General features: G+C 38.4%; 4 protein-coding genes and 1 long non-coding RNA gene across 16 annotated transcripts; 2 read left to right on the forward strand and 3 right to left on the reverse strand.

Moving 5' to 3' along the window:
- Nucleotides 1-2148: 2148 nt before the first annotated feature.
- On the forward strand, nucleotides 2149-78024 carry tnrc6c1 (trinucleotide repeat containing adaptor 6C1). Of its 6 annotated transcripts, none has more exons than XM_058771387.1 (23): nucleotides 2149-2797; nucleotides 14486-14588; nucleotides 15136-15157; nucleotides 45252-45542; nucleotides 57548-59935; nucleotides 61754-61939; nucleotides 62283-62446; nucleotides 62522-62599; nucleotides 62796-62853; nucleotides 62937-63085; nucleotides 63204-63335; nucleotides 63520-63663; nucleotides 63796-63915; nucleotides 64045-64128; nucleotides 64279-64528; nucleotides 64951-65115; nucleotides 65205-65393; nucleotides 66088-66237; nucleotides 66542-66643; nucleotides 67158-67373; nucleotides 69429-69502; nucleotides 71008-71147; nucleotides 71238-78024. In XM_058771387.1, the coding sequence occupies exons 2-23, from the start codon at nucleotides 14526-14528 to the stop codon at nucleotides 71614-71616; spliced, it is 5544 nt and encodes a 1847-aa protein (XP_058627370.1). In that variant the 5' UTR covers nucleotides 2149-2797; nucleotides 14486-14525; the 3' UTR covers nucleotides 71617-78024. The 6 variants fall into 6 exon arrangements, with proteins under 6 accessions (XP_058627370.1, XP_058627371.1, XP_058627374.1 ...); XM_058771388.1 differs by having other exon boundaries at nucleotides 69432-69502; XM_058771391.1 differs by lacking the exon at nucleotides 45252-45542.
- Nucleotides 76835-89535, reverse strand: LOC131537761 (uncharacterized). Of its 3 annotated transcripts, none has more exons than XR_009270379.1 (4): nucleotides 83126-83395; nucleotides 82579-82926; nucleotides 80008-80111; nucleotides 76835-79916 (listed from the first exon to the last, which is right to left on the reverse strand). XR_009270379.1 is itself a non-coding variant. In XM_058771393.1 (4 exons), the coding sequence occupies exons 1-4, from the start codon at nucleotides 89463-89465 to the stop codon at nucleotides 79716-79718; spliced, it is 708 nt and encodes a 235-aa protein (XP_058627376.1). In that variant the 5' UTR covers nucleotides 89466-89535; the 3' UTR covers nucleotides 76835-79715. The 3 variants fall into 3 exon arrangements, 2 of the variants coding, with proteins under 2 accessions (XP_058627376.1, XP_058627377.1); XM_058771393.1 differs by lacking the exon at nucleotides 83126-83395 and adding an exon at nucleotides 89411-89535; XM_058771394.1 differs by lacking the exon at nucleotides 83126-83395 and adding an exon at nucleotides 89411-89474 and having other exon boundaries at nucleotides 82579-82889.
- Nucleotides 83469-87176, forward strand: LOC131537762 (uncharacterized). 2 transcript variants are annotated; one of them, XR_009270381.1, is made up of 6 exons: nucleotides 83469-84089; nucleotides 84414-84567; nucleotides 85057-85106; nucleotides 85531-85639; nucleotides 85952-86080; nucleotides 86539-87176. It is a non-coding gene; the product is annotated as an uncharacterized LOC131537762 (long non-coding RNA). The 2 variants fall into 2 exon arrangements; XR_009270380.1 differs by having other exon boundaries at nucleotides 83486-84567.
- Nucleotides 89536-89777: 242 nt separating the features above from the next.
- znf207a (zinc finger protein 207, a) lies at nucleotides 89778-100494 on the reverse strand. Of its 2 annotated transcripts, XM_058771143.1 has the most exons (11): nucleotides 100348-100494; nucleotides 99400-99526; nucleotides 98549-98687; nucleotides 98282-98458; nucleotides 98118-98193; nucleotides 97945-98015; nucleotides 97729-97871; nucleotides 95687-95762; nucleotides 94698-94933; nucleotides 94225-94381; nucleotides 89778-92930 (listed from the first exon to the last, which is right to left on the reverse strand). In XM_058771143.1, exons 1-11 carry the CDS (start codon nucleotides 100386-100388, stop codon nucleotides 92770-92772), a joined length of 1404 nt encoding a protein of 467 aa, XP_058627126.1. In that variant the 5' UTR covers nucleotides 100389-100494; the 3' UTR covers nucleotides 89778-92769. The 2 variants fall into 2 exon arrangements, with proteins under 2 accessions (XP_058627126.1, XP_058627125.1); XM_058771142.1 differs by lacking the exon at nucleotides 95687-95762 and having other exon boundaries at nucleotides 94698-94916; nucleotides 100348-100493.
- Nucleotides 100495-100969: 475 nt separating this feature from the next.
- slc25a23b (solute carrier family 25 member 23b) lies at nucleotides 100970-113254 on the reverse strand. 3 transcript variants are annotated; one of them, XM_058769873.1, is made up of 10 exons: nucleotides 112948-113254; nucleotides 109663-109786; nucleotides 108851-108938; nucleotides 108521-108632; nucleotides 108255-108413; nucleotides 107935-108081; nucleotides 107725-107838; nucleotides 106651-106818; nucleotides 102972-103122; nucleotides 100970-102807 (listed from the first exon to the last, which is right to left on the reverse strand). In XM_058769873.1, the coding sequence occupies exons 1-10, from the start codon at nucleotides 113146-113148 to the stop codon at nucleotides 102626-102628; spliced, it is 1446 nt and encodes a 481-aa protein (XP_058625856.1). In that variant the 5' UTR covers nucleotides 113149-113254; the 3' UTR covers nucleotides 100970-102625. The 3 variants fall into 3 exon arrangements, with proteins under 3 accessions (XP_058625856.1, XP_058625857.1, XP_058625858.1); XM_058769874.1 differs by having other exon boundaries at nucleotides 112833-112964; XM_058769875.1 differs by lacking the exons at nucleotides 108851-108938; nucleotides 109663-109786; nucleotides 112948-113254 and having other exon boundaries at nucleotides 108489-108619.
- Nucleotides 113255-127090: the final 13836 nt, after the last annotated feature.

Here is a 127090-nt window from a genome sequence, read left to right on the forward strand (position 1 = left end):
CGGTAAGCCCTTGTCTTTTAACTACCTAAAGCGACCCAGACATCCCCTCATATTCATCTGGCCAACAGAAGCACTCTGGCTGTCACTGGGTGGATGAATGCTAATGAGAGCGAGAGAGATGAGTCTTTAGTGAGGTCGGGTTTTGGCTCATTGCTCAGCGAAATGTTTGGCCAGCTCTCTGATCATATTTGTCTTCCTCAGTCCATGCTGTGATAAAGCTGTAAGCAGGAGCGGGACAGAGGGGGATCAGCATTGCAGTGTTAAAAATGCCCTCAGAAATTTGGGTGGAGACCATACTTGCATAGCAAAAATCTTTTAAACCCATATTGCAGCATGAAATAGACTGAATATTTACACTATGAAAGTCATGCTTGCTGATGATTTGGTTGTTTTCTCTTTATCGATCTTTGTTATTTAATTGGCTTTGCAAAAGCCGGCAATAAAACCACTTCATTTGAGAAGAAAATTCAACAATCAAGTGTTGTTGATGCAAATTTGAGCTGGGATAGGAGAAAAGGAGATTTCTCCACACTTGTTTTGCTATAATTTTTCATTGGCTACTCTTTTTTTTTAGAGCCACATCTTTACTTTTTTTCTCTCTCTCTTTTGTTACTTTCTTCGCAACCCCTAGACTGAGGAGCGAACGTAACAAATGGGGTGATGTGTCCCAAATTGTGTAATCATATTACAGCTCTATCAGCTTCTTTAAAGGGATAGTTCACCCAAAAATGAAAATTACCCCCTGATACTCTCAAGTCAACCAACGTGTATATGACTTTCTTCTTTCAGATGAATACAATTGGAGTTCTAATAAAAAATGTCCTGGCTCTTTCAAGATTTATAATGATAGTGAATGGGGGTAGAGATTTTGAAGGCCAGAAAAGTGCATCTATCCATCATGAAAAGTACTCCACACGGCTCCAGAGGGTTAATAAAGGCCTTCTGAAGTGAATTGATGCATTTGTGTAAGAAACATATCCATATTTAAAACTTTACAAAAGAAAAGAAAAATTAGTTGAGGAGACCAGTCAACACATTTGTGTAAAAACATAAGGATTTATGGGAGAAAAACTGTTACATATTGTGTGTACAAAATGGGTACGGTTACAACAGTTTTGGGGGGAAAAATATTTCTAAAAGCATTAATTTTCAGCAGACAATATATCAGTCTTTCCAAGATGTAACAACAACTGGGTTGCAGATAAAATGTTAAAATAGTCCATGTTCTCACCTATATTAGGCTATATATGGTAATATAATATATATATAAATAAAGTGGTGCATAAATACACATTCTCATTCAGAGAATCACATCTAAAATATAAAAGTAAAAAAAAAAAAATGTGGTATTTTTTATACATAGCCCTGCAAATATAGGTTTTTTAAATACTAATGAAATTTTGTCTCTTCTATGTGATATGATCCACCTACAATCGTATGCACAATATTTTGTGTATTATATGATCAAAATCTGCAAATAATGGTGCATAGCATTTTAAAGCAGTAATTATTTTGTTTTTGATGTTTGTTCTGTAAGAGAAAAATGTGCTTGCAATGCAAATAAACGCATGTTTGCTTCTAGCTGTGCATTTAGCATGGAGCTGGTGAGCCATGGAGATGATATCTCATGCCAAGATGTGTCTGGCAGCCCAATAAACCAGGAATGACAGAACAAAGCTGTGAGTCTATGCCACTTCCCATGTCATCGAGGGATAAATAAATTGGGTACGCACTAAATGATTGTCTATTCATTTGTTTTTAATTTTCAGTCAATAAGTTAAGCCATAATTAAGAGATGATTTTTAGCTGATGTCTAATGGGTTGTTGAAATTGCGCCCCCTGCCGGTGGAAATATATCTAAAACAAAAACATCTTTGAGGCGGGATGTTAAAACCTACTATCTAAAATGGATGCGCGCGCTCCCTAGAACAACTGCGTTTTATATGTTTTAAAGTATTGCTGAGAAAGCCCGATTAATGATTAATACAGTGGGAGCTACACAAGAGATGGCTGGCTGTCAGGACGTCAGTGTGCGTTGCTGGGGGAGGGAGGTGGTTCCTCGACCCTCGTTGTCATAGCAACAACAAAGGTGGAGCGATATTTTAACAGAGGGGTTGGATTGTTTGTTAGTTGAAGTCACGTGACGGGCCGCTGGGGAATGGGGGCACTTCCTGTTTTACTCTACTGAGACTTGAGACGCTGCTGTTGTCAGTTTCAACAAAATGGCTGCTGGAGCGCCACAAACGAAAACCCAGTGAACGCTTCATGTCAGTGCAGTATCACTTTAAATGGATGCATTGGAATTTCCCTACCTTCTGAGCGTCGGGACATTTACTCTTGTGGACTCGTTTACATACGTATTAGCGAACTAAAGGCATGCTGAAATATTCCCTTTACGCACTTTATATACATCCAAAAGCATACAAAAGCTCAAACTGCCAGTGCGCGCGCGTCTGTGTGGGTGTGCGCGTGTGTAGCGGCTCCTAAGGATCGCCGAAATGTTACAGCTGATCAACCTTAAGCTTTCGTGCAAAACTGTCGTTTAATGTCCTTTTCACTGTTTGCACTGGTGTTTTAGAGTTTGTCCCCCCCCCCCCACTGGATAAATTCCGCTGCAGATTGAGAGGTGAATTCCTCAACTGGAAAGTCGGGCTCGCCATTGCAGCTCAGTGTCTGACTGCGACTGAATAATATCTGATCTGTGTCAGTACGGGTATCGACAACATCCTCCTTCAAAATGCAGCTCATGCATCGCATTTGAACAGCAGACCGCAGTCGCTCCGTGTGCGAAATAAAGGTAAGATGATGCATTTTTAAAAACTTGTACTATTTCAGTGGGCGGGGTGTGATAATTTTGGAATAGAGTGACAATGCGTCATTTTAGCATTTTCTTTTGTGCTATTTTGTTTCTGACAGCCAGCGACATTGCGAAGGGGCGCAGGATTACTGAAATCACCTGGCATACGGCGTTTAAACGCTCGCAGGTTTATTTAATAGCATGTGCTCTCTGTTCTGTTTTGATGGTTAGGGATAGTTTGCGTGTGCAAATGTTTACTCCCCCCAAACATCAACATTGGCCCATTTTCTAAACAGACTAGAGATAAGCTTTCTTATCGGATTCCAGTCGTATTTAAGATTCAATGTTGTGATTTGCCCTTTGCCTTTAGTTAACGCCGGAGTTTGGCCCTCGAATGGTGTGTTGTGTAAATACATGTGTCCAGTATTTGATGGGAGTCCCGTCGCGTCGTTTTCATGCTCAAAAATGTTGTCTCGCATTGAGGCACCTCACTCGGTTTCGAAATGATATTGTTATGCCACAGCTTTGACTGTAACCCTGGGCGATGAACGATAAAGAAACAACCACTGTGGTGTTTATAATTAGAAATATCGCGCTTTTATTTCTAGTTAAAGCTCTTTCATTCACTGTGTGCTCGATGCTCTGTCATTTGCCCTTGAATAAAACATTCAGATCCCTCAAAACAGTTTTACTTTAGTTATAATAAAATACTGTTCAGGTTACACACACACACACACACACACACACACACACATATATATATATATATATATATATATATATATATATATATTTGTAGGCTTGTGTTTTTCCAAGTAAGGATACTAGAGGTTTTATTGGCGAAATAGTGTTTACAGCAATTGAGAGTAACTATATGTTGACTAAAATTGATAGTTTTCAGCAAGATGTCAGTTATTACGCTGGTATTACTGTGAAATTGTAGTAAATTCACAAGTATGATTCAAACAACATAAGCTGTCAGAATGTTTCTGTCAGTGTTTATTTTCTTATGGAGAGTGTTTGGCAATGCCAAATTACTACCGTTTTGTTGTAGTAACGGTAACTGATATTTAGACAGACACTATGGTTACCGTGGCAAATTTTCGTAAGGGCATTGAACAGCTCTTCTTGGTAGTGCAGGATAATGCTAACGTGCTTAGCGTTTGAGGACAGCACCAATGTCAAACGTCCCCTTGGCTGTTCATGTGGTGCAGTTGCTAATTTGGCAGGGAGAGTTTCGGCTCCCCTCACAGGGTCAGGGGCCCCCTGTCAGAGCCAGACCTTTGAAAAGGGCTGTGCCTGCTCCAGGAGTGAAAAAGGGTCAAACAAAAAGAGGCCACTTAATGCTCAGATTACCATAAAGCTTAGGTCACATTGCCCCTCTCAGCTTGTTCTTATGAAGCCTTACCAGCATTACTGTGGCTTGGGATTTGCACCATGTGGCTTTATGTTTGGTCGTTTGTAGCTGTTGGTTATTGAAGTGGAAACATTGTTGCTGAGTCTGGTGTGTGATTCCCTTATGAAACTCGGTTCCTGTATAGTAACTGTGGCATTTTGAGCAAGACCATAGTAACCACAGATAAAACCATGGATTGCTTCTCATTTCAATGGTTAGTTAACTGGTTCCAGTAAAAACCAAAAACTTTTATTTGTTACAAAAATAGAATCAACGTACTGTCATAATTGTAATAAACAACTTTCCTGTACAAATACCACATTGTAGTGTTTTGTTAAAGTAAATGCATGGCAATTTCTTCAAACAAATAATCTCAAGGCAGCATTAGCTTGCAAGTGTTTATCTCTTTGCCTAAATTCTGCGAGCAGCTGTCGTTTTCTTCTTCATTGTGTGTACTTTATTTTCCAGTGTGCACATTTTAGATGTCCAAGCTTGTTGCTATTTGCTATTGCTATTTTCTACACTTGGTGGTGATATGCCACATTGCTCTGTTGGCACATATATCAGTTTAGCTTTGTATTCAAATCTAAAATAGAGACGCCCATCTGAGAAGTCATTGGTATGAAACTAGTAATTCTTAAGGAATCACTCTGCAGTGTATAGCTGATTGATTATGTCCTATTAATTCCCACATTTCCTTCTGAGCCACCTTGAAACTAATTTTGAGTGTTATTGAACCAGAGGTCTTTTGTCTGTTATGCTAAGTACAAAATACTTTTTGGTTTTTACTGTCTTTGACTATGTAGTCAAGCTTTGACATTAATGCCTCATCAGTCCGGCTTGTCAATAGCATCAACTTTTTTTTTTTCTTTGGACAGAAGCCACTAACAGTTGTGAAGTCCCAATGTTAGATTTATGCTGACCTCTGAAGATTGTGACTGGATCTGTGTCCCACTGACAATCATTGGACTTGCTCATCATGATAGATAGCACTGATGTAGTCTCGCGTAGCCAGACCATCAGTCTGACGGCTGAAGGTCTGGAATCCATGGCAGCTTTCATTAGCCAAGGCCCGCCCATGAGGCCGTTTGACCTCACCACAATTTCGTTTAGCGTCACGTTTAGGTGCGTGGAAATGTCGCCACAATAACAGACCGGTGTGTAAAACTCTCGGACGTATTTTAAAGATTCTATGCCGCAAACTTTAAATATTTCACATACATTTGAAAATCCAGCGTTTAGTTGATCCTGATAAGCGCTAGTCATCACACGATGGCTTTCTTCTTTCGTGAGGGGCTCACGGCATCTTTGTTTCCAGGCGGAACGTTAAAGAACGCGTTACGCGACACGCACATCTCCCGGAAAGCCTGTGTAATTCAACCAATCTGATGATGACTTCGAAACTCCTGAAGTGTTTCCACTTTTGTGTGTCGTATGCATCAGACGTTTAGCCAACGTTCCATGGGCGTAATGTCTGAGGCTGAGACTAGGATTGATGTAGAGATCTGCCTTTGATACCTTTATAACGTAAGCCTGTAGAATTCCTATCAAGTCTCTTGAGACTTTATTTACACATGAAAAGCAATAAGATTTTTTAAATGTGTTTTGTGCACTTTTTTCTCTCTTCAGGCAGGTCTGATTTAAGGAGGTTGAGTTTTTAAACCTTCAGGATGTGTTTTTGGCATGAGTTTTACATTCTTCTTTGATTGGTTGAAAACTGCAGGCCGCTCAGATGAGTCTTTCAAGGGATAGTTTGCCTCTCTGAGACACACTGTAGCAGTTCTCTGAATTCATTAACCTTTTAGAAAGGCATGTTTTATCCGTAGATTGCCACTTTTCACCTGCTTGGTTGCATACAAAATGGCAGGCCTCAGTTACTGTAAAGGTGTATAGTCCTTCCTGTCCATCAAGCCTTTCTGGATGACTTAAAGAGATAGGAAAATTCAGTCATTTACTCGCCCTCATGTCATTTTAAGCCCAAAAAGTCGCTGGTTAATGTTTATGACAAATTCTGATATTTTAATAAAACCTGAGAGGTTTCAGTCCCTCCACTGAAAGTCCAGGTAACCATAACATAGAAGATCCAAAAAGGTCATAAGTGACATCTTTGACCTAGCCTATTTGGATCTTTTAGGTTTTGGTTACCTGGACTTTCAATAGACGGACAGAAAACACTGAGGCTTTATTAAAAAAAATCTTAATTTGTATTTCAAAGATTAACCAAAGTCTAATGAGTTTTGAATGACATGAGTGCAAGTAAATTATGACAAAATATTTATTTTTTGGGTGATCTTTCCCTTTAACATTAACAACATTTTAGTAATGCATAAGGCTGGAAGATGGAGTCTATGACTCAGTCAAAACTGTTCTGGAGCAATTTCACGGTGCTGAAAGTCTGGCAGTTATTTGATAGTTCATCTGTATTCAGTATTTCAGTATTTGTGGGTTATTCTGGCCAAGAAACGCCCACTTAGACAGGAAGAGACCCTCTGACCGACATGTAAAGCGAGCCACAGTTTGTGGTGTTTAGGGGCGGGTAATTCTGAAGTGGATGAATACCACAATAATAGCTCAGCTCAGATCAATTTTATTCAGAGCCAGCCATGATGACAGTCTCCCTGAACTGATGAAATGTGTTTAGACTTGGCGATGAGTAACCCCGCTTGCATAAACTTGCCAAGGCTGCAATTATTTGATCAAAAATACAGTAAAAACAGTAATATTGTGAAATATTTTTACAATTTTAAAATAACTGTTTTGTATGTTCATATATTTAAAATTGTACTTTATTCTTGATTAGGCCTAACTTTCATTAGCCATTATTCCCATTTCAGTGTCATTTCATTCTAAGCTGATTTGGTGCTCAAGAAATAGTTCTTATCAAGGTTGAAACAAGGTTGTGCTGCTTAATATATTTGAGCAAACTGTGATGCATTGTTTTCAGGATTGTTTGGTGAATATAAAGTAAAAAAAAACCAACATTTTGTAATAATAAATAATGCAAACGCCTTTACTGCCATAGTAAAAAATAAATAAATACATTTATAGTTTAAATCTGTTAACATTTACTGATGTATTGCTTGAGACTTGCTGATATAAAAGTTATAATTAAACTTTATTTGGAGTACTAGTGCACAGTGCACATTTCTTATTATTAAGCCTAAAATGTGTTTTAATGTCACTATTGAAGATTGTATGATCTTTGAATGATATCAGTCTTTAAATGCAAGATTTAAAGTGTACCTGAAGTATACTTGTAATAGTTCCACTTTAGCACAATCAAATTTACTGTATACAGTTTAGTATACAAAAGGTACAGTTACAGGGTGTTTTTATTAAGTACATAGATATGTACATGTATTTGTAGTATAGCATGAAATATATTTTAGTATATTTATTTTTCACTAGGAAATGCATTTTTGATGAATGAAACTATTAATTTCTTGGAAAAAATAAATAAATAATAGAATAAAAGAAGCTGTATAGCGGTCTCCAGTCTGACTGGAGCTTGTGATTAGCTTGAGCCAGTATGCATCAGATGGTCAGTGAATGTATTGTGGGCGGTCAGTGGACACGTCTGAGGCTGAGACTAGCTAAACATTGACTTTGGCCTGTTTGAAGGGATAGTTCACATTTTGTTTAGATATTCTGAAGAAAGTCAGGGTCCAAACAACATTGGACCCCATTGACTTTCATTGAATATAAAAAAAAAAAAAAACGATCTTCCAAATATCTTGTGTTCCACTGAAGAAAGAAAGTCATACAGTTATAGAACGACATGAGGGTGAGTATTTTTGGGTGAGTTGTAATGTTTCATAGGTCCAACGTAAAGCTCTCTGGAGACTGAAAGAATGAAGGATGAAAAGCCCTGGCCGATTACAGGGTTTGTTCTAATCTCACTAAATTTGACTTGACAACTTTTTTCCCCTTAAAATTCACTTGACAACTTTTTTTTTTCTCCTTTGATGCATCACTAATAACCTCAGAACTGATCACTCTCAATTTAGCCTCTGTTACATGAGTTTCCTCTTATGCTAAGTCCATTAGTGTGCTGAACTGTTGGATGTTTTGCATTTTATTGAGACAAATGTGCAATCGCTGAAAGACCTACGTGATTTGAGTATAATGACAGGGGTCTTTATGGCAGGCATTTGTGTGATCTATTAGGGCAATAAATTGTCAGCAGAGCTTGTGAAAGTGCTTTCATTAACGACTTTGCAGGAAGATGAAAGTCATCGGACTGTTATGACGGCGAGTCAGTCCAGTGAAAAGATATTTTTAGCGGCTGTTTGCTCGCCAGGAACTTAACATATGAAAAATCACCTTTCGCTGTTTTTCATTGGCATTGAAGCTGGTAGGGTGTTTTCTTCTCCTGAATTAAAAAAGGTGCCGGCACATGGTCTGGAATTCATAAAACAGGATTTCACGCTGCACTTTCACCGCTGTTTAGTCGCCTGCGGAAATGAAATCAGACTCTAAAGGTTCTTTCACACCATCTTTTGTCTGTTATTTGTTGAGTGTGGCTGGGTGACTAAAGGAGATTTTAGTGTTATCCAGGGGTTTACTGGCATGTCAGGTCTGGTCTTCTCATGGCTCGGAAGTTATGGGTTTCTAATGCGTGATTGTGTCGGATGGAGCTGTTTCTTTCTCTGTAGGCTGTTGTTGCTAGCCAGCAGGTTCCCGAGGGCTCTCGGCTCTCTTGTTTGTCTTGCAGCGTTGACATTTTTTGGCTCTGTGCCCAGAGAGCGTCTAGTCCCCCCCTACCTCCGCATCTCCACTGTCTCTTAAACTCGCTCATCCCCCTCCCTTCCTCCACCTACTGCTATTTCCTACAGTACGTCACACTGACTGTGACTTGGACCTGATCACTTATAAATACATACTAGGCCAACAATGAAGGCAGTTATGTTGTGGGATGTGTACTTAACACATTTATTCTTCCCCTGTTCATCAAAGGTTATTCACACACAGGTAAAGCAAAGGTCAGTATGTACTGAGACATAATTATGTACTGATAATGAGAATAATTTTATATACATGTTCAAAAAATGGCCAGTAATAAATTTTGTACTATTGTGTTTGAATAAACATTTTAAAAATTGTCACTTAAATTAATCGTTTTAAATGGTACAAGTGAATTTATGCATCACAAAATCAGTATGAAAAGTATGTACAGTGTAGGGTTTTGCCGACAGACGATAGTATTGTGTATCAACAATAGTCAGAGATATCGCCTGTGGCTGATGCCTTTTCCTGCGTTATAACCAATCACACACAATTCCGTTGAGTTTATGAATGCAATGGCCAATCAGAGGCATTCAGATGAGTCATCGCTGAAACACCCGAGTTTTGTTGAATGCGCGCTCGCTAACTGAATTCTGCTCTCTCGCGAATTCTCTCATCATTAACAAAAAAAAAAAAAACTGCAGATGTACGTGCGATGTAAGTATAAGAGATTTATTGATCATGCAGTGTAACTAGCTTCACTGATTATAGGGATGCATCGATCCGATACTCCGTATCGGTATCGGCTCCGGTCAGAGTATGTGAGTGGAGTGGAGCGTCAACAATTTCCCCTCCACGCTCCGAGTATTTAATAATCACTCCACTCGGGGTTCACCATTTCCCGCTACTGCTCCACTTCTCGCTCACTGATATCAGAAACACCACTCCGCCGCTACCTATTTCAGTAGGTTTGAAATATCACTTCTGTTCGTAGCGTATATTAAAAAATAAAATAGCAGGAGAGTTTCAAAGTGGCTTATTGGAACACTAGTGTGCAAACCTTTTTCCTACCACATGGCAAGCTAATAACATGGTTGTCAGCATTAAAAGGAATAATTGCTGCTTTTTGCAGTGCAAATTTTGTTTGTGATGAAGTTATTTTACCTACGGATCGATGCATTTCTTACAGATTTCTGCTCATTTGAAATCGGATACAGATGGAGTAGCACTTTAAGATTACATTTGTTTGAATGCATTATTGAGAGAGCGATTGCATGTGAATAAATGTTGTAGTAGCCTACTTGTGTAAATCATGCTTTCAGCTGAAAATATTCAGTATCTAGAAGGAATAAACAAATTCCTTGAACTATCATAGCCTTCACATTCTTTCTGATTTGAGTGATCCTTCTTTATCAAGCTAGCTAAATATGTTTAACATGTGAATTCTTGCTAAATATACAGTTATATTACGGGCTGTTTGCATGAATTGTACTCGCGATGGAGCGAGTGAAAACCACGACGCGCCGACTTTAAAAAAAAAAATCCGCTCCTTGCTCCAGTCAAAATCACACCGCTCCACTCACATACTCTGGCTCCGATACTGCCATTTTCTGCGGATCGGGTATTGGTTAGACGAGAACGATCCAAATCCGATATTGTGCCTTCCCTTTCATATAAATGCTATTTTTTAAAACTTTGTTCATCAAGGAATCCTAATCAATGCAAATCACCACACTCTCCCAGCGAATTAGGTGCCAAGACCTATATTTCTTCAAACATTACAAAGGTTGGTCTGCACTCATTAAGTCTTTTATTAATATTAAAGCAGGAAATAAAATTGACACATTTCGGCTATCTGCCTTCGTTAGTGTCATCAAGGAATACTGAAAAAGTGTCAACACGCAAATATTAAGCAGCACAACAGTTTTAAACATTGATGATAATAATAAGAAATGTTTCTTGAGCACTAAATCAACATATTAGAATGATTTCTTAAGGATCATGTGACACTGAAAACTGTAATGTTCCTAAAACTTATAAAAATAATATAACTATTTTTACTGAATTCTGATCAAATAAATGCAGCTTTTGTGAGTGTAAGGGATGGCTCTACCACAATTTTGGCTTCGGTACGATACCAGAATGTAATACCTCGGTATCGATACCATATGACAAATAACCAGCCTCAAAAGATAAGTGATTTGAAAACAATTTTATTAAGATAGTAATAATAACAGATTCAGATCTTAATACCTTAAATAATAACAAAAAACCTACTGGGAACATAGGTTACGTTTTGACTGAGTTTGAAGAAAAGAAAATACAACTGAAGTAACACAATTAATGCAACAAATGTTGCTTTATTGTAAAGTGTTATTCTAACAGTCAAAGTAATATTCAAAATCACGTTATTTCTCTCTTTCTCAGATTGTTTTCAGATTCGGATAGCCAAAGAAAAAGCATTAAATATAAATCTCGCTCTCTCTGCTCTTGGGCAGCGCGGCAGAAACATTCCCTTCATATTATTGATACTAAAATTAATATGGCAAAACTCTTGCTTAATTTAATTAATATTCGATTGTATGAAATGCAAGTGCATATATTACATGACCAACACTTCACTGGTTCTAGCGTGTCACACATGCACATTTGAGCTTACTGTATCAAATCTGTATATGCGTTAATCAGAACAAATAAGTTAAAATTAAATCTGAATTCATGAATGATGCACTCACCTGCCGATCTGTTAATTCTCTGAAAAGATCAGGATGAGCAAGTGACAAGTGCTTGAAAAGGTTTGATTATAGGTATAATAGCAATACAGGTGCAGTAAGGTCAGTTTGTTCACCTTTGTCATCTGTTTTGAATGCAAAGTAATGCATGTAATATTTCACTTCTGCTGTTCTCTTTATTTATTAATTTCGTGTGCGTTGATAGTTTTGTCTGTTTGATCCATCGCGTTGTTCTGTTGTCACATTTACTGGTTGCGCAGCAGTTTGGGAAGCACTGCCACCTACAGGTGCACTTTGCTACAACCAGCGTTTGAAATACTGAATTGAGCAAAATTATGATATCATACGTTTGAAATATAATATATACCGGTATTTTTCCAGTACCGGTATACCACGCATCTCTAGTGAGTGTAAGAGACTTCTTTCAAAAACATAAAAACATTTTTATGTCCCCGAATATTTTAGTGGTAGTTTATCAACCTGACCACTGGTGTTGCGCCAACGTATTGTGCATCACTAGTTTAAAATGTTTATTAATGATTATCTGGGAAGAAGAGGTGGTCTCTGCGTGCATAGGTTTTCATCAGTCTTGCCTTGGTGCATCTGCTTCATGTCACAATTGTTTATCTCTGATTCATCCACTCAGACAGAGTTTACTGAAAACAGGTGGCATACAATGAACAAAGTTCAAAGTCAATGTTTTCATTCCTAAAAGAAGTGTCCCTCATCCTTTTTTCCTGTGAATTTCTTGTTAACATTCTTTTCTGGCTATTGTTAACAAAGATTCAGACCAGCTTATACAATTACTCTGTTCACAAGTGGGTTTTTTTTTAACTAGAACTTTTAAATCAATGCTGTTTTCATTTATTTCGCAAGCCTAGTGTTTGGATTCTGCTGGGGTTTTTTTTGGTTTTTTTTGTCTTAAAGCAGGTTGGTTTGTATTATTAAATGAATAGGGAGAGAAAGTTTTCTATTTTGAGCTGTTTGGTGTTTTTCCTCAATACTAGAGAATAGCTTGTTTTTTGTTAAAATATTTGAGCTTTTTGTGGTTTAGTTTTATTGGTAGTAAACCAGACTGTTTTAGTCTGAAAAGCCATAGTAAGTTGATTACATTTCTAGGTTGCCTTTCTACATGAGCAAACAGAGAATATATTGTTTGTTAATACAGTAGCTGAAATAAAACAATAAAAATGGATTAAGCAAGCAAATATGTACTTGCACTACTGTTTAAAATTTTGGGTTCAGTTAGTTTTTATTTCTTCAGTATTTTTTTTTATTTTTTATTTTTTGTCATTTTATTTGTTAATACTTTTCGATTTGGCAAGAATGTATTAAACTGATCAAAAGTGGCATTTATAATGTTACAAAAGATTTCTATTTTAAATAAACTGCTATACCCATTATTTTAAAGCTCTATATTCATCAAAGGATGTTTAGGAACACATTTGTTTTTATTTACATTTATTTTATTTGTTTATATGTTATTAAAATTATCATGTGGCACTGAAGACGTTTCATTTGGGGGATCTGACATGTTGTCAGGTTTGATTGTTTGTTTTTTTTTGTTATAATTAATTATTTCTCTGTTTGTTTTGTTGTATTCATGAGAATCTGGTTCCCTGTTACCTTGTACTGTCCTTGGGTGGTAACTATGGGATGATACACCTACCTCCCGATTCGATACTTTCACGATACTTGGGTGCCGATATGATGTGTATTGCGACTTTTGTTTTTTGTTTTTAACTCTAGACCTGGGAAAAAGTTGAATTATACATTTAATATACAGGAAAAAAACACACATCTTACCATTGCGATATTACAATTTGTGATTTTTGTTTGCTTATTGAAGACTAGACAATGGAAAATAGTACCCTTAAAAGAGACTGTATATGATGAGTCATATTAACAAAAATAAATGCATCACATCTTTCTAAACTTTTATTTCAGGAGCATACACATACATAGTGTATATTTAAAGTACCTTGAACCATGAAACTTTAAAGTACCAAAACCCTGAACTTGCACATGAATATAATAGTCAAATGTTCAACAAAATGAGCAGAAAAAATACTTTCTGAAATAAAATAAAGTGCTATGTTACTTTGCATACCGTTTTAGTCATGTTTAGTCATGTTTTCCCAGCAGTTGGGATTCCTTAGCGTGAAGGTGCAGAAAGAATTCTGGAAGAGGTTTGATCCTCTGCCTCCGTCATGGTTTTGCTTTCTCACGCCGGCTTTAAATGTATATGACGTCATCTAATGCAGCGGCACTGCGCACGCAGAACGATCGGTGAATGACATCAAAGCACCGCGAGAGCTACAGAGAGCAGACGGCTCCCACTGATCTATATATATATAATGACGCTCCGCCTGCTTTCGAATCGCTCTCGTGGTACTTTGTCATACGCTGATCGTCTGCGCGGTGCTGCTTCAAGTCGAACACACCTATACATTTCGGCCTCTGTTGGAATTACAAAGCGCCAACTTCCCACCACCGCCTCTTAGGAAAAATAAAATAATGAAATAAAAATCCATTCTGAGGTAAACCAATCGATTTTTAAAAAAAATTTAATTTAATTTTTTTTATTGTATTAAAAAGAATCGAGATAGGTGAATCGATTTTTTTCTCCCACCCCTAGTGGTAACGTGATGTGAAAGATATGAATCAGCCATTAGAAAAAATAATTTTTGCTAAACATTTTTGTCCTGAAATCATTTACCAAGAGTAGAGCATTATATATGTGTTTATTATGTGTTTTAGAGTTACTTTGTCAGTTGTCTGTATTTATTTTAAAGACTGGGACTAAATAACTCACAGCTGATCTATTTTCCACAGTCTTGGCACAAAACACGTCACACAAGAGGAGAACCATTTGATGGAAGAAAAGAAAAAGAAAAAGCAAGAGGAAAAGAAAAAGAAGGAAGCTGCTCAGAAAAAGGTCAGTTTCTTTCGCGTGACCCACAGACTTTAACATAGAATCTTTTGCTTGCATCCGTCTTATAAAAGCCGCTTAACGGACACCTTACTGAGTCTGTCATAAGCTTCTGAGACATCTTTACCAATGTAAACCACAGGTACCAAACTGGACACCTAGAGCTCACGACAATCTGTTTAGCGTCTGCCTTTGAAGCTCTGTTTAAACACAGATAGTTATTATGGTGCTCACTTCTTAGACCTCGTCGTGGAGTTACAAATCTCATCTTGGTTTTACGAATGCAACATTCACCGTGGTTACACAGGCTACATCCTGCTGCTCTTTGGATTGATTAAGCACCAAATATTCAGCTAGATCTCTATTTAGCATAATACTTAAATAGAAAATCAATCAGTTATAATCAATCTAATGTTTTCCAAGATTTATATTCCACTCGTCACTTTTACTTGGTTTTGTTCTTCCAGAAAAGACACTTTCTTTGTTAAAAAGCTTTTGTACTTTGGACCTGTGAAAGTGTTCATCCCTGTCTACCTTTGTTCTTCCTTTACAGGCTGCTGAACAGAAAACCAAAGGTCAGTTATGATTCTCTTTGCAATGCGGCTCTAAAGCATGAAGCTTACATTTTTTTTAAAAATTTTAAGGATCTTCTCCATATACATATGTTTGTACCACATGCATCTCAAACACTACTGGAGTGGCAAAATAAAAAAGTTGCATGTGCCACAGAATTTTTAAATGCTAACTGGCTTTATCAATTGAGAGAAGAGAAGATGTGAAGAGTAGGTTCTGTGCAGTTATTTACTGTATGTGGGCGAACTGAATGACTGGCACAAGACAGCGCAACAGTTGGTAGAGACAAATCGGCCATGTTTGGTAACTGCTGAAGGAATTTGTGCATTTTAAAGAGGTCATATGACGTTGCTAAAAAGGACATTATTTTGTGTATTTGGTGTAATGCAATGTGTTTATGCTGTTTAAGGTTAAAAAAAACACATTATTTTCCACATACTGTACATTATTGTTGCTCCTCTATGCTCCACCTTTCTGTAATGTGCCGATTTTTACAACGCTCATCGTTCTGAGAAGCGAGGCGTGCTCTGATTGGCCAGCTATCCAGTGCGTTGTGATTGGCTGAATACCTCAAGCGTGAGATGGAAATGTTACGCCCCTTACTGTATTGTGATGCCATGTCCCGGCACGACGACACAAAAACAATAAAACCCATTATAAACTAGGCATTTTTTTGCATCCAGTGGGGACATAATTACTGTCCGCGCCGCGTAAACATTACCATGTCTGCATTTGTGATTGGAGAAATGACAAACAACAAGCACTACTCTACACAGCTCAAAACTCATGTTTGAATTGTCAGTGGCAAATTCTTTAAATAAGAAAACGTACTTACAGGCTGTGAGTCAGAAGCGTCAGTCTGTCCTTGCAAATATAAAAAAGCGTCAGACTGTCCTTTCATTGCGTATACATTTGAGTGGTGTTTTGCAAATCTTCCCACACCGTGACGTAGATTAGATTAGATTAGATTAGATTCAACTTTATTGTCATTACACAAGTACAGGTACAGGGCAACGAAATGCAGTTTAGGTCTAACCAGAAGTGCAATAGCAGCAAGTGCATGATATACAATGGTTGAATAAGTGCAGGACAAGGATATGTACTGAATATATGTATAAATATATATAGAAAGATGGTTATTACTATAAACAGAATTTACAGGTGAATATGTATAGTGAATAAATATACAGATGGCTATTACTATAAACAGAATTTACAGGTGATATGTACTATCAATATAATATATATACAGATGGTTATTACTATAAACAAGGTGTAAAGTGCAGTGGAAATGATTGCATATTACAATTAGACGACGGTGCAAAATGCTAATGTAAACATTGATAATGTAAACAACAGTCGGCAGTGCAAATGAGCATAGTCCAATTTAGGTATGGTAGTGCAAGATACAAAAGTAAACAGTTGTTACTGTAATAAAATTTACATTCAGTCAGTAGTGCAAATAAGGCCGATGTGAGGTAGGGGAGAAGAGTTAACAATATATGAGGAAGTGGATCAACGGGGTTAGAGTTCAGTAAAGAGACAGCTCTGGGAAGAAACTGTTCTTTAATCTGCTGGTCCTGGTCCGGAGGCACCTGAAACGCCTGCCGGAGGGCAGGAGAGAAAACAGTCTGTGGGCTGGGTGAGAGGAGTCCTTAAGGATGCTGCGAGCTCGATGCAGACAGCGTTTCTTCTGGATGTGTTCGATGGCAGGTAGTGGAGTCCCTGTGATGCGCTGGGCAGTTTTCACCACCGCTGCAGTGCCTTGCGCTCCGCAACAGAGCAGCTCCCATACCATACTGTGACACAGTTGGTCAGGATGCTTTCTATTGCGCAGCGATAGAAGTTCACCAGGATAGCAGAGGAGAGCTGATTCTTCCTCAGTGTCCTCAGAAAGAAGAGGCGCTGGTGAGCCTTCTTGACCAGGCTGGAGGTGTTGGTTTTCCACAACATGTCCGCCGAGATGTGGATCCCCAGGAACTTGAAACTGGAGACACGCTCAACAGCCATTCCATTGATGTGGATGGTGTCGTGTGCCTCTTGACTCCTTCCTGAAGTCCACGATGAGCTCCTTCGTTTTGGTGGTGTTGAGGAGCAGGTTATTTTCAGTGCACCATGTGGCCAGGTGCTGGATCTCCTCCCTGTAGGCAGTCTCATCGTTGTTACTGATGAGGCCAATCACCGTGGTGTCGTCTGCAAACTTGACGATGGAATTAGATCCATACACAGGCTTGCAGTCGGAGGTGAAGAGGGAGTAGAGAAACGGGCTTAGCACACAGCCCTGTGGTACACCAGTGTTAAGTGTGATGGATGTGGAGCAGGTGAATCCTGATCGAACATTCTGGGGTCTGTTGGTCAGGAAGTCCAAAATCCAGTTGCACATTGAGGTATTGATGCCCAGGTCTCCAAGTTTGGCTATTAACTTGGTTGGGATGACAGTGTTGAATGCTGAGCTGAAGTCAACAAACAGCATACGTGCATAAGTGTTCTTATTGTCCAGGTGAGTGAGCACAGAGTGCAGTGCCATGGAAACTGCATCCTCTGTGCTCCTATTGCTACGGTAGGCAAACTGGTGTGAGTCCAATGTGGATGGTAGAGAGTCTTTTAGGTGTTCCAGGACCAGCCGCTCAAAGCACTTCATGACGATGGGTGTGAGTGCTACAGGGCGGTAGTCATTAGGGCACCGGACTAGAGTGTTTTGGCACTGGCACAATGGAAGTGCATTTAAAGCATGTTGGTACGGCTGCTTGGGCAAGAGACAGGTTGAAAATGTCTGTAAAACCCCAGCAAGCTGCTCCGCACATGCCCTGAGAACACGACCAGGGATGTTGTCTGGTCCAGCAGCCTTGTGCACGCTGATCCGGCTCAGTGTCTTGCAGACATCTGTGGAGGAGAGTATGATTGGTGGGTGGTCAGCTGAGGGATTGAGCTTGGTGGCAGTTTCTCTGTTGTCTCTTTCAAAGCGAGCATAAAAGTAATTTAGCTCGTTCAGGAAGTTGACATCAGTGGCTGCGGGGTGGAGTGGGTGGGTTTGTAGTCACTGATGGCCTGAATGCCCTGCCACATGCGCCGAGGGTCAGAGTTGGAAAAGTGTCCCTCTATCTTTAGCTTGTAGCAGTGCTTGGCCTTTTGATGCCCCTCTTCAGGTTTGCTCTGGATGTGCTGTAGGCTTGTGCATCTCCTGATCTGAAGGCAGTGTTGCGTGACTTCAACAGGAGTCGCACTTCCTTGTTCATCCAAGGCTTCTGATTTGGATATGTGGTGATCTGTTTCTGGGTTGTAACACTGTCAATGGTGATATTGATATGATCCAATACAGAGGAGGTGTAAGAGTCAATGTCTGTGTGAGCACCACTGGTGGCTTGAGAAGCAAACATACTCCAGTCTGTGTGTAGAAACCTTTCCTGGAGTGTGGAATCTGCCCCGCAGGCCACACCTTGATGGTCTTCACTGATGGCTTCACACGGTTGATGAGGGGTGCATATTTGGGGTGAGGAACAAAGAAAGGTGATCTGACTGTCCCAGGTGGGGGAGGGTGTCGCAACGTAAGCTCCAGCCATGTTTGTGTAAACATGGTCTAAGGTTTTGTTTCCTCTGGTGTGACAGGAAACATGCTGGTGAAACTTGGGTAGCACTGACTTTAAGTTTGAGTGATTAAAGTCACCTGCAACAATGAAAGCCGCTTCCGGTGATCAGTCTGTTGTTTACTGATGGCTGCATGAAGTTCTTTCATAGCAAGCTTGGCATCAGCATCCGGGGAATATAGGCTGCAGTTATAATGGTGGAAGTGAACTCCGCGGTAGATAAACGGTCTACATTTAACCATGAGAAACTCAAGGTTAGCTGAACAATGACTCCCAACAATAGCAGAGTTTGTGCACCAAGCTTTGTTAATGTAAATGCACAATCCACCACCTCTGGTCTTACCGGAGCCATCTAATGTTCTATCCGCCCGGTGTGTGGCGTCCGCTAGCTCAATAGCGGTGTCCGTATTCCGCTGTTTAACCAGGTTTCCGTGAAGATTAGGACGTTACAGTTCAAAAGTTTCTTGCTGTGTGTGATGCTGAGTCGAATCTCCTCCATTTTGTTCACTAGCGACCGTACATTGGCAAGGAAAATGCTGGGTAAAGAGAGCCGGTGTGGTGTTAGCCTTAGCTTAGCTCTTAGTCCTCCGCGCTTCCCCCGCCTTTGTTTACGATCTCGACGCCGCCTGCGAGCACTTCCGCCCGGCCGGGTAGGGTGCATAGCCTCGGGTGTCCTAGCGATCTCAGGAAGGAGTCAAGATTGTCCATAAAAGTGTCGGAAATTGCAAACCGATATCCAAAAGCTCACAACGGGTGTACGATGTAAAGGCACAGCTGTTCTGCACGAACAGGCCCGAGATGAGTAAGAAAAATACCGCAAAATCGCAAAATCTGGAGAGACCCAGAGCCTCGCGATGTACTCGCGCCGCCATCTTGGATCTTCGTAGACATGTGGGGGCATGTGGGGGCGTGTTTGAATGAGCCTTTTTTGTAGGGGGGCGTGGTCGAGTCTTAATTTTTATAAAGAATATCTCTTTGATTTTGAGGCTTTAGTCTTTGCAACTTCAGGGATCTTATCTATTCGCAAACAGCTTGTAACACTCTAAAGAGAAAGGAAAACTAGAAATCGCATTATATGACCCCTTTAAACATTTAAAAGCCTTTGTATTGAGAAATTGTAACTGGTCATTCAGTAAATAAGGATTATATTCCTTAAAGGGTTAGTTCACCCAAAATTGAAAATTCTGTCATTAATTACTCGCCCTCAAGTCGTTCCAAATCCGTTAGACCTTCATTTCTCTTCTGAACACAAATTAAGATATTTTTGATGAAATCCGAGAGCTTTCTGATCCTCCATAGACAGCAACACAACTGGCACGATCAAGGCCCAGAAAGGCAATAAGGACATCGTTAAAATAGTCCATGTTGTGAATGCACATGGAAGACCGATACAGAAGAGAGGAAATTGTTGAATAAAGTCATTATTTTGGTTCCTTTGCGCACAAAAAGTATTCTCGTATCTTCGTAAAATTATGATTGGACCCCAGATGTCACATGGACTATTTTAAGGATGTCCTTACTGCCTTTCTGGGTCTTGATCGTGTCAGTTGTGTTGCTGTCTATGGAGGGTCAGAAAGCTCTCGGATTTCATCAAAAATATCTTAATTTGTGTTCAGAAGAGAAATGTAATTAATAACATAATTTTAGCTAACTACTTGGTATTGCAAAGACTGATTTCACAGCTCGTGTTTTATTCATCATGAATGCACACAAATAATATTTTTATACTTTTTTTTGTTTAAACTTTTTACTTATTATTATTATTATTATTATTATTATTATTTTTTTTTTTTTAATGGACATTACATTTCATAACATTACATTTTCACACGATTAATTTTCTAAAATTTGTTTTGCTCCTTCTGTAGATTATCATAGTTTTAAACGGGTAATAAAATTATGAATTTTTAGAATAAAATCTGTGTCTGGGACAAGTACAAAACTATAAAATCTATACATTTTGAAAGCATTTGTAATTAAATGATGGAGAAAAGTTTAGTGTTACAAAAAGAAAAAAGCTGGGGGAAAAAATCAACCACTAGGACATAAAAGTTCTTGTAGTTGAAGAAACACCCATTCATTCAAAGTTATCTGTCCTGTGTTAGTCTGATTGTTAGTAGATCTGCTGCTTAACAATGATTTAACCAAGACATTATCCAAATTAAAAGAGAAGGGAGAGTGACAGCCCTGGAAGAGAGACAGCAAGAGCAAGAGAGGAAAGTATGTGCTGACGTGTTTGGTTCAGGACGCCCCCTTCATTGAGAGGGGTGAGGTATGAGGCAGTAAATTTTAGACAGCAGAAAGGGCTTTTTGAGGGCTGTCATGGGGCAGATGGGGAGGGACTTATGTCATGTGAGGGATAGACAGTCATAAATCTCATTAGAGCATCTGCTAATGCTGGAACTCTCAAACATCAGACTTAATACAGGACGAAGTGCTGGTTTAATGCTCACAGGGACCTTCTATTGCAAACTACTCTGGAGAACTGAGTCGTCTTTGTCCTTCTTTCACACTTTCATCCTCCGAATCTCTGTATCACCGCATGAGTCAACTCTGAGAATATCTCATTTCTTTAATCGGGGTGCACTAGGGGCATTCGCAGAGCTCTGCTAATTAGATCTAATCTGGTTTTGCTTTGTTTCACATCTTTCTTTATACCCTCTTGGGCCACGGTTCCTAAGGACACACATTATCTTCAGCTGATAAGGATATGTCTCTTCCTTCCGCCTGTTAGATTTTGAATTTGGCTGACCGGTTGCTGGGTGGCTCAACATGCGTGTTAAATTTCTTGTGTGTAAAGAAAAGTAAGATAGACCGAAGTACTTGTTTGTTGAAAAGGATTTGTCGAAGTTGATAGTATAGCATAACCCTCCTGGATCGATGTTGACCTTTCTATGTCTAAGCCTTCTAAATCCTTTACCCAAGATACCGTCTGTGTGACAGATCGCTTATAATCTGACAAATATGATACAAACAAATAGATAAAGTGATGTTAGAACTGTGCCAAATGGTTTTCCTTGTTAATGTGGGTTTTGCTGATTAAAGTTTTAAGGTTAGTGGGTTGTTTGAACAGTTAGGCTAGTTGGCCTTAAAGGGATAATGCCCACAAAAATGAATATTCTGTCGTCATTTACTCACTTATGGAGTTATTTCAAAGCGGTTTGGCTTTTTTTATTATTTTTTTTCTGTACACACAAAAGATTGGTTGTTTTTTTTTTTTTCTATCCATACAATGGAAAAAATTGTTTGGTTTCCAACATTCTTCAAAATATTAATTTCATTCTTCAAAATATCAATTCAAAGTAATGACAGAATTTAAATTTTTGGGTTAACTATCCCTTTAAAGCTGCAGTCTGTAAGTTTTGCCTCTTTGTCGCCATCTCTGTTTGAAAATCTGGAATTGCAGCTGTGTGTGGAATTATCTCGCTTGCGTGGGTTGTACTCCGGCACGGCTGCAGCGCGGATGAATCTAATGTTTAGAGATGAATGTGTAGTTGTCAGTCTCCGCACCGGTGTGGATGTTTACTGTACTTTGCAATCACAGATTCTAGCCTATTTCTTGGAATATATGACCCAAATAAGAATTTTCACCGTATATTGCCATCTGAACAAGTAACAAGTCTGCCCAAATGAGGAAAAAATCATTACCATAAATCATGCTACCAATGGTTATTTAATCTAAAGATCGGTTAGCTCATATCACATCAAACCGTGCAAAGTATTATATTGTTATACTTTATTCTCAAATTATTAATGTTAACAACATCAGGACTGCGTGACTATGAGCAGGGCCGCTGCTGGCCAAATGGGTGCCCTAAGCAGAATTGTATTGTTGTGCCCCCTCCCTCAGATATTATGCAAGTAAAAAAAAAAAACACATACTATAGGGGTCAAAATAGAAATTTTTATAAAATACAGGACATATTAAATTTATAGTAAATAAATAAATTGTAATTAAATTGTATTATTTACAAATTACAATTGTAGCCCTAGACAGTTACCTATGGCTATGATTTTAATATAGTTGTCTGATTGATTTTATAGTCTCCAGCATTCAGAAATCATGCAAAAAAAATTAAGCAGTTTTACTACGATAAAACCATGGTTAATTTTTATAAGGGTTGTGATGTCCACATGTTTTTTGTTGAAGAAATTATAAAGGCTGTGTCATCTATAGCAAAAAGCTGGCCAAAAATTAAAGAATAAGTGGATATTTTAATTAAATGTTTGGTCAATATAGCCTATGAAACTAGGATTTGATCGTCCTGTAAGTATAACAGCAGCAATTGCCAGGCCTTTGGCTCCCTTTGCAGACATTTGCAATAACGTGTAATGTGCATAAATTGTTTATTTTGTATTACATTATGTATTTTAACAGTGTTATTCAATGAGAAACATAATTATTAATTTACCAATTGTTATTGCCTTTATATAATGCATTTTAAGTCATTTTAAAGGCTGTTGTTTACTTGGGTCTGTTTTTATAACCACAAAAAATATTATCTTAATACTACTTTTGTAAATTATTATTTGAAGGCTACAAGAACCATGATTCTTGGTTTTATTCGTGTTAAAACCATGGCTAATTTTCGCAAGGGAAACATGCAAAACATCTAAAAGAATATTAGATTTGTTGGTGGTGGTGAAATTATTACCGACATTAAAACACGTTATTAACGTCAACAGAAAGCATTATGAATGTAGCCTACCTGAAAGTGATGCACGGTTTTCGTTTTTTTTTTTTTTTTTTGCTTCATTTTTTTTTTTTCCGCCGTATTGCTGTTGTCTTTTCATGGGCATAGTTGTCTATCAATTATGATCATTTGCATTCAGCTGCAAACACGAGGTGAGAGCGGTCGCGGATGTGGGAATGACGCGCCACTTTTTTTTTTTTTTTTGAGCAACTGGGATGGTGCCCCCTCTGGAAGTTGGTGCCCTACGCAAACTGCGTACTCTGCGAATAGGGAGCAGCAGTACTGACTATGAGTATAGTGTGTATTAGTGTGTAAATTTCAATTTCTGTACAGTCTAATCTCTAATTGTCATACCAGTCGAATTTCATATTAAGCAATTCTTTTAACCCAAAAAGCAAACTATGCTCCCTTCAAACTGGTTTTCTTTAAAATACAAATCTTGTGTAATCCCAGGCTTTCTGTAATCAGAAGCACATTTAAAACTGGAATATAATTTCATTTAATTTCATTCACATGTGTTTCATAAATGCATAATCCTTTCTGGATTACAGTCCGCCATCAGAATGATACATTTAATTATTCTAGCTGCTGAAAGAGAAAAGGCTATAAATGGTCCGCCACCTGGAGGATCCTCACATGCGATAGCCTACTAGCCGGGACAACTTCTTTGTTTACAGACGTGACGTAATGACGCAGTGCCATGTACGAAGTGATGTTTTATTAAGAAATTTTGGGAGGAGCACACGCAGATAATTAACACGGCCAGTTCATCATCAGCAGTCACACGGTCTATCCTATCAGCCGAGAGAGAACTTCTATAAATAGCCCAAGCCATCTTACCTTCATCCTCTCTACAGTCTTTCAGCATCCCTCCTCCACCCCAACTCCTCACCATCAGCCCGCGCCTACCCCAGCATAGGGAGGAGCACTTGGGGGGGAGGAGCGCTCTTGGTCCGGGCTAAATGCCGAGCTCGGAGCCCTCTCCCTGGACTGCACGCCAAATACGCATAACCTTTACTCTGTTCATTATATGCAAGTGTGAACTCGTGAATTTCCCACGAAAACATACCCGTACCACTCAAATTAGAAAGCATTATTATAAGCTAACCATTGTGAATCGGGCTAAAGTAAGGCTATAGTTTTGAACACTGGCTGGTTATGTACTTGCTCAAATATTGATTTCAGATCATTTTTAACCAAAAAAAAGTTACGGACTGCAGCTTTAAGGAAGCTCTGTATATCTAGACTGGTTGAGGGCATGTCTATCAGATGCCAGATGTGTTTTTAAAGATGTATAGATGCTAATCTCAATTGTTCAGTGGGGTAACTGACAGGCATTCAACAAACAAAATGACTGAATTGTGCAACCTTTTAGCAAACAAAATCATCAGTCATTATAAATACAGAGACCTACGCGTTACAGCAAGTGATTGGAAGACTGACAATTATTGTCGTGAAATGTGTTAAAGTTTGAAGGCTTGACACAACTTCTTTTAGTCTTTCTGCATGTTCAAACACTATCTGTGAAGTTGTGTTCCCTTTAAAGCACTGCCACTAAAAATATTAAATATTTAATATTAATATATAAAAAAAAAATTAGTTGACCTCACTTGTCGCCTACTAGTTGACCATTCTGACCGTGCTTCCTTCTAGTAACAAGTATATATGTGATGTTCTCTGAGTGTTAGATGGACATTTTATATTCAGCATGATGTCACCTAAAGTGCGTTTGTGTCATTAGAGAAAGGTTAAGGTGAGCTCTGAGGCGTGAAGCTCTGGAGAGACTCCTGGAGGAAGCAGCACTGGGCTTTGGTACAGAGTGAGCAGTAGATGACTGCCAAACCATCTTTTTCTTTTCAAGAGAGGCCCAGGAGGCCCCACATAGGGGCACATCCACACACACAACCTGGAGAAATTCACAGGGAAGTGCTCTTGCCAAACCGACGGAGTATTTTTGTGGAATGAAGAGAGAAGAAAAAAAGAAAAAAAATAACACAAGAAAAAAAGGTTGATGGAAAGCCGCTGTAGGTGTCTGTGTCAGTGGAGGAAGAGAGCGATGGAACCGTGTGAAAGAGAGAGTGAGAACCTGCTTAAGTTTCCTGTCAGCTCAAGTCTCTTGGTTTTGGCCGCAGAGAAACTCAAAGGCCTCGGCAGATATTCAGGCAACTGAAAAAAAAATAACCATCCCCCTTTCACCTCTCCTTTTTCTCCCAAGCTATTTTTTTCTCTTTCACTTTCTAACTCATTGTCTTAACTCAGTCTCATACACACAAACCTCATGGACTAATCAGGTTTGCTGCTGATTTTTAATGATAGTTTCTGCTCTTTTTATTTTTTATTTTTTCTCGGTTCAGTTACCACTTCAGCCACAGGTACTTTCTGTCTTGCACGCTTATATACTTTTGGTTGTCTTTAACAAGCCCTGCTTTTCAGTAATAAAACAGGTGGTTGTCTAAATAAGCATAAACTCTCAGATGTTTTTTAGTGTGCTCTGACCTGCTTGACAGGTCAGTTTTGGTTTGAATTGATTTATGATAATTTGATGCATTGGAATTTATATTATTGAATATGTACTAGAGGTCAACCAATAGTGGATTTTACCGATAGCTAGGTTGGACCACACTGGCCGATACCGATTAATCAACCGATAGTTTTCAGAATGGATACTAAAAGAAAGCTAGTGCTTTACTATTTAAAAAAAAAAAAAGCAGTAACAGTACTGAACCATACTTTGTAAATGAATAAAAATATTAATATTATTTACTATATTGATCATTAAAGTTATTTTATAGTTTGCTAATGTTAAAAGAAGAAACTTTAACATTTAAAAATGTAGCCTATTAGTAGCTAATAGTGAATGTTGAAATGAACACACTCTAACAAGGAACAATACTTCTACAGTTTTTATTAATGCCACGAATGGACTCTTATTGTTAAGTGTTACCATTTAATTTCAACAGTCATGCTTAAAGGTACTGTATGTAGGATCTTGACTCTACTAAAGCATAAAAATACCATAATATTTTTGCAGATATTTAATATATTTAAGTTAACATACTTGTTTATCTGAAAAACAATGCTACAGTCAGTTATTTTCCTTTGAAAATGTGAATTCTGGCCCGGAATGTCTGTGTTTATGGTTTGTGAAACCCGCCCACTGCCAGTTTACACAATTGTATTTCGGCACCGCGGGTTGCCAGTCAGCGGAAAACACTCAGAGGTATCTCTCACACACACACGCACACCAGACGCTTTGCGTTCAAATCAAGTGGCAGTCTAAAACTATTTATTTAACCCTTGTGCTGTCTTCATTTTGGGTTGTGCACTTATGGTCTTTGGGGTCTCTGGAGACCCCAGGCAACAAAACGTAATTTTGTAGCAAGATAGTTGGGTTTTTTTTAAACCAATGTAATTTTACTCTGTTTATTAATGTTTTTACTCCACATTTGTGTAGTTTTTGGAGGATTTATGATATTTTTTTAAATTGATATAAATAAATTAAAAAATATTTTTTATATAGGTTTTTATACAAAAAACAGCTTTTTATGTAAATTTCACTTAATAAAAGACCCACATTTCTAACTTTCATTCATGGGGATAACATGAATCATTTGACATGGTTTAGTGTAAAATTTTTGTCCATATTTTGGAAATTGCAGTTTCAAAAGTAAAAATTATCATTTTTACCACTAGATGGCTGCAGAGCTCCACTATTTACTATTTGCTATTTGACCAACTGAAAGATATCTTTTCACAAGTTTTTTTCAGTTGGATTCATATCTACATATTGTGAGGGGGGCGGGGGGTGATTGCGTGTGCGTGCATTGTCGATGTGTCAGTATCACCAATTTATTTTTGTGGTGGCTCTGCATTTGGATTTTTATTTGACAAATTATAAAGAGCAGTTTTTTAGTCTCACAAATTTATTCCTCTGTGTTTGTGTGTGTGACTGTATGTGTGTTCACAGCATGATCATTTTGCAATATTGGAAGTGTGACACTTCATTTCTGTCCATGTGTGTTCTGTGTTGTTTCTGATTTTGAGGATGAATTTTGTCCATTTTCTATGCGGGGTCTCTTCAAATAAAATAATCCAAAATGCAAAACCACCACAAAAATAAATTGGTGACACTGACACATCGACAATGCATGCGCGCACACACACACACACACACACGAATAAATTTGTGAGACCATAAAAACTGCTTTCTTATAATTTGTCAAATAAAATAATCCAAACTGCAGAACCACCACAAAAATAAATTGGTGACACTGACACATCGACAATGCGCGCGCGCACACACACACACATACACACACACACACTTAAAATTATATGAAAAACAGATGATTGAAATAAATGATAAACTCTAAAGACTCCAACCTTTCTCTTTGTAACATCTTGTTGAGGTTTGATTCAAATCATAATGAAACATTATTGAAAATTTGATTTTTTTTTTTTTCAGTTCTAAAAATGCAAAACTGTGACAAAAATCATTTTTATTGTTATAATTGTGATTTTACAATATGTAGATATGAATCCAACTGAAAAAAACTTGTGAAAAGATATCTTTCAGTTGGTCAAATAGCAAATAGTAAATAGTGGAGCTCTGCAGCCATCTAGTGGTAAAAATGATAATTTTTTACTTTTGAAACTGTAATTTCCAAAATATGGGCAAAAATTTTACACTAAACCATGTGAAATGATCCATGTTATCCCCATGAATGAAAGTTAGAAATGTGGGTCTTTATGAAGTGAATTTTACATAAAAGCTGTTTTTGTATAAAACCTATATAAAATGTCTTTTAATTTATTTATATAAATTTAAAATATATCATAAGTCTTCCAAAACTACACAAATGTGGAGTAAAACATTAATAAACAGAGTAAAATTACATTTGTTTTAAAATATATATATTTTGTTAAAAATTACATTTTGTTGCCTGGGGTCTCTAGAGACCCCAAAGACCATAAGTGTAACTTTTTTCACACTAACATAAAATCAAGAAATCATTCCAATTTTATTTTTTATTTGTAGATCTGGAAAGTGTTGACGACCGTACAAAGTCTCATGCCATTTGGAAAAAGAGAACATTTTTTTAAAATTTAGCAAACTTCATTTGCGGGTCAAAAAGACCCCGAAGAACGCACAAGGGTTAATCACCAATTGGACATAGGTTTGCTTCAAGAATGAACAATGTGGCATGAATGAGTTTGAAGTTCGTTGTTTTAAAAAAAACAGAGCAAGCGGAAAGCGAACACGCGATCTATTACAGCTCTCTATATGAAGCATACAGACTTTATTAGAGCCACAGAAAGACAAACATTTTGCTGAAAAATGCACAATACATAATTTATAGCCTAGGGTGAAGTCATTATGTACATTCACAACGATTTGGGACAAATATAATGTAATTTAATAGAAAAGCTTTTCTGTCGGCTGTATTTAAATGCGAGTCTGGAGTTTCCCTCTCTGTGCAGCGCCCAGTGTCACGTGTCAAAATAAACAACACGTGTTGTCAGTGATTTCTGCCTCTAGAGGCCACTCTCGTACTGTATAATGCCAGCGGACCCTTCTCAGCTACTCCAGCAACGGTTGCAAACCGGAAAAATATCGGCATGGATTTTTGTCGATAACCGATAGTTGTGGCAATCAACTATCTGTGCCGATTAATCAGCAAAACCGATGAATCGGTCGACCTCTAATATGTATTATGTGATGGTTTGCACTCTTCATGTCATCAAATCTTGAAAGCTTCTAAAAAGATTTTTGTTGGAATCACACAGTAGCAAGAAAACAGCTCAGTCTCAATCACAAGTCTATATCAGTAGAGCTATATCCATAAACATTTTACTTATTTATTTTAGTGTCGACCGTAAAACGTGTATGTATCTAACTGTATCTCAACTAGTGGTGCATGGTGGTAGCAACTCTTGGATTATCTCAGGAATCTCATATACTGATAAACTATCTTGTAATTAGTTACTGAGAGTTGCGAAATATTTTAATTGTCAGTAATTGTTTACATTATTTTGCTGAGACTGCTGTGCCTCAATTTTAATGACATTTAATTGATTTATAGATTGACTTACTCCTAAACATCAGGAAAGCATGAACATAAACCTGTTTTTTTATTGTTCAGGCAGCTATGTTTGTATTGCAGCCCATTCACATCGGTAACTCTTATGATAACTGTAAAGTTTTCTTAATGATAATGACACAGAGGAACACTTCAGTTGGGATGACTTCAGAATAATTTTTTTCTCTAGCTAATGAATGATAAAAACATTGACGGGCCAATCAGAGTCCACCTGATTTTAAACGGCTCATGCATTTAAAGTGGTAGATGACAGGCCTGCAGCGTGGCTTTATAGTACACAGAACTTTGTTTTCCGTTGGTGTGGATGCTAATATCGCAGTAGCTATCATTCTGTGTGTAAACATCCTTTAGTCTGTTTGATATGGCAGTCGGGGGCTGTTCTAGTGGGGTGCGTTACCCAGCAGGCCTACGTCAGGCTGAACAGCTCACACAGGTTGTTTGTCAGTTAACACCTGCTCTGCTTTAAGGACCTGCTCATTACAGCACTTTCCTATGCCATATTTGCCGAGTTAGGGCATCGTTAATTACTGCTAATGACTCAGTCTGGCTGTTCGTCCTTGAGTTCCTCCTTTCGTAAGGAGGAGTTTGATCCCCTGAGACCTTGGCATCCACTGTACGAGCAGAGTACAGGCTGCTGCGCCTCGAGTCTATAGCCAGACAGCCCATCTGAGAGGGCAGCCACTACCCACTGTGTGCATGCAGGGCAGCAAGCAGAGGTATGACTCATGGCCTAGTGAAGCATGCTTTTTGGATGTATTTTTTTTTTTTTCAAGCTCTGAACTTGCTTTTTAGAAATTCGCTTTGTTGTTACTAAAATGTCTCTTGGCATGAACACAGGCACAAAATAAAGTGCCACTTTTCCCCCGGCAGGGGGCTGGTGCTATAGCTGGCATTTCAGTTTTGTGCTTTTGTTATTTAAAATGCATTGTGATTTTATTTTATTTGATATATATTTGCTTTAATTGTAACTGGTTGATTCAACTCGCGGAATCAAACGATTTAGGATTGTGGAATATGTTCTCAAAACTTATGAAAACAAAGACCTTGATGAAATGTTTATTTGTTGTGTGTGTATATATAACAATCTTGTTTATCAGCATCTAGTATAGGTGTATTTTATTTTTCAGCGTCCTCTTAGAGCAGTCCATTTACATAAGTTGTTAAAGAGAGGTTTTTTTTCATTGCTCTGTGTGAGTTATTTTAATAACAGATTATTTAGCCTGTTCTCATTTAATTAATTAAACCAACACTTTGCGTTGTGTGGTAAATTGGAGCATAATAATGGGGCTTTATTTGACTGAGACACCCTCATGGAGTCAGTGGGATGAAATGGGGTTTGTATCTTGTGAGTTGAAACTGTAAGGCAAAGATCCCCAAATATAATGAGACCTTTACCAAGAATTACTATTAACTATTAATTAGGCTACATTTATAATAACCTTTTTAAAGTGCAACATAAAAGAGGCTTTTTTTCTGATTTGGGTTTTTCAAAGTGCATCATAAAAAGGGAACATCAGGCTAGCCTGTCTGTACAAGTGTTCGGCTGTTGTACAACTACTGGGCCGCTTAAGTGAAATGTTTTTTTTAGTCCCGCTCCCGCAAGGTTATATTCCACATCCGCACCCACCCGCTAACTTAGCTCTGTGCAAAAAGACGTGAACATTTGTTGTTTAATAAACAGCTTTGTACACCTGGATTTTAGGCCAATGAGATTTGACTGTGGGCGGAGCTACCAGTACAGAAATGAAAACCCAAGTAATCGACAAAATGCCACACTGCTTGTTGTGCATAGGTTAACAGAAGAGAACATTTTATCACATGTTATTTTATCATATTGTGACTGGTGAGGACACAGTGTGAGACATGAATTTCTTGCATGGTCAAAAGAGGCTTTGGTGGTTTTCTGATTCGGAGTGTGTGTATGTGTTTGAACTGCTGGAGGTGGTGTGTGTGTGTGTGTGTGTGTGTGGAGAGACCGAGATGTTCTCTGACTGGGTCAGTATTTATAGCCTGCCTCAGGCAGTGCAGCCTACCGCCATCTTGTCTTTTTGCCTGCCGTGTGTGTGCGTTCACACGAGCTCGATCTCCCTTTAAAAAAGACTCTTCTTCGATTAGCGTACTGTCCTTGAGTGTGTGCTTTGAAATGTGGCTGATCACTTTGTGTAAAAGCCCCACTATAGCAGTAATAGTACAACAAAGGGATGGTGGGAAAAGCACAGAATGGCTTATAATAGAGCTGTCTGTCTTCATAACGTTCCTGTCTGAATATCAAACAGTTTGGTGGAATGTAGAGTGAAGGAACGCAGACACATACGTACCGGTAGCGCAGGTCCGGTGAGCCGAGCTCCGGTATCTGCTCCACAGGCTGTACCTGCTCGTCTTCACGTATCTTCCTTTGATCATGAAGCTCTGGCTCATAAGACCCGGCCTGGACTAATTCCGGCCTAGGGTGTCAGACGAGGCAGGTTACTGTGTGGTTCCTCAGTGTTTAGCAGTTTGTGGTGCTTCATCCCAGATTAGAGGCTTGTGCAAATTGCTTTGTTTTAAGAAGTGGCCTCAGTCCAGAGATAGCAGATTTCCTAGTGAAATTGGTGGCCTCATTGTTATGACGCAATGTTGGGAAAGTTACTTTGTGATGAGGCTAATCATAAGTATTTAAACTACAGTCTTCATGAGCTTCTTTATGAAGTAGCTAGCTACATTTACAAGCTACTAAATGCATTTTGTTTTTACCTAAATACATTTAAGCCATTTAAGAGGACAATATTATATAATATTTTTAGAACACTCAGAGAAAATCAGAGCAGTATTTATCTGCAATATAGATCTTAAATACAACTAATGAAATAAACGAAATGCCTAAGTGGGGCATTCATATTCATATTCAATACCATGACTGAGGTGAGATCCTTGAGCAAGGCACCGAACCCCCAACTGCTCCCCAGGCGCCGCAGCAAAAATGCTCCGGGTGTGCGTTCACGGCGTGTGTGTGTTCACTTAGGATGGGATAAATGCAGAGCAGTAATTCCGAGTATTGTCATACTTGGCCACATGTCACGGCACTTTCACTTTTGATGCTTTTTTATTTATTTGATTAAAAATAGTTTAAAAAAACACTAATATTGTGGACTAGTTTTCTAGTTTAATATGCCATTACCATTGATAATTTTCAGCAGTCATTACTCCAGTCTTCAGCGTCACATGATCCTTTAGAAATAATTTTAATATGCCGATTTGGTAGAAACCATGATGCATTTTTACAGGATTCTTTGCATTTATTTGAAATAAAAAATCTTTTGCAACATTATAAATGTCCTTACTGCCACTTTTGATCAATAAAATGCATGCTTAGCGAATAAAAATATGAATTTCTTTCAAAACTGACCAAATATTAAGATTCTGATCCCAGAAGTCGCTATGTAGTGTGTTGACTCAAATCTTTTTGTTAACCATGTAACCCAAAAAGCGAGGTCCAGTGGCCTGTGGGAAGGTGTTCTGCGAGTATGTCTTTTCTTGCGCTTCTGAAAAAAATCACTTGATTTATTATTGGTTTCTAATTTAATTCTGACTCCTTTCTCGTTTAAATCTGACTCCAATTTCAAGTTTTTATTAAATACAAATTGCGATGGTAATTTTAAAAACTGATCATAACGTCCGTTGTGTTACAATTAATACCTGATTATTCTGGACTCGCTATACTTTCAGTTATCCGTTCACTAGGGACCTAATATCTCTTTTGGCCGAAGGCTCACAATCACAAATTCACCAGTCTGATGTTAGTCAGAGGGTGTAGGTAGACTAATACCTAATTGTCGGCCGTCAGGTGCTTTCTTATGACAAAAAGTGTCGTTTTCTTAGTCTTTTCCCGTACAACTTGCTAGAATCAGCGATAGACAGAAATCTGAGGTCTCCGATGACGTGCCTACTGCTCCGTTCATTCATGAGCCTTCAGTTTGACCTATCCTGGCCATAGATTTGCGGTAACAAAAGCCTCCTCACAGTCTAATGGTCATAATGATTTCAGCAGAGTCTGAAATAAATCAAGAAATAACACTTATTTTGCCAGGCATAATAAAACATCAATTGAAAGAACAAATTCAATTAGTAAAACGAATACATCAATTGAAAAAATTTATCTAGAATTTAGGTACACAACTGATCAGCATAAAACACAAAATAAGAAAATTAATGTTGAAATCATTTCAAAGAGTCAGCATACCTGGCAAATAGAGAGACACATGGCAATCGTGTGGGAAGTTCTGTTTACAGATGCTTCCTTGAATGTTTCACCAATCCTCTTTAAATTCTCAAATCAAAACAAAAACAATCATACATTTAGCATAATAAAAGCTTCACAGGACCTTTTCCTGGGACATGAAATGACCTGAAAACCATATCTAACCTGGGGTAGAAAAAACAGCATCTGGCAAAGACCTTATCAGGGGCACAACCCATACCAGAAGAACAGAATTTCTCTCAGATTTGAGATCTTTATTTTTGTGAGTCCTGTAGCAGCCTAAGTGAGGTCTGTTTGTGTTGTGAGGAAGTGACAGATGCTCTGCTGTGATGAGATCTGGGAGAGGCGGAGAAAAAAAACAACTGCAAGGTGTGCATCTCCATAGCAACAAGCATAGTCTGGGACCTGGGGATGCACACGGCATCACAAGGTGTCTGTGTAATAAGTGCCACTCTAAGGAGAGTCACTCGTGTGTCTGGCTCCAGAGGACATGCACAGATACCCTCTGTACACTGAAGAAAATGCTCCCTCATTTACTGAACTTAAAAAACATGATTGCTGTCATTTTTACATAAAAAAATGTTTCCCTACTTAAGGCGAAGGAAGGAATTTAAATAGAGGTTAGTAGTTCTGAAACAGAATTGTGGAAAATCATGAAAATTGACTTGTATAAGAAATATATATGAATTGATACATGAGAGTAAGAATTAAGATTGATTGCAAGATTTCTATAGGGGATTAGTTTTTTTTTAGGGGGCCTCAAGAAAAAAAGCAAAACAAGGATTAAAGTAAGCTAAAATACTTAGAAAATTTGTGTAGGGTGAGGGATAAATTAAAAAAAGGAAATAACATCATTTCTAAGTGTTAATTTTAGACCTGCAAAATTATGTAAATTTAAATAAAATCTTTAACATAATCTTTTTTTTTTTTAATACATTTTTGTGTTTATGCCAAGCTCTGAAATATTTTATCAGGTTGAAACTGTACGTAAAAGTATTATTAAAAAAGTGGGGAGCCTAGGAGTCAAAATTTGAGAACTACTTTTAATAATACAAAAATAATACTATTATTATTAATTATTATTTTAAGGTACACTCAGTTTTGAAGCGTTTTCTCTGCTGGAAATAGCCGTTTATAATATCCTGCCACAGAATATTAGGGAGCCTAAAGTAGTATATTTAAAATACATTTATTTCATACCAAGTATAGTTCAAATCTATTAACACATTTACTGACATATTGCTCTAGACTTGCTGATATAAAAAATATAATTAAACTTTTGTGAATTACTACTTGTGCACAATGCACATTAGGGGTCGACCGATATGTGTTTTTCAGGGCCGATACCGATTATTACAGACCAAGTGGACCGATAACCGATATTTTTAACCTATATATTATGTCTGATGTAAAAATGAAAATTAATGTCAAAATTAAGAATAACAAGGGCTCTGACAAAAACTGCCTTCCCTGGTGTTGATTGCACGTCTTACTCTCTTCATCCTCCATGCATCCATCTACAATAAGGGTAATATATAAAGAGAGAGTTAAAAGTGGGGCCACTGCATGCTTCATGATTAAGCCTATGAATACTGTACTACAGCTAAACAGCTTGGGGAAATGTAAGTATTTGGCTTCAATAATTTACATGTTAGAAATGTATGTGTAATAGCATAACCTCTCATAATTATAATATAATAAGTGTAAATAATTTAATTGTCTTCATAGCTCCATTATAGAAGTTGTGAAGAAGACTGCAACTATTTTAATTAAACTATAACACTAATAGCCTGTTATAGGCACACTTGGTTCAATAGCCTATTGAAATGTCACAATTCATGTCGTCCTAATATTGGCCTATGTGACAGTATCTTAATCTTAGCCTATGTGACAGTAATTTCCATTAGTTTTCATTTACAGTGTAGTGCAAATGAAGCCATAAAACATTAATTTCAGTTGTCTTTTAATCAAATGAGATAAACAATTTTTTGGCAAACAAATGGATTTACCATTAAAATTAAAACATGGAAGAAATAGCGTATTGTGTGATTTATTCTTTTAAACAAAAGATGTTGTAGTAATAGTAGTAGATAAACCGAACATTTATTTTGACGGGTTGCCATGAGGACCTCTTAAGTTTCTGTATAGCCTATGTATGTGATATGACGATCGTTTTACTCAAATGAAATGGTCAAATGCTCATGAAGTAACTCTCAGAGCAGTTCTGGGGATGTTGTTCATGTATTTATGTCCTCATTTAGTGAGACGGCAGATGCTGAAAACACTGCGAGCGTCGCACACTTCAGTGTGTGTGTGTGTGTAATCAAAACCGCGCATCTGTGCCATTCACATATACAGAGACACGCAAAATTCATATTTAAATAAGTCTTTTTGCAGCTTAATATTTACAGATACTAGTCCATAGCGCGAGTCAATTTAAGTGTACTGACCTACTTTTGATTAATTCATCCAAACTTTGACGAACTCCGTGACTCCGCGTTATACTGTAAATTCCCTTTATATGACTTTATATTTATTCCGTCTGCGTTTTCCCCATCGCGGAAACCATAAATAGATAATATTTAGGTGTTTTGCAACTTCAGTGTAGTGGATTGTGATTTATTGCAACTTGAGCAACATCTGCTGCTGATTTGAGAGACAACTGATGCGTGATGATCACTGAAACTGTAGCAAGCGCTTACAGTGTGAGAGTGCCTTAGTCTTCCACATTGATTGGTCAGACTCGTGACTCCCAACAAATCAGATGCGCGGTGGGCGGAGACTGCTCTAGGCAACAGAGTGGTGAGTTCTGACAGGCTGCATCAGAGCCAAATAGCGCGTTTCAAAATTAAATAATTTTATCGGCACATCGGTTTTGAAAGTGACCGATACCGATAATCATAAAAATGCATAATATCGGCGCCGATAATCGGTTGACCCCTAATGCACATTTCTTAATATTAAGTCTAAAATGTGTTTTAATGTCACTATTGATGAGGATTGTATGATCTTTCAATGATATCAGTCTTTAAATGCAAGATATTTAAAGTGTACCTGAAGTATACTTGCAATAGTTCCACTTTAGCATCATCATATATACTTTGGTTGGACTTCAGCACTACTTCCACACAATTAAACTGCAATAAGTACGAAATTAGTTGTTCCAATGTAGCAGACTTTAAGTATACCAGTTTAGTATACTGAAAGCACAATTGCAGGGTATTTTTATTTAGTAAATAACATGTAGATGTATAGTATACTTAGCATGAAATAAATGTATTTCAAATATTAGTATTAGTTTTATTATATTTATTTTTCACTAGGTGAACCTTGTCAGAAAGTCTGGGAACCATGACAGGTGATATTATCGTGGAAATGTGAGTTTAATGACTGAAAGAATAGAACTTTTTGTTTTCTCCAAACTCACGTGTGATTTTAGTTCCTTAGCTTTCAGTGTAGCCTATGTTTTATAAACACTATATAATTTTCTGGAAAGCAAGGACTGTTTAAAATAGATCATGGCAAAACATTTACAACAGAGTCTGTCAAAGTGACAGATAATGATTTGGTAGTACAAACTCTGCCTGTGCTCTCCTCCACAGATGGCCACTAACATGCCATTGAGAGCAAGTGACGTTCAATTATATTGACCTCAAAAACCTGTTCTCTCTGTGAGGTCTGATTCACATCTCCACATTACAATGCCTTTGTCTTGTCTTGTAACTCGCTCACAGTCTGAAACCAGGGCCGGAAAGTGCTTTTGATCAAAATAAACCCACTCAGCATTTTCTGGCCTCCGTTTGAAGTCACGGCTCATCTTTGAAAGCCTGTCATTACGCTTTAGCAGCATGTGCGGAGTGCGTGTCTGTAGTAGGAGGCGCAGTCAGCGTGCTGTAATTACATTGAAGGTGTCTCCTCTGTACTTAGACTGGGCTCAGGTCCTGTAATTTCAACCTACCGTCATGTTATACCATTCTCGTACCTTTAGTGCTTTCATCTGTCCTGTGTAGTCGACGAATTGAACGTTTAATGCAGGATTTAATTTCCCATCAGTCAGTAAATGAAGACGTCTTTGTGAAAGTGAGAAAGATCTGTGGCACACCGTGAGATGGAAAATACTCCCTCGGGCTGATGTATAATATGCTTTTTTTTCTTTTTCTATTTGTAATGAAGTGCTTCTTAATTCTCTGGGAGTGCAGTGTGCGTTTGAGCAGTTTCGCAAACAGACGAGTTTAATATCTAATGCGGCCTCCGTAAAAAGCTGATGTTTGCTTTTTTCCTGTCAGTCTTTTCTTCCTGCTCTAGAACAGTGCCTGGGTTTTTGTTGAGACAGCATCCCATGAACGTCCCAGGCAGTTTTTTTTTTTTTTTGGTATGATTTATCTAAGTGTCTGTTTGTTTGATAAAACAATTTTAGTGGATGAGCTTTTGCATGTCTGATTAAGTTGCATTGGCTCACTGTTGCAGTTGTATACTGTAGAAGAATGGTGATTTAAAAGAATTTTCCAGGATCAATAAGTTAATGTATATCGACAGCATTAATGGAATAATGTCCATTACCACAGACAATAATTTCTTTTCTTTTTTTTAGTAACAGTAAGGCACTTACAGTGGAAGTACATGGGGTCATGCACTTGCACAATGGGGGGTGTCAAAGCAGAAATATGGAACACATTAATTATGCAGTCATAAAAATACATGCGTTACTCTTGTAGGGCCGGTGAATTAGTTTTTCATCACTGCAATTCATTTTGAGGTTTGTGTACCTGTGTGCACAGAATTTTACACACATTATATAATTAGCTATTTCTAGCTGTTCTTGGAAATTTTGCTGTTTTTGCAAAAACCTAAAAATGTAAAAACATTAAAATAATAAAATAAAAGCATAAGTATTATTTTTATTTATTTGTAACATTTATTATTATTATTATTGTTATTATTACTATTCATTTATTCGTAGTATATACATTTTTTCTTCTTATTATTAAATTACATTTTGTGGTAATCAGCATTATGCCACAAATACTGTTTGCTAGTGCTTACCTTGTATTGAACCCATATCTTTGCTTTAACAGATCCTATGTAGTGTCTCTCTATCAGAGCTCTGGCGAGTGGCTTTAATGCATTTACACATAAGAGTGTGTATCAGAGCAACAAAGCTTTAAAATAAGCCTTAGTAAACTGGTTAGCAATTAAAGCGTTTCAGTTCACATGAATCTCATAACTGCATAATTGGTTGAGGATTTGCGTTGTGTATCTGTGTCCAGTACTCAGAGAGCTGGATTTAGATGCATACACACACATACACACTTTTTTTTTTTAATTTTATTTATTTATTTTTTTTCTCGTCTCCCATTCGAGAGCTCATTGCATCTCCCTCCCCCTTCCACTCTCAAACCTCCCCTTGCCAGTGCTGTGTTGTGATTGGACGGGCGCTGACAGTTTCCACAGAAGCTTCTAGAATACCTTTCATCAAAAGGCCTCGACTACAGTCATTTTTCACGGCCCCGGGGCAAAAGTGTGAAAGACAGAATATGCAGGTACTTCCAGGTTAATCAAGAGAAATTATCCATGCACTTAGGAGTCCATATGCTTCTTGTAACACATTCATAATCGCTATTACAATGGGCCGACTCTGATGCGAGAAAAGCGGAGGAGGACGGGGAAACTGTAGTGATTGGTCGGCCCAGCTCGTGGCAGGCAGGCTGAGCTGGACTTAATCAGGGATTGGCGTCACTGATTCCAGCTTAGCACTGCGACTGCGCCACTGGAGAGCGTCTGTGCTGCGATCATGGCATGAAAGAGAGCAAGGGGCCGCGACTGGGGGAAGGACGTGCGGGTGAGGGAGAGAGAAAGGGAGAAATTGAAAGGACATGTTAACGCTAGTTCGGGATTCATGTTTTCATGTAGCGTTAAGGCTGCGTCACGTTGGGCCTCGCCAGTATATAATCTATAGTGTATGTGAGCCTCTTTTTCAGCCAATAGGAATGAAGCAGTACATTCCGAAAGGTGTAGTTCATCTGAGTGATTTAAAAGATGTCTGGGGTAACAATTACACATACTAGCAAGCTAAATATAACTTTACACACATGACGTTTGGTGTTGGCAGCCAGAAGCTTGAAATGGTTGCATTTGTTGCATTCCCATAGTTACTGCTGTTTTTATTAAAGTAACTTAAATTCTTGTTAGCAGATCCTCAACCCAAGCACATACTCAATATTTCATCACAATGGTAATCTCCCCTTTTCTCATCTTGCTAAAACTGCATAAAATAACACTATTTCAAAATGTACTCTCCCTATCCAGTCCCATGCAAAGCATGAATGTGGAAATCCTGTTCCCGGTTACATTAACACAACTAAAGTCATTCATGTATTGTAGTCCCAAATTCATGTTTGGGGAAAAAGTAAATTGGTTGAACAAACATGATTACAAAAAGAAATATAAAATCTTTTAAGTAAAGTAATCAAGAAGATTGAAAGTAATTCAATCTTCAAATTCAATATTTTTTCAATCTTTTGTTGGGTCAACGATTAACACCAAAAGTAGACAAGTGTAACCTATTAAACAGACTGTGCCAAGTGATGAACACATTGTTGAATCAGTCTCCCCATCCTCTCAAACGACTTGTTCATTTGAATATACATGAATATTTTGCAGTCATTTCGCAATTTTATGTGTAACAAATCTGTAAATAATGACTGTTTGTCAGTAGCTGTTTGTATTAGTGTTGGGTGATACGCTCCATAGTCACATCGTCCTGTTGTCAGTCTGTGAGGTAGTTCCTTATTTAGTTTCAAAGACTGAGACTCCAGCCAGGGTATGGCTAAAACCAGCCTAATGTTAGTGTAATCTATTTACTACACATATCATTTTGGTCTTGTAGCAAAGGGAAGTCGTCTTTTTTTTTTTTCTTTTTTTTTTTTGACTGAATTTGTGTTTACCATGATCAGAATTTAATAAAAACATTGTAAGTTACTAATTTTAATGCTTACATTTCCTCAGTTATTCAAACAGCAGCTACAGAAAACGAGCAAAGAACATTTGCATTATGCAATTTAATAAAACACTCCTGTTATAATCAGTGAAGCTAGTTACACTGCATGATCAATAAATCTCTTATACTTGCATCGCACATACATCTGCACTTTGTTGTTTGTTAAAGGGGTCATCGGATGCCCAAGTTGATCTGATTCTTTAGGGTCTTAATGAAAAGTCTACAACATATTTTGGTTAAAATTTCTCAATGATAGTGTAAAAAACACCTTTACCCTGTCAAAATCAGCTCTGTTTTCAGCACGCTGTTTTTTTTTAGTCCATGTTGCTTTAAATGCTAATGAGCTCTGCTGACCCTGCCCCTCTCTTCCATGGAGTGACGAGCAGACCATAGATATGTGTATATTCCACTGATCTATATATAATGACTGGATCGCTCGTTGCGTTCTAAACTGCCGACAGGCAGTGAAGCCACCGGAAGTGTTCGATCCGCCATCTTACCATTCCCTACCAGCAGAGAGCACCATTGATTCACATGCAAACCGATGACCTAAAATCACCCGATTTGAAGCGAATCAGTCAAACAGGATTAGTTTTTATGTTATGTGTATGTAAATAAATTTTTACTTCAGATGTTATCTGCAATGTTTATGGTCTTTTTGGGCAGGATAAGCAATATATTTAAATCGTTTAGGTGGGTGTGTCTTATGCGCACTGCCGACACATGTTAACTGATCCAACACAAAATATAGCCTATTTCTTTATGTACGTAATTATTCAGGAATCATTAAACATAAACATATTTGTATCATAAATTGATTTGAATATACAATGAATAATAGTCTCTGTTACTATATTGCTCTGTTGTACTGAAATGAAAAGCTCAACTTACTAGAAGTCGACCGATAGTGGATTTTACCGATAGCTAGGTTGGACCACACTGGCCGATACCGATTAATCAACCGATAGTTTTTAAAATGGATACTGAACGAAAACTAAAATAGAGCTTTACTATTTTTAAAAAGCAGTAACAGTACTGAACCATACTTTGTAAATTAATACAAATTTTGTATTAATTATTAATGTTAAAAGAAGAAACTTTCAAATTTAAAAATTAAGCCTATTAGTAATAGTAAATGTTGAAACGAAATGAACTCTAACAAGGAACAATACTTCTACAGCTTTCATTAATGTTACAAATGGTTAAGTGTTACCATTTAATTTCAACAGTCATGCTTAAAGATAGCCATCTTGAAATACCTACACAAGGCCATATTAAAATTACATGCACAAGTTATTGATATTGTATGTATACTCTCACATTTTATTTGTTGCTATTTTAGAACACTGCATGATTATCTAATCAAAATTGTAAAAAAAAATATGCAAGTGACACACTGTGCAAAAGCGCAGCGCTGCGTCTTGGAGAAGTCCCAGGTGTCCCACACAACAGGTGCGTCACGTTCAATTCAAGCAGCGGTCTAAAACTGTTTATTTAATCACCAAACGGACATAAGTTTGCTTCAAGAATGAACTATGTGGCATAAATGAGTTTGTAGTTCGGTGTTTAAAAAAACAGCAAACGGAAAGAGAACGCGCAATCTATATTACAGCTCTCTATATGAAGCATACAGACTGTATTAGAGTCACAGAAAGACAAACGATTTGCTGAAAAATGCACAATACATAATTTATAGCCTAGGGTGAAGTCATTATGTAAATTAACAATGATTTGGGACAAAAATTATGTTATTTAATGGAAAACTATGTGAATGGTGCTCTCTTCCGCGGTAGAATCTTCTGTCGGCTGCATTTAAATGCACGTTTGAAGTTTCCTGCTCTGTGCAACGCGCAGTGTCACATGCCAAAACAAGCAACACGTGCTGTCAGTGATTTCCGCTCTCGTACTGTATAATGACAGCAGACCATTCTCAGCCACTCCAGCAACAGACGCAACACGGAAAACTATCAGCATGCATTTTTGCCGATAACCGATAGTTCCGCAAATCAACTATCGGTGCCGATTAATCTGCAAAACCGATGAATCGGTCGACCTCTACAACTTACCATGCATCATCTTGAAATAAAGCTTCTTGCATCTTCCGTACTGTAAGTTAGTCAGTTATTTCTCTGAATAAATTATGATGTGTATATTTTTAATGTCATGATTCAGCAACATCTTCAGACTCTCCAAGATCACGCAAATGTTTACTAGCATTACCGTTTATGTAAAATGTAACACACATGCTAAATTAATAATTTATTTAACCACCGTTTAAATCATTACCTGCTTCAAAACGAATGCTGTTAACAAAATCATTGTTGAAACATTTGCAGTTAGCTTACTGTACGAATAAAAACGCTAACAAAATTATAAACAATGAATAACTGTACAAGGCGAAAGTATGCGTGTATACAAAGCATAAATCTTCAGATTTCAGAATGAGCGCTTTGTGATTTCTTATGTTGAGGTTGTGTCATCATCCATCTGATGTTCGCTACTGTAATGTATATGAACGTAACTTTTTAATAAGCAGGGGAAATTCCCGACATTTTTTAATAACATGCCTAGGGAGTTTGCATTGTAAGAATGCACAGGGATACTTAACATTTAAAAACGCTGACTTGTTAGGTAATGTTTTCTCATTAAATTCGTACGATTTCCTATTAATTTAATAGAATGTATGGGAATACTGGGGAATACCAATATGGCGGCGAGGCGGCTTCACTTTCATGACGTCGTGAACAATTCAGTTCTCTATTATAGATCAGTGGTAGATTCCCTATTCGACCGCTCCAGATATGTTGTCGCGTCACCCATCTCGCATTCACCATAATAATCAATGAATATTCAAAGATATACAAGCGTATAACTTGCCGTTGTAGACGCACACAGTCAATGCGCTCAAAGATTTGCAGACCGTTACAAAAATGGCGGATGGCTTACATATCGCGGCCCATAGAAACAGTCCATAATGAGGCATCTAGATAGAGATCGGGATCGGCACATTCACTTCAAAATCAAAGTAACGTTAATCTTCTGCGTCTTTAGCGGCTAAGACAGCCTTGTCAATCAACTATCGAGGGAGAGGCCTGTGCAGAACTACGTCATTCTGACAGGAATCTCAAAACAGCCTGATTTTAGAGAGAGGATTTTAAAATAGGGATTTAAAAAAAAAACACTGGGTGGATTTTTATCATTATAGGATGGATGTGTACACACACTTCCAACACACATTTATTTTCAAACAACTTGAAAGTGAATTTTGCATCCGATGACCACTTTAAGAGAATTTGTGAGAGTAGAATTCATTCAGCAAGTGCGCACTCAACAACAAAACTCCTCTGTTTCAGCGATGACTCATCTGAATGCGTCTGATTGGCCATTGCATTCATTAACTCAACATTTGTGTGTGATTTGGTTATAACGCGCAACACTGTAAAAACACGCAAAAAGAAATATAATGGAAAATGTTGTCTTGATATCGTCTGACTATCGTCCATCGGCACAGCCCTAGTTTGTGTATATCATCATTTGATTTATGTCATTCGCATCGGATGTGTATCATTCCCTCATAAAGTCTTTATGTACTCAGTCTTGTACCTTTGTCTGTTTTCCTTATTTTTATATACTTACACTTTCACGTGCTTCAAAGCAAAAATTGTAATGTTGTAATTAATCTTGAAGTGGGTTGGTTTGATTCATGGCTTAGACATTTTTATTGACATTTTCTACACAGACAGTAAAAGCAGGGTGAGCAGTCACAGTGTGTTTTATTACAAACCAGCAATTTGCATTAACCAGTTGCAGAGCTGGTTTTTGAAGTTTTTTGGTCTGTTCGATGAGGACCTCCTGTGAATAATTTCAGTGCATCAGTGTAGACCTATCTATGTATGCATTTTGATATTTCACCCTCTTGTCACTGTCTAAAACTTCTGAAGCTACTAAAATCAATAAAAGCCTAGAAACCCAAGTGTTGTTTTTTTCTCCTCCAAGCTCCTTCTGCTCCACCATCAGACAGTGTTTTTTCCCCAGCAAAATAAGCATCTCCCCTGTCTGCGTTACGTAAGTCCGGCACTCATTCACGCAGATGTTTGCGCTCCCTCTGCTTCATCTTTGCCTCTGCCTCAGGCAGAGATCTCCCTGAATAAGGCTCTCTGATGGCTAATTGTGTAACCATTTCTGCCTCCTCCACGACACGGATGCGTTAAGATAAACGCCACTTTCCTTTCCTTTCGTCTCCCTCCCTGAGAGCCCCTGTGCGTCTAGACCGGCTGTGATAGGTAGAGGCAGGCGAACGACATCCGCGATGGTCTCGCCACCCGCTCATCCCTCCCGAATCCTCTCATAGTCGTCCCTCTAAAGACACTTCCTGTTTGCTTTCATTATGGCATGTGCTAAAATTAACTTTATCCTTCCCTCTCCCCCTTCTCTCTGTCTCTCTCTCTCTCTCTTTCTGTCATTCTTTCATCTGTGTCCACAGTGCCAGACTCTGCCAAGCCCAGCCCCACCCCTCCTCCCCCCACCAACCTGTCTGTGCCCTCAGCCAGCAGCAGCACTGGTGGCAATGGCAAGCGCACACCCTCCGGCAACCAACAGCAGCAGCCGGCAGCCCCTCGCTACCCGCCCCGAGAGGTGCCCCCTCGTTTCCGTCAACACGAACACAAGCAGCTACTGAAGCGGGGCCAACCTCTGCCCGCCGGAAGTACGGCTCTCGCGCAGCCAGTGTCCGCCAACCCTACGTCTCAGCCCTTCTCCTGCCAGACCCACCCAGGTCAGCCTCGCCTCTATGATGTACACAGGGCGGCCTGCTGAGTCTGGGTGCAGCCCAGAAAACACTTAACGCCCATAGTTGGTTGTCTGTTTTGTGGTTTTGTTATGTAATATTGCAGGAAGGTAGAAGAGCTGGTTGTGGCAGGGGGTGTTTGGATGGTTTATACAGACTATCATCCTGTTCTCATGTGGTACAACAATATAAAGCTTCTTTCTTGTGTACATCTTTTGTTTGCTGGGAACAAAACCATCGGCACAGTTGATAAGAGCAAGAGAGATTAATATTCAAATGACTATTAAATATTGCAGTATTAATTATTGATTTATCTGTGCACATCTTTTTTGTTTTTTTTGTTTTTTGCCCTTGTAATTTTTGCTCTTCCCCTTGTAATGGCATCTCTGCAGAAGAGCTGGACAATAAGGTTGTCCAGTAGATGAATTCCCCTAGAGCAGTCGGTCAATCACATGAAACTATTACAACAAACAGCAACAATGTCAATTTCTGATGTTAAATTTACAGCCGACCATTGGCTTGGTGTGTTCTGGGCTTAAGACCTTTTCTTCATCAAGATATTTTTATGGAATCTGAGAGCTCTCTGACCCTCCATAGACAGCAATGATATTACCACAATCAATGCACAGAAACCTAGCAAGGACATCAGTAAAATAGTCCATGTGACATCAGGGGTTCAACCTTAATTTTACAAAGCAACAAGATTACTTCTTGTGTGCAAAGAAAACAATAATAACATAATTTATTCAGCAATTCTTCTCCCCGAGTTTCCGTCTTCAGCCATTTTGGAGAGTACCCCACAACATAATCAACGTAATGAGCGTTGTTTACATTCAGTATGCATGTGCTGTCTACTGCATGTAAACGGCGCTCATTATGTAAAAAAATTTAAATTAAAAAAATTGTATTAAAATTAAAATTCTTCATGTAGCCAAAAATACATCCAAGAACCAAATCAGAATGGTATTGAAATTGTGAATTGAAATTTGAATTGTATTGGGACATTTGTATCTTAATTTAGCCCTAATAAAGAGATTTTAATTAAAAATGAAACTTGCAAGTTACAAGAATTTATAAAAAAGCTTTTAAAAATTGTCTTAAGAACCATTCCTTCCTCCATTCTACCACCCTGCGTCAAGCTGCGTTTAAAGCTGCGTTTTTGTGTATAAGGGGAAAAAAAAGTGAATGCATTTTTTTTTTTTTTTTTTGTAAAGTTGAACTTATTTAAACTTGAGTGTTGCATTTTTAGAACGGCTTCAAAACACTGAGCACAACATCAAAGACGTCGGTCTCGCGCTTGTTTACATAGAAAAACAACGGAAAAGTAGCACAGCGAAATTAAAAATCACATTTTATGTGAACAGCCCCTTATGAGTGTGGTGCAATAGATGTGGTTCAATAGGTAGTAAATGGCCTAATTTGTTCATCACCGACAGGGTCTTGTTGAAATTTCCTGTTGACATTTAATCAGGGTCGTTTTGTTTTGTAGTGTTGTTTGAGCTTATTCATGTGTGCATGTGCAGTAGGTAGTTGTGGATGCTTTCTTTTGCAGGTGAAGAAAGCTAGATGGAGAAAAACGTTCTTGCTGAGTTGCGCTTTGCTACTTCCTGTGTTTGGAGGCGTGTGGGTGTGTTGTAGTTTGTACGTGGACTTGGCAATCTTCCGCTATGTGTCTGTGGCTTCTTGATTGCAGTGGCAGAGCGAAAGAATGAGTTAGAAAGGAAAAGGGAGAGATGGCAGACGATCAGCTCTGTGGGCAGGGGTGATTCACAGCTTACAGTAAATGTGCGTGATTCAGAAGGAGTCTCCTTTGATTGGCATGGCACAAAAATGGGCTGGCTCATGGACTGTTCTTCTCTCCTCCCAGAGTATTGATTGGCTCTTATTTGTGGTCTGAAGGAGTCATGTGTTCTTCTCATCTCTGGAGTCCTAGTTAAGAGCAAGACCAGAGCCCTGTTCCAATTTCTAGCAAACTTACTTCCTAGATCATATTTTTAGGAATCATAGGCACTCAACGAAGACTCTTTTTTTGTAGTGAAGCAAAACCACACAATCACAGTCAGTGTAGTCTGATTGCGAACAAATGACTCGTGTGGGCTCCTTTTATAGTGAATCAAAACAATACAGTGTGACTAGTGTAGTCCAATTCATAAATGAGTGAATCTTTTGAGTCAGTTCTTTTTTTAGAATCAACCACTTATCGTACTGTGAGACCTAAATCAGTATAGTTACTGCCTGGTTGTTCACATAGCAGTGTGTCATTTAAAGATACAGTTTTGTCAGTAATATTTATGAAAATAATTGAATAAAGTTACTACTTTTTTGTGTAGTGTTTTTGTTTAATACATAACCTAATGAAAAACTAAAGTCATCAAGAAATCTGTAAATAAAGACACCTTTTGAAGACGCCATTTATTTTTGTAATTTCATTATTTAGTAATGCAGTGACATTTCTTTTTCCCTAATAATTGTTCCTCAAAGAACTACTAGCTGATAATGGAGCCGTTAAGGAAGTGGAATCTTTAAAATCCTTGTGATTAGCATCCCTAAGGGTTAGGGATCAATAATAGCATTATTATTTAAGATGGCTTATTTATGTTAAAACGGCATTGCATGTACGGCAGTCCTAAAATGCATTTTGATGGTTTTTAAAAATCTACATACACTTGCATTTATTTTCATGCTTCCTTCTCTCTCTCTCTCTCTCTCACACTCCTTGTTGAGTTTGCCTTTGGGTATGTTTTGAGCCGGCACGTGCACTGAGCTGTGGTTCCACTGGATGTTACTTAACGTGCATTGGAAGCCCAACGAGTAATAAGAGCTCCCAGCTTTCTGTGTGAGTGTGTGTTTTTACAGGAAGCCGCTGGAATGCAGCCGAATGGCCCACAGCTCTGCTTTAAGCCAGCAGCAGCAACAGCACAGAGGCTGTATTCATTTAGCTTGTCTCTTTTCCCCCCGTCTTTCCTACAGTTGTCACATGGATATCTAATGTAAAACAGCCCAAGGGACAGAAACACTTTGCCTCCCATCTTCAGAACCTGTAGGAGACGATACTTTTTTACTTTTGCGTGGCCTGATGACCCATTTCCATGCGTCTGTGTATATATCAGATTACAACTTAAATTAATGATGATGTGTGCTATTTTCTATGTGCTATTTTGTGTCATTCTTCTGTGTAAAAATAGAGGAGAATTCTAGAACAGCTATACATACTATACTGTTCAAAAGTTTGGGGTCAGTAAGAATTTTTATGGAAAGTATTATGTTTATTTAGCAAGGATACATTAAATTGATCAAAAGTGATGGTGAAAAACATTTATAATTTTTAATGTTAAAATGTTACAATACATACAATATTTTTTCAAATAAATTCTGTTCTTTTTCTCTTTTTTTCAGTATCCTGAAAAAAGTGGTTTTCCACAAAAACTTTAGAAAGCACAACTGTTTTCAACATTAATAATAAGAAATGTGTCTTGAGCACCAAATCAGCATTTTCTAACAATAGATGATTATTATTAGAATGTCAAAACAACATTTTATGGCGATTGGTTACAATTAAAGTCAAGTCAATTAAGGCCAGTCAGTTTTCTCAGTGGCCATATTTATAAGCACAAACTTGCAGCTTGGCCATGCAAGTGCATGTGCGTTCAAAATCTAAACAAACTGTAAGGCAGGAATATTGTCATATTGAGTGTTGTGATTTCTTTCATTCATAAACGTAGCAGTGGAGCATCTCCGTGTTATAAAGTCTCTTATCACATCATTTCTGTCCTTGTGGTGTGATTCATCAGACAGCAGTTTGCGTCAGCAGTATTCAGTGTCTTTCAGTCCAGGGCAGCTCTCGGTATGCCGGATTGGAGTATTAGAGGTTTTAGGGGGCATCCTTTCAAACGGCTAGTCTGAGCATATCTGAATACAGTTGTTATTTTGCTGTTTGTTGATGCTAGAGGCACATGCATTACACACTTCACCTAAGGTCTAGTGTATTTGTTTCTGCATGTCGTTTTGAGGTTTACATTTCTCAGTATGGCCAGCTGCTCTGTGGAGTGCATTACAACTTCCAGGCCTGCTGTTGCAGGGGAATTATCAGCTCATTATGGGCCTGTTTGCCTCAGTGAGTCCTGTATTCTCTTCCCCCGAGCCGCCAAACAGACCTGAGTGCTGGCACTGGTCCCAGCCACAAAAACTTTTACTCTTTCTCTTTTCCTGTCACACCCACACACACTTGCATGCATCCTATCAACGCCAACACTGCTGTGACCAGGAAGTAAAGTTGACCGGGCTGAAAGGGAATAATAATGAGGACTTCTCAAAGTACAATGGCGTGAAGCCTCTCTCTTTTCCCAAAGTAAGAAAAAAAGATTAGTTTCCTTCAAGCCAAAATGGCTAACTTTCATTTTCTTTGGTTTGCAGATACAGGCATTGAGATCCAGAAAATAGGATTTGTCAGCAAACTATAACAATAACATGCTCTATTTATGCTATTTTTTATCAATTGTTGGGTTCTTATGCCTGTTTTAGTTCTGCTATCATCTGTTGAAGTCGCCCCCTGCTGTCCAGTGCAGGTGGTGGCCCAGTGTCTGCCTGTTCCTGATGTCACATCCTGCCCTGAATGAGTGGGAGCGTGGTGTAATACTTCAAGACTGATGGTTGTTGCATAAGACCCTCATGTATGCTGGCTCCTCCCCGCATTCTCCCACCAAGCGTCTTTGCAATTGACAAACGGCAACATCAGCAAAGTCCCCTGTTCTTCGCCCCATGGTAACACTGCTGTTTATTTGTACATGAATGCATATACAAACATAGGCAGCATATGGTGCTGTTCTCTTGGATATAGTTTAGGCTTTTATTCATACAGGATACGTTTTGTTTTTTTAAGTTGAAACAGTGAGGCGGATTGCAGTGGTAAGAAATAGAAAGCAGGGGTTGAGAGACTTGAGACTTATGTCTGAAAAACTAGTAAAATGCATTGCAATATTTAACTCTGCATTATCATAACTAAATGTCTCCTATTGTTATTTTTAAATCTTTTGAGAAATATATAATTAAAAGTTGAGCCAAAAGAGAAAGAGGTGCAGATCTAAACATTCCAATGTATTTAGCTGTGCTAATCTTAAATGTCTAAAAAGCATTTGTTAATTGAAATTCAGCTGAAATAAAATAAGTGTTATATAAACATAAATGAAATAATTAGAAACGTTGCCTTGGCAACTAACTAAAAGCTTCTAAATAACTGAAATAATATGCTCTGAAATTACTGAAATAAAAATAAGACACGTAAAAGAAAAATTTAAAAACCAAAACTAAGGTAAATGGAAAAATGTTTCAAAGGCTTATTAAATTAAAACAAGCTTAAAATATAAAAATACAAGCTATTTTTTTAATATTAAAAACTATATATATATATGCGGTGTCAACATTAATGCATGCGATTAATCAAACAATTTTAACGCGTTAATATTTTTTTAACGCAAAATAATCGCTTGATAAGGTTTGACCTCAACTTCTTCCCGTTATCACAGTGCGGAAGGTTATCTATCATTGTGTGATAAGAGTACAGAGAACCAGTGTTGCCAGGGTAACGGCACAAGTGGGCGATTTTGAAAATACAGTCGCGGGAAAAATTACAGAGCCGTGGTTTGCGGTTTTTTGGGCTACTTTTATAATGTACCGCGACCGCCCAAAGTGTATATAGACAAATAAAAATTAAAATAGATCCTTTTACTAATGTGTATTATATTTGGAATGTGTCCCTGGTAACTTAAGAACAGAGAGGTGGTTGTAACATCACAAACAAAGTGAGTTTCAGCAGAGCATACATGTTAAGGCTTTTACACAGCAGAAATAAATATAAGAAATTATATTAGATAAACACACGATTACGATAGGATATATCTGTATGTGATTATTTTTTTTTTTTTTCAGGAATGTGTACATCTGAAATGCTAATTTGTGCAGCATATAAAAGGCTATAAATAGCATATTTTAACAACAGTAAACGACCAAATTCCACACGTGATCGCAAAAGGAAGTTATTACAAACACTCGATGGTGGTTTGAAGTGAGTTCTGAGTAAAATTGTACTATTAATCTTATAAATTGTGTTATGTAGCATGATGCTAATATTAGCTCTAATGCAGCTGCAGAACAGGTTCAATTCTTCTTCATAATGCATTTTGTCATAATACTTTACGTAGGGTCGCAAAAAATGTTTTGTTGTATTTATTTAGAAATACTTTTGGTAATAGTTGGGTAAATGTATACTGGGATTGAAGCGATGTGGCTTGGTAAACGTTTTATTGCCAGTATAAAGGCTGATAATGTCTGAATAAAAACAAACAAAAGAATAAGGATTATGTATCATACCTGGCGGAAGTATGAAAGGTTCTGTTTCCTTAAACTAGTTTCATGCATTTCTTTTTCAACATATTTACAGGTAAATCCTAGTATTTTAAATTTGTGATTAATCATGATTAATCACAGTCCACGACTGTGATTAACGCAATTCAATTTTTAATCGATTGACAGCACTAATTATATACAGTAACGTTTCTAGGCATAGGCAAGCTAGGCGGTCGCCTAGAGCGCAACCAGCTGAAGGGGGCGCCAATGAGCGCAATTACTGCCCCTACATTTTAACAGGTTTGTGAACAAGAGTGGCACGGACACCCTGAAATATCATTGCCGCCCCCACTGGATCCCCCAACATCATTGGGCTAGAGCACTGTCATTCTGATGATGCCTGTATGCCATTGGATCAGAGCGCTGTCAATTGCTGCCTCTGATTGTTGCATGCAAAGTTTGCATTTGGATTTGGAGCGCTCAACAATGCCATTAGATCAATGGGTTCTGTCCGTGTTTTGGCAAGGTAAGGCTTTTTTTGCCATGCAAGTTCAAAGGCCAATTTAAAATATTGGTACATAAAAAGTGCACAAAATCAGTATTTTTAGGCAGTATTTGTGGCAGTCAAGAAATCATGTTTCATGTGAAACTGGTCTAAAAGGTGTGTGTTTTTGCGCCAATGCATTGTTAAAGGTTCAGTGTGTCGTGTAATATTCCCTTATAAGACTTTTACAGCCAATTTAAAAATATTGGTGTAGTAAAATTCGCTAATTCACAAGATCAATACATAGGCTACTTTATTAAACCGCTTTGTCAAATTTAATGCATTCTGTCGAAATGCTGAATCAATTCATTAAAAAAAAAAAAATCATTTGCTTCCAACAGCGCTTAAAAGGAGAAGCGTCATACATATAGAGGGCAGAGCGTCGCATTATTTAACACGTCAATGAGTAATAAAAGAACTACTAGCTGCATTCAGATTATTTTTATCACTGATCAGGCTTTTATAGGCCTATGTAGTTTGGGGTAACAAAGGGTTTTATAGGTTTGACTGAAATAATAATGTAATAACTGACACAACAACAACAAAACAACTGAAAAAAAAAAAACAGATATAGTCAAAAAGTAGCCATTGATAATATAAACGTATCCAGATGTAAAAACAATTGTGTGATGACAATTTCTTAGCAACTATAGGGTCATTCAGAGCTATTCTATTACATAGAGCTATTCAGGCATCCAGTGGCTATAATGGTATATCGCAGATAATAAACTGTGCAAAATGTTTTATCTTAACAGTCAATTTACAAATAGGCCTAATGCGTTCAGATTTGTGGAACTCACAATGCGCTGAATTTACACAAATTAGTGACGTTACTATGACAACCAATTTGAATGTGACAAGAAACTCTTGTCTGAAAAAGAAATTTTATATATAATTATAATAGGGATTTCGCCTGTGTGTGCATATGTGTGTGTGTATAATATATGCTTATAGTTTTTATATATATAATATACATATATAATACTAAAACAACACTGGTTCAAATTAGCGATGGGCATTTCAAGCAAAAATAATATTTGAAGATAGCTGGGAATTATTTGATTATTATTTGAAAATTGCTCCCCTGCATGCACGCACACAGGTATAGGCTATACACCCATAACAGAGAGGGACTGTGACCATGCACACTTTTTTCATTAGGGGATAGGCTATCTTAACTCAAGCCATATAATGATTGTAACATGCTGAAACACATCAATAGCCTATAATAAACATAACCGAATGACAACTTGTTTACATAAGTCTGTCGATTTAGCATAAATCAACTGCTCATGAGGCTAAGACATTTCCATTTAAAAAAATGGAACCCCTAAATGGAATAAATAGGAGATGGGAGGAAAAAATATAGCCTATTTCAATACTTTCTCTCGCAATTATATCGTTAGGTAATTATACTGTATATAAATTGCGGGCATCAGGGAGCCATTATTAATATGCAGGGCAATGAAATCTCTTTTGAATACGCGCTTGCTTTACTTTCACTTTCGAGATTCGCGACCACACGTACTGTGTGAATACTATGGAGCGGCAGTACTTGCCACACATTTTACAAGATTAGATTTTTTTGAGTGGTGCTCAGGATCTGCAAATCATTCATTCATTGTCATCTCTGCTTACTCTGTTTATGTGGTAAGTGAACTTTTATGTACTGTATTGTAACAGGCTACCGCTAGCAAGCGGCTAACCATGTCTTTAGTGTCTCCGTAGAACGTACTATTCGTTTTCCGTGCCTTCCGGAATTCAGCACACCTCTAACCCAATCAGGTGTGTTTGCTGTCCACACCGAACTCTTATTTGACATCGTTCCCAAGTTACCGTAACTACTATATGCCACGCAAGTCTACAGTGTGCGCATGTGACAATGTGTTCTTCTGTTGTCTTTGACAGTTTTAGGTTGGTAGCGCCACCCTCAGCTTACATGAGTGCGTCACCACTGCATCAGCACTGAAAACATGGGGACATTTTTTAGACAATAATTGCTCAACCTATTCGATATTCAATTATTAAATCAACTGATCGAATATTCAAAAATCGTGACCCATCCCTAGTTCAAACATGTTTAGTGCATGTTTTTATAGACCGAAAATTGAATAATAGTGAAGATGCCATTTTTATAAGACATGAATAGAGTAGTTTTAGGTAATTTTATTATTGGGTGAATTATTACACACATACACCCTTGATATGTTCAGTTGAATTTGAGATTAGCACAACTAACTTTTTAATTGTATATTTCTCACAATCTTTAAAAATAACAATGGTTGTAAAGGATGTTCTTCAGTGTTTACAAGCAAATTCTGCTGTTTTAGATAGAAATCTGAGTACAGTTGATGTCGCTGTGTTCTTGGATGTTTGTAGTGGTCAATATTCACTGGGCATAAATTGGTCCAGCATTCGTCTGGACTAATTTGTCTCCAACAAGGGATGGTAAACTCCTTCGTGCTGCCTGTACAGTACTCTGGCACTCTGACTCTTAGGCTGATGATACACTGGGCAACTTTTTGAGCAACGTTGCCGGGCAACTCTTGTTAATGTTGCCGTCAACGGGCAACCAGGTGAGGCACAGGGCCCACGACCGATCTAAAGTATCCAGATAGAAATTTGTTACCCATTTCCAAGAAACATTCCTCAAAAAAAAGTTGCCCCGTGTATCTGCTGCCTTGGTACGAGTTACTACAGAAAGACACAAACGAAACCAACCAGTAACTGTTTAGGTAGTGAAACCCAAAGCCAGCATTTAGATTTACTTGTTTGAAGTTTTCATAAAAGGGTCATTTGCAGGCAAGGGAATAATCAATAATGAGGCTTTGATTACATCATTGCATATTTGGCTGGAAAAAGCTGGCTTTGAGTTGGAGTATAATAAGAGTCTGTTCTCTTTGGACTTTGGTGTATTGTGTGTATGGGAGGCGCTGGGATCATTTGTAAACAATGCCTTCCTTGATGCCAAGAGCTAGTGTGCTTTCGTAAGTGTTCATCTCGTTTTCGGTGTTTCTATCTCTCCAGTACTGGAGCCATCCCTTCTTTCCTGCCAGCATGCATGCTTTCCGGTCGTCTTTCTCTCTCCTCTGCATCATTAAAGCACGGGCACACTCTCCGCAGATATTTAGCCCTTGGCCACCTGCCCACCTCCATGTGAGCCTCATTTGGTGTGTTTATCCTGTTTCCCATTCAGCCATTGAAGTGTTGTTTTCCTCTAAACTTGGGACCACACCTCTGGTATGCAGAGCTTCAACTTTACACACCCACTGTACTTTTAATATTACAAGAAAACTGTATCCTCAAAATCAGCCAGTATGACAGGGAGCTGTGTGTGTGTTTGTGTATGCACAGTCCTTGCAGTGCAGCCTATGCTCTGAGGCTGGCTTGCTTTTGTGCATCTATTCAGCTCACTCTATTGTGAGCAGCGGTGCTAATTGCAGCCTGAATGGTCTCGGCTAAATGTTTTGTGACAGTTTGAAAGCATGAAAGAGAAGAGGGGCACACAAGAAAAGGAATACCTCCTTTTTTTTTTTTTTTTTTCTTCCTCCCTCCTAATGGCACAACGGAATGCTCTTGGCTTTAACCTTCAACTCCCATGCAACCCCGTTTCCCCTCCCTCACTAGAGAGTCTCCTCTCCGAATCAGGAATAGAGGTAGATATAAATAAAGCCCGGGTGAGGGAAGAGAGATCGGATCCTGCCGAAGCTGTGTGGGATGAACGGGGCGGTCGCTTGCGTTCTGAGCTGCAGCTCCTTGGCAGCATTTCAAATATGAGCCTCAGAAGCCTCGCGAGCAGCAGACATATTGTAACAGGGATGGCCAGCGCTCTGAACGCAGCTTAGCGCTTCTCTCAGGATGGTCGGGCGACATCTCTCTTCAGGTACTTTTCCACTTCTCTGCGACCCCACCCCCTCCAACCTCATAGTATGATCCTCCACGCGCTGATAACAGGCTTTTCCCTTGCTTTGCTCTCTGCTGTACTGCTGCTGTTTGATCTGGAAGCGTAGCATTCATATAACTGCAAATAAAACGCAAATCCCTAAAGCTATTGCATTGCATGTTAGAGATTAATGCAGGGCAGAGGTTTGCTGCGCTCATCTGATAAGCTTTCTTCAGCGAGACACTGTAAGATGTTGATGGCAGCTCTAAGCTTTTTTGGCTTCAGTTCAGATTTGATAAAATGGCGTCCTTTACTACGCAGTGACTCTACAGAAGGACAGCGTTTGTTTTGGAAACACTATCCTCTCTTTCATAGACTCCTTTTTTCTTGTCTTTAGTTGAAAGTGCTTTTTTCTGTGGTTGGTGACAGAAAGCCTGGTGTGCACAGGCACTGCCGCTTTGCGCAGATCTGACACAGACTGAGCCGTGCCTGCCCATGTAAAGCCACACAAAAACAACAACAGAGTTGAGCGAGTGCCAAGAGGCTGGGCAGCATTGCCAACTAATTAACACAACAGGATCCTGGTAGCCATATGTGGGCATTTGCGCTGCTTTCAATGTTGTTATCAATGTGTCATATTTAGAATGAACATATTTCTTTGAAAGCAAAGTCTGTGGTTGTAATCTGTCAGTCCAGCAGAGGGAGATGGTTGTGGTTGGGAGAAGCAAGGCTTTGCGGTGACAGCAGTGAAAAATAATGACTCCAGGCTAGCGTATACATGTCAACCAACACATGCTGTTAATGCTGCATTTTTATTATACATTTTTATTTACGCAAGTTTTGACCGTAGCTACCGTGCTGATGTATAGCATAATTTTTCTTAAAGCAAGCTAAGAAAAAGATACTTTGATCGATCTAGCCAGATCTTTCAGTAAATGGTCATTTAGATGAATGTTTCTTTTTTTTCAAGTGAAATGTAAATCATCTTAGAACTTTGCATTTGTCTGTATTTGTATAGATTTAATTTCTTAAATATCAAACTTTTTTGTAATCTAACTAAAATTTTCTTGCAATATTGCCAATTGCATTTATACATATATATTTTATCATAACATGTATAAAAGCTAAATTGCTTTGAGAGGTTATATGAGTGCATGAAATTAATATAGGTCATATGCACATTATTTCAATAGTTTGTCTTTCTTTTTCTCTTTCTTTCTGTAGAGCTGCCCCCACAGAGTGGCCTGGCAGCCCAGTATGAGAATATATCCCCCAATCGCAGTGCCACTACAGCCTCTACCAACAGCTGCAGCGGCTGGGATCCACTGATTATTGACGAGCGCGATACGGAGGCGTGGCCTTCCATTTCATGCAAAGAAAGCCACGCCCCTGCAGGATGCCCTTTGGACACTGAAAGTATCAGTGACATCAGCAGCATGAGCATGGCCACAGGAGCTGGCCAGCAAGGCCATTTCTCCGCCAATCACCCCAGCAAAGCCAATGCCAGCCACTCAGGAGGTCTACTCTCTAGTCAGGGTGGGGCCAGCAGAGGTTGGGGCTCTGGCCCATCTCCTGCCAGTGGAGGAGAAGGGAAGAATGAAGTCTCCAGCACATCAGTGGGAGCCAGGGGTTGGGGCTCCTCTAACTTTAACTTGAACTTAAACCCCAACGCCAACCCCTCTGCCTGGCCAGTTCTGGGACATGAAGGGACCGGCATGGGTGGTGGCAGCTCTGGAGGAAGCAACCCTCCTCTTCCTAATCTCTGTAGCCCACCAGGCACTCTGCCCAGTCAGGGCCCTAGCAGCAGTGGCAGTATAGGTGGTGCCAATGGAAATTCTGCAGGTAATGGTGGCAGTGGCAATGGCAGCACCACATGGGGTAGCATTGTGCCCAGTGACTCCTCAGAGCCACACTCCACCCCATCCACGAATGTGTCTTTCAGCTCCGAACCTCAGAACCTTAACACTGATGGACCAAATCACACTAAGCAAGAGCCCAGAAGCCCTGGCCACAGCCTGCCTAACTGGGGGGTTGGACCTGCAGGCATGGGCTCGTTTGTTAAAAACCAAGGAGGAGCCTCGCAGGTCAACGGGGATGAAGAACCTGTTTGGGGTAATGGAGATGCCAAGTCTGGTAGTGGCTCAAAAGACTCTGGTTGGGACTCAGGGAGCAGCTGGGGACAAGGAGGGGCCTCGGGCACTTCTGGATGGGGACAAGCTGCCTCAACTGGAGACTGGGGTAAGCATTCCAACAGTGAGGCCAAAGGATGGGATTCCTCAGGCTCTCCCACCCAAGAGCAGCCACTCAACTCTTGGGCCCGTGGGGCCAATGCCCCAGCCAGCGAGGGAAGCAGTGACAGCATGGAATGTCATCCTCACAGGAGGGTCCGCTCAACAAGAGATGAGGCTCCCCCTGTTCTGCCTGCCCAGGATATGGACCCTCGGGTTCTGTGTAACACAGGCTGGGGTCAAACACCAGTGCGTCAGCACACCGCTTGGGAGACCGAAGAAGCTGCACGCTCCAACTATAAGAATGACATTGGAACTGAAGCTTGGGGCTCGTCCTCAAATGCAGCCAATGTAGGACCAACACCAACTTCTGGCAGTGCCAACCCAAACTCTGGCACTACATCCAGACCTGACTCTGGGGGCAAGAATGAGGGCCCCTGCCCCAGTACTGGAGCTTCACCTGGATGGGGCACAGCCATGCCATCATCCCAAGCTAGCTCTGGTTGGGCAGATCCTACCAGCAACAAGAAACCTTCCAGTGGTCCTGGAAGTTGGGGCAGTAACCCAGCTGGAGGTCAAGGTGGCAACCTGCAGAAAAGTGGTCAGACTTGGGGTTCAGATGAGAAGTCTCCTACATGGGAAGACAGTCACGCTAAAGCCAAACCACAGGGCTGGACTGAGGTGCCCAAAACTTCTCATGGATGGGGCAATGGACCTGGTGGAGAAAGCGGATCTGGAGGAGAATGGGGTGAACCTGGAGATGGAAAGAAAAATGGTCCCTCCAGCTCTACCTGGGAGGGAGAGGGTACCAGCTGGAACGAGAGCTCCAGAGGATGGGGAAAGCCTGCTCCGGTAGTAGGAGGAAACTGGGGAGATGCACAACACTCCAGTGTGCCATCACAAGGATGGAATAACAAGCCCCAGGAGGGCACCAATGGCAATAGTGGCAGTGGAAGCATGGGTTCTTGGGGAGGTCCTAACTCTGTAAAGCAGAGTGGCTCTGGATGGGGAGGAGGAAATGGTGGAGGTGCTAAACCTGACCACACTGGAGAGCCCACTGGATGGGAGGAGCCCTCGCCACACTCCATCCGACGTAAGATGGAGATCGATGACGGTACCTCAGCTTGGGGTGACCCAAGCAGTTACAACAAGGCAGTCAATCTCTGGGACAGGAATAACCCTGGGATGCAAGGCAAACCAGGACCTGGCAATACCAACAATGTACCCAACAACCACCATCATCATCATCCACATCATAACCAGCCTCCCATGCAGACCCACAGCCATGGAGGGCCAAATTCAAACAATAATCACATTTCCCCTGATAACGCTGGCCCACATCAAACAGGGCCAGCTCACAATAGAACAACCCTTATGAATCCAGGTAAGAAACAAGGCTTTTTACTTTAACATACACTGTCAATGACCCAGTGTTAATTTCGTCAACGAAGACTACAATGAAATATATTCGTTAACGAACCTTTTTCCTGTGACTAAGACGAGACGTTGACGAGCTAAAACTAATATCTAATGATAAAAACTATGACGAAATTTATGTTGTGTCTTCGTTAGCAAGACAAGACGGGACTAGAATGTTATTTGAGGACTACCGGACGTTCAAAATACATCCTATAGGCTAAGTTAACTGTCTTGTATTTCAAAATGTGCGTCCCTGTCATTGGATTACAATCGGATGAGGGGCGTTTGCATATCTAGTCTCACTATGGAGGCTGCAGCGGACAGATAGGCTACCAAAATGCGAACTAGTGATCTGAAACAATGGCCTTAGCACCCGAAGGGTTAGGGATTGGGTAACCAGATGTCCCATTTTTCCCGGGAGTCACAATTCGTTGTCGATTTAACTTAAACTTGGTGAAGGCGCGATAGGCAGAATCGCGCTGATATAGAAGTGCTCTCTCTCGTGCACGCTCCACTTCTTCAGTCTCATACAGCGCGCGATCAGTTTTCAGTGCTCAGTGCTCAAATACACACACAGCAGTCCAAAATCCAAATGTCTATTGTGTAGAGTATCTCATGTAAATACAGTCGGTAATTGCTTAAGTGAACGTAAACAGGTGGGTGAAAACTGAATGTGTGTCAGTATTACATGCATACCTTCCGTCTTAAATGGACAGCATTCCTAAGTAAATACCTATCTGTGTCATCAGTGTTAACCAACAAAAGATTTTAAATAAATGCGTACTTAAGTAAACCTACTGTAGCCTATCTGAAAAATGAGTTTAATTTGTATCTCTTCCAAAAAATGAAAATTTATTCCAGTTTTTCCAAATTCAATCCTTGATTCCAATTTCTCATAAGCTTAATTGATTTGGTCTAAAGAGAGAAGAATTAATGACTATTGTTTGAAGACTATAAAATAGCTACCAAAATAAATGTTGGTAATTGCATTTTGAATAAAGTAATGCCTAAAAGTTGACAAAAATGCAATGACTTTTAAGCATTTTCGTCTCAAGATAAAGACTAAGACTAAATCAAAAATGCCTGCCAAAATTAACACTGCAATGACCTTTACCTGGTTAAAATGTCACTCTACTTTTGTTTGATAATTTCGGCATACAAGTGAAGAAAAAAACTGACAGATCATGCTAAGAGAACACGCTAGCAGAACAAATAGAAATGTTCACGTAAATCAGTCAACAGAATATTGTTTACATTTTGTCTGTGAGTAGTTCAGCATAGTGTTTGAGCCAGGAGGAAGTGTGTAATTAGAGTTGGGTCGCCATCTGTGGAGAGTATCACTAGGCCTCAGCAGGATACTTGGAACAAACCTGACGCCCTCTGCTGTTTGTGTGTAGCTTTGCACTCTCTCTGCTCCCTCTGCCAAAGCTGTATTTAACATGGCATCATCAAATCTCCCTGGTGCCAATAACAGAGGAGCCTACAAAGAGACTTTTTGTTTTTCGAAAAAAAAAAAAAGAAAAAAAAGTTTTAATTAAAATAAGTCTCAAAATGAATAAATTGTGAAATTCTTAAAAATCTTAATTTTTTAATTCAACTTTGTACTCCAATTGTTGTGCTAATAATATTATTTGTAGAGGGAAAATGCAAAATAGAAAATAAACTTTTGGACCAGACTGTATACACTACATGTTGCCAGCCTCAAGGGCATTTAATATATGGCTTATGATGCAGTTAAAACTAAAGGTGCACTTGTCCTGAGTTTTGCTGTATTTATTTGCAGGATGGGGCGAGATGACAAATGTCCATTCAAAACCTGAGCCCTCATGGGGAGAGACAGCCACCCCTGCAGCAAGTGTGGACAATGGCACTTCAGCATGGGGTAAACCCCCAAGTGGCTGGGGTGATAATGGCCCTGAGGTCTATGGTCGAGGCAACGCACCTCCTGGATCTGCCCCCTGCAAACCTGGTTAGTTTTATGAATGCACATTTATTTATTCATTTAAATAAAAATATTTTTAGTTGCTTTAAATGATTTTATGTGATTTAAAAATAAATCACGTACAGTTATTCAGTTGCATTAGAATTGTGTTGGAAATCAGTGTTGACCAGGTTGTATATCAGAGCTTTGAAATGTGTAACAACAGGGCCCCCTATTGTTGTAAATAATGCACTACCGGATTATACATGTTTTGGTATCTTGGTAAGGACAAATTAGCTAATTCTGTTGTTTGTAAACATAACTAATTGCAAATGTTTATTTGTGCTTCTACTATGGATACTTTCAATAATGTGAGTTTTTGTTCCTACAGCCCCCAAATCTATGCAAGATGGCTGGGGTGGTGGAGAGGACATGGGCCTGTCTGCAGGGCAGTGGGAGCAGGATGAGGGCGACATGTGGAACAGCACTGCATCTCAAGAGAGCAACTCCTCCTGCAGCTCCTGGGGTAACCCACCCAAAAAGGGCCCACCAAAGGTAAAAAATAAATAAATAAATACTTAAGTTTAATGTAGGTGTCATGCTGCAGCTCATCTGTGTTTTTCTTTAAAGGGAAAAGTCCCAAACAAACAGGATGATACTTGGATAATGAATCGTCTCATCAAGCAGCTGACTGACATGGGCTTCCCTGTGAGTACTGCTTATCTTTCATATAAGAGCATTTCTCCCTCTGTATATTTGACTGTTGTCCCTGAGGTTAGTTTTAATTGTACATTTATCCATTATGCAATTGCACAAATGAATTAGACCATTAAAGTCAAGTCTTTGTAATAAGGATTAATACAAATGGTGTTTACTGTATGTTTTTGTTTGTTTGCCTTTGCAGAGAGACCCTGCAGAAGAGGCTCTCAAGAGCAACAACATGAACTTGGATCAGGCCATGAGTAGGTGTTATACCTGTTATACCTTCAGTTCCTTCAGAGCTTCTTTGCTAGAATATTATATTCAAATATTATTTGTATGGTAGGCGCCCTGTTGGAGAAGAAGACCGAACTAGATAAACGGGGGATGGGAATCTCTGACTACAACAACGGCCTAGTCAGTAAACCAATGGGCTGCAGGCCTTCAGTCATCTCCAAAGAATCCTCCTCAGATCGTCCCCCCTTCTTGGACAAGGTATGTGCTTCTTACAATTAAAAGTCAGCACATTTTAGTTATTGCATCTGTAAGACTTCACATTGTACTGGATTTTGTTTGTCTTATTTATTCATTTATTTTCTTATCTGCTCCTTAGGATGCTGGGCTAGCAGATGATGCCCAAACCTCACCGTTTATGCCTTCTCCGAGCCTGAAGCTCCCATTGGGTAGTGCTGCACTCCCTGGCCAGAGCCTTGGAGTTGCGATGCAGAACTTGAACAACAGACAGGTGGGTCTGTGAGGATCTACTGTATATGTGTTTTGTATTTCGGTATTGTGTTAATCATCGACCCACCTGGCTGTCAAGATACTGATATCTTGACTGTTAAACTGTCAGTAAGAGGGGATGACAGCTTTAAGCTTGTCCTCAAAGTCCGATTCCGAATGAGTTGTTTTTGTGTGCGTTTGTGTAGATGCAGAGTGGAGTGTTTGGTAGTAGCGGAGCAGCACAAGCCCGGGCCCTGCAGCAGCAGCCTCCTCCCCAGCCGTCAGTGCCACCTCTCAACTCGTCCCAGCCTAGTCTACGCGCTCAAGTGCCTCAGTTTTTCAGCCCTCAGGTGTGCGAACAGATACAGACGCATGTAGTTTAGCACCTTATTGTGACACTGACTTCATTTGGTGACACATAGTTTTTCACCACTTGAGTATATGTGGGAGTGATGAAATCTGACCATTTTGTTTACCGACAGGTTCAAGCACAGCTTTTACAGTTTGCAGCAAAAAACATTGGTCTCAACCCTGCACTTTTAACCTCACCAATAAACCCTCAGCATATGACCCTGTTGAACCAACTTTATCAGCTGCAACTGGTAAGTGCCGGTCTTTTGACATCTTATTGATCTGTAATTAAAGAATATGTTTTTTTATTTGTCAGAATGTGCTTAAATTTCACTTCTAGTTTCTCGTGGTAATGAAAACTTGTCACTTTGATCTTGCAGGCGTACCAGCGTTTACAAATTCAGCAGCAGATGTTGCAGGCACAGCGCAGTGTTTCTGGCCCCATCCGACAGCAAGAGCAGCAAGTGAGCAGTTCCTTCCCACAGCTTAGGGTCACGCTGATGCCATTAAAATCTCACAATTCTCAATACTGATTTGTTTGTGTGTCTGTTTTTAAGTTCTAATATCACACTTCTATAAAGGTGTTCTGTGTTCACAAGCATGTCTTCTCACAGGTTGCACGTACAATCAATAACATGCAGCAACAGATCCAGCAGCACCAGCGGCAGCTGGCTCAGGCTCTGCTGATAAAACAACAACAGCAGCAGCAGCCACCCACCTCACACCCGGGCCTGCATCCCAGCGCAGGCAAATCAGCTCTGGACTCGTTTCCAGCCCATCCCCAGGCCTCCAGCCTCTCTGTTTCCGACCTTCAGACCAAAGAGCCACAGTCTTCTCCAAACTCCTTCTCACCCTACCCTATTTGTGAGTTGCCAGCACTGTCTGTTATTGCATTCTTTCTGCTCAGACTAGTGAAGATCCAAATATTCTTCTATGCATTGTTCCCACAGTCCTAGTAAACCTGGAATTGCCACAGAATTGTTAAAGTTTTGAAAAACGTCACGCACACATCTATAGTGAATATATTTTTTTCTAGTTGGCTCTAAAGTGTATCATCAGCTAGATACTGATATAGATAAATTGGTTGGTGAGCAAATCTTTGTTTGCTTAATCTTTTCTTTCCAATGAGTCTGTCAAACTGGTTCACAAATCCAACCAAATGATTTATTGGAAAATAGGTCTGAATCATAATGATAAAAAAACAAAAAAAAAAACAATTAGTAACAAATGATTCAAAAAGTTATTTTCTCAACCCCGCTGATTCTTGCATATGGGCTTCTCTGTAGCTGGATTGAACCCTAACATGAATGTAAACTGCATGGATGTGGGTGGCCTGTCCATTAAGGACTCTCCTCAGCCTCAGTCACGCCTGTCACAGTGGACACACCCAAACTCCATGGAGAACCTCTCTGGCAACTCCTCTCCAATGGAGGCCAACTTCAGCAAGCATGGTACACATCACTTTTATTGTGAACATGTGGCATAGTAGTTAATATCAGGCCTGATACTGATGATTTTCCATATCACCAATATTATACAGGTGCCATCTCTGCAGGCCCCAGTCTGGGTCCCCCAAGTAAACCCCCGCTTGATGACTCCTACAGTCCCTACAATCTGATTCCCAGCTCCGAGTCTCCTGCCAGCCCCCTGGCACCTCATGATAGCTGGGGTCAGGGGAAGAACACCAATGACAAGATCTCCAATGGGACCAATGTTAACTGGCCTCCAGGTGACTAACTGGCATCTCTAAAATCTCTTTGGACTAGTAGGCTTATGAAAGCTTCAGATTTAAAATTGTTTTGACGTTTTTACACTTATAAAACAACTGAATGTCATTGCACTAGATTAAAACATTATCAAACCAAGTAGCATCAAGTAGGTGTAGTTCACCACATTAAATTAAATATGGACGCAGTTCACTGTTTGACAAAATATCATTTCTTTTTTGAATGTAATGTGAAAATAATCCAGTATTTTATGTTTTTCTGTTATTTTATATATTTCTTTTTAATAAATGCCTTTGGTTGGTTCAGGGTTTCCAAAACTGGTTTTGCAGCATTCAAAAACATTTTCAAATAATAAAAACATCTAAATTATAATGAATGTTTAAAATTTTAATATGAAAACAATCAAAAAGAAAAAAAGTTTAAATGTTTTATTAGTTTACCTGCATGTCATGTGATCATTAGCCGACATCAGAGAACTGTGAACATACAAATATGTTGTTAAATTATTAAAATATTAACTTGAAATCTCAATGGGGCTTCAAGTAAATTATTTTAGGTCAAACCGTTTCAGCTGATGAAAAAGTTTTGGAGTCCCTAGATTGAATAAATGTTATATAATGCAAAGACAATCTCACGTTTTTAATGTGTGTATTAGACAATATCTCAAAATGATCTGATTTGTATGAAATCCCTCAGAGTTTTGTCCAGGAGTGCCCTGGAAAGGACTGCAGAATATTGACCCTGAGACTGACCCCAATGTGACCCCAGGGAGCGTTCCCAGTGGGCCCACCATCAATACCAATATTCAGGATGTGAACCGCTACCTGCTGAGAGACAGAAGTGGAGGTAAGAGGACAAATCTCCTCTTCCCCTCGAAGAAAATATGTCAGATGACACTGGAAGCACAAAGCCTGGCTAAATCCCATAACACCATGTCTAGCTAAATAGTTTTATATATTCTGAATAAAAGGTATTGCATATTGCAGTACTGTTCTTATTTAGAATGTCTTAATGTTTTTCACATAATACAACCACTAAGAATGCCGTAGGTTTTTTTTCTTTCGTTTTCTTTTCTTTGTATTTTCTACGTACGTTATTTTTCTGATTTCCACTTTGAATTCTTGCCTGCTTTGTTCGGGACACATCGTAGGTTCCACCCCAACTCCCTCACAGGGCGAGGCTCTGCCTCCCTCCAGCGATTGGGCAGTCTCTAGCTCTTTCAGTCTGTCCTCCCCTGAGGCAGACAGCACAGGTACAACTCCCAGAAACCCCTTCCTGCCCTCAGTTCTGCTCATCACACTCTTTTCTCACTACTTACTGTTCAACCTAGCATGGGGACCCAAACGGTGGTCGCATTCCTGTATATCTAGTGCATCCAACTCAAATGTGGCCCTGTCCCCTGTAGAGAGCTCTGTCCTGCCTACATTCATCTGTACATCCCCTCAGTGGTGTTAGTCACACACTGTCCCTTTGTGCAGCATGGTCACCGATTATCTGTGATTTTTGTGAGGTGGAAGTGGTGAGAAGGCATTCTTTTATTTGTGAGACATAAACCCTTACAGTGTAACACATGGCCCTGGGCCCTCTCTTTCCTGTTTGCGGTGGCACCTCAGTGACTGTGACTGCTATGAGAACACCTTTCACCACTCGTATGTCTAATTCTGGGGCGCACAGAATTAGAAACGGGAGATAAGATGTTAGTTAGCATACTCTTTTAGTGTTTCCTCCTCTGCCCTTTTTTACACATTTACATCTTTGATCTACAGGAAAGCTGTCTGACATGAAGTCCACTTGGTCTTCGGGGCCCATATCGCACACCCAGGCTTCTCTCTCACACGAGCTTTGGAAAGTCCCACAAGGACCCCGAAACACAACGGCTCCGACACGGCCGCCTCCAGGCCTGACAAACACCAAGCCCTCGTCCACATGGGGCGGAAACACCCTGGGCCTGGTGGCTGGCTGGAGCAGCTCCTACTCTTCAGGTGTGTGTGTGTGTGTGTGTGTATGTGTAAAAGGTGCAGTTTAATCCCAGGCGGATATGTGTGTTTGTGCAGCTATTCTTAGGCAAAGGTGTGGGTGTTTCGAAACAACAGTTGAATTGTCAGTTGACTCTTCTATGTGGGTGTAAACGCTAGTGAAAATGTGGGGGTCAGGTGAGGTGAGGATTGGAACAGTTGGCGCATTCGCGAGCATGAGCTCTGGTGGCGTAGCAAGCGTGCTGTTTTGTGGTCTCGCATATGTCGCGTGTTAGTCAACATTCCCACGCTGTTGTTTGATAACACTTCCATGACATTTAACTGTAGCGCAGTTGTTTACCAGACTTTTTTATTTGAATCAAAATGTGATGTTGAAATATATAAAAGTAATTTATTTTTTAATAGAATCATAGTGAAGGGTGAGCATCGTTCATCCAAAAACGGATGAACCAGAAGTAAAATTCTGGTCAATACTGATAAGCTGTTCAGGTTTAGGTTGATATTGAACGCAATGCTATTTAGTCTAAATAAATAGAGCTAAAACTTTAATAAAACAAATATTTAAAGAGGTGACCTTCTACATAAGAAATAATGTTTTTGAAAGAGTCTCTTATGCTCATTAAGGCTGCATTTTTTATTTTTTTTATCAAATACAGTAAAGACAGTAGTATTGTGAAATGTTATTACAGTTTAAAATAACTTTTTTTATTTCAATATATTTTAAAATGTAATTTTATAATCCTGTGATGGCAAAGTTGAATTTTTAGCAGTCATTACAAGATTTTGGGAATAGTTCAAAAGAATTCTTTAGCGACATTACAAATGTCTTTACTGTCACTTTTAATCCGTTTCATACAATCTTGCTAAATAAAAGTATTAATCTCTTAATTGTTTTTTTTTTTGAATATATACCCTTTTTCTGTTAGTAAACATTGTGACGTTTTAGCTGGAGGCAGAAAGATTCCACTGACCGCTTCACTAACGCTAGCTATGAAGTTTGTTACCTTGTTTTTTTAACAATGGCTGGAGAAAATCCGATTTTACCTGCATATGTAGGGTCACTCACTGTGCAGGACCATGATTGTTATTTAAATAAGTTAACTTTAACGGACAAAATCAGATTGGCCGACCCTCTGCTCATGGATGGACGATCTGACATGATTACCTCCGATTGAGTCGCATATAATGTTAGAGAAACCTAACGTGTAGTAAAAAGAAACTCGTCTGTGTCTATCTAGTCATGAAGATGTACATATATTTCAATTTCAGCAGGCAACTATTTTTACAGCTAATGTTGAGACGTGAGAGTGAACTGGGCCAAAATACAAAAAGTAAGTTAAACATTCAATGTGATTATATTATTTGAAGATGTATGTATCATGGCCAAATAGTAATTTTAAAGTATATACATCCTGTAAATGATGTAAGTTAAGTTTATTATATAGAAATTAATTTTGAACTTTCTGTATTTGATTATTCTTTCTTACTAAGTCCTTAGAAAGTCCAGCCACTATCAATCACAACAATATATATTATAGATGATTAAGCATATAAATTGTCAGTTTGTTGTTTTACACACATTCACACAGACATTATTTCATAGTTGTGAGATGCATAAGAAATCTTTAGACACGTAACACAAACCATAATCCATAACAACAAAAGACAATACTTTATTTAACCTTTTCTGATAAGAAGTGTGCGCTGCAAACACGAGCATTTTTGACGATCGTTTCTGTCTAGTCCGCTTGTTTTATCGCGTTTAACCACAGCTGTCATCTGTTTTTTGTCTGGGAGTGGCAGCAGGTATGCATTAAAATTTCAAATTGGAGCCTGTACTACATCGATTCTTGCATCCAACATCACAACAAGATGATATTTTAAACTCCTTATGTAGCCGAATCTGCACTGGTTTGAATGGGCCGCCTCCAGTTTTCCTTTTGTTTTGCCTCCAGCTAGCGCTGTGACGTAATCGTGATGTCGGCGCAAAAAGGGTCTATTAGTGTACATGGTACTTTAATGCTTGGACTATGTTGTAATGGTTCTTTCTCTCTCTCTAAGTAGGTACCACATGGAGTACAGACAGCTCCAGCAGGAGCACTAGCTGGTTGGTTCTGAGAAACCTCACTCCACAGGTATCCTTGTGGCTAGAGATGCACCGATTGCAATTTTCTTGGCCGATTTCCGTTTTTTTTTTTTTTTGGAAGTATGACCTGCCGATTCCGATTTTCTTTCTAAGAACTATAATTGACAGTGTATACAAACAAAAATATATGCAAATTTCAATGCAAAAATTATTTACATAATAAAAGAATTTATTAAACATTATAATTCCCCCAATCTGGACTAAGTTACAGATTTTCTCTCACTTAAACAACTCTCAAAATAAAGTGCTCTGTGACTGGAAAGAGGAAGAAATAGTTAACTTAAAATGAGTTGCTGTATGTAACAAAACAGATGTCATTTCTCACTGTTTATAAATGATTATTTTTTTATCCTTATTAAATGTGTCATCTTTCACATCAAATTCTTACTTTGTTTCAATTAATTCGGTTAGCGTAATAAGAAATTGTAGAGTTGTTACTGTTCAAATGAAATTAGTATTAATAAACTGTTATCTTTCCACTGCAGAGGAAACAGCATCTGAAGTGGCATTAGATGTATTTACACAGACAGTTTGATGAAGCTGAGGTGCCATAAATGCATTTACACTGCAAAATTTCAAATGCATAAATAATTTTATAAGATTTTACATATTTTTTTAAACATACAAATAAATGTTTAAAATAATGCAATGATACTTTTAAATATGACTAGACCACCAAGTGGTGGCAGCAAGTGTCTGTTTTACTGAGTGAGTCATTTATTCATTCATTCAACCGATTCATTCAAACGGCTGATTCATTCAGAAACGAGGCAAGTGACTGTCCTTATGAATGGGCCACTGAATCATTGACTCACTCGATTCGTTCAAAAATGTGCATTCATTCAGTGACGAAACACCGCTGTGTGTTACTCTGAGACACCCAACAGTTCTGCTGTAGCTTTGATCGGAACTGTTTTCGACAACGAAATTGAGCGAAAACAGTCACTTGAATTTAACTTTGTTTTTTGAAATACTATTGTATAAAATCAGTGTCACATTGCAGTCGTGTTGATATTAATATTCGGGGAAACATCATGGCCGTATAATGTTGCTAATCTAAATCATATTTTGTAAAAAAAAAAAATTTTCTTCTGCAGTATGCATCTAGAAATTTCTATGAGTTACTTTGTGTGTGCTGTCTCTCTTACACACTCACTCAGGCTGTGCAAGCCTCATCTGACACGACATACATTATCAGTCACCGTTAACACTAAATGCAATTAAAATGAGAATCATTCTCACGCGAATCTACGTGTTTACACGCGACTGTGAGTGTGCGCGTGGCCGTGACATCATTGCCTGCGCCGCTGGCAATAAAAGGATCAGCTCTGAATCGGCAAGACGTGAGATTGAGGTCATGCGAAAAATCGGCCGATTCCAATCACTGGCCGGTCAATCGGTGCATCTCTACTTATGGCTACTGTTTATGTTCATTGACTTAATTTCTTAATCATGTGCAGTGTTATATGACCCTTTGTTTTCTGTGTCGTTTAGATTGATGGTTCAACACTGCGGACACTGTGCATGCAACACGGCCCGCTCATCACATTCCATCTCAACCTGACACAGGGCAACGCCGTGGTGCGCTACAGTTCTAAAGAGGAGGCTGCCAAAGCCCAAAAATCCCTACACATGTACGTAAATGTTTGACTGATGTCTTCTTTTTAAAAAACCAACCTCCGCTATATCATCACAGTTTATGTCTCTGAATACCTGCTTTCCAGGTGTGTTCTGGGAAACACCACTATACTGGCAGAGTTTGCTGGAGAAGAGGAGGTGAACCGCTTCTTTGCACAGGGTCAGTCCCTCACGCCCACCACCAGCTGGCAGGCCAACCCCGGCACCAATCAAACACGGCTGGGGGGCGGAGGGACGGCGGCCACACACCCCATCGGCCACTGGAACAGCAGCAGTCTGGGAGGAGGAGGAGCGGGCGGGACGGGGTCCGGCAGTAAGGCGAGCAACGAGCTGCTGTGGGGGGGTGTACCGCAGTACTCCAGCCTGTGGGGGCCGCCCAGCGCCGAGGATGGCCGAGTGGTGGGCAGCCCCACCCAAATCAATACGCTGCTTCCTGGAGACCTGCTGAGCGGAGAGTCCATGTGAGAGCGCCAAGCGCTCGAACCCCCGAACCGCAGCGAAATATGAAACTTAACGAGCAAAAACCAAGCAAATCATTTGGCGATAATCAACGTCAGTGGAACTGTGAAAAACCAAGAGACAGGAGGCTGAGGCCACACTTGCAAAGAGGCTGCTGACCTTCTTCCTCTACTTTTTTGTTTTGTTTTGCGTCTCTTCATCTGTGTTATTTTGAGCATTAGGCTTGGGTTACAGTATTCTATAGACTTCTTACGAAGAACCGTAACTAAAAGAGAAGTGAACCTTTACCGAGACTTTTCTCTAATAACTGATACCAGTGTGAAAGTGTATTTTACTACAAACCGACGAGACAAGCTGCCATTTTTTTAAATTCCTCTGGCACGAGCACATCCTGTCAGCCCAATCACAGCATATCGCCCTCCCCCCGAACAAAACGTGCGTCATTCCAAACCGACTTCCCCTACTCCCTGTCTTTTAGACTGGATCCATGGCTTTTTTCAGTTGTCCTTGGGATTGTTTGAATTAACAGCACTAAACTTTAGCCTTAACTGCTGATCAGTCCCACTCCATTTGTACTCTGAAGAAACTCATCTTGAGAATTGCACATTTTCTCATTTCTGAGCCAGGAAACTGTCATGGTTTCGATCTCAGCCGCAACGTACGTGCATTCGTCCTTCCTGTTTGACCCCTCTGCACATTTGAGGCATTTATTCTTAAGCTGAGAGGACACGTGGACAGCTGAGGAATATATTTAACCACTGCTCACAAAAAACTGTACAGGAAACACTTTTTCAGATGGACTACTTTCTTTTCTCTCTTTCATTTTTCTAAACGACCTCGGTCTCGCTCTCAAAAAAACAAACATAACCCCTCAATGTCGTTTGTCTGAAGTGCAATATATGCCACAGACTCTTCCGTCCATCTTTACGCAGTGCTTTTTTTTGCCGGTGAAACGGTAGGAGCTCGCCTGGGGACGGGGGGGGAATCAAAGACTCATCTCCTGCCGTGTCCACCAAGCGTGGAACTGAACAGAAGAGGACTCTCTCAGTGTGTAAGCCCATGGTGATGAAACATTCACAAGCACTTCCTCTACACACTCAAGGACAAGTGTGACTACAGGGGCAACAGGGGCTTCAAACCAAATAAGAGGTGTTTCTTGTAACCCAGTAGACAAAGTGCATTTTTTTTCGTTGTTGTATTTGGTACAAAAGTATGGAACAAAGAAGGCATGGTTTCTTCATAGCACTTAGCAAGAGCGTCAAGCTCCGACTTCAATGCCAACAAATTACACATGGACGTGTGAAACTGACAAAAAGCAACGATGAAAAGCAATCTACCGAACTTCTCCTCCATACTCTAAACGGATTTTGCCGTTTCTTTTCTTCTTCATCCTCATCTTTCCACGGCCTTTCGACTTTGAAGTCAGACATTTCGAAAATGGTAGCAAAATGAAGGGATGTCTGATGAGGAAGAAAAAAAAACAAAAAAAAAACACCACCACAAGACTGAAGCGTTCGTGTTTTTTTGTTGTTTTTTCTTCCTTTTGTTTTTTCTTTAAGATGATATATATCAAAGTAAATATCACTGTTACAGTACTCCAAAATCATTAGCCTTTTTGTCTGGAGATGCTAGACGTGTTGTAATGTTTCTAATGGATTCTGTGGGGCCCCTTGCCCTGGCGGCCCCGCCTACCTGTATGATAAGTGTGGCCATTGAGTGCCTATCTGCTGTGGCGCCTCAGGTGCCCACACTCTGACTTTTGACCCGCTGTGCCAGGCCGGCGCACCAGATGCCAGAACGGACCCGCCTGGGGCCGGAGCAGTGGCTCCTTCAGACCTGGCCAATCAGTACGTACTACTACTGCGCCAGCACTCGACCTCGTCTCAACTTCACTCTCATAGACTCTCTTTCTCCCTCTCATGCAAAGATCACTTTAGCTGGAAGTGGACAGGTTCGTTTTATGTACTTTTTACGATCGATTGGGTTTTTCCCTTCTGGAATTGCCAGTGTTGTTTTTGTTTTTTTTTGTTTTTTGGTCAACATTGCTGTTGTTATCGTCGTTGCTGTTGTTGATGTTATATCGTTATTTTGCGCTTTTTCGGTTTATGTGTGTGTCAATGCAGTGGTCTCTATGGTAGCTGCTCTCACCAGCCCCTCTTGCTGCGTATATGCAGAAACACTCTGATTAAGAGGCACACCTCAGCGTAAACGGCGGCGCCGATTGATCCGGAATCACTCGTAGTGATGGAAATGGGTTGTTTTGAGGACAGAGCGCACGTAGTGGCGAAACGAAGTGTAGGTCGATGGTGCTCAGTTTGTCTTCTGCCTCTCCTCTGCACTTTCCTCCGCTCCGGTGTCGCAGCCCCGCCAGGCCACACACTCACACTGGTGCTTACGACAAAGGGCAGGCAGAGTACACTACTTTACCTGGTCGCCTCTTCTCACAGTAATAAAAGCAAATGATAACGGAGACTCTGTTCTCCACTTCTATGCAAAGACCGACCGAGAGGTGCAGTTCACGGCCTTCAATCTGTAGTTCTCTCCAAGCCCACTCTTCAGCTCACCAGGTGATTGTGAGAAGGCAGCTTCCTTACGGTGTGGCCTAAAGTAAGAAACCGGCCCGATGACCAGGCCCTCACTGTTTACTCTCTGAATGATCTCTTACATTATGTACATGCAGTCTCAGGGCAGCCTCAGAGAACCCCAAACTGTTTTATCGTTACGAGGAGGGCGCTATTGCATTATCCGATGTGGCTTTAAAGATGCTAAATGGGTGGGCGAGTGGACTCGGAGAAGGATTCGCAGGAAGTCCCTCTGTTTTTTTGTTTTTTTTCTAGATTCTAATGTACCTATTCTCAATCGTAGACCATGAATCTATCAGAGTGGAGCAACTTCTTTCTTGAAATTTGTTTGGATGTTTGGTTTTGAAAAGAGCACATGGAGATGGAGAGGTAGAATGCAGGTTGGCACCAAGACAGACGGGTAGCACCTTGTCCCGGGTATCAAATATATACGTCTGGGAGGACTGCTGAGAATTAAACAGGGAATCCAGAATGTTTAGGTGCACTGTAGATGGTTCACATTTGGGTACATCTTTTCTTTTTTTTTAAAAACCAAAAAAAGGTTTTTGTCTGATTATTATTATTATTAATATTGTTGAAAAAGGAAACTTTAATTCTGTACACTCTTGACTGAAGTGCTTCTCTCTACAAGCCTTTGACGCCCTGAAGTGGCGGACAGATGACTCTGGGGTTGCTGTATTGATGGTATTAAATTCTGTCCTGACCCAATAGTAGGGCAATGGTGCAGATTGTTTTTTATTTTATTTTGTTTATTTTTTTTTAAACAGGTCCAGGTCCGTGTGGACCTTTTGTATCAGGAGGCCTGGGGCACATGCCAGTTGATACCAAGTCTTAAAAGGGGAAAATACCTTTCTGGAAGATTTTTTTTTTTTTTTCCACACTCGAGTGACACTAGCAACAATCACTATTGCCTGTTTTTGAAGATATATATATTTTTAACTGCCTTTCTCTAAGCTGTACTCGAGACCACGAAAAACAAACGTCCAAAAACGTGTTTAAAATCCAGAGGATTGCCTGGCAGACTAGCTAGCTAGCCAACAAGTGCCCACTGTGTCCTCCACTGTGGGCATATACTGGGTCTTATCGATAGGACTAATGTACCCCAGCTCAGATGCAACTTTGTTTAGATAAAAAGGCTGCTTCGATCGTACAAAATAACAGGGCCTGGGTGGAGATGAGCTCTAAGAAACACAAATCCTCTTTCTTAGGGTCCTGGCTAGAATATGCACATGCTGGTTGATATACATGTACATCTGAAATCCTGTGTATGTATATAACTGGTTGTCTTTTTTTGTTTATTTACCTTTACTTTGGTTTTCAGGCCTGAGTAACCCCCTGTTTCCTTCTCTCCATAAATTTACCTAGATGATAAAGCATAAACATATCAAAATTATACAAATTAAAAAACACAAATACTTGAATCATAAGAAGCGCCAATAATGTAATGTGAAAATTTTTTTGTAATTTTGTCATTCATACACTTCCAAGCTTTTTGATAACATCAGTTCAAACTGAACGAAAAAAAAAAAAACTTAGTTAAAAAAAACAATAAAAACAAAAAAACAAAACAAAAAAAAAAACAACGCAAAGTGACATCGGTTGTATGTGAGTGTTTGCACAAGATTGCGTGTACTGTATGACGGATGAATGCGTTCATTTGCCAGTGTGAGTGGGTTCAAACCAATGTATGCTAGTGATTACAGTGGATTTGTTTGCGCCTTTGTTTCATTTTAAGCATCTTAGAGTTTTTTTTTTTTTTTTCGTTTGTTGGCTAGTCAAAAATATATTCGTATGTGTATTGTTATCGTATTTGTTATTAGCTTTGTTATTAGAGTTGCACTGAGTGTCTGCTTCCCCTCATTCAGCTAATTGTACAACATGATATTAAAGTACTAAGGGGACAAGGTGACAATTCATGTGTTAATGTTTACTCAAGGACTTATTGAGAAAAATAACAAGTGTGTTTTTTTTTCTTTTCTATCTGTAATACGATTATCTACCTTATAGTGGCTTTTATTGTGGAATAATCCATGATAAAGAAATGGATTATTTTGAGTATTGCACCATTTTGTTTTTCAGATTATAAACAGAAAAAATGCAAAATACTAACAAAAAAAAAAGTATATAAATATAAAATGTGGGGATTTTTTTTTTCTCGAAGAACTGTGGCCATAGATCGATGTAGAGGGACTTGTAACTCCCCATGTTACACCATGATGAGCTGGATAGACATCTGGAGAAGAGTTTCTTACAAGACTCATTTCAGAGGTGCCTACCTTTCTGGGTTTTTTTTGTTTGTTTGTTTTTTTGGTCGTTAATGTTCATACCTGTTCTAGTTTTTTTGTGCAAGGCCACAAACAGTTTACAAGCATTTCATGTTTTTCTGAAGTTCAAGGAAAAGAAATTTTGCGGTGGGATTGTTATGAGAAGAGAAAAATCTTAAAGGACATATACTTCCATCAAATGAATAACAAAAACACTTTACAGAATGAAGATTATTGTGCTACTTGCAGAACTCTGGGATTGATCAGTGTTGTCATGTTTTTGTTTTTGCTTTTGTTTTATTTATGTTGGCTATGTTACTTTCATAGATTATCAAAGCCTGTATTTTTTTTTTTTTTTCAAAGCAAAAAAACATTTCCTTTGTTGAAAAAAAAAAAGAGAAAAGAAGAAGACATAAATGTTCACTATCTTGCACACACAAAAAGTGGATCATGTCTCAGGAAGGCAAGGGTTCCAGAGTACCAACTCCACGCCATTTAATGTTCGTTTTTAGAGAAAGAGGATAACAGAAAAAAAAAAAGAAAAAAAAACATAAGCACTGAAGGTTATGGATTTCAGAAGAAGAAAATACCTTTGTTTCTAAATCCGTAGCAGTTACATATTTACCAAATAATGAACTCTTAATGAACTTTAAAAAATGGAGTGCTTTATATATAAATCTATATATTGAAATTGCTTTACATTTTAAACAAAATGATCAATGATTTTGATTGTTCAAAAGACGGTGAAAGAACATACAAATGCTGTATGTTTGAATCTTTATTGTATTTTCTTAACATGAGGTCCCTTCCTGTTGAAATCAGGACCATTGTGCATTACTATTTCTTTCCTCTTTGTCATTCTGTCTCTTGTGGCGGGTATTACATAATGAGAAATTAAAAAGAGGGGTTGGGGGGGCAGGGCTTCTGTATCAAATTGATCTATTTCGAGAGGAAAAAAAGCTGGTTTATACGGATCATGATCTATGCACAAGGGGGTGGGCTTCTTAAAGCCTCTGTGACCCATCTCTCATTGGGATTAGAGGGATTCTTTCTGTGTCTTTTTATTGTGCTCATTTGCTCTGTTGTCTCCCTCCCCCACCGACCCCATCTTATTTCCCATTATCATGTTTCTTACATACAGTACATCGCCATGCTGTGTATTCCTAAACCAATGAACGTCTCATTCTGAAGCACTGTGGGGGTTTTTTTGTAGCCCATGACTTTCAAGGTTGTCTGTGTTCTGCGTGTGAGCGTGCGTGTGTGTGTGCGTGCGTGTGTGTGTGTGTGCGTGTGTGTGTGTGCGAGCGACCGAGTGTGTTTCTGGGATGAGTGTGGATGGAGATACTGAGTTGCTTTTGCCTTTTGATTTTAAATGTTAAGGAATATGTCTGTACTGAGATTTTAAGAAGTCAGTGGCTTTTAATGTTTTTGTTTTCTCTCTCTTTCTCTCTCTTTTTCTCTCCTCATAGAATGTGATTGTTGACATGCACCGAAAAAAAAAAAAGTTTTGAACTATGGAGCTTCTTTCAAATTCAATTAATAAATTGCATTTTTGTTCTTGGCTGTAATGAATTTTGTTTGGTCATTTCTTAGAAGTAGACATCAGTAACCTGCAGTTATGAGCTGAAGGATGAGGATGAATCCAGGTAAAGTGGGAGTCTTAATAACCTGTCATTGTGTTGTGTTTTTTTCTGATAGAATGAAAAATGTTATTAGTAGTGCAAAATGACACACAGCAATTTGGATCTCACGAAAAAAAAAAAGGCCCATGACAAATTATCAGAAAGTAACCAGCCTGTATTCACCCTGCTTTATCTAAAATTACTATGGGTTAAAGAAGAATTGGAAAATGCCGTTTTAAGGAAGAACTACAACTATTTATTGCTAGTTACAATTATAGCAGTTGTTTGTTATTATACATGTATTAACTGAGGCGACAGAATATTTTATTTTTAAAATTTACTGTATTTGTCATTTATCCAAAAAAAGGAAGAAGACAGACAGACCAAATGCTAATTTAAAATGGTGAAATCCATTTCCAGGAACATGCTAAAATCTATAATGTATACTCTCTATGGTAACACTTTCCAATAAGGTGTCATTTGTTAACGTTAGTTAATGAAAGTACAGTCGTTCATTGTTAGTTCACAGTGCATTAAGTAAGGAATAATTGACGACGGGCCGTTACACCTCGGGTGTGCATTATTTTTCAAATAGTTCAACGGACCGAAGTCAATTATTCCGCTTATACTACGGTTGCCACACCTCAAGACATCGATCAGATGATATATTTCAAGGCATTCGTCCGGTATTTCTACTTAAATCGCTATTGTGAATAGGATTATTTCTTCCGCATCTCATCCAGGCCTCTGTTGCTAATTCCAAAACGTCAGTTTAAACCTAGTAACGGAGGCTTGAGCCGTTGATAACAGATTAATGCAGTTAATACAGTTAATAACCAAGTTATGAGAGAGAGAGAGATTACCTCTGTGCGTCTCTCAATAGTGTTCGGCAGCAATGTCTAGTTATAGTGAAACTTAGTTCCTTTTGTTCACGAACAGCGCCGATGTTGTTACCTCTCTTGTGAGAAATCATGTAGTTTCTAAGTTGTTTACTGATAAAATCGTCAGAGTAGCGCTAACAACATTATGTATGTTAGTATGTGTGTGTAAACTGTAACTTATGTATGTGCGGCTGTGAGGGAGAGAGAGCGGGAGATATGGAGTATGTTCTTTCCATACATAAAGCCTAATTTTGTGGCAAAAACATGGACATGATCTGTCGTTTTTATCCTTTTGTTTACTATATTTATTTGTTTGGCCAGTGTGTTGTGGGGTTTGGTTATTTTTCTGTTGTAAGACCTTTGAAATAACAGAAATCATTTGGCGAAGTGATATGGTCATGTAACGCGGTCAAGAGCTGCCTGGAACTACGTTCGCCGTGCGTTTCCTTGAAATAATTGCACACCTTACAACGTTCGACAGCCAATCAGATTCAAGCATTCAACGGCCCCGTAGTATAACTAATGTTAACAAACACAACTTGAGATTTTAATAATGCATTAGTTAATGCTGAAATTAACATTAAGATTAATAAATGCTGTGGAAGTATTGTTAATTCTTAGTTCATGTTAACTAATGTACCTTATTGTAATGTGTTACCGTATATATATATATATATATTAGTATACATTATAGATTTTAGCATGTCCCTGGAAAGGGGTATATTTCAATAATGTATTTCACAACTGAGCTGATTTTTATGATGATTCTTTTTCCTGATGCTGTTCCACATTTGTCCGTTTGGGGGATCGGTAGAGGTTCTCCAGCGTAGCAGATGTTTCTGGGGCTGTTGGATGAATCCGATGACTGTTTGCACTGCTTCCTTTTCCTTTCATATTTGACATGTCTTCATAAATTGGAGCTGTGGTTTGACGCTCTGGCTGAGCATATGGCTTTTTCTGAGGACGAGTATTTTCACATTAGGAATGACACTGTATTGCTTGTTATATGTTAAATGAAGTATTCAGCTGTGTTATTGGGGAACCTTACATAATGTGTCACAAAGAGAGCGATGGCCGAGAGTAGGAGCAGACTCACTCCTACTGTGATGGTATAGATGAGCAGAGAATACCTCCTACAGGAGCACGACTCGCCTGAAACAAACAGATTATGTGGTCAGATGTGGGCTTATTGTTCCATTTGCTACTGCCAAACATATATAAGGCAGCTCAAAAAGACAATAGTGTCATTATTTAGTTCAATAACAGTGTAAAGTTCATCTTTTTTGAAACAAGTTGAATTCAGGTAGGCCTGTAAGCAGACTTCTAGAAGCCAACAATGAGGTTATTGGGCCTGAGTTAGTTTAAAGTTTCACCCAAACATTTCAATTTTGCCATCATTTACTCACCGTCATGTCGTTTCAAACCTTTTTGAGTTTCTTATGTTGAACATAAAAGAAGATATTTTGAAGAATGCTGGTAATCAAACAGTTGATGGAAGTCAGTGGGGACCAACAACTGTTTGGTTCATCAAAATATCTTCTGTTTTGTTCAACATAAGAGAGAAACTCAAAGGTTTGGAACGACATGAGGGTTAGTAAATGATGACAATTTTCATTTTTGGCTGAACTATTCCTTTTAATGTTTCAGTTTTTTCTCACCTGGAGCCTGTTCCATAAAACATGTTTACCAAATAAGCCAGTTTTTTTCAGTTAGTCTGACATATTGTCAGTTGGTTTGTTTCAGAATAAGTTAAGACTAACTGAAATAAGCCTGGCTTTAAACTTGTTTTATGAAACAGGCACCTGATTGTGTCAGTGTGATATCGATAATATCACTGAATGTGTGTTTCTGTTACCAAATCATCTTATTCTGGCTCCTCGTTGCCTCACAGTCAGTTATTCAAAGTGTGGAGAATCAAACAGACATAACTGAAAATCGTGCAAAATGTGTAAGGTTTACAGGTGCATCTCAAATTAGAATGTCATGGAAAAGTTAATTTATTTCAGTAATTCAACTCAAATTGTGAAACTTGTGTATTAAATAAATTCAATGCACACAGACTGAAGTAGTTTAAGTCTTTGGTTCTTTTAATTGTGATGATTTTGGCTCACATTTAACAAAAACCCACCAATTCACTATCTCAACAAATTAGAATATGGTGACATGCCAATCAGCTAATCAACTCAAAACACATGCAAAGGTTTCCTGAGCATTCAAAATGGTCTCTCAGTTTGGTTCACTAGGCTACACAATCATGGGGAAGACTGCTGATCTGACAGTTGTCCAGAAGACAATCATTGACACCCTTCACAAGGAGGGTAAGCCACAAACATTCATTGCCAAAGAAGCTGGCTGTTCACAGAGTGCTGTATCCAAGCATGTTAACAGAAAGTTGAGTGGAAGGAAAAAGTGTGGAAGAAAAAGATGCACAACCAACCGAGAGAACCGCAGCCTTATGAGGATTGTCAAGCAAAATCGATTCAAGAATTTGGGTGAACTTGACAAGGAATGGACTGAGGCTGGGGTCAAGAAATCAAGAGCCACCACACACAAACGTGTCAAGGAATTTGGCTACAGTTGTTGCAGTCCTCTTGTTGTCGCACTCCTGTACCACAGACAATGTCAGAGGCGTCTTACCTGGGCTAAGGAGAAGAGCTGGACTGTTGCCCAGTGGTCCAAAGTCCTCTTTTCAGATTAGAGCAAGTTTTGTATTTCATTTGGAAATCAAGGTCCTAGAGTCTGGAGGAAGGGTGGAGAAGCTCATAGCCTGAGTTGCTTGAAGTCCAGTGTTGAGTTTCCACAGTCTGTGATGATTTGGGGTGCAATGTCATCTGCTGGTGTTGGTCCATTGTGTTTTTTGGAAACCAAAGTCACTGCACCCGTTTACCAAGAATTTTTTGGAGCACTTCATGCTTCCTTCTGCTGACCAGCTTTTTAAAGATGCTAATTTCATTTTCCAGCAGGATTTGGCACCTGCCCACACTGCCAAAAGCACCAAAAGTTGGTAAAATGGCCATGGTGTTGGTGTGCTTGACTGGCCAGCAAACTCACCAGACCTGAACCCCATAGAGAATCTATGAGGTATTGTCAAGAGCAAAATGAGAAACAAGAGACCAAAAAATGCAGATGAGCTGAAGGCCACTGTCAAAGCAACCTGGGCTTCCATACCACCTCAGCAGTGCCACAAACTGATCACTTCCATGCCACGCCGAATTGAGGCAGTAATTAAAGCAAAAGGAGCCCCTACCAAGTATTGAGTACATATACAGTAAATTAACATACTTTCCAGAAGGCCAACAATTCACTAAAAATGTTTTTTTATGAAGTATTCTAATTTGTTGAGATAGTGAATTGGTGGGTTTTTGTTAAATGTGAGCCAAAATCACCACAATTAAAAGAACCAAAGACTTAAACTACTTCAGTCTGTGTGCATTGAATTTATTTAATACACGAGTTTCACAATTTGAGTTGAATTACTGAAATAAATGAACTTTTCCACGACATTCTAATTGATTGAGATGCACCTGTATATAGTCTGACATTTTATTGTTATCTGTATCCCTAAAGATAATTTACGCGTTTGTAGACCTGTGCGTCTGGAATCAACTCATTCACCAACCTGCCGCTTTTACCAGCAGAAAGAGAGTTGTATTCGCCGAGAGCGGATCTGATGGATCTCCTGAGAAATCGCAGACATACAGCCCCGTGTCTGTGGCTCGTAAATGAGAGAGAGTCAGAGTAACTGTGCGTAAATTCAGCTGTCCGGAGATGTGGATTCGTCCCTCCGTCTCTGGATCTGCTCTCAGGACTTCTTCATCTTCAGAAATGCTCAGCACACTTTCTGAATGAGCAAACCTTCGTCTCAGGTGCAGAAGCGATGGCCGGGGTTCTTCTGTCACACAATCTATGTCCACCGATTCACCCTCCAGCCTTTGAATGTAATGAAAATCTTCAGATGCTGAAAAGTCTTGGTAAAACAAGAAAAAATTTCATTAAATCACGTAACGTTATCGTCGCATGAAATATTTACTATCTACGCCGAAAAGTTTGTTGCGCGTCTACATGGTGTTGCGTGATAGTGATAGCCTGAAGCTTCGAAACCTTTGTAAATCTTTTAACCACAGTCAATTAATCGATAATAATAGGCTGATTAAAAAACATCATACAGGCACTTGTAAGGACGAAAGAACCTCAGATACTTTGATCACCCCACAGAGTGGAGGTGCAGGGAACTTTCCCTTCTGTCCATTTGTTTCTTCTTAAATCCCTTCACCCATCCTTCCTTCAGTCTGCTCAGAATGGTCAACAGTAGAATATAATGTTCTACATGAATGCAAGTGATAGCCTACTTACAGTCAGGGGCGGCGCCAGAGAATTTTGAACGCAGGTGCTGAGGGGGTGCTGGGCAATTAATAGTAAATATGACCAAAACGTTGTTGTTGTTGTTGTTGTTATTTTTATATGATTAATAAAATCGCTATATAGGCGCATTTCAAATGTTTATGAGGAGTGGGAGTATTATCGCGTAGCCTACTGTATGACATGGGGGCGTTCGCGCAATAATTTTATTTTTATTTTTTTCATGAGGAATAAGTTTAAAATACTCGTGTCATTTTTGGATGTGCTTTCTGTCACCTCATGCAGTCTCCGTGAATGGAGCGCTCACAACAATGAACCAGTTCACAGACAAATCTTGCAGAAATCTTGAAAACCTATTTAAAAAAAATACACAAACAAACAAATAAATAAAAATAAAAAGATTCTCTGATTATGTAGGTGCATTAGGCTTGCTGCAACGGTGTTGGTGGTGATACCGGTGTTAAGCACCGTCCCTCACCGTCATTTTGATTTTTTTTTTTATAGTAATAACAATACTTTAGTTTCAGTTTAGAGAACAGACACAACAATTAGAACTAAACGCGGCTGCTCAATGCAGCACACCGAACGAACGACAGTCGCGCATCACAGACCAGATTTCATTTATCACGAGCTGACTGACAAGAAGAGTGAGGTGAGACAGACAAGACGATGGCAGACGAGTTTCAAAACGAAATGTAAAAGCGCCTGTTTTTTAAAATATTTTGGATTTTGGATATTGGAAAAGCCTGTTGACGTGCCATTTAGCCTAAGGTGATATTGGAAGTTTTTTATCATTCGGTTCTCATTTATTTGGTTCCACAGTATTTGCTGATTTGTATTTTATGTAAACTGTGTGATTCTAAATTTATTTAAAAAAGAATTCACATAGTGTTACGTTTCGAGCGAATTTTTTTAAAATACATTTATTTTATACTTTTGGAGCTTTAGTGTTGCCGACTTTGCATTTTGAATTGAATTAAAGCAATTGATGCCGAATTTACTGCTACAAGTGCTGGGCTATTTCTGTAAACATATTGTTGGGTTAATTGTGCTGGGTCATAATTCTGGGTTGTTTGCTGTACTGTAAACACATAGTTGGGTTATTAGTGCTGGGTCAAATGACTGCAAGGGGTTCTTTCACCACTGAACACCTGGGTCGGGTTATTTTTCCTCTTCATCGAATTTTCTGGGTTCTTCACTCGTCTCGTCGTCAGACGGTCAAGCAGCTCGCAGCAAGCAGGATTATAAGGTAAATTAATATGATAATATGATTATTTACCTCTATTTTTATAAACTGTGGTGAGAGCACACTGATTTCACGTTTAATGTGGTATTTTATCTGTCGCTGTGCGGGTTAAAGTTAGCGTTATTCTGTGAATGAAGTAGCCGCCTACATTTTTTGTTGACAAAAAAGGCCTCAGCAATCTCTTTATCGTTATATAAAAGTTATAAATATAGGCTATATACTAGTTATGTGTGTGTGTGTGAGCGTGCGTGCGCGTGTGCAAAGTTTTATAACGCCTCATGGAAAAAGGTGAACTATCGTTAGGTCAGAAATACAGGGGTAAGTTCAGTTAACTTACTGTCTGTGTAACGTTTCTGTGTGGCTTTGTAATGTTTTGTCATAATTAGATCTTTTCGTACTAAAATTTATCTTTTAAGGTCTTTTTTTTTCCAAGTAAATGTCTGCGACGTGCCGAATCCAACAATAACTTATTTTCGCGCTCTTTTTCCTCAGGTAACTTTAGCTGCATTAGCTACCCTTAACGTTAAAGCACAATATTGCAGGTATGTAATATTAATCTTAAATGGTATGTAATATTCTTAAATATCTTACTTAAAATGTTGTCTAAAGTTAGACTTAATCTCTCATGGTGTTTGAGGTCCTTCTTCCTCTGTTTTAGTGAATGCTTTTGTTGCTTTAATCAGAACACAAGTTTATCCAGGTGAACAGTAAGTTAGAGAGGCTATGGGTGCGTCCCAATGTGCATACTATCCATCCTAAATTCTATGTGATAGTAGTAATTTTCAATACTAGGGCAGATAGGGTGGATAATATGCACATTGGGACGCACCCATAGCCTCTCTAACTGTTAGAAATAACAATTTGTATTTGAGATTGATGAATAATAGGCAGATCACTGGATTTCCAGGCTGGCATACTGTATGGTTTTGCTAGCTTTTAACCCAGTTTTTCATCCTTATTTTACAGAATTTGTTTTGCCTCCCCAAAAAATTTGAGATGGTGGATTCGCAGCAATGGGTCTACAAGCATCCCAGAAATCTTGAAGTTCCCCAGGCTTCTAGAAAAACTTGGCATGGTAAGAAATAATTTAGATTTTATGGTTTCGTTTACAGAAATTTGAAATGGTTAAATTGTTAGTGGGGTTATGCATATAGACGATAGTATAGTGTACTGACGATAGTCAGAGATATCGCTGAGAGCTGATGTCTTTGTCGATAGTCAAGGCGATATTACAGGAGCTGCCCCACATCTTTAAAATTTGAGCACACTGTTTTCTGTGAGTGTACACAGCAGCAGCACCTCTGCCAGAACGTCACTAACATCACTAACATCTTTGATTGTGAGATCAGTTTCACAGTTTGCAAGCTGTATTATTCTTATGATTTAGATGCTAAAAGGGAGAGTGCTTTCAAAGTCCTGCCCACTCTGCTTCCCCAATCAATATTCGAGAACGGAGGAAAGGTCTTCAGACCCACAACCACAGAATCCTGGAAGTCATTAATTTGACGTACAACCTGTAAGTTTCTTTAACTTTTTCTACTCTATACACAGTAGGGTACAACGGGGCTAAAGGCCCACCTTAACAAAAAATGTGGTATTCACTGCGCTGCGCAATTAAAATGTATAATTGGCGAAAAAATATATACGTTGTATTGAACATTAATGGAGCAACAGTTTTTTATATATATATATGTGTACTGGGGGCTTTGAATACCCCATAATTTATGCCATGTTGGTTGGATGAAATTTAAGTAGACAACCAAGAAGTGCCAGTAAGCAGAAGGAAACCTAAATCAGTAACACAATAAATATTTAGTTTGAGCAACCTTTACCAGACCCAGTTCACAGGAAAACCCTGATGGTTTGGCTGATTTCCATAAAATACACTTAAACGTTATTTATTTGTCAACTTAAATGTTACAACTTGTAAAAATGTAAGTTATGTTGCAAGACTAAGTGTTGTGTAATTAACAGGTGGGGACCAACATGGTGATGCATTCCTGCACATTTTGTGCCTTGGTGACGAGACAACGACATCCCACACCTTCGCCATTGTTTCGGGCCGTGCCGTTGAAACGGACTTGTTGCTTGAGGCTGTTTATCTTTTTCAAGTCCTTTTTTTGTGCTTGATGTTAGCTACACTAACATCTTCCTTCCTGGGAATTTCTCCAGCATGCAGTATATCATATTGATGGACATGAGTCTTCATGTGCGAAGTATTTGAGGGCAACAGTTTTTTCTGGCCACTTGTAACATTTTAATTTTTTGTCACATGTATTGTCTGTTGTAGGTCTCTTTGTTTGGCTTAGGTTTAATGGCACAATATTTGGACTGATTCTCATGTGGCAATAATCAATTTCATAGTGTTATGATGCTGCAATGTTGACAAAGAATAGGAATCTACAGTACCTAGTTTACAAAGTTTTGTTTTTTAAAGAAACTGATCTACAAAAAACATTTTATTTGTGTCTGTAGGGATTGGGTGTAATGTGTAACAGTATAGCACGCATTCAAAAACTTTTTAAAAAGAAATGTGAAAACTCATTAAATTGATATTTACAGTTGCATTTTTTTGTATTGTGTAATTGTATTACAGAAAAATAATAATTTTACATTTCTTTGTGATTGTTATTTATTATTATTATTAGTAATATTGGTAAATATAAACGTAGCAAGGAATGTGGGACGACAAATAACCCAATGTTTGGGTAATGTTTAACCCAGCAACACAGTTAACCTGACCTACTGGTTGGGTTAAATAAACAACCCAGCATTCTGGGTCAAATGGCTCAACCCAGCACTTGGGTCAAAACAACCCAGCGCGTGTTCTGTCCCATAGTTACCCAGCGGCTGGGTTAAGGTTGGGTTATTTTTTAACCCAGCCTCTTTAGAGTGTAATTTAAAAGTGAAAGTAAAATGCGCACGGTGCTTTTACAATCTATTTAAGCAAAGGAAAGTGGGAAAACGCAAACAAACTAAAACCAAACAACTGCTTGATGCCGAATTGCCACAAATTTGAAAGTGAAAGTAAAATGTGCACAGAGCTTTTACAATTTATTTAAAACTGAATGAAAGCGAGGTAAAGAGGGGAAACTCAAATGCGCTTGAGCGCGGAATAGGCTATAATACACCTAAATGCCTATATTAAAGGATGGTTTAGGTGGTTATACAAATCAAATTAATATAAATGTGAGACTAGTTGACTAGAAAAATCTTTAGTCGGGGGCAGGTTTACTTGGCACAATTGAACCGATCCATTTTTAAAATAAAATGCTGACATTGCGTGCGACTGCAAATCACGTCATGTTGTAGCCTATTGCATTGCAGTAGTTGAGTCAAATGTTTTTATTTTATTTAATTTTTTATGGGGTGCTTTGGTTTTTCTTGGGGGTGCTGGAGCACCTGCTAGCCCCTCCCTAGCGCCGCCCATGCTTACAGTCATGTTTGGTATCATTTGAATTGTTTCAGGGCGTCTGGTACAATGGTCTCATTCTCACAAGAAGTAAACTAAAATGTAATACAGATCCTAAGAGTTTAGAGATATTTTGTAGAGGGCGGGTCAGTTTCCAGTGGTTTTCATACAAAATTACCTTTTGTCCCAAAAGGTGTTAACTCGGTCAATGCAAATTCTAATTGTTAGTTCCTGTCTCCATCTCGGGGGATGTTGGCCTTGGTCTGAGGTACTTAAGGGAATGTTGCAAAAGGATCAGGGCCTTCTGTAGCCGGAATGAGCCCATAGGATGAAGTGTTTGCACACTTCATACTATGCATTTTTCTCAAGTCAGGTATGCTTACTCTTAGATTCATCTTTGAGATTTTGATGTTTTGTATTGATTTGATATCTTTGAATTGGCTGTATAATTGGCATAATACATATTTACCTGACTGATAATAAATTGTTACAACTTTGTTAGGTCCACGAATTTGGTCCAAGGACGGTATCCAATCGTGGATGAAGGTTTCCTGCGTGTTCGGTGCGCAAAGTTATTAAATATTAAATAAAAAATTATACTGTAAAGAAACATGAAAATCACTTCAGTGGTACTTGGGGCGATGAAGAACAAGAATCTGTTGGAATTTGCAGAAAACAATTTGATTTTATATTTTTATGATTTTTTTTAAATGTCTATATAGCACTACAAATAGCGTTTGTCATGAATTTGGTATGCAATTATTTAAAAATTATACAGTAAAGTAGCATGAAAATCACCCAGTATTTGGGGAGAAGCAGAACAAGAATCTGGTGGAGTTTGCAGAAAACAATTTGATTTTATATGTTTATGAATTTTTAAAATATGTCTCTATATAAATACCATTAAACAAGAAGTGCCTATAAAGTGTTTTTTAATCAGCCTGTTATTATCGATTAATTGACTGGTTTCAGTTTGATACGCGATCCGACCCACTCTTTAAAAAAAAAAAGATTTACAAAGTGATAGCGTTGAAGATCTCGAAACTTCTCACGCAACGCCATGTAGACGCGCAACAGACTTTTCGGCGTAGATGGCGTGACTGCAGTAATACACTGATGTAGGCCACTGTTAACTAAGACGGCATTTTTTATTTTTTTAGTTAACTAAGAATAACTTGAAATGGTCACATATAATAAAATGCTTCAAATATTAGGCCTGCGTTTTTCCTATTTAACACTGTAAAAGCATTTTTGACAACTTGTATTTTATGAAACACTAACCTATAAATAAAGATGACGACGTGTATATATATATATATATATATATATATATAAATTGCTTGACTTTTTTTTTTTCCTCTAGTAAATTGAACTGGTAGGTAATACAACAAACACACAAAACATTCCTACAGTGTCCAGTTCAGTGTGACTTACCTAAAGTCTGCTCCCATAAGATCCAGAGGAATAAGCAGGCTCTCATGGTGCGCATGTTTAACGTTTTTAAAAATCAAAGACAAGCGTCACATCTATGCTGCACTTGCTATCATCGCCCTTTTCATCTTCACAGAGCTCCACCCAATGCACAGGAAGTTCAGCAGACATGTGTCTGTATTTGTGTTTAGCGCTTAGTAATAAAACAAGTCGTCCATATATATATATATATATATATAAAACTAAGTATAAATGTTTCCGCATTCTCTGAATTTATTTCCAGCCCTGATATGCAACATGACTCCACACAACTCTCTCTCTGTGTGTGTGTGTGTAATTTGACCAAATATACAAAGAATACACAGGTCAGTTGGTTTTATCTCAGCTTTTATTATATTTAAACAGGACAAAAAGAAAAGGAAACTCAGTGCTGCACTCTACTGCAAAGAAAAAACAACAAAACAATAGACAGATCACAGGCCATTTCAAACTCTGAAACAACTCAAAGAGAACAAGGACTACTGATTCACATACAAGTTGTAAACTTACCAGGACAGTGAACAGGAAAGCAATGACTCCTGTATATCTCTACCCATCAACAGAAGGTAAACAGATTTACAAATGAGGAATAATTATACTTGCTCGGTCTAACCTGTAAAGGGGATCCTGGCTGGATTACATTTTCATTAAAAATCAAGAGTGAATGAAGAGTAGCAACTGGGCAGATAAAAGAAACATAACCACAAACTACACAAAGAAAGTACTTTACAAAACACAAACCATCCGATTTGTATGGTCAGCTAGATGCTAAAGGAAACCTTGAAGTAGTTCTATGGATTGATATCAAAGCCAAACTGTGGACAGAAATCCATCAAATACACCATTAGTGCCAAGAAACATGCCAACCTTTTCCAAAACCAGTAGAAGAGCTTGTTAAACAAAATCACACATTACTCCCCAGTGCTACTGCTCAACTGCATCTTTTCTCATTATGAAACTTCTATGATGCATTAAAAGCACACACACACATATATACATAAATATCTTACCACATATAATACTCTGGATTTTCAACAATGCTCATGGAAAGAATCTGAGGCACACTGAATAATTTCACCTCATCTTTCAGTTTGTAAAAATAGTAAAGTAACAACAATTTAAATATGATTATTTAAGGTGGAAGAACTCTTCTTGTGTTTTATGAATGCAATTCTTGTGGGAGAGTTTAAAACCTCAGCTCCACCTAACTGCACGAATACAGTTGGTTAGCACACCAAGTATAATGCTACCACGTTATGTTTATGAGCAAGCTGCTATTTCTAGTTTGCATAACTTTCATTGTAATTACTGCATATCCATTTCCCATTTGTTTCTTACAAACTGAGAGATGAGTCAAAATCATAGTCTGTGGTAATCAACAGCATGCCATAGATGTGGTTGAAAACTGAACAGATTATTTTAATAAACACTTCCGTTCAAAAGATTGAGGCTGGTAAGATTTTTTTAATCATTCTCATACTCGCCAAGACTGCATTTATTTAAAAATACAGCAATACTGTGAAATATTATTACAATTTAAAGCAACTTTTCTATGTGAACACTGGTTAAAATATAATTTATTCCTGTGAAAAGCGAAGCTGAATTTTCAGCATCATTACTCGAGTCTTCAGTGTCACACGATCCTTCAGAAATCTTTCTAATGTACTGATTTGCTGCTCAATTACTATTAATATTGAAAGCAGTTATGCTGCCTAATAATTTTGTGAAAACGGTAACACTTTTTTTCAGGATTCCTTGAAGAGAAGGTTAAAAAAAAAAAAACTGCAGAAATCCTGTAACTGTATTTACGGTCACTTTTGATCAATTCAATGCATTTTCGCAACATTACAAACCTCAAACTTTTGAAGCACATGTATCTATTTTTAACACGTTAGCTAAAACTATGAGTTAGTTAAGAGAACTCTCCTGATATTAATAAACCCGGGGGCCATCACCAAACTTGCTCTAAGTTTGGGGACATTTGTATCCAACAGCCAAACGGCTGTGAGGCCCCCTGAATAAGAGAGGAAAGAGAGAAAATGTGAGACTTGCCTCAGCCTGTGCAGGGCAACACTGAGACTCTGCCTCAGCCAGTCCCATGGCATTGCTACAAGGAGAAGAGAAATCCTCAGTTTAGGACAACAACCACAGTGAACTACAGTCACCTTCTTACCTGCCTCTTCCTGAAAATCACAAGCGATGAGCCTTAGCCTGGACATAAATGATTCTCAGGTTCACAAGGGTTATTTCAGTCTCTCAAGACTGTGATTTTCAGGAAACTGCTATCTGAATGGTTGTTTTTCTTTTTGACTAGCAGCCATATGTCCTTGCATAAGAAGCTGAGAATTTAAAGGGGTCTTATACATATCCACTATGTGATTTTTTTTCTCCCATCAAAAACAGTCATACTGTGTTTATTTATCACCTTGTCACTGTTAGTCTGTCTGTTGTTCACTGACGTTAGAAGTTGTGAGATGTTATGATGATGGTCTTTTTGGACTGAGGAGGATGTTTTGACACGGTACTAAACTCATTTCTCTCAAAAGATCAAGGAGAACTTGATTCCTAACGATTTGACCCCTTTAAATCCAAACTTTAATATGAAAGGACCGGTAGGAACATCAAATGTGGATGCAAATGCTTCAGTTGCCCTCTCACCCACAAACACTGCAATCACACAGCTTTCGTACAAATATACAACAGCCATCACGTTGAGCATTTGTAGTACAAACCTTGTGAGGTTGTCCTTTACTTGCTAATGAAAAAACAGCCGTTAGATTTCAATAGTTTATTACAATTAACAGTGGAACAGTACAGATAGCATTCACAGGAGTCTTATGTGTTTGGCCCTACAGAGAGAACACTGTAAATGTAGACAAGCAGACATAGAAAAATAAATCCAACAGTGTCAGCTATCTGAAGCCCTCACCAAGCAACGCTGGGGACGGGACGTCCAACAGCACCTATGGGTGCTGCGAAGGCTTCACACTTTTAGTACAGTAGTATATTTACAGTGACTTGCCTTGTTAAAGGTGCTGTACGAAACTCCAGCCGCTTCAAATTAATACGAACCATATTTACTACACTTCACTTCTAAAAACCTAAACAAAACATGAGAAAAAAGCCAGACTGTATGATCTGCAACAAAGGGTAGGTCCAAATAATAGACTTGGTAAAATCAAATGTCCCATGCGTTACACAGTTTGATTAATCCATCTCCTCATTGCAAGAAGGGTTACGGTTACTGATCTGGATTGTAAAGCACGCCACTAGATGGTAAAATGGTTGAATCACCAAACCTAATGAAGACCAGTGGTGACGCTTCAATATCGGCCTCCAGGAGACATTACAGGAGGTCTCATGCCAATGGCGGGCCGAGGGGGAGCAGCCTGGTAGGGAGGCACCATGGGTGGGGCTTGTCCATAAGGAGGCATTCCTCCTGGGACGTACCCGGGCACGCCCTGCGGCGGAGCACCGAATGGCCCTATGTGAGAGGAAATTGATTAGCTGCATTTGAAACAGGGATTCAAAAATCTGGTGTTATTCTTCACTAATATACACTACTGTTTAAAAGTTGGTTGGTAAGACTGTTTCATTAGTTTTGAAAGATGGGAGTCTCTTAGGGAGGCTGCATTTATTTGAATAAAAATATAGCAAAAACAGTAATATTGTGAATTATTATTACCATTTAAAAAAAAAGTTTTCGATTTTAGTATATTTTAAAATGAAATTTATTCCTGTGATGCAAAGCTGAATTTTCAGCATCATTACTCCAGTCTTCAGTGTCACGTGATCCTTCAGAAACAGTGTTAATTTTGATTTAGTTTTAGTCATAGTCTTTTGAATCTAAAGAAGATTTAGTCAACTAAAATCTAAAGGGTTTAGTTAAAATATAATGCATTATTGTTTTATTTTTTTCATTCCTGTTTTGGTTATTTTAGTACATCTCAAGCTCTAACTAAATTAAATAAGTTGTTTTAATATATGTAATTTATATATTTATTTCCTTTTTTACAGATTAGTTTTTTTTTATTTCAGTTAACATTTATTTTAATTCAATTAATGAAGAATATTTATATGGTTTTAGTTTACTAGTAAAATGTATTTATTAAATAATATTTTGAATAATGTTCTTCGTCTGTCCATCCTGTGATGGGGAATCCCAGACAGAAGCTACAATGGTTAAAAGCTTGAAATTCAACATGACTCTTATTTTGAAATGTTTACACTGTGGACTGTACAGTTGCAGGCTGCTCATTCAAGTTCAAATGAGGGAAATAAAATATGTATTCTTACAACAGTCTAAAACATTAACATATAAACATTGTCATAATTTATTAACATTAGTTCATCAGCAATCGCTAGGCATAAATGTGCGCTATTCATTGATTGCTGCCCACACTGAAGCAGTCTGAAGCGCTGCATAAAAAATGATGACGAAAATCATGTCAATGAAATTAAATCATTCTAATATGCGGATTTGCTGCTCAAGAAACATCTCTTATGTTGAAAACAGTCGTGCTGTTTAATGTTTTAAATGGAAACTCGTTTTTTTCAGGATTCTTTGATGAATTGAAAGCATTTATTTGAAATAAAAATCCTTTTTAACATCAATGTATTTACTCTCACTTTTGATCAATTTAATTGCATCCTTGCTGAATGAAAGTGTTCAAAATCTCACTGCCCCCAAATTTTTAAACAGTAGTGTAAGACGTTTCCTCTCTTATTTTGAAATCCAGGGGCATCCAAAAGTCTGAAAGCCCTCAAATGTACCCTACCTTGCATGGGATGCCGAACACCTGGCTGCTGTGCAGGAATGCCCTGCTGAGGGGGCAACACCCCCCCCATCGGCGCAACTGGTGGGGAAGTCACATGGGGCTGTCCTGCACTCGGGACTTTACACTGGTAGCGAGGCAGCTGTGCTCGCAACTCCTCCTGTCAAACACATAATGCAAAACGCGCAAGCTGGTAAGACATAGATGTGGGCTTTTTTGCTTTCTTTATTTCTTCTGTGGAACACAAGATTTTGTGACCTCAGTGTGATCTAGTGTTGTTTTAGTGGCACTGACTTTCAATGTAAAAAAGCATTATTCAAATTTATGTTCCGCAGAAGAAAAGTCTCAGGTTTGGAACAAGACAGTCTGGAATAATGAAACAGGTGTTTTATCAAATGAAAGCATGCACCGTTCCAAAGCTGACCAGTTATTTCTGCAAAGGTTAAAGGTCAAAGCACAGAAACACGTTCACTTACCAGTGATATATCTTCATCAGGGTGGATCAACTTACTGGTTGCACTGGTGGTGGTGAGGGTGGCTGGCTTACTTGTGACTGGGGTGCCCGGTTTGGCCACAGTGCTGCTCGTGTTGGCTGCAGCAGTGGCGGAGGACTGGGTGTAAGCTGGGAATGTTGGTTTGGGCGCAGCAGAAGGTGGTGCAGAGCTCACCGCTACACCAGAACCAGCCTGCTGGACCTGCAGAGAGAGACCAATTAGATGCATTCAGTGATTCAACTAATTCTGCATTTAGGTGCATTTTGGCCAATGTACCACTTGATTTGATGTTTAGAAATAAAGAACAACCACATTTTCAGGCAAAAATTTGAGATGCACGATACATATGATATGAATCAGTTACTGGCCAATATTAAATATTGAATCGTGCATACTAATTATTACCAGTGCTGTCCAATACTCACTTAAAGTCAACATTTAAAAACATTAATAATTTCATAACACTATACATTTCATACAGTACATTGTAATGGTGTGATGTAAATTCACATGTAGCATTAAAAACTATTGATTTCAGTTATTTGCTTATTTTTTATTAAAAAAAAAAAACAGCTTGTAATTACTATCAGCCATAACATTGAGTCTGATCAGAACTATCATTTTAACATCAGTCTGCCCCAACAAAGCTAGGTTTGCTAGGGTTTAGGTGGATCATGATCAAGTGTCAAAATACTTTTTCGGGGCCTACATACAGTGACAACGTGATTATGAAGGTGGATTTTACACAACTAAAAACCAGAAGAGAGAGAAACAGACTGAGTTTAAATAAGGTAATTAAGCAGTCTGTCATTTCTCAATTGAAATCAATCTCTTTCGAAGCACTACAGGCACCCTCGAGAGCAAAGTCAATTATTCTAAGAGGCAGTCTGAGGTCTGTCTGCTGTTACATGCCATCAATAGTTTTATGAAGCAGCTCTTTCACCGAGTCAGCAAGCTACTGCATACTTGGGACAGCGGTTTAGAGGATGCTGACAAACTGTCCAGACTGGAGGAGCCTGAGCTTGTGCTTGGAGCTCGAGTCCCCATCTGCAGCATGGAGAGAGAGCACACAATAAAGACCCTCAGCTGTTTGATTTTGGACATGACCGCTGCTCACCAAACTATCATCAACACAGTTTGTTTAAAATGATGCTCTCAAAAACTACCAGCTCTAAGGTTATTTTTAATGGATCCTCAAATGTTAAAAGTTCATGTATTAATACAGCCCACAACTGACCTATCGGTAAGCCGATAACCCCCCCACACACACAATGCAAGTGGGAGAAGTCTCACATTACGGTTGTATTACAACATGCAGGATCAACACTGTTCATGTGTCACAGAGTACCCAGTTTAATATGGAGAGGCACTGAAATGTAGACCTTCGTTTATGTGTTTTTGACCTAACTTTAACAGTTTTAGCCAGAGATACCTTGCTGAAGCACAAGATGACATTAACATTCTGCTTGAGAAGATGAAAATTGTAACTTAATGAGAGTATGACAACAAGAAATTGAACGTTTTTGTCTTCATTGAGATTGGGGTTGAATGCTTAAGGACATTTTGCACTGTTTTGTTTGGTTTTAGGAAATAGAATAAAATAAATTCTACTGCATATCCTCTCAGGATACCTGGAATCAGTGTTACAAGTATCCCAGGCACATCGTTTTTTCCATTTTTGTAGCATAAACACCATCAAACCGATTCAAGCTTCAGATCCTCCAGTGTTTCTCTATGGCGCTGAAACGTACAGATGTCCGAGTTCTGCTCCCCGTGCAAATCATACTCGACTGCCATTGGCTCATCTGCGTTCGAGGGGAGGGGCTTACCAATAGGTCAATTCAGTTTTCATAACCTGGGTTCATTGGTATACATAGGGTTTAACAGTTTTTAACTGCTTGTCCAGTCAGGATAGTAGTTTTTTATTATTATTTATTTATTTTTTTTCATTGGTCCAACATAAATAATAATTTTATTGAAAATATTGAAAATATAAATAAAGCAACATTTTATACATGCATCAGAAATGCAATGATTTTTAACAATATAATAATTAATACACTTATGTATAAACCAATGGCTAATCTCTGATGAGAACACAGCACTTCACTAGCAGCTCTTAGATAATTTGAATTTAAAACCTCTGTATTAGGAGGAGCACATCTGCATCACTGTCGGTGGCGTGAAGTGACAACAATAGGCTTCTTTACATACATTAATTATCATCAATCCAATTTCTGATTCTGAATGTTCTTTTAATATGAACAGTAACATTTTCAATTGACTTCATTTATGTATTAAAACAAAACTTGCTATGCTATAATGTCACCAGAGCCACTGAGTATAACCGTTGTTTCTGATTTAATGACATAAGTAAAAGGAAAGCTGACAAATATGTCAGTAGAGCTTAGCTTTAGCAAAAATTTAGTAAATACTCTCCTCCATTGACGAGTTCATATGACATAAATAAATAAACATGCATTGTTCATAACAAGTAACATGTATGTAAACAGAGATCTTATGAAAGGGCTCAGGTAAACATACACATAAATGGCATTTATGCATTCAGGTATTTTGAATCTGTTTGAGGAGACAGTCATATTCAAACACACCCAGTTTTTTTTTTAGATTATTTCAAGCCTTCACTGCACTTCACTTCCCTACTCTCTTCCTAACCAAATAATTGATGTTTGGAGAACAAAACTCGCATAACAAAGAAAAATACTGCATAGCCAGAGTCTAATCAGTCCTTGAATGTGATGTAATAAGAAATATAAACCATTAAAATGTTCTTCTGATGCCTTTCAAAATGATTTTTTAAAGTTGTAAATCCAACAAATATAACATTTTACAAGATAATACTTTTTCAGTCTTTTTTACTCAAAATTTAACATTTAATTCAATGTGTTACTTGCCATTTCTTTGTTATTTGTGATATTTACTAGCAATCTCGTAGTGGAAAAAAGTTCATATACCAAGTTGTTTAATGTAGTAGGGAGAAAGGGCATCATACCTGTCCTGCACTGGGAAACAGTGGCTTGGAGATACTTGGCTGTGGCGTGGGTATTGCTGTGACAGGCACAGCCGGTCGGGTGGTAGGAGGGGCCTGAGCCATGTGGGGCATGCCAGGGTGATGACCCATGGGAGGAGGTATTCCTGAGCAAAACAATGACATAAATATATACAAATATTAAAGAAAAATAAATGAATAGATGAAAGGCTCCTTTACCTGGGGGCATGCCTGGCATCATCGGGGGCATTCCATGTGTAGGTGGCATCATCCCACTCATTGGCATCATGCTATTAGTTCAAAACAACAGAAAGGAAATTTTTAACGCAACAATCATGGATTAATCACAAAACATTAACAAATAAAACTATTCCAATTCTATTAAGTCTTACCCTGGAGGCATCCCGGGCATGACAGGAGGCATCCCTGGCATCATAGGGGGGACACCAGGCATCATTGGGGGCATTCCTTTGAGAGAAACCATTTAAGAGACACATAATAAACATACTATTCATAACATTTTAAACGGGGTGTTTTGTATTATTACAAAGCACACCTGAGTAGCTTCCAGGTGGCATCCCTGGCGCTGGGACAGGGGCCATTCCTGGCTGGGTCATAGGGGCATAGGCTGCCTGAGGCTGTACGGTTGTTGCTGGCTGCTGGAAGGAGGGACCAGCCTCTTCATCCTCGTCATCGTCATCCGAGTCATCTTGCTGTTTTTTCTTCTGATTTTCTGTTCCCATAAAAGGGAGAATATAGTTACTATGGGTTTACTTGGGCAACATAAATAACAGATGAGTAAATAGGAATTTAAATGTTCTACCCTGTGTTTTTTGTTCAAGCACACGTCTCCTCTCCTCCATGTCTTTCTCTGGAATACCCTCCATTCCATAGATCTCCAGTTCTATGTCAGTCCTTCCCGGTATTGCATTAGGGACTCCATCAATTGTTTCTTTGTGAACCTTAAATAAATCAAACAAAAACAGATTTGAACATACTGCAAATAAAACACACACACATACATACATACATATATATATATATAAATAAGCGGCGTGTGCTGGTGTTTAGGAGGCAGTTATAAGTTATAAGTATAAAATTCATGTCCCTGTTACACTTCATGTGTTTACACTAAGTGCAAATAGCTATAGATTGTGTCTACAGCTGGATTTTCTGCTATTTATACTACTTATTGCAAACAGTGGCAATTATCTGCACCTCAGTATTGTAGTACATTATAAAACAGTATGCAGTGATAACAGAGTGTAAATTATGATTTTAATTCAAATTATTAAATGGATGTCACCTTATTGGGACAATAAATCCCTCCCTACACCTACCCCAACCCTACCCGATACTTTAAGTTCAACTTTCAGATTATTTCCTTCATTATTACTGAAAATACACTCCTTTCCACACTCATCAAGCTGTATGCTCACTAAAAACTGACACAGTCATCATGTTTTCAAGCCATTTCATGTTTCATTTTGACATGACGCAAAGCAGTGATATCCAAGCGGGAGAGTTGTTTACTTACTTTATAATTAGTCAATAACGCCATAATTTTCTTCATTTGGACCGAGAACTCTATACTATATACACCATCTATGTATCTATACATCTATCTATCTATATAAACACACACACAGTATATAAAATAACTAGCCTACTTACCTGCATACAGTGGATGGCCAGACCAGGACCAGTATATAACTTCTTGTGACATATGTGACACTTAAAGTGCTTGGCCTTCTGATGCTGAATGAGAATCTTTTCATCATCAAAATCCCTGTTACAGTACCTGAGTTTGCAGTTAAAGTCATATAAACAAGAAAAAAATCATAAAACACCAAGAACAGCAGAAGTGACAGAAATTACAACACTGTCAGCATAAGGATGCTTAAATCTTTTTGCACATTTCTTTCACGATCATAACGTTACCCTGGTAAAGTGGTTCTCAAACTTTGGCCCTCCCAGAATATTCAGAGGCCCCATGACATTTCCAGTTTTTGATGATTTGCTGAACAAGGATTAAGAATAAGGATTTTTTTTTTCACAACCACATCTTCTACCTGAGAAAAATTTTTAGAACAAAAATTGTATATTCAACAACAACAACAAAAAAAACCTCATTAAGTTTATTTCAATTTCACAAAATTACAAAACGTTATTACTTTACGTGAATTTCTTAAAGAAAAAAAGTATTAAAAAACGACATTGGGAATCCTGGTTCTGCAAAGGAAAAAAAAAAAAAGAGTTGTTAAGGAGGTGAGTAATTAAGTTAACGATTTTTTTTTAACTAACGTTACTGGATATTTCCTTGTTAAATGTGATCAATACAGTGGTCCATTTTGTAAGCGGAAGCGTGAAACTAATCCACATATATAGAGAAACAATAAAATAATTTTCACTTAAATCTGATTCATTAAGTAGGTCTTCGATTCGAAAAGCACTCGAAAGCTTCTATAATGTACAGAGAAGCGGCTCAGTATGTTGAGACACGGCCTTGATATCAGAGAAACAATACATTAGCCATTCCTAAACAGGAAGTGGGCCAATCCCTACTAATAAACAATTCGAAAAATATTAAACAACGGTGCGATCGCTTTTAAAGAAGGATACCAACACCAGGGCTTCATCTGCTTCTTCTTTTTTCTCCCCATGATTTATTTACCAGCCTATTCCGCGAACAGCACACTGACGCCTACCAAAACATTAGCAACACTAAAATGGAGAAAATAGGACATGACGACGGATTTTTCCACGCGCGAACAACGCATCACAAGGAATACCGCCACCAACTGGACAGGAGGTGCACACCTGGAATCTGTCTGGTGTTTAAATGATAGCAACAGTTATAATAAAATCAAATAATTAACTTTAAAAAAATAATTTACTTAATTCAGTCTTTCATAATTCTGCATAACTGCACATTAATCCTTATTTCACTTTCCTTCTTCATCACTTAGTCACCCTTTAACAAAATGTCTAGTTCTGAGTTGACCTCACCATTGTTTTAAGGTATTATTTATTCAGTGTTATCTGTTTTAATAGCCTTTTGATTGTGATGACATTATCTGAAAACAAATGTTGGTTCAGATGAAGTCAAATATGAGTAAAGCATTTTATTATTTTATTGTGTTAGACTTTAAAGCTCAGCATGTTTAATGTTTTATTAAAAACGAGCCTGATTTGAGAAAAAAGAGAAAAATTAAAGTAAGATTTTTTTATTGATTGTATTTTTATTTATTTGTAACCCAAGATTCACAGAATTTAACTGCTTATCATTAATAAGCTTAAATTTATTTATTCTCTGTTATACTTCAAGAAAGCAGGGAATCATTGCCAGACTGGCTCAATAAAGCAGCATGCACATCTTATGAAGTGAATACAGCATGTCAAGGCACACTACTCTCAATGCAATGCATTCAAGGGGGAAAAAAAGTAAATTCAGTTCCAAAATACAATCTTCAGAGGTAATTATTTTCTAAGATAAGCCATAAATACATGTATCAAATAACTACATACAAACAGTATTTATACCTAAAACCATATTTCATATTCAAAATTAAAGGCAGGCATTTTTATATTCCGACTCAACTAAATCTGACCTAACCAGTTCAATTAATTTAAGAAACAAAAAAAAAAAAAGAAGAAATAAAATATGTATAATGCGTTTCTGATAAACAGAGTCGGGTAACAGCAGTCATGATTTATGTTAAAAACACATTTCTTGTCAGCTTTAACCATGCTTTGCATATTTCTTATATGGATTAGAGCCTTTGAAACACATAAAGCATGCAAATCGCGAAACCACTGAAATCACTGACATCATGCACTACCTATGGCTCAAAAGCCCTTTGTGTATAGATTCATAAATTACTTTCAGACACATTTTTTTAGCATTCACCACAGCGCATTCCTTAATAAACACAAAGTTTCCAAATTGAATATAATAAACTCCCCTTTTGATCTAATACCCTTGTTGTTGCCCCATTTGCAAGTTGTTCAAGGCAGTTATTTATGCCATTTACTTTATTTTAACACTAAATCCTGTATTTCACTCTACATGTTCACAATGAAGACTGAGATATCAGAAAAGGCTAAAACTGTAAAAAGGTAGCAAAGCAGCAGAGATGTCATAAAAGAACATCGCAAGTCAGTTTAAGATATAAATTCAACAATCATTTGAAGAGTGCAAATCCTTTGATCATTAAAGTGAAGCAAACAACATGCTTACCTCTTACTGACCTTTACAAAAATATATGAGCTGTACAACAGTGTAAATCCCTGCTGAAACATGCTTTATAAATCATTCAGAAATGTTATGAAACATCAGTCAGAAGAGGCTAATTCAAATATCCCATTCCCGTGTGTCCATTAAAACACCTTCTTCAACATTTTGGTCAATTTTAGGAGGGAAACTTTGGTTGTCATTTAAAAAAAATAAAATAAATAACTTTGTTAATCCTCCTACAAATAGGCCCAATGCTGTCTTCAGATATTTTTCTTTGCACGATTACCCCACATTTATCACCTTGTAAAATGAAGTACTGTTTTCACCTTTGCAGATAAGAAGTTGTTTATGGGAAACTGCTGATGTAAATAGATGTAATACAATAAACCTGAGATCTCCAAGCTGCCAGTCACAGAGAAACACTCTGAACACAACCTCAGCCCAAACCTATCTTTCCATCCTATTAAAGTATAAATAGCCATGGGAATGTGATTGCGTACAATGTAGAGGTTTTTAGGGCATTCATTGACTATGTCTTCCTTATTTTGTTCTCTAGGGCTCCTCTGTGCCTCCCTAAGGCTCTTTTTACGAGGTTCAGAAGTTTCATCGTCCTCTTTTTAATACAGGTTCTCCCTTTCTTTTTCACTCTGATTCTGTCTTAGTTTAAGATCCCACTCCCAGTGCTTTCTTCATATGCTCATAAACCACATAAGAGATGCTAACAGCAGGAATGACTTTGAGGAAATTGGGGGCAATGCCACGGTAAAGTCCAGGAACGCCTTCATGGGACACAATGTGCTTGAACTGGCCAACCATTGACAGCTGAGGAGTGCCATCTGCTGAGGCTTTTAAGAAGAAAGGAAGGAAGGAAGAGTGAGGTTATAATTTCATTTTTTTTTGTGTGTGTGTGTTTTCATTGCTGAGAACATATTGTGCTTCTTAAAGAATCACAAAATAAGCAGAATGATACGTAATAAGAATTCTGTGAGTCTGTTTTCGCCTCGCTCACCCTGAGCCTGCATGCGTGTGCGGATTAAAGCCAGCGGGTAACTAGCCAGCTGCCCACATGTGCTGGACACAGTGCCACATCCAAGAAGCACCAGGACGCCAGGATCAGCCGAGCCCATGCAGTACCGCTGAAGCCAAGCGTTCTTTAGAGTCTGTTGAAAGAACAGACAGAAAAAAGCAATATAGATATATTATAGCTACAATATAGATACAGATACATCTTTCTTTCCTTTTAAAAATGCATTTTGTATTTACTCAAAATGTATTTTAAAATTGGAAATGTATTTTTTGTAGTGCTGTCAATCGATTAAAAAATTTAATCACGTTAATCACAGTCATGGACAAGTTTAAAATACTAGGATTTACCTGTAAATGTGTTGAAATAAAGAAATGCATGACAAACTAGTTTAAGGAAACAGAGCCTTTCACACTTCTGCCAGGTATGAGACATAATCCTTCCTTATTATTCTTTTGTTTTTATTCAGCCATTATCAGCCTTTTACTGGCAATAAAACGTTTATCAAGCCACATCGCTTCAATCCCAGAATACATTTACCCAACTATTATCAAAAGTATTTCTAAATAAATACAACAAAACATTTTCTTGCGACCTTACGTGAAGTATTATGACAAAATGCATTATGAAGAAGAATTGGACCTGTTCTGCAGCTGCATTAAAGCTAAAATTAGCATCATGCTTCATAAGACAATTTATAAGATTAATAGTACACTTTTAATCAGAACTCACTGCAAACCACCATCGAGAGTTTGTAATAACTTCCTTTTACGATCACATGTGGAATTTGGTCGTTTACTGTTGTTAAAATATGCTATTTATAGCCTTTTATATCGCTGCACAAATTAGCATTTCAGATGTACACATTGATCTCAAGAAAATCACATACAAACATCCTATCATAATCGTGTGTTTATTATCTTATATAATCTATAGAGGCATGTTTATTTCTGCTGCTCTGCTGAAACTCACGTTGTTTGTGATGTTACAACCGCTTCTCTGTTCTTAAGTTGCCGGGGATACATTTCAGGTATAATACACATTATAAAAGGATCTATTTTAATTTTTAATTGTCTATATACACCTTGGGCGGCCGTGGTACATTACAAAAGTAGCCCAAAAAACCGCAACCCACAGCTCAGTAATTTTTCCCGCGACTGTATTTTCAAAATAGCCCATGGAGTGTAAGTTGGAAGAGAAAGATCCGATGAATGCTGTAGGTAACCCCTTCATTTATTTTTTTTTTCGATTTTAAGATTCCTCTACGAAATCACTTGCCTGTGAAAAGATAGTGAGAGCTGATGTTGGGGAATATAGCCAAATTCGTGCTAAAGTATTATTGATGCAGTCAAAAAAAAAAAAAAAAAAACTCTCCAACTGCTTTGCAACCAGAAGCTTTAACTTAGCTTTAGCTTCCTGAAAGGAAAGTACTAGAGATGTTATAACAGTTGGTGAATCTGATAAAAGACAGACAAATTCATCCAAATAAAATAAATTGTTTTACATATTTAAAAAAGGATCAAAAATACAAAGAAATTTTGCCCCAAACATGCCAACTGAACAGCAGTGCTCAATGTACATACTGTACACACAAAGTAGGATTACAGGACTTGTCCTGAACATGTATGTCAAGCTCTGTGTGTGTGTGTGAGAGAGAGAGAGAGAGAGAGAGAGAACACATTTCAGCTTATGAATTTTTTTTTTCTGTTGTGTTTGTTGCACATCTTGATGCCTTGATGACAGGGGTAGGGGGCTCCCATATAAAGCACCGAGGCTTCCCCAAATTCAAATTCAGATGCAGTGTGTTTTCCATGGTGGGTTTGAACAAAACCAAAACTAGAAACAGTTTGGCTCTGGATGGAACGCTATTATCACGACAGTGCTTTATGTGGGAGTCCTCTACCTGTCATCAGACATCAAGATGTGCAATAAACATTTACAACAGAAAAAAAGAAACATAAGCTGAAATGTGTTCTCTCTCTGTCTCTCACACACACACACACACAGTTTGACATACATGCTCAGGGTAAGTACAGTAATGTATATGTGTACAGTATGTACATTGAGTACTGCTGTTCAGTTGGCTCGTTTGAGGCAAAATTTATTTTTATTTTTTGATACATTTGTATTTTTAAATACATAAATCTTTTTATTTTATTAGAATGAATTTGTCTTTCATCAGATTTACCAAATGTTATAACTTCTATTTGTGCTGGTCAATTATGAACAATAGGTAAAATTGAACTGCTAGCGAAAACTTGGGTGCTGCAAATATTTGAGTTGCTCCTCCCCTTTGAGTGACTCCTCCCCTTTGCATGGCCCCTCCCCTAATCTCACTCCAAACTTTCGCTATAACTTGAGAGCCCTGACTGTTGTTAAAATATGCTATTTATAACCTTTTATATCGCTGCACAAATGAGCATTTCAGATGTACACATTCAACTCAAGAAAATCACATACAAATATTCTATCGTAATCGTGTGTTTATTATCTTATATAATCTATAGTAGCCCAAAAAAACGCAACCCACGGCTCTATAATTTTTCCCACGTCTGTATTTTCAAAATAGCCCACACTTGTGCCGCTGCCCCACCTTAAATTTTTTTGATTAATCACATGCGTTAACGCGTTAACGTTGACACCCCTAATTTTGAAGAGCTACACAAATATACTGTGTATTCCATTTGACAGAAGTCTTTTGTGCTCTCCAAGGCTGTATTACAGTAATTTGATTTAAAAATAATAAATATAAACAATAAACAATTCTGAATGTATACTTGTCACACAATTTCTGAAACCTGACACTCAAACACCAGAAGCACAAACCAAATCTAACTAATTCTCGGCCTTCTCTTGGCCTTCGATTTCATAAAACACTTTTTGCAAAACACAACACACAATTCTCTACACACAAATCTAACAGGAATTAATATGATGTCAAAGGTGTTTGCTTTTGAGATGTGTTTGTGATATTTTGAATGCAGTGCTTCATTTTGCAAGAGATGTGAGGCATTTTGCATTTTGTGTGTGCAATTCTTGGATTTATGTGTTAAAGTTTTGAAAAAAAGAGGCAAAGTTTTGAAAATGTGTGTAAGCAGCTGTAAAAATCTGTATTACAATTGTATATAATAACTTTTTTATTTTTGTATATTTTACAGTAATATACTTTAGTATATTTAGTATATTACTTTAGTGTACTTTATTTCATTGCATTGAATTCAGTGTCACGTGATCCTTTACAAATTCATTCTAATTTGCTGCCTTGTGCTGCTTAATATTTTTGTGGAAACCATGGTACTTTTTCAGGATGTTTTGATGAATAGTGTTAAAAACAGCATTTATTTAAAATATAAATCTTTTGTAACATTATAACTGTATTTGTTTTCACTTTTAATCAATTCAGTGTATCCTTGGCCAAATAAAATGATTGCTTTTTTTTGCCACATGAAATGAAAGAATGAAATGGGGATAACAGATTTGTCAAGACTATCACCTGAAAAGATCTGTGAGTTGTAGGAGGAGACCATAGAATACAACAACGTAAATACATAACATATCAATTAACCAACCATAGCAACTGAGAATGATGAATTCCCAGAGCTTGACAGTGACAGCAGGGATTAATAAACACTTAAATGTGTTAAAATACACACACACAGCCTACCTCATAGACAGCCAGATCAATGCCAGCATACGGGATGATGCCAAGTGTGTTGGGCAGATAGCCTTTGTAGAATGCGCGCACTCCTTCTTTACGCAGAATCTGTTTGGCACAGTCTGCCATGCCAGAATATTGTCCTGTCTTCCGCAGGGTCAGACGTGTCTTCAACACCTGGGAAGCAAGGAGGAATAGAGTAACAATATAGAGATTTTAAAAAATTTTGTGAATAGAGCAATATACGTTTGGAGGTCACTGGTAACTTCAAGCTGCAGCAGCTCCTTCCAGCATAAATAAATGGAGGACTTGGCTTCCAAAATGTGATGCTGATCTGCCTCATGAAATACATATTAGAAGCTTGTTTTCTGCATTTAAGCCTACCAGGAATAGAAAGACAATTTGTATGTGTATTTGTCAACCAGGCCCAGTTCATTTTTGACTCTTTTTTTTTTTTTGTGCATTTAGAACAACGTGTGTTAACAGGCAAACAGCAATTATGAATAACTTTTGTTAAACAACTTCCCCTGTTACATGACTCTCTGGGATTTGTACTTTACGTTAGCAGCTATGAACATTATTGAGATTACAGATACTTTACAGCAAGATCACTAAAGAAATGTTCCAGGTCCAATACAAGAATTCAATAATTCAACTGATAATCTAAATCATCCAGACATCAATATTACTACATATAACATGCATATAATATTAAAGTATTGTAGTTATGCTTTTAAAAGTGTTTATTTTATTATTTGTTGCCTCACCAATTGAAATTGTCTTACTCTACCCATTTTTGTAAAAATGCAAAACAAAGTTGAAATGAGAAGAAACACAATGCACAAAGATGATAAGTACAGAACTAAGGCAACTGAATTCTTCAGGTCCTATCTTTATAGAGCTTATTTAGTAATGGCGTCAATTTGTAGGCCAACCCGGAAGGCTAATTTGCCAAGCATTCCCTCAGGAATTTCTAATGGGCTTTCAGAAAGCCAGTTTTCGATTTACAGTATGAATGGAACCAGCTCTGTGGTTACATTACTTATACAGCTTCATGTCTCTCACTTCCTCCTCCTCTCTCACCTCCATGGGGTAGATGATAGTCTGAGCTGTAGCTCCTGCCAGTGATCCAGCAATGAAGCGTTCCTGAACTCTTAGAGAGCCGCTTTCCTTACTGCCTCTGATCAGCCATTTGATCTACACAAGACATTTATTGTAGTTAACTTGCATTAGACAGTTTGCCACTCAGGCCTAGTTCAAAACAGAGTGGCTACTGGATTCTGGTTTGTTTACCTGCTCATAAGCCATGAATTTGATAGCTGACTCCGGCGCAATTTTGAGGACATTGATGCCGTTGCCTCTCCAAAGGGACCTCAATCCTCCTTCCTGCACCATTCCCCACAAGCCACCAAACAAACTCACACCACTGGAGCCGTGGACCTGTTGAAAATCTACTCAGGTCACAATCCTTTCATTATGAGTAGGCCTATTGTACTTTTCACAACAGAACTGCAAACGCAAGATTCATTTATTTCTGTTGAGTTTATTTGATACAGCGATAGTTGATAGAAACAATAAAGCTTCAATCAAATACTTTTAAGAGTTGACCGAACCTGAAGGAAAACTTTAAGACGGTCGAGAGGAGCAGTTCCCGTTCGCGATACGGCTCCTGCAATTGCCCCGGCCACGAGCTGTCTCCACACCACACCTGAACGCCGCTCTTTCTCTGAGAACTCATCCGGCACAGTCAGCTGCTCTCCAATGTCCAACATCTGAAACGCATACATTATACACTCAAACGACAGTTACAGTTTACATTCCTAAATATCTATGAATGTCAGGCCTACAGTCTAATTTCTGAAAAGAGCTGGAAGTAGACCAGAGAGTGTTTCCAGTAGTGGGCGATGTCCTCCATGTTGTGCAAAGGGTTAAACAGGAAGTGGTCTCGCCACTCGTTCCAGTCAATGGTCAAAGTGCCATCTCTGTCTATGCTGACACACAAAAGGAATACAAAATAGATAAAACAAGCTTTTTCTATGCCCATTGAAACTATGTGTGACTCAACATGTGGGTGCTTCACAGCAACATCTCAAACTCTTTTGAAAGCACAGCCAAAGTGGGAGGTAAGTGTGTACATGACATTGATTAAGCACTAAAACAAAACAACAACAAAAACACAGTGTTTTGTGAAAAGCTGAAGCGCTCTAACCTCTGCAGGATTCTGGAGGCCTGCTCTGTGGATACATTCACTCCAAGGCTGCGCAAGGACAGCTGAATTTCTCCAACATCTATGTGACCTAAAATCATAAAATTCTCCAATGCTTATTCCGTACATGGGCAGCAAAGGTTACACTATTATTTAAAAGTTTAAGTTTAGGTTAAGTTTTTTTATGTTTTTGACAGACATCTCTTATGCTCACCATGTTTGCATTTACTGAATGTAAACATTGTAAAATATTATTACTTTTTAAAACAACTGTTTTCTATTTTAATACATTTTGAATGTAATTTATTCCTGTGATGGCAAAGCTGAATTTTCAGCATCATTACTCCAGTCCTCATTCATGTCACTTTATGACCTCCAGAAATCATCCCAATATGCTGATTTGCTGATAAAGAGACATTTATTATCAATGTTGAAAACAGTTGTGCTGCTTTTTATTTTTGTGGAAAACAATGATGAATAAAAAGTTCAAAAGAACAGCATTTATTTTCAAATAGAAGTCTTTTGTAACATTATAAAATTATAAATGTCTCTTCTGTCCTTTTTGATCACTTCAATCATGCATCCTTGCTAAATAAAAATATTGATTTCTCTAACAAAAGTAAACCTCCTGACCGCAAACTTATAGAATAACACATACTACAAGACAGAGAAACGCAAAGGTTCTGATTTATCTCACAAACACTTTGCAGCAATCATGCAAAGTGGAAATGTGAATTTCCGGGGAAGTATTGTGACGTTACAGTTACAGTGATGTTGTGTGGTAAGATTATAGTGTGTGAAAAGATTATCCAGACCATCGTTGTTGTGGTCCAGGCTGCGGAACATGAGTCTGAGCTCTTTCTCGTGCATGCGCAGATACTGTGTGAACTCCTCAAAGTCCAGCTGGCCGTCATGATTGGTGTCACTCACACGTACAATCTAAGGGGTGGAGGAAGTGAAAAGTGCACGTTTAAGGGCATGAATGTGAGGGTTGGAGGAGTTATAGTGAACTTTATTTAACTGTAGCCATACCTATGTAGAATGAGGAACAAAACGAAACTCACAGAAAACAAAAAGAAGAGAGAGGAGGCATTGCTCTAAGCTTTCAGATGCAAGGTTTCTGTTTGTGTGCAAAGCCCTGCCAGCAGTCTGGCGACTCCAATCGCAAACACATTGTGAACTAGAGCTAATCTCTCCTCTTGCATCACAGCACATGACTACAGTCACACAACCCAACAGCACAGACGTATCACTGGCACATAGTGTCGCTCTCCCCAAGGAAACCTGGAGTCTCCAAGTTACGTTCATAATGGCACTTTCATGGTTTAGCATCCTTAGCTACTGCTGAAGTAATCGTAGTCTTGTAAGTCGCTTTGGCAAGTAGGAGTCTGTTTACAAAACTGAAAATGTAAATGTTGTTAAACTGTTTTTTTTGTGTGTGCTAAAGTGCTGCAAGTTAAAGAAAAATGTCAGTTAAATTGCATTATAGAATAATGCATAGAATAAGATAGATAAGGTCTCAATCATCAACATACTGTATGAGACCATACAAAGATGATTTCAGTGGAACCAGCTTTACAGACAGCTTTACAAAAGATTTTCAGTAAATAAATTGCAGATCAAGTACACTTGCTGTCCGTCAGTAGCACTTACAGTCCTCCACTCAAGCAGCTTAAACCAGTGGTGCAGATTTATTTCTGCAGTTTCATTGCAGCACTTTCTATAATAGTAGGGGAGACTGGGGAGCGTTGTAACACATTTTGTTCCAACATTTGAAGAGTTCAGATGCAAAAGCCTCTAAGAGCCGTCTGAAATTTTCATCTAAAATTAGCATTTTTATCAGGCTCCTTTGTGTAGGTTCAGTAATTTTACTCTAATGGCAATGTATAGGTGCTTTTCTATGCAATTAAAGTGAAACAACTGAACATAAATATAGGAGCCTGATAAAAATGCTCATTTTAGAAGAAAATTTCTTAGAGGCTTTTGCATCTGAACTCTTCATTTGTATATTAACTTGTTATTTTGCACTATATGCCTCAAATTTTGATATAACAATCCCATATCCATAGTTATATGCTACATAGTAAAGCATTTTGAAATAAATCTATGCCTAAACTGTAGGCCTATGTTCTTGTTCTTGTTTATTTATCTATATAGCACTGTTTAATACAACACCAGGTTGCCCAAAGTGCTTCACAATATCACAATAAAATTGCGTAAAAACAAACATAGTCACAAATAACAACACAAATCACATAACAACATGGGCACACATCACAACAACTCCTCATTAGTCTTTAAAAGATGTGCTTTTAACATAGCTTTGAAAACCGGTAGTGAGTTAACCGATCTAATAGTATGAGGGAGGTCATTCCACAGTTTTGGACCGGCTCGTGAAACAGCTCTATCTCCCCTGTGTTTGTATTTTGTCCTAGTAACACAAAGGAGGTGTTGATTTTCGGACCTCAGAGATCTCGAAGGAGTATAAACTGATACCACTTGACACATACCCAGGGGCTAATATAAATTAATATGAGCCCATAATTTAATATTAAATACAAAAGATGTTGTGACCTTCCACAAAACCAATAGTGAGGTTGTAATACTAACAGAAAACATGGATGTTTATGCTTTAGTTTATTTTAGTAATCAAATTTACAACCACAAATAATTGTTGTTATATATGCTAATAATCTCTAAAAACATAACAGACAGTGTGCATGTTTTATTTTGTGCAATGGTCCAGTATAGAGCTACAAGTGTTACAAGTGCAATTCTCTGCATCTGGGCAGCTATAGCCTAATACTTGAACTTAAACATGTATAAAAAAACATTACTGGTAACACTTTAGTATAGAGACCAATTCTCACTATTAACTAGTTGTTTATTAGCATGCCTATTATTAACATATTGGCTGTTTATTAGCATTTATAAAGCACATATACTGCATGACCATTCTACATCCCTAATCAGTGCCTAATCTTCTATTTTACTAACTATTAATAAGCAGCAAATTAGTTGTTTATTGAGGAAAAAGTCGTAGTTAATGGTTTGTTAATAACGAGAACTGGACCTTAAAATAAAGTGTGTGACCCGAATTATTTTAACACATTAACAAAAGAATCTGCTGATAGATGTTAATTTAACTTTAATTAACATGCTCACAAAGTAAGATATAAATGCAGATGTAAAATAATTACACATGTATAGGCTAGTGAAGAATGGAGTTCATATGATTAACTCATTGGCTAAACCAGTGGTTCTCAAACTTTTTGACTCGAAGGCCCCGGAGTCCAAAACAATTTCCGAAGTGAGGCCCCTTAGGATAACTACGACAAAGCAGCTTGTTTTTTTGTTAATATATTGCAATAATGTGATTAATTAATTTAATATATTGATGGTATATACTATGATATATGTGACCCTGGACCACAAAACCAGTCTTAAGTCAACAGGGGATATTTGTAGCAATAGCCAAAAATACACTGTATGGGTCAAAATGATTGATTTTTCTTTTATGCCAAAAATCATTATTACATTAAGCAAAGATCATATTCCATGAAGATATTTTGTAAATTTACTATTGTAAATATATCAAAACGTCGTTTTTGATTAGTAATATGCATTGCTAAGAATTTATTTGGACAACTTTAAAGGCGATTTTCTCAATATATTAGTTCAAAATTGACACTTAAGACTGGTTTTGTGGTCACATATTTTAAGATGTCAGAATAAGTTATATCCAGTTTTCAGTACAAACCACTGACCTCACATCTCACCCTGCGCTACAACACTTTCCTGTCGCCCTGCCCAAGCAACGAAATTAGTCTGGAGGTTTGTCAATATTGCAGCGTGGAAAGAGAAATCTAACTCTTAAATAAATTACACGGTATCATTTGTCCTTGGTCGCAGACACGGCAGTATTCTGCTCTGGAAGTTTCACCCTTGCTAACAAAAACCACACGGTTTATAAAGTTTTACTTACCAAAAATTAGAAATGATATGTTGGGGTTTCATATGTTTGCAATCCACCTTACAGCTCATCTCCCAGAAATTAACATGTTTATGATGAACAGCTATTAACTTCCCAAACGACCCACCTCGTCTACTTCACTGCGAACGATCCCCCAGGCGGTCAATCCGGTGCTCAGCTCATTCACATCGATCCTCCCGTCTTTATTTAGATCCAGCTGATCGAACAGCTCGGCCCATCGTTTCTCCCGCTCTGGATCGGACACCCCGTTATCTTGACAGCGAGCCCATGTCCAACACGAAGGGAACCGACTCCTCGCTTCGCCCATATGAAACAGCTCTCGGTGAATACGGCCGGGGCAAATTTGTTCTCGAGAGTCAGAGCAGGCAGAGCCGTATTAGGTAGAGGAACTGCATCCTACCTCCCAAAATACAGGTAGGCTACTTCTTCAGCAAAGACCACTTTAAGGATTTGTGGATTGAGGTAAATCAAAAATAAATAAAAAAAAACTGCTTAATCTTGATATATAGCCTCGTTCACCTGTCAGAGTCCAGCCACAGAAACGCGTTTAAACGGGCGCACCGGCGTTGCTCCACTGTAGCCCGGGCCGATTACGGCAGAGTTAATCCAGGAAGTATTAAACCTCTGCCCCTCTGGCTAGAATAATAATCCCCGTGTCTGTTCCTCCGGTTCTCTCAAACCCAGCTCCATCAGCTCAGTCCTGTAAAACTGTCCAGTTCTGGGCTCAGATCACACGAAGAGGAAGCGCCGCCTGCACCGGTTACCGCATCGTAGCGCGACGGAGATCGCTCAGTTATCGCTCGCACTTGACGCACTAGGTTTACGAGATGCTCATTTCATCGTGGTGTGCAGGATGAGTGCCGTCGCCGCTGCACAGATCTGAAGGGAAGGGCTGGGTGTCCCAACTGTATTAAAGCGCCCTGAGGAGCGATATCGTGTCATGGATTGTCTACTATTTACGAGCAGTGTGCAAATTATTCACTGGCTTTTGCGTCGGTCTGTTTTCATGGGTTCTTCTTGTACCCCTCGCACGTACATTTCGCGAACGGTCAGTTTAGATGTTTCTGATATTTAAAGCTACAATAAAGCCATAAATAATTATAATAGGCTATCTTGTTTCCCGGATGATAGGCTTTTTCTAACGAAAAGCGCTTCAGCAGCGTGTTGCTATAGTAACCTCCTCAAGTGAAGGCGGTCTAGGGAGCGCCTGGTGAACGCGCCGAGATTATTAACTTTCAATCTTTATTAGGCTACTTTTACGATTTTCTAAAACATTTTATTGTAAACAGTTACAACGCTAAAATATTATACCTGTATCAAGTATGTGCAAAAAAGCCCCCCTTCACATCCATCCCTTAGTTGACTGAGACAAAGATCTCGCGTTTACTGGAAATGCTATATTAAAACCATGTTTACTTTTGTGGTTACCATGGTTTTACTGTTAAAAATTAAACCATGGTTACTGTAGTAAAAGCAAGGCTAATTTTTTATAAGGGAAAACCTTTGTTGTGTCCTAAATACTATTGTTCTTTCGATTAACACTTGCTTACTAAAATTAACCATGGTTTCACTACAAATTAAACCAAAAAACCATGGTTACTATAGTTAAACCATGGTAACCACAAATTAACCATGGTTTTGCTACACTAACCATAGTTTAACCATGGTACTTGTAGTGAAACTGTGTTTATACAAATGGTAATCAATACGCCAAAAAACCTGGTTACTACATAATAAAACCATGCTTAGTTTTCGTAAGGGAACTGAGCGAATCATCCAGGTATTTCAAGTTCAATCTAATGACATCCCTCAAAAAACTGCAACCAAGTGCATTATCACACAGAACAATTAGGCCTACAGTTCCTCATTTATTGTCTTTTATCAGGCAAACGGTTTCTAACAATTTAAATGCACAACACTTTGCTTAATAGGGTGCGCTTCGAGTGCAGGTGACGTACACCCTCTGTAGTGTGATGCTGTGGGATGAATGGAAACTACTGAGTCAACACTTGCAGGATAGTGCAAGATTAGAGGGAACCCATTGAAGGATTTTGTTATGACAGCTGCGTTGAATTTAAGGTCAACCTCAAACAAAGAAATGGATTGATATAAAAGGAATTTAATTACATGTACTGATGTTATGGAATTTGTGTTGATATAGTGTTTTTTTTCTTATTAATGGTAAATCTATTTACAGACAAACATTTATGCATGATAGTTGTATATATTCAATTACTTATCATATGTGCAACATAGAAAAAAGGGACTTTACCTGATCCTCTTAAATTTCTGTCATAATTATCAGTGCAGTGTGAATGGCAAGGAGTCAATAGCTCTGCCTGTATTGCAGCTCTATTCATTTACAGTAAAGTTCAGGCCACTAGACTACAATAGACAACTCCAAAAAACAGCCTACTCATGGTTTAAAAAAAAAACACATCAGAGAACTGAACTTCAAATCTTTGGCAGGAGCGATGAACCTGTCACCAGCAGCAGTGCTTTGATACGAAACAGAAGAAGGGAGTGTTTTTGTGCTGTGTATTTCTGATCCATACTAAATTCTCGTTTACAAACGTTTATTTGATTGGTGTTGAAAGGAGAAAGTACAAAGGTAGACAATCCCAGACGGTAATTCTTGGCACAGCCCACACAGAGGTTTTCTGGCTATGAAAAATGATTTCTCTCAATTACACTCTTGACTCCCACATAAAACCATCTAAAGGACTTTATTCTCCTGTCCAGTATTTTCTGATTTGTCACGGTTGCACCATCACAGCCATCTAAGGCGTACCAGACAGAGCTCTCCACACTTCAGGTCACATTAATAGACAGAGAGACAAGAAACATGAAGTGTCCCATAGTGCTTTGTAGGCAATCATGATTATTTTGTCTGTTCCTTTTTAGCATGTATCCAGGGCAACCTCCTCTGGCACTGAATATCACCACCTGTGAGCAGAGACACACGCAGACTGAACAAACACAGAGCATATCAGTATTCATAAATGTGTGTTAATCATTCATAGTCAGTTTACGTATCTTATCATGATAGTTATAAAATGAATTTGCTTCCAGTTCAATCCCTTTTTGGCAAACAAATGTTAAGTTAATGTTTACTAATATGGTCCAGGGCTAATATGGTACAGATTTCCTGGTACAAGTAACCCGTTTACATAATTTATATTTCTTAAATATTGTTAATATGTAACAGTTCAGGGATTAATTTAACAATAGCTTTATGGCAGAGACAAATTACTGCTGTTTACTGTGGTCAAAATAATGTCACTGCCACACATCCCTGGCCACATTCAAAACAGGATGAAATGAAAATAATGGCTGCTTTGCATGCCTCACATCCACTTCTCAGGGCACATGGATCAGTTTGCTGCTTCATAATGCCTCTAAATTAGACAAACTGTTTAAAACCCAACAAAAAGTGGTTATCAACAACCAGTAGATTTCTGCATTTGAGAATGTGCATTTCATTTTTTACCAGGATAGTAATAGATATTACACTAAAGGCCACAAGGGGGATCCAAATGTTCAATTTCCTTGATCGAAGCTGATATTGTGACTTTGAAAAAAAGGCTGGAGGAAGAAAAAAAAAGCTTAAGCAATTTCCATCAACAAACATCAAGTATAATGTCACAGCTTATCAAAATATTAAAATATTTTATTTATTATTAAAACTTTGAAGTCAGTTTTTTTAAAAGAAGAAATTTATATTTTACTAATACTAATACATTAAATTGATAAAAAAAAGAAAAAAAAAAAGAAGTGACAATAAAGACATTCATAATGATGCAAAAGATTGTTGTTCTTTGAACTTTCTATTCATCAAAAAATCCTGAAAATATATCACGGTTTCCACAAAATATTAAGCAGTACAATTTTCAACATTGATGATAATAAGAACTCTTTCTTGAGCAGCAAATCAGTATATTAGAATGATTTCTGAAGGATCGTGTGACACTGAAGACTCGAGTAATGATGCTGAAAATTCAGCTTTGCCTTTAAGCAGTTAAACAATATTACTCAATATTTCTGTTTTTAATGTAGTTTTTTGATCAGATATATGCAACCTTGGCAAGCATAAGGGACTTCTTTCAAAAGTATTACTTTTTTTTACTGACCTCAAAGCTTTAAACAGTATAATATAATACGTTTATTGCCAGTATTTTGATTGAAGATGCCTGCCAACTTGTAGTTGATCATATTCAGCACAGATCCTTCAAGGACACAAACAGTAATAAACTTGATTTTCATCTGCTTTTAGTAAGACTGTGGAAACTGTAGAAGTTAAAATCAATGGTGTGTATTTGAAGACATAAAACACAGGGAACACACTACATAAACAATTATTTTAGAGCATAAAGTGTGGCTAATGGACCAGAGAGCAATGGAAAAGATAATGAATTGAGAAGAGAGAAAAAAAACCCCTCTTGATTATCAACAGCGTGTTGCGCAGTGGCCTCAGCATGGGGCTCGTCAGCAGACTGGATGGAGAAGTTCTGCCTTTCATCCAAAGTGTTCTCTGAGGGAGAGAGAAGATGAAACATGCCTAAGGGAGCCTGTGAGGCTGGGCTAATCTGGAGCATCAGTGAGGAAATTGAGGCCTGCTGATTACCATGCTGCTGCCTCTCTCTCATTATCTCCCTCCTCATTTAACAGCCCTCGGCCCTCAAAGCTCCTCAGCGTGAGTGGGTGAGAGACTGTTTCAACTGCAGGCTCTCCACGCACTCTGTTCTCACAGCCCTCACTTTTTATTATGCCAAGTGCACCCATAATAGCTCAAATAGAGATCCAGTGCTTGTGGATTACAAGTTTTGGCGATTGAGGAAGCCACTTGATCTTATGTTTTTTATGGGGTAAAAGTGCGACTCTGAGACACGTAGACTATGTGTATTATAATATCAGTGAAGTGTCTAAAAATGACCAGGAGGTGGCGGTAATGAACTGGAATTTCCTCACTTGGATGCGTTCGCCTTGGATTTCATTTATGAAAGGGAGGGCCAAGCACGAGACAAACCATTAAGTTGACTTATGACCTTCATTATTGACTTTATTATTTTGCATGCTGCTCCTGCGATCCATCAGCAACGCTTGGCATCTGGCTTTGCTGCGTCTCCTGAAGTTACAATGGCTGTTTGGTACAAGACCACACAGGATTTACAGCTCTGACCCACATCTACCACAGTCCAGTGCCTCAGGCAGGCACAGATGCTCCAAGATGCCCATCCAGAACGCACGCCAAAAGCTCGGGGAGAGATAGAGAGGAAAAGAGAGAGAACGAGAGGATGAAAGGGGTGGGAGTATGTGTGCTGGCCGTGACAAACAGGTGGTACCTTGGCTGTCAGGTAGTAGTGCCGTGTCTCCAGTCTGTTTAGTTTGGACAGCAGCCAGTTTAAATTCTCCTTTACAAGGTACATAAAAACAGAAAGAACAAAATGCCTGTCATACCATGAAAGCCAGCAAGAGCACATGTCGGTCGAAATCTGAGCACACTCATCTACAACATTTCCTTATTAACCTTAATAGGATACAGTAATTTCATTTCTTTAACCAGCTAAAACTTCACACTTCACAAATCACAGCTTGCACTATATGTGACCCAGCCCAGTGAGGGATCAATAGCTAATTCACTTCCAGTCTTTGGAAATGTTTAATCTATAGCCAACTATAAATCAAACCTGACCGAGAGACATCACATTTATAAAGTGGCTGAGTGCTTTTCATCATGAATGGCATTGTGTTAATGTAATAGATCATATTGAGCTATGATGTGTATGAGTGGTGTCATCAACTCGGAATGTTTGTGACATTTCTTCGGGTTAGAAACGGAGTCTTCGTGAAAGCACAACCAACACAAACAGACTGTGGTTGGCGGGGTGTTGTCAGGGTTCACTAAGCTCACAATCAGATTGGCTTGTGCCTGGTGGATGTGCTGTTTAATGCCGCTATGGCTTATTCATTGTCAGTACGATGAATATCCTCTTAACTGGCTTATTGTTTTCTCTTTTCAGAATGGGTAAGAAAAAAAAACAGAAACCCAAATTTATAACAGCACCACAGTAGCAATTATATTTCCTTTCCGATTAGGGATCTATGTTCCTGTGCCAAGTAAGCAATTTCCAAGGCTTTCTCGGGGTGAATCTTCAACGTTGTTTTTCATCAGGTATAATCAGTTATAAATTGATTGATGGCTTGAGTGTTTCAATTGAGTTTTTAGCAGCTTGATTTGTCCTACATCACAAAACTAGGCAAATATATCAAATCTTCAGTATATCCACCCCATGATTATGCTGTATGCTTATGCTGTCACATTAGTGTGAAATTAGACAAAAAAGTGAATTGTCTATTGACAATAGTGTAGTGATGAATGAAGCACAGATCACTTTAAGTAACTTTCCAACCATGTGTGGTGGTCATTGCAGAAATCTGCATTGGAAAATGTTTTACTCTTACTTTTGCTCTTCTGAATAACAATAAATGTGTCTGCACATTCAGACTCATATAGCTCATATAGTAACCAGTGATACTTTCTTGTTTCTAGTATCACACTGCAGACTTACTTTCTGTTTCATACAAATCCAACTGGCATATTGCGTCTTAGTTATCGACTGTAGTTAAAATGACCTCAGAGGATTTTTATTTATTTATTTATTGTATCGTCACAAACTACTTTTATGAGTCTTGATCACATTGTTGGGGTTTATTTTGCAAAACTGACCAACTGATTGTACATTATCCCTTACATAATGTATGCATAAATAATTGCAGAGATGTTTCTCAGGGTTGGACTCAGGCCCAAAATAAATAGCACAATGAAGACTAATAAGAGAGCTTACTGTGTATCTATTAGACCGCAGCCCTGTAAGATTTAAATGTGGGTGAAATGAGATAGTGGGTTTACATCCGTTTAGTGTATGAAGTCTTGCCCCCTCTCTTTTTATTGAATCCTGCCTGTGGACATAAATACATAATTAGACTGCAATGCTTAGAAACATTTATTATAATGAGCTGGAATGGCATGGTCCAATATGCACTTTATAAGAAATTCCTTTTTTTTAGGTTTTTATTGGAAGTTTCTAATATTACCATAAAATCAGTATTTTGTTCAAGCCCCAAGTCTTTTATTTCTCTCATTTTTTTTTCATCTGCAAATCTAACACATTATTATCATGATCACACTGCACCTTATAAAGTACAATAGAGACTGGAAATAAAATGTATTGAGATCTAAACCCTAAATACTCAGGCTTTTTTCCAACAAGAGAGAAGCGACAAACATGTAATTTTCTCTCAAGGAGATAAATACTTGCTTTTCAGCATTCAGGGCCCCTCTCCCCCACTATGCATGCCACAGAGGCTTTAATTTCCCCTGTAATGATAGGGAAAGGTGACACACAAACAGTGAAGTTCCTGACAGAAGCGCTTGCGAAGACATTCAGTTTGAGACTAATTGTCTATAGGTAAACACCTGCAGGAGCTTTTCAAGACTGGTTAATCATACTAAGCGCTTCTGAAACTGAGATAAAGGACTGAGGTAATGTAACCTATAATGAGACAAATCATAGCTTGAGCTTCTGATATTGTTGTTGTTGAAGTATATGTTTTTTAAAAGGCAAATCCCTAGTCTTACAGAAAATATAAAATATAAATGTAAATCATTTATAATAAATACTGAAATACTGAATTTTGACTTTTTTTTTTAGTTTTTCATTGCTGTAAAATTACATATAGTGCCTGCCCTGACTAAATTATTATAATTACTATTCATTTACATATGTTGTACTGGAAGATATACAATGCTTAAATTAAGTGTTATTTAATTTTCCTACCCGTATAGGCTATACTCTCAACACACTGTCATGAAAATTCGTAACTATTTTACATAGTTGTGAATTGGTGCTGAATTCATATGAAATTATAATCTCATTTGTATGTTTTGTATAATCGGTTTATGTCCCACTGGCGATTAGATTTAGGGGTGGACCTTCAGGCATGCTTTTTTACTATGTTTTCATACAAATTGAAAAGTATGAATTCACCAACATTTCACCGAAAGGTAAAATTGTTGCATTTTCTTATTTTATTGGGTTGGGTTTTGTGTTAATTGTTTAGCAGCACACCTTTTAAAATGAAAAACTAGATAGTTTAGAAAGTAAAATTTGACAAAACACCAGTCAAATTGATTGGTGTTATGTTATATACAGGCCATATCTTTTATACTAAATGAAGTGCCACTGTATTTGCACACATATTAGATCTGCTTCAGACCAATTTAGAGGCTTCTGTTGATTAAGATCATGATTTTCATAAAAACGCTTTGTTTATTTGTGTGAAGGTCCCTATCTTATCTCTTTGATTAAATACCTACTATATTTCTACCTGCTCTGCCCATACACCTGTATTTTAAAGCAGTTCTTATCTTTTGACCGCAAGACAAATTGGTGTTCCCTCTGGAGTGAAGAGAAAGCAGCCCTTCTGAAGGAATTAGTTTCTAATGCACATCTTCCAGCCATCACAAAATGTTTCCTTTGTGTGGCGCTCATGTGCGGCACTTTATGTTGCGATGACCCCTGCAAGCCGCCAGCGGGATGAATTATGACTGCGTGCCTGCGACGGATGCCCGCACCGTGTTGTGATGCAGGTCTCTGGTGCGTGTGCAGACTGGGGATGACCGAGTGACTGTTCATCATCAGCGCAGACAGAAGTAACAGCCCTGCAGGCCTGCCCAGATCGCGCTCTCAATTTCTCTCTCTCTTCGCCAGGACTCTGTTGCCATGATAATGAATACAAATCTATCATCCGACTGTGTGCGATTGTGCCTCAGTGTATTGCTCAAAATTGCAGAAGCTTTGTGTCAGAGCAGCACAGTCTCTTGAAATGCTTCCAATCGCCTTTTCAAAAACTGTTTTTGTGTTTGCACAGTTTAAAGAGTGACCCGCTTTTTGTCCTCTCTCTCGCTCTCACTTAGGCTTTCATGTGGTGCTCAGTCACTATGTTTATTGTTTTCTGGCTTTACTCTCACCCCGTCCTAAATTGAAATGATGGCTCCAATTTTAGACAGTCCCTTGTTGTTGACATATGTTTCTATATGGGGTGGCCGAGAGGATTTGCATCTGCAATTCACAGGAGGCTCAAATTCCTCAAGCCCTGAACCTTCATTGCAGTTGAAACCCAGTCACAGCCCATAGACTGTGTGCTCTCATTGTGTTGAGATTATATCTTTGTGCAGCAAAGTTTATAGACTTTGTGATGTTTCCTCTAAGTTTGAAAAAAATTTTAAACAGTAAACTGATGGTTTTTATGTTCTTCCTATATTGTCTGTGTTCAGCTGCTACTTACAGATGGCACACCAGAGAAGTGTCTACTGACAGGAGTGCTTTTCGACGCTGTCTGAGATATGGATGCATGTGATGACAAGACAAAGTGTTTCCAACCTGCATTCACCTCTCTTCCAAGTGTCTAATGCTCACAGGATGATAGCGGCATTGACCCGGGAAATGCGGGTGAAAGCAGAGGTAACAAAGGACCTGGAGATTGCCAGAGAGAACAGAAATTATATAATAACTAGTGGAGAGAGTACAAAACATGAAGATATGAAGGAAGATAAGGAATACTGTGTTTGGAAGAGAAAATATGTTTATTTTAAATGTATGACTGTGTTTCGTTCTTTTCCCTCTGTTATGAATGAGGATACGGTTAACATGAATTTAAGCATTAGCAAAGATTCAGATCTACTAAACATTGTTGATGAGGTTTTATATTAAAGCGTAGCTGGTATTTATTGAAACCATTGCTGTATACAGCACACATGCATGCTTACTGTGGCAGTTAAAATTTACAGTCATTATGAAACCTGCTTGTGGTGCATTCTTGTAATTAAGCAAAAATGATATTATACATTATGGCATTGACAAGTAGTAAATTGCATAAAATAGATAAAAACTAAGAAAATAAAAAGCAAATAATACTTTTTAAAATCATTTTAATACCTTTCATGGACAGTAGCCATGTTTTAGTAAAAAAACTATATCTTTTAAAGGCTCTTTTAGAGGCTTTGACTTCTTTCTTTTGACTTTATCTGGTTTTCACCAGTGCATTCTGGGAATTTCTACTCAGCAAACATTTCTGCTGTGATTTTGGAACAGCCTTAAAGATGTGATGAAACAAAAGTAGCAACAGATCTTTTTGTCCATATTTTGACATACATCAAGTGTAAAGGTTTTTGAAAAAAATTAATAAATGTAAGACAAGACTTGGTTCTATGACATGGTTGTTGATTGGATTTTGAGATTTGAGCATAGCACCAGAAAATTAATGTGAGCTAGCAGTCAAAAATTTGTAAAATGGATGTAATTTCATGCTGACTCTAAAAATGGCTGACTATCTTGCTTGTGTACTAACTACGAAGATTAACTTAAGGAATACAAGAGAATAAAACTGACATAATAAGAATTAACAATGGCGTATACAGAAATAAATAGACTATATATATATACTGTATATATACATATATATATAGCTGCAACTGCATTCTTTTTTGATGGAGCTGTTTGTAAGCTAGACAAACACTATTTGTAACAAAGAGACGAATGAATTTCAGAGGGAACAACAATGCAACTGTATAGTAAACTAAGTAGTGTAAGTTTCATATATTCCTGACTGGCAGAGAACAGTCTCTCGAGAGTGCAGTGGAGAGTCCTGCGCTGCTGATTACAGTGGAGTCTTCAATCAGATCAGACAGCTGACTGCTCCAATCAGTTTCCCTCACCCTGCCTTTAGACCAATCCAGCCAATCCAATTACTGGAGTCACACTCTAATTGGCTGCCGACCCCACTGGCCGGCACAATGCACTGGGTCAAAGACTCACAGCTATATGTCGTTATGTGCTGATGTAACACAGCATGCGGCATAAACATATTATTGTTTGGGTAGGGCCATTGTGGTGGTAATTGGTTGAAGATTGTGATTCCCTCTTGCTAATAGTTGTAGTTCTCTAATGGCTTGCTGCTGGGAGGTAAAGTGAAGCTCTTGTTCACAGTGTAGGAACAGCTCTGCACAGAACCCTAAAACATATGGGTTCATTCATTAAATCCTGTGCTCTCTTTGCGCACAAGGAACCTAATAATAGCACACGGTTCCTCAAGAACTCCTTTATTTAGTCTCAAAATTTGAGGAGTTCAATACACTTGTATATCCTCTGTAGAGTCATGACAGTTTCCCTGGTGATCCACCTCTTAGATTCGCCAGACCATTTTTAGCTACATGCACACTGTGCCTGAGGATGAACACTGTGCTGTGAGTAATGTTGACTCTGTCTTTGTCTGCGCGGGTCACATTGGTCAGTGAGCTGGTTTGCTGGCTCTAGGGTTTTCCTTTGACACTGTGGCTTCCAAACCACTGGCACCACGAACACAGAAGTCATTTTTGAAAAGAAGATTTTTTTAAAGGGATAGTTCACCCAAAAGCAATTCCGTTGTGTTATTCCAAACCTGTATGACTTTCTTTGAGAGAAGATATTTTGAATAATACGGAATAATATCTTCTTTTGTGTTCCATACAAATTTGGAACAACATGAGGATGAGTGGATGTTTAGTAAATTGACTCACAAAACATGCATTTAAAAGACAACAACAGATTCCCAAGTATCATTTCACATCCTGTTTATTGACCTTCTGTGGTGTACATGTGTTGAGTGACACGTCTAATAATGAACAAGATTAACAGTCCTCATTTTCACAACTCGTAGTTTAGTTTTAGTGCAGGAGGGGCCATAGTTCTCATTCATTGTCCGGCGAGTCGAAGAGATAAAACCCACCGACAGCAATGAATGTGAATCAGGACCCAGAGCTGTGACAGTAGATGCAGAATACAGTCTCTTGCTTGACTGATCAGCTGGGACAGCTTCAGAGACGCTACAGCAGCCATCTTGGCCAGCTCAGCAACAAAATGGACTCACACATGTAGTCGCTGGCACTCTGAAGGTCCGTGTGGCCGGAGTACGTTCGAGAGGCAGGGTACACTCAACACTCGATGGTTTCTCTCACTTGTAAACTCACCGACAGCGTTGAATGTTCACTGTGACTCGCCTGGGACTGACACACACTTCAGATACTGCTGGAATTGTGTGGTTTTGGACACGCACACTAAAAACTGACATCAACACATTTATGTGCCTCATGTGATATTGTTAACATTCCCTCCCCAACTAGTTTTCATTATGTTAGCCACATTAAGATCAATAAATCAATGACCCATGCCATAAAGCAAAAAAAAAATATTGCTGACACGTATATAAAAGATGAAAAATATTTAAACTCCATTGATACGAATGTATTCAATAAGGTTTAGTTAATTACATTTCCCATATTTTTGGCCATTTGTATATATTTGTAATCTAAATGATGAATGTATATATTTTTTTTAATATATTTTAGACAACATTTTCATTATGTTAACCTCATTAATGCACATCAACAAATCAACAATCCATCCCATACAGCAAAAATATATTTGCAGATTTGCACAAAAGAAACATGTCTAAAATATATATATATATATATATATATATATATATATATGAGCTGGGTAGATTACTTACAAATTGTAATCTGTTACTGATTCCAAATTACATGACAAAAATTGTAGTCAGTAACGTAATCCATTACATTACACATTTTAGGTAATATAATCAGATTACTTTTAGATTACTTTTGACCTAACTCGTTTATCACATTGATTTAAACAGGATAATCTTGTCCCATAATGATGTAAAAATACAAAGAGTGAGAAAATATATTCCTTTCATTGTAATTAACAACATGAAGTGCATTAAACATTATATTACATCAAGGTTTCCCAAACTGGGGTTCATAAAAGGAACTGCAGGGGTTTGTGAGTTTAATGAAAGGCAAACATGTAATTAAATCATAAAAACGTAAAATTTAAATAAATAATTTAAAAATAATTAACTTACTAAAAAAGAAGAAATTTTGTATGTTTACCTGTGTGCCATATGACCATTAACCAATGTCAGAGAACTGTGAACATGCAAATGTGATACTTAGTTATTAAAATATATATTTTAAAATCTCAGGGGTACTTAAAGGGGTCATTGATTATGATTTTACTTTTTTTTTAACTTTAGTTAGTGTGTAATGTTGCTGTTTGAGCATAAACAACATCTGCAAAGTTACGATGCTCAAAGTTCAATGCAAAAGGAGATATTGTCTTTTACAGAATTGCTGGTTGACCACCCCTTTAAAGTAAATATATTAGGTGAAAGAGGTTCAGATGACAAAAAGTTTGAGAATGTGTGCAAATAAGAAATAATGGGAATTTGTGCATTTTAATGAGTTTGAAAGACAAAAGCCTTTTAATAATACATAATAATACATGGCTAAATAACATACTGAGTGATCATTCAAATAAAAATGAATGTGTTCATCAGTAGTTGATGCAGTGTTGAAACACTTCTTAAACCTGAAATGATTTTTGTAAATCCATTGGTCGAATGCTGTGTTGCCACCTGAATAATGACTAGTCTATGTGTGAATGTCCACAAAACTGGAAGACTTTCTGAATGTATATAAGCGGTAGACTATTTTAGAAATGAACATTTTAAAGATAAAAAAGAGGAATTAGAGAGAATCAATAAATTATGAATAATTTATTGTTATTGTGTGAATAATATGTAATCAATAAAAAAGTAACTGTAGTCTTATTACGAGTATTTTAAAATGTAATTTACTCTAATTACAAGTACTTCATTTTTGGAATCTGATTACGTAATCCAGATTACATTTAATCAGTTACTACCCAGCTCTGTATAACACACACACACACACACACACACACACACACACACACATATATATATATTTATATATATATATATGTGTGTATGTTTTTGTGTGTGTTAACGATATTAATGCACATATATAAATCAACAGTATTACCTCTTGTAGTACATGTTGCAAAATATACGTCATTTGAAGGTTTCTGCAAAAACATCCATGCTGTTTCCAGCCTATATATAGCAAATTTTAAATGTTTTTGGCCATACGGGACTGTGCACTCACAGTCTCTGTGGGGAAGTTTTGTGTGAGCTCTGGGGCCAGTGCAGATCTGGTCATATGCACAGGGAAGCGGGCACAGTATAGCATGAGCTCTGTGGGGTCTATTATCTGATGGTGGGGGGAAGGGAGCAGGAGCTGAGAGTGAGCGGGAACAGGGGACTGC

Source organism: Onychostoma macrolepis, chromosome 03 (genome assembly GCF_012432095.1).
Source record: "Onychostoma macrolepis isolate SWU-2019 chromosome 03, ASM1243209v1, whole genome shotgun sequence".
NCBI classification, from domain to species: Eukaryota; Metazoa; Chordata; class Actinopteri; order Cypriniformes; family Cyprinidae; genus Onychostoma; species Onychostoma macrolepis.

Excerpts from the sequence above, each read along its gene's own strand:
- znf207a (XM_058771143.1), bottom strand. The coding sequence starts at position 100,388 with ATGGGGAGAAAAAAGAAGAAGCAGATGAAGCCCTGGTGTTG. Across the intron at positions 98,016-98,117 it reads ATGCCCGGGATGCCTCCAGG|CATGATGCCAATGAGTGGGA; the intron begins GTAAGACTTAAT and ends TTGAACTAATAG. Across the intron at positions 95,763-97,728 it reads TGTTTCCCAGTGCAGGACAG|ATGGGGACTCGAGCTCCAAG; the intron begins GTATGATGCCCT and ends TCCATGCTGCAG.
- LOC131537761 (XM_058771393.1), bottom strand. The coding sequence starts at position 89,465 with ATGCGCACCATGAGAGCCTGCTTATTCCTCTGGATCTTATGGGAGCAG. Across the intron at positions 82,927-89,410 it reads CTTATGGGAGCAGACTTTAG|ACTTTTCAGCATCTGAAGAT; the intron begins GTAAGTCACACT and ends TGTTTTACCAAG. Across the intron at positions 80,112-82,578 it reads TCTGCTGGTAAAAGCGGCAG|GCGAGTCGTGCTCCTGTAGG; the intron begins GTTGGTGAATGA and ends TGTTTGTTTCAG.
- slc25a23b (XM_058769873.1), bottom strand. The coding sequence starts at position 113,148 with ATGGGCGAAGCGAGGAGTCGGTTCCCTTCGTGTTGGACATGGGCTCGC. Across the intron at positions 109,787-112,947 it reads TTCGCAGTGAAGTAGACGAG|ATTGTACGTGTGAGTGACAC; the intron begins GTGGGTCGTTTG and ends TCCACCCCTTAG. Across the intron at positions 102,808-102,971 it reads CACACGCATGCAGGCTCAGG|CCTCAGCAGATGGCACTCCT; the intron begins GTGAGCGAGGCG and ends TCTTCTTAAAAG.
- tnrc6c1 (XM_058771387.1), top strand. The coding sequence starts at position 14,526 with ATGGAAGAAAAGAAAAAGAAAAAGCAAGAGGAAAAGAAAAAGAAGGAA. Across the intron at positions 63,664-63,795 it reads CTCAGTTTTTCAGCCCTCAG|GTTCAAGCACAGCTTTTACA; the intron begins GTGTGCGAACAG and ends GTTTACCGACAG. Across the intron at positions 65,116-65,204 it reads GGCCAACTTCAGCAAGCATG|GTGCCATCTCTGCAGGCCCC; the intron begins GTACACATCACT and ends AATATTATACAG.